Source organism: Acipenser ruthenus, chromosome 32 (genome assembly GCF_902713425.1).
Source record: "Acipenser ruthenus chromosome 32, fAciRut3.2 maternal haplotype, whole genome shotgun sequence".
Classification (NCBI taxonomy): Eukaryota; Metazoa; Chordata; class Actinopteri; order Acipenseriformes; family Acipenseridae; genus Acipenser; species Acipenser ruthenus.
Genome location: NC_081220.1, coordinates 9965045 through 10090235, shown reverse-complemented (window position 1 = coordinate 10090235; position 125191 = coordinate 9965045). Strand labels below are relative to the sequence as shown.

Genomic DNA, 125191 nt, shown 5'->3' with positions numbered 1-125191 from the left:
TATCAGTATCTGCTGCTGCGTATTATAAAGAGATTTCAGACATGCTCAATCCATATCAGTATCTGCTGCTGTGTATTATAAAGAGATTTCAGACATGCTCAATCAATATCAGGGTCTGCTGCTGTGTATTATAAAGAGATTTCAGACATGCTCAATCCATATCAGTATCTGCTGCTGTGTATTATAAAGAGATTTCAGACATGCTCAATCAATATCAGTATCTGCTGCTGCGTATTATAAAGAGATTTCAGACATGCTCAATCCATATCAGTATCTGCTGCTGTGTATTATAAAGAGATTTCAGACATGCTCAATCAATATCAGTATCTGCTGCTGCGTATTATAAAGAGATTTCAGATGTCAATCAATATCCGGGTCTGCTGCTGTGTATTATAAAGAGATTTCAGACATGCTTAATCAATATCAGTATCTGCTGCTGTGTATTATAAAGATATTTCAGATGTCTCAATCAATATCTGGAGCAGCAGTGTGGAGTAGTGGTCAGGGGGGCTCTGTACTCTTGACCGGAGGCTCTTGTGTGGGTTCAGTCCCAGGTGGGGACACACACACTGCTGCTGTACCCTTGAACAAGCAGGTACTTTACGTAGATTGCTCCATTAAAAAACCCAACTGTATAAATGGGTAATTGTATGTAAATAATAATATCACAATTGTAAGTCACCCTGGATACGGGTGTCTGCTAAGAAATAAAATATCAGAGTCTGCTAAACAGTAGAATGTATGCTGTGCCATAGGAGTCTCATTGAAACTGCTGTGTCATAGGATTCTCATTGAAACTGCTGTGCCATAGGAGTCTCATTGAAACTGCTGTGCCATAGGGAGTCTTATTGAAACTGCTGTGCCATAGGAGTCTCATTGAAACTGCTGTGAAATAGGGAGTCTCATTAAAACTGTTGTGCAATAGGGAGTCTTATTGAAACTGGCATAGTCTTTTTTAACTGAAGTTTATGCCATAGGGCTTCATCAGCAGGTTACAAGCTGACAAGCTAATTATTAAGTTGTATACCCTGTGTGTGTGTGTGTGGTCATGTCTCAGTGAGTGTGTGTGTGTTTCCCTGTGTGTATGTGTGTTCATGTCTCTCTGTGTGTCAGTGTGCGTATATCTCTGTGCATGTGTCACTGTGTGCGTGTTTCAGAATGTGCACCTGTGTCTCTGCGTGTCTATGATGTAAACCAATCATTCTGGTTTTCAAACAGCTTGCAGGGCAATAGTGAATCACTCAAATTGTGAATGAATGTGTAAATAAATAAATTAAACAAACTAATGAGAGAGTGGGAGGGAGAGGGAGGGAGGAAAAGGAAGTGAGAGAAAGAACAGCAAGAGGGAAAGCGAGAACGAGTGACTCGTTTGGAAGTGTAAAGGGATGAACTAATGAATGAATCAACAAATTACTCCCTGGAATTCTGGAGACTGAAAGATAGATAGAAGTTTATAACCGTTTGTCTGAGGGATGCTGTGACAGGAAATGTGGAGTAGTGGTTAGGGCTCTGGACTCTGACCGGAGGGTTGTGGGTTCAATCCCCAGTGGGGGACACTGCTGTTGTACCCTTGGGCAGATACTTTACCTAGATTGCTCCAGTAAAAACCCAACTGTATAAATGGGTAATTGTATGTAAAAATAATGTGATATCTGTATAATGTGAAATATCGTATAATGTGATATCTTGTAAGAATTGTAAGTCGCCCTGGATAAGGGCGTCTGCTAAGAAATAAATAATAATAATAATAATAAAATGACCGAGGTTGAGACTCAGAGACAGTTTAAATGTTCAAAAATAAAGTTTTTAATAAACAAAAATACAAAATAAACCGGCACAAGGGCCAAACAAAAAGGTTTTAAACATAAAATAAACACAAAACAAAAAAAGCAAAACTTACAAAAATAAAGGTTTCCAGGCTGGGCTTTGCCTTCACTGGATTAAAAAACAAACAAACAGAAACCCAGCACACACAAAACACTCTTGTTTCTTCTCCTTCTAGAACACTCCCCCTAGCCAGGGCCTCTCCCCTAGCTTTTATCCCCTGTGGCTGGAGCCCAATTAATAAATAATTGCTGATTATTCAATTAGGGCTCCAGCCACATTCTCACATGTTTTCCTGGCACGGAGGAATTTAACCCCCTCCCTGCCAGTCCCAACCACGTTCTTAAAGACGGGGCAGTCCCCCGTCACAAATGCCTTTTCAAGCAGTCACCCCCTCAAATGTTAACATCAAAGCATATCAAAGTTTAATTTCTTTTTTTTTTTGGAATCGTCAATTATTTTTACCCCGTGATTTCTCCCCAATTTGGAATGCCCAATTGTTTTTAAGACAGCCCCTGTCTCACTGCTTCTACAACCCCCCCCCCCACCTCCACACCTCCCCTCCTCCCCCCCCCCCCACCCCCGCAGTGACTCTTTCTCGGCTGGGAGAGGCTGGAGACAGACAAGCGCACTCAAGCTTTAGTCCTCTGAAACAACACCGTACTTCAAACTGTCAAGTCAAGCTGTCCACTTTCTTCTTTCTTTGTTTTTTTGTTTCTTTCTTTCACACTGCAAGCCCAGTGTAACACAGCCGGCTCACAGGCAGGCAGGCAGGCAGGCAGGCGGGCGTCTGGCCACCCACAGGAGTCACTGGTGTGCGGTGAGACCGTGATTACCCAGCTGACTTGAGCCCCCCTGCCTGGGTGGCACTCTGCTAATTGTGCACTGTCCCTGGGAGCCCCTTGGAAATCCTCTAAGAATCCCCTAGGTACCTCCTAGGAGCTCCTGGCCACAGCTGGCGGTGGCATAGGCCCGGATTCGAAACAGTGCATTCTGCACTCCAGGGTGTGCCTTTACAGGATGCACCACTCGGGAGTCCCCTATTATTGTTAAAGATAATAAAATATTATAATCAGATTTGTAGGTCAACAGATCCACCATAAATAAAGCGGCTTCTTGTTCCTGATGAAGTCATTTCCACCGTGCTGCTGATGTGCTGCTGTGTGAGAGTGCTAATCTGGAGTGAAATGTGTTCAGGCTTTCACACACACACATTGAGCGAGACACACACATTGAGAGACACACATACGCACACTGGAGCACACACACACACATTGAGAGAGACACACACTGAGACACACACACATTGAGAGACATACACTCACTGGAACACACACACATTGCAAGAGAAACACACTGAGACACACACACACACTGAGAGAGAAACACACTGAGACACACACACACATTGATAGAGACACACACTGAGACACACACATTGAGAGAGAGACACACACACACACATTGAGAGAGACACACACTGAGACACACACACACAGAGAAACACACCGAGACACACACTCACACACACACATTGGGAGAGACACACACACACATTGAGATAGACACACACTGAGACACACACACACATTGAGAGACACACACACACATTGAGAGAGACACACACTGAGACACACACACACACACACACATATACACACACATTGAGATAGAAACACACCGAGACACAGACACACATTGAGAGACATACACACACACACACACACACACACACACTCATTGACAGTGTTCTTCTCTATTCATTGTCTTCCCTGAATTATAGAAGGCGTTCCTGTTTTTCCGAGTATTCGGGTTCCTCTATAAATGTCACCAAAGTTTCCGAGCCTCTCTCTGAGTGACTGTTCGCCCAGTCAGTTCTGTTATGTGCTGAGAATATTATATCATTGGGTCAATCGGGGTCAGGGGTCACTCTTAGAGAGATCTATGACAGACAACTGAATAAATGTTCATTGAGACATGACTTCAAATCTGTCTGTATATTGGTTTATCTGCCTTTCTGTCTTGTCTGTCATTCTGTTTATCTATCAGTCTATCTCTCTCCCCTCCCTTCTGCTCTCTCACACTCTCTCCTCTCTCTCCCCACGCAGGCTCGGTGTCTGTCTGGCTGTTGCTCTGGCTGGCAGTCTGCTCCCCTAGCCCTGCCTATTCCTGCCCCAGGCTGTGTGTCTGTTACCCCTCCCCGATGATGGTCAGCTGCCAGTCTCAGAACTTCTCGGCGGTGCCGGCCGGCATTCCCTATGACAGCCAGAGAGTATTCCTCCAAAACAACCGCATCACAGAGCTGCAGGCAGAGTCCTTCGGCTTCCAGACACAGGTACCGTCTTGCCCTGTTCACACTTCACATTTATGGGTAACCCCCTTTTCTCCCCCAATTTATAAATTGTTTTTAAGACTATGTCTGCCTCACCACTGCTGCTGCTGCTGCGATCTCCCCCGCAGTGACTCCTTCTCGGCTGGGAGAGGCTGGAGATAGACAAACGCACTCAAGCTTTTGTCCTCCGAAACAACAACGTGCAAGCCCACACAATAATCTAAATGTAATTCAATTACATACTTATTTTGTTCATATATGCAGTCTTTTACAGAGTTTTTTAAACATACATATATAATTACAGGAAGGTAGGATGTTGGAGACAAATAGAAAATGTATGGGGGGGTCCATCTTTTAAGAGACACTATTTGACTGTCCCTTGAGTGCAGGTCTCTTAATACATGTTTGACTGTAACTTGAAATTGAGCTTGAAAATGATCTTCCTCTCTCTCCCCCACCTCTCTCTCTCTCCCTCTCATCAGGTCCTGTGGCTCTACTCCAACAACATCAGCTCCATCAAACCCGATTCCTTCAGCGACATGCGAGATCTGGAGGAGCTGGACCTGGGGGATAACCCCTCCCTGCGCACCCTCCATCCTGACTCCTTCCGGGGGCTGGACAAGCTGCAGAGCCTGCACATATACCGCTGCCAGCTGGGGACCCTGCCCGGAAACATCTTCAAAAAACTCTACAGCCTGCAGTTCCTTTACCTGCAGGACAACCTGCTGCAACACATCCAGGTGAGAGAGAGACAGAGAGAGAGAGAGAGAGAGAGAGATTACAAAGAAAAACACCAAACAATGCATGCAGGGCTGAATTAGGCCTTTATCCATTGATTATTAACATCCAAAAAAGAGCATTAAAATACTGGATTCATCTAAAAACTAGTGATCCAAACTCACTCCATCATAAAGCCCTGCAATACCAAGAGCTCAGCCCAGAAAAGAGTCCCCTCAGCCAGCTGGTCCTGAAGCTCACTGAGCTGAGCAACACTGACATCAGTCAGCTTCAGGACAGCACTGCAAAAACAATTCCAATTAGTGTAAACCAAATTATAAAACACCTGAAACACTCCTATCTGGACCATTGGGATACAAATACTAAAACACAAAACAAACTAGAGTGCTATCGGACCCTAAATAGAAATTACACCCTGGCAGAATACCTGGTAACTGTCAGAAACACAAAGCAGAGGCAGATCCTGACCAAATACCGGCTCAGTGACCACAACCTGGCCATTGAAAAAGGCCGACAGAGGCAAACCTGGCTGGCCAGGGAGAACAGGCACTGTGGTCACTGTGAGACAGGAGAGGTCGAGACAGAGATTCACTTCCTGACACACTGTGAAAAATATAAAAACATAAGGGACATTTTCTTCCCCAAATTCTGTGATTTAGTCCCAGAATTCCCAAAAATGTGTGATACCCAGAAGCTGTCAATCCTGCTGGGGGAAGACAAACACACAGCCAGACTGGCTGGTCAATACGTGGAGACCTGTCATAGCCTGAGGGACAGACCGTGAACACGTCACACTAGAGAGGGAAAAGAGAGAGGGAGGGAGGGAGGGATTCTGTTTAATATAGAAAGAGGGAGGGAGGGAGGGAGGGGGTATTGTATAATTGAGGGAGGGGGGATTCTGTTTAATATAGAGGGGGGAAGGGGGTACTGTTTGATATAGAGGGGAAGGGAGGGATTCTGTTTACTGTATTAATATAGAAGGAGGAGGGATACTGTTAGTATTAAGAAAAATTCTTTGTCTGTATATTTGAGTTGGTTATGCCATGTATGTGCTTTGGCAACACAATTATTTTTATTGTCATGCCAATAAAGCCAATTTGAATTGAATTGAATTGAATTGAGAGAGAGAGAGAGAGAGAGAGAGAGAGAGAGAGAGAGAGAGAGAGAGAGAGAGAGAGAGAGAGAGAGAGAGAGAGACCTCCTATCTAATACAGTGCGCCTCCAACCCTGCTCCTGGAGCCCCCCCCCCCATCCTATCTAATACAGTGCATCTCCAACCCTGCTCCTGGAGCCCCCCCCCATCCCCCCCCATCCTATCTAATACAGTGTGTCTCCAACCCTGCTCCCGGAGAGCCCCCTCTATCCTATCTAATACAGTGTGTCTCAATCCTGCTCCTGGAGAGCCCCCTCTATCCTATCTAATAGAGTGTGTCTCCAACCCTGCTCCTGGAGAGCCCCCTCTATCCTATCTAATACAGTGTGTCTCAATCCTGCTCCTGGAGAGCCCCCTCTATCCTATCTAATACAGTCTGTCTCAACCCTGCTCCTGGGGGGGAAGGGGTGACAGGAGGCAGATACATACAGGAGAGCTATAACACAAATAATTTTAATTATATAATTTAACATACAACTTTTTGGTAGTACTGAATTTTCATGTGCCAAATATCAATCTCTGTCCCTCCCCTTCCCCCTCCCTCTCTCTCCCCCTCTCAGGACAATCTCTTCTCAGACCTGGTGAATCTCACTCACCTCTTCCTCCACGGCAACCAAATCCGAGTCCTGTCTGAAAATGTCTTCAGAGGGCTGGTCAACCTGGACAGGCTCCTCCTCCACGAGAACCGAGTGCGACAGGTCAACCGCAAAGCCTTCAGGGACCTGGGTCACCTCACCACCCTCTTCCTCTTCAACAACGCCCTAACAGACCTCCCTGCTTCGGCCCTCTCCGATCTCTCATCCCTGCAGTTCCTCAGACTCAACGGAAACCCCTGGAGCTGCTCCTGCCAGGCCCGCCCTCTCTGGGAATGGTTCCGTCAGGTCCGGATCTCCAGCTCCGAGCTCCTCTGCGCCGGTCCCGAGGAGAGGAAAGGTCTAGATTTGAGGTTCTTGAGAGAAATCGATTTCGCTCCCTGCCCCATGATGCCTTACTATCCGAGAGCCCGCGTCACTTACACCTTCAGCACCAGAACGAGATGGTGGTTCCCCAAATCGGGCAAGGCAAGCGGGGGGAATTCGGACAAATCTAAAGGCTTGGATGGAAAGAAAGGACAACAGCAAGACAACAGTTACATCAGTCCAGATAAAAGTCAAACCAAAAGTTACGAAGCTGAGTCCACATTGACGAAAGTTAAAGAGCAAGACTACTGGGAGAAATATGAAAACGAAGACTCCACTATTCGTTGTTACAAGTTGGATTGTTTGAAAGAAGCAAACGGGAAGTCCAGAGGCGTTTGTCCAGAAGCGTCCCTCTTTCTCCTCTCTCTCTCCCTCACTCTCACCCTCTCCCTCTCTCTCACCCTTCACTTTCTTTTTCCTGAAACCATGTGAAGAGCATTTGTGAATTTCCCCTTAAAGTCTATATTGAAAAGATATTACGATTCAATTACTGCTCTGCAGTGTTGAGTTTCCTATAGACCAGCTCTGCTCTGAAACTGCTGTGTGATAATGAGTCTTATTAAAACTGCTGTGCGATAATGAGTCTTATTAAAACTGCTGTGCGATAATGAGTCTTATTGAAACTGCTGTGCAATAGGGAGTCTCATTGAAACTGCTGTGTGATAGGGAGTCTTATTGAAACTGCTGTGCAATAGGGAGTCTCATTGAAACTGCTGTGTGATAGGGAGTCTCATTGAAACTGCTGTGCGATAGGGAGTCTTATTGAAACTGCTGTGCGATAATGAGTCTTATTAAAACTGCTGTGTGATAATGAGTCTCATTAAAACTGCTGTGTGATAGGGAGTCTTATTGAAACTGCTGTGCAATAGGGAGTCTTATTGAAACTGCTGTGCAATAGGGAGTCTTATTGAAACTGCTGTGCGATAGGGAGTCTTATTGAAACTGCTGTGCGATAGGGAGTCTTATTGAAACTGCTGTGCAATAGGGAGTCTCATTAAAACAGCTGTGCAAAAGGGAGTCTTATTAAAACTGCTCTGTAATAGGGAGTCTTACTGAAACTGCTGTGCGATAGGGAGTCTTATTGAAACTGCTGTGCGATAATGAGTCTTATTAAAACTGCTGTGTGATAACGAGTCTTATTGAAACTGCTGTGCAATAGGGAGTCTTATTGAAACTGCTGTGCAATAGGGAGTCTTATTGAAACTGCTGTGCAATAGGGAGTCTTATTGAAACTGCTGTGCGATAGGGAGTCTTATTGAAACTGCTGTGCGATAGGGAGTCTTATTGAAACTGCTGTGCGATAGGGAGTCTCATTGAAACTGCTGTGCAATAGGGAGTCTCATTGAAACTGCTGTGTGACAGGGGGTCTTATTGAAACTGCTGTGCAATAGGGAGTCTCATTGAAACTGCTGTGAAATAGGATGAGTCTCATTGAAACTGCTGTGTGACAGGGGGTCTTATTGAAACTGCTGTGCAATAGGGAGTCTTATTGAAACTGCTGTGAAATAGGGAGTCTCATTGAAACTGCTGTGTGATAGGGAGTCTTATTGAAACTGCTGTGTGATAGGGAGTCTTATTGAAAATGCTGTGTAATAGGGAGTCTCATTGAAACTGCTGTGCGATAGGGAGTCTCATTGAAAGTGTTTGAGAGAGACCCAGGGAAAGCACTGTTTTAAAAGGAACTAATCTAAAAAGTTATATAAAAAATGAAATGTTGTCTTTCCTATAGACTCGCTCTGTACAGCTCTGCAGTGTTGATCTGTCTTTCCTTTTAACCTGCTCTGTACAGCTCTGCAGTGTTGAGTTTCCTATAGACCTGCTCTGTGCAGCTCTGCAGTGTTGAGTTTCCTATAGACCTGCTCTGTGCAGCTCTGCAGTGTTGAGTTTCCTATAGACCTGCTCTGTGCAGCTCTGCAGTGTTGAGTTTCCTATAGACCTGCTCTGTGCAGCTCTGCAGTGTTGAGTTTCCTATAGACCTGCACTGTGCAGCTCTGCAGTGTTGAGTTTCCTATAGACCTGCTCTGTGCAGCTCTGCAGTGTTGAGTTTCCTATAGACCTGCTCTGTGCAGCTCTGCAGTGTCGAGTTTCCTATAGACCTGCTCTGTGCAGCTCTGCAGTGTTGAGTTTCCTATAGACCTTCACTGTGCTGCTCTGCAGTGTTGAGTTTCCTATAGACCTGCTCTGTGCAGCTCTGCAGTGTTGAGTTTCCTATAGAACTGCTCTGTGCAGCTCTGCAGTGTTGAGTTTCCTATAGACCTGCTCTGTGCAGCTCTGCCGTCTTGAGTTTCCTATAGACCTGCTCTGTGCAGCTCTGCAGTGTTGAGTTTCCTATAGACCTGCTCTGTGCAGCTCTGCAGTGTTGAGTTTCCTATAGACCTGCTCTGTGCAGCTCTGCAGTGTTGAGTTTCCTATAGACCTGCTCTGTGCAGCTCTGCAGTGTTGAGTTTCCTATAGACCTGCTCTGTGCAGCTCTGCCGTCTTGAGTTTCCTATAGACCTGCTCTGTGCAGCTCTGCAGTGTTGAGTTTCCTATAGAACTGCTCTGTGCAGCTCTGCAGTGTTGAGTTTCATATAGACCTGCTCTGTGCAGCTCTGCAGTGTTGAGTTTCCTATAGACCTGCTCTGTGCAGCTCTGCCGTCTTGAGTTTCCTATAGACCTGCTCTGTGCAGCTCTGCAGTGTTGAGTTTCCTATAGAACTGCTCTGTGCAGCTCTGCAGTGTTGAGTTTCCTACAGACCTGCTCTGTGCAGCTCTGTTCATAATGAATTACAAATTACACTTCTTTTAAAGTGTTTTGCCTTTTTTTCCCAGTTTTATGTCTCTCTCTCTCTCTCTCTCTCTCTCTCTCTCTCTCTCTCTCTCTTTGACTTTCTTAATTGCTATGAAAATCACTACAAAATATTCTGCAACTGTTTTAAGATGTTTACAGATTATATATATATACAAAATGTGTTTCAGATGTTACAATTTGAAACTGTTTTCTTTTTACTTTGAAATTGCATGTATTTTATTTAATTTCAGTGCAAAATGACTATTTTTTTTTTTGAAGGGACTGATCCATTTAGGTGCAGTCAAAGAGAGGGGTGGGGGAGTTTGGACTAGTAATAATACTGTAAAAATAATAATAATAATAATAATAATAATAATAATAATAATAATAATAATAATGATAATAATAATATGCAAAATAGCCTTAGACCAATCACCCCCTATACTAACTATAATGGACTGTTCCGTGTTACTTTGTACTTTTTTTTTTTTTTTTAAGGTGTTGGATTGCCTGAATTTGTGTAATTTTAGGAATTTGTTTATAAAGTTGTGTATTGATTTTTTCATTTATGTATTTATTTGTTTATTTTGTTCATTAATTTTCATAAGTGTTAGATCTCAGGAATTTAAGATTTACAACATTTTTATGGATTTTAAAAACAGCACTGTACTGCACTGGGGATCTGAGAGCCAGCTAATTCAATACAGTCCAGTCTAATCTAACAGCACGGCACTGTACTGGGGATCTGAGAGCCAGCTAATTCAATACATTCCAGTCTAATCTAACAGCACTGTACTGTACTGGAGATATGAGAGCCAGCTAATTCAATACAGTCCAGTCTTATCTGACAGCACAGTACTGTACTGGGGATCTGAGAGCCAGCTAATTCAATACAGTCCAGTCTAATCTAACAGCACTGTACTGTACTGGGGATCTGAGAGCCAGCTAATTCAATACAGTCCAGTCTAATCTAACAGCACAGTACTGTACTGGAGATATGAGAGCCAGCTAATTCAATACAGTCCAGTCTAATCTAACAGCACTGTACTGTGGATCTGAGAGCCAGCTAATTCAGTACAGTCCAGTCTTATCTAACAGCACTGTACTGGATATCTGAGAGCCAGCTAATTCAATACAGTCCAGTCTAATCTAACAGCACTGTACTGTACTCATGATCTGAGAGCCAGCTTATTCAATACAGTCCAGTCTAATCTAACAGCACGGTACTGTACTGGGAATCTGAGAGCCAGCTAATTCAATACAGTCCAGTCTAATCTAACAGCACTGTACTGTACTGGGGATCTGAGAGCCAGCTAATTCAATACAGTCCAGTCGAATCTAACAGCACGGTACTGTACTGGGGATCTGAGAGCCAGCTAATTCAATACAGTCCAGTCTAATCTAACAGCACTGTACTGGGGATCTGAGAGCCAGCTAATTCAATACAGTCCAGTCTAATCTAACAGCACGGTACTGTACTGGGGAACTGAGAGCCAGCTAATTCAATACAGTCCAGTCTAATCTAACAGCACAGTACTGTACTGGGGATCTGGGAGACAGCTAATTCAATACAGTCCAGTCTAATCTAACAGCACTGTGCTGTACTGGGGATCTGAGAGCCAGCTAATTCAATACAGTCCAGTCTAATCTAATAGCACTGTACTGTACTGGTGATCTGAGAGCCAGCTAATTCAATACAGTCCAGTCTAATCTAACAGCACTGTACTGTACTGGGGATCTGAGAGCCAGCTAATTCAATACAGTCCAGTCTAATCTAATAGCACTGTACTGTACTGGAGATATGAGAGCCAGTTAATTCAATACATTCCAGTCTAATCTAACAGCCCTGTACTGTACTGGGGATCTGAGAGCCAGCTAATTCAATACAGTCCAGTCTAATCTAACAGCACTGTACTGGGGATCTGAGAGCCAGCTAATTCAGTACAGTCCAGTCTTATCTAACAGCACTGTACTGGAGATCTGAGAGCCAGTTTATTCAATACAGTCCAGTCTAATCTAACAGCACGGTACTGTACTGGGGAACTGAGAGCCAGCTAATTCAATACAATCCAGTCTAATCTAACAGCACTGTACTGTACTGGGGATCTGAGAGCCAGCTAATTCAATACAGTCCAGTCTAATCTAACAGCACTGTACTGTACTGGGGATCTGAGAGCCAGCTAATTCAATACAGTACAGTCTAATCTAACAGCACAGTACTGTACTGGGGATCTGGGAGCCAGCTAATTCAATACAGTCCAGTCGAATCTAACAGCACTGTGCTGTACTGGGGATCTGAGAGCCAGCTAATTCAATACAGTCCAGTCTAATCTAACAGCACTGTACTGTACAGGGGATCTGAGAGCCAGCTAATTCAATACAGTCCAGTCTAATCTAACAGCACGGTACTGTACTGGGGAACTGAGAGCCAGCTAATTCAATACAGTCCAGTCTAATCTAACAGCACTGTACTGTACTGGGGATATGAGAGCCAGCTAATTCAATACAGTCCAGTCGAATCTAACAGCACGGTACTGTACTGGGGATCTGAGAGCCAGCTAATTCAGTACAGTCCAGTCTTATCTAACAGCACTGTACTGGAGATCTGAGAGCCCGTTTATTCAATACAGTCCAGTCTAATCTAACAGCACTGTACTGTACTCATGATCTGAGAGCCAGCTAATTCAATACAGTCCAGTCTAATCTAACAGCACGGTACTGTACTGGGAATCTGAGAGCCAGCTAATTCAATACAGTCCAGTCTAATCTAACAGCACTGTACTGTACTGGGGATCTGAGAGCCAGCTAATTCAATCCAGTCCAGTCGAATCTAACAGCACGGTACTGTTCTGGGGATCTGAGAGCCAGCTAATTCAATACAGTCCAGTCTAATCTATCAGCACTGTACTGGGGATCTGAGAGCCAGCTAATTCAATACAGTCCAGTCTAATCTAACAGCACGGTACTGTACTGGGGATCTGAGAGCCAGCTAATTCAATACAGTCCAGTCGAATCTAACAGCACTGTGCTGTACTGGGGATCTGAGAGCCAGCTAATTCAATACAGTCCAGTCTAATCTAACAGCACTGTACTGTACTGGGGATCTGAGAGCCAGCTAATTCAATACAGTCCAGTCTAATCTAACAGCACGGTACTGTACTGGGGAACTGAGAGCCAGCTAATTCAATACAGTCCAGTCTAATCTAACAGCACTGTACTGTACTGGGGATCTGAGAGCCAGCTAATTCAATACAGTCCAGTCTAATCTAACAGCACTGTACTCTACTGGGGATCTGAGAGCCAGCTAATTCAATACAGTCCAGTCTAATCTAACAGCACAGTACTGTACTGGGGATCTGGGAGACAGCTAATTCAATACAGTCCAGTCGAATCTAACAGCACTGTGCTGTACTGGGGATCTGAGAGCCAGCTAATTCAATACAGTCCAGTCTAATCTAACAGCACTATACTGTACAGGGGATCTGAGAGCCAGCTAATTCAATACAGTCCAGTCTAATCTAACAGCACGGTACTGTACTGGGGAACTGAGAGCCAGCTAATTCAATACAGTCCAGTCTAATCTAACAGCACTGTACTGTACTGGGGATCTGAGAGCCAGCTAATTCAATACAGTCCAGTCTAATCTAACAGCACTGTACTGTACTGGAGATATGAGAGCCAGCTAATTCAATACAGTCCAGTCTAATCTAACAGCACTGTACTGGGGATCTGAGAGCCAGCTAATTCAGTACAGTCCAGTCTTATCTAACAGCACTGTACTGGAGATCTGAGAGCCAGTTTATTCAATACAGTCCAGTCTAATCTAACAGCACTGTACTGTACTCATGATCTGAGAGCCAGCTAATTCAATACATTCCAGTCTAATCTAACAGCACTGTACTGTACTGGGGATCTGAGATCCAGCTAATTCAATACAGTCCAGTCTAATCTAACAGCACAGTACTGTACTGGTGACCTGAGAGCCAGCTAATTCAATACAGTCCAGTCTAATCTAACAGCACTGTACTGGAGATATGAGAGCCAGCTAATGCAATACAGTCCAGTCGAATCTAACAGCACGGTACTGTACTGGAGATATGAGAGCCAGCTAATTCAATACAGTCCAGTCTAATCTAACAGCATAGTACTGTACTGGTGATCTGAGTGCCAGCTAATTCAATACAGTCCAGTCTAATCTAACAGCACGGTACTGTACTGGTGACCTGAGAGCCAGCTAATTCAATACAGTCCAGTCTAATCTAACAGCACGGTACTGTACTGGGTATCTGAGTGCCAGCTAATTCAATACAGTCCAGTCTAATCTAACAGCACTGTACTGTACTGGGGATCTGAGAGCCATCTAATTCAATACAGTCCAGTCTAATCTAACAGCACGGTACTGTACTGGGGATCTGAGAGCCAGCTAATTCAATACAGTCCAGTCTAATCTAACAGCACGGTACTGTACTGTACTGGACATTTTGGTAGGGGCTGTGTTCACATGCGACAATTGACAAGCTCTTACCAAGATGGCAGCCCAACAACAAACAGAAAAAAAACGAGAAAATATTTTAACTTTTGTCATTCTTTTAACAAAAAAATAAAAACATTCCGTGTTGTATTGTGTTGTATTTTTGTAAAAAAAAAACAAACATGTTGAATAAATGCTTTATTTAAAAAAAAAAAAAAAAACCTAAAAAAACATCTTTTGTGTTTCCTCTTTTCAAGCAAAATCCAATGGGACTTTATTTGATTTAATGCCAAACACACATACATCAAATATATTTCTGTCAATAAAAACATAATCCTTAAAGGTGATTAAATTAGTTTTATCTTTTCTTAATGAATGTCTTTTAAATTTGTAAAATTATAACCCATTAAAATAGAACAAATCGACAGAAATTAATGCATTTGTCGCTCGTTACCCTTTTTCATTTTTTTATTATTATAAAGTCCAGCCACTGTAAAATATCAGAAATTATCGCGATCGCTAAAACCCAGCCCATCACAGATGCATCATGGGAACAAAGAACAGTCGTTTGAAATTGAATACGAATATATTCAATATTTGACCAAAAAAGAGGGGATATGGCAGGAAGACAAGTAAGAGAATAATCTTTTTTTATTGTATTTTCTTAATTAAACAGGAAATAGGAAACTTTTTTTTTTTCTCAGCGTCTTTTCTGTGTTTTCAACGTGTTGTGTTGTCAGGATACCGTACACACTTAACTCGCTCAGTCAAAAATAGATTTTTTGAAGCTTAACTATTTAATTTATTTTTTTGTAATATTTTTAAAAATTCTCCCAATTTGGAATATCCAATTGTTTTTTTTTTATGGCGCTGCTGCAGCTTCCCGTATCGACTCGGGAGAACGAAGACTCATCATGCGCATCCTCTGAAACAAACGCCGTCAGCCACCCTCCTCTTGTCACACTGCAACAGCAAAGCCAGCCGCACCTGGCTGTAGCGGTGTTTGAGGAAACGCAGTTCTGCCCACAACTCGCAGGAGACCGGTCGCCACAGGAGTTGCTGGAGCTTGTTGAGACAATGATTACCAAGCTGACCTAAACCCTCCCAACCCGGGTGGCACTCTGCCAACTGTGCGCCGCCCCCTCGGCGTTCCTGTCGGCGATGGCATAGTCTGGATTGGAACCAGCGATCTCCAGGCTATAAGGCACACCTTGCAATTCAGATGAAGAGCCTCAGCTGGATGCGCCACGCTCCCCCCAACAATTCAGCAATTCAGTAGGCTACGTTTGACCCGTTCAGTTAATCAGTGCAGTGTTTTTCACTAGTTTTCTGTTAGGTTATCATCTGTTTTCTTTCTCAGTATTAGCCGTGATTTCCTGGAAAATGTGACAGTGGCGACCTGCAAGTTTGGTCCATCCATAATTAAATACTCTACTGCAGTTACTGCTTGCTCTTAAATATAACTCTATTTAATGTATTGCAGCTGCTCTTATTTAAACTGCCTTTACATTGATTTCCACATTCCATTTTGCACTCGTTATTCGTCCGATTTGATCTCCATTCTGCTTCCAAGCTGATGGCTGGGAAGCCTATTGTTTCTGTTAGGATTAAATAGCTACGTATTTTGAAATAAAGATGTATTCATTATTATGAACGTTAACAGAAAGTATATTGTATTTACTTTTCCCATGTGTGCTTGCCTTGTACAAATCTGACAGTTTCAACAAAGGCATTTGACTTGGGTTCATTAGTTAGCCTATACTGCCATCTACAGCATTACTGCGGGAGCCGTTTACTTCTTTTGGATATTTTCACAATTAACCGTGCGAGCATGTAGTCGTGGCCGAGTGGTTAAGGCGATGGACTTGAAATCCATTGGGGTTTCCCCGCGCAGGTTCGAATCCTGCCGTCTACGTAAGCTTTGTTTTTAATTGATTGTATGTGTTCATTGTTAATACATGTTTAAAGCACAGGAAGTCTGAAATATTACTGGTTGTACTTCATATCGCTTCGGTTCATTTTGTTAAAGAATGTTCATTTTGGGGATCAAACCCGCAACCTTGGCGTTATTAGCACCATGCTCTAACCAACTGAGCTAACCGGCCACACACTCAAAACTTGATACTAGAACCCGAGGAAAATAAGTCCTGCGGACATTATGATTGTTCTACCAAGATGTTCTCATGTTAAACTGAACAATAACACATTCAAAGTATTGGAAAGGCATAATTAGAGGCCTCGTCATAATGAGGCAGTTTAACAGTGTGAAGGATGTGGTGAGGTGCAGGCTTGCGGTGACTTTCTCTCATTTAACGACCTTGTGATTTGAATACTAACAAGAAAAACAAATCAAATTACCAAGCATTCGGTGGACGTTTTAAGAAATAAATGAACAAAAAGGTTTGTCAGAAGTGGGATTCGAACCCACGCCTCCAGAGAGACTGCGACCTGAACGCAGCGCCTTAGACCGCTCGGCCATCCTGACTTACACCGACGACTTTGCACAACACTGCAGTACACTGTTGAACCTCCAATGTCTGACGCTACAGTAAATCACCTGGTGTGTGCGTGAACTTATTCTTTTTCTGTTTATATTAAGGAGGGCGACCTGTTTCGTCGCATTCTATATGGGATCACAAGGACACTCCTCTTACAGAAAGAAAATTTACGGCAAACAGAGCGATCGCTTCACGGTTAGAAACAAATCAGAACAGTCTGTTAGCAAATTAACTTCATGAAAAAACCACACAGGACTTACATAAATGTTACAGATATGTTTCGTAGACACAAAAGTTGTAACATAATTGAGTACATTTGTAAACTATCCGCCAGTAACAGACATTATCTCACATTATCTCTAGTTTCAAACGCATTATCACAGGCGGCACAATTACGACATGGAAAAAATCCAGTATATTTGTCCAGTACACCGAGATCTCTCGAACGTTTCAATGAGTCAGCCCTTAATAAACACTGTCCGTGTTCATTTCTGTGTATATGACATTGTCTATACACAATACCTGCCATGTAAGCCTATTGGTATCAAACCGATCACAATTAATGTGATCCGTGTTTTCAGTCAGATTGATAGTTTTAATCAATCGTCGAAAAAGCAGCAGTGCTTTGCAACTGTAGTTCGTCTTGCGTACCTTTTGGTAAGATACCCACTCAGAACGTGTCCGCTTCCTCCAGCCCCCTAAGGAACACTGGAGGGGTCATCAATAACAGGGAGCAGTTGGCCAAAAAACAACACTCACTGCCTCCTTCACGCTCAAAAGTGAACACTCTCACTCTTCCTCGTGGATAGCGAGTCCAAACACTTTAAAAACGCATTTCGCTAGCAAATCGCTATAGAAATGATCTCTGAAAGTATTGTTTTATGGGCAAGTGGCCGACCGTCTCCCTCCAACTCTGAGTGGCACCGGCAGCTGTGCCGCTGAGAAATTAACAGGGACTTTCATATAATGCAATTGCTGTTGCCCAGTGAGGTGTTACAACAACATTTCAAACTCATTCCAAACTGCAGGCGGTTAAAAGCTTAATTGGGTTCAAGTTTCTCGTATGATTTAAAAAGTAGGAGCCAGTTGCCTCATTTCAATTGTCTGCCTTCCTCCTTTGCACTGTGAAGTCTATCAAATTTGTGCTTAAAATCTGAATACGATTCCCATTTGAATCGTGTATATTTGGTTTCCATTTTAGCAATATGCATACACACTGTTCTGTTGAGCTCCCAGGGTGTTATCTAATAAAACACCATAATCGGTTAGCACGATCGGCTGTTAATCGAAATTTTGGTGTTTCAAGCCCACGCAGAGATGATGCTTTTTGCATTTCTTTATCGCATTAGAAAATGGCACTATAATACGTTTTTATTTCCTCCAATTACACTAAAGAAAAAATGTGCTGTTTTTTTAATTCAAAAAATTAATTAAGAACAAATAACCCTAGTCGTTCTGTATACAAAAACCCGGTATCGAAGCAGGGACCGTTACAGTCTAACGCTCTCCCAACTGAGCTATTTCAGCTTGACGCGATGTTGCTATCGAGACAGCATTCTTTTCGTCACTCGCCTTTTTGTCAAGCCAGTAAACCTGCATGTAATGAGAAACGTTCAACAGTTCGGAAACACCACAATAGAATCCAATGCCTTTGCAAATGTGTTTCCAAACTGTTAGTTTTTCTCCCAAATGCGGTTTCTCAAAAAATGGTTTTGCCTACTTTTTATTATTATTATTACTTTTTCCAGAGTAAGACCAAAAGGCAAACATCCAGGAAATAGTTAAACACTGCTACAGCGCTTGAACTGTCTCAGCAAACGTTTAGCTCTAAAACGTGTACATTAAAAGTCTATTAACATCTTTAACACAATCATCTGTGTTCCAATAGCGGTTAATCCACATGGTGATCAATAAAGTGAATGCTGGCTTTGTTCACATATTAGCAAGACGTTTTCACGATTCACGCATATTCTGAACAAGCACACTAGAATATGGTAATGAAAGGAAAGGAAAATAACTGCTTTATTGGCTCTTGTCTTGTATCGTCACCTTGATTACTGTCCGTAAGAAAGTGGCATTAATCAAAAACCTAATTATGTAAGGTTCCCAATGCGCAAATACGCAGCATACTTAAACTTCTTCACAATCTTAAATCTTCCCACATGAATGTCAAATACGTACTGACAAGTACGGCCCTTTCCCAGTGTAACACTCTGCTGTGTTTGAACAGCAACGATGGCTTGGATATGATGTATTAAACCACGATACTATTGTTCCCACTTTCTTTATTACTACCAAATGTGCTTTTCGCGTCAGCCCTTGTGGCCTAATGGATAAGACACTGGCTTTCTAAGCCATGGATTGTGGTTTCGAGTCCCATCTGGGGTGTGATTTTGTTATAGGACGCTGTGTGGTCCAGTGGTTAAAGATAAAGGGCTTTTAACCAGGAGGTCCCCCGGTACAAATCCCACCTCAGCCACTGACTCATTGTGTGACCCTGAGCAAGTCACTTAACCTCCTTGTGCTCCGTTTTTCGGGTGAGATGTAAATGTAAGTGACTCTACAGCTGATGCATAGTTCACACACCCTAGTCTCTGTAAGTTGCCATGTGTATAATAAAAACGAACATAATTATGGTATGTTTTATTAGCATGAGATACTTTGTAGATCTTGTTATCTGCTAAGTCCGCTCACGCTAGCCAGAACGTGCTCGAGTGCTCTGGCAACAGCCATGAAGCAAGTCAATTTTTCAGTTCAATTAAATAACTACTTTGTTTTTGTGGATGGGGGTGTTTCTTGAAAAGATCAGTTAAATAGCTACGTATTTTGAAATAAAGATGTATTCATTATTATGAACGTTAACAAAAATAATATTTTATTTACATTTCCCACGTGTGCTTGCATTGTACAAATCTGACAGTTTCAACAAAGACATTTGACTTCGGTTCATTAGTTAGCCTATACTGCCATCTACAGCATTACTACGGGTTTCGTTTACTTCTTTTGGATATTTTCACAAATAATCGTGCGAGCATGTAGTCGTGGCCGAGTGGTTAAGGCGATGGACTAGAAATCCATTGGGGTTTCCCCGCGCAGGTTCGAATCCTGCCGACTACGTAAGCTTTGTTTTTAATTGATTGTATGTGCTCATTGTTAATACATGTTTAAAGCTCAGGAAGTCTGAAATATTACTGGTTGTACTTCATATCGCTTCGGTTCATTTTGTTAAAGAATGTTCATTTTGGCACCATTACAAATGCTGTGGTTTCTTTAAAGAAGAAAAGCCGTGGCCCGTACGGGGATCGAACCCGCGACCTTGGCGTTATTAGCACCACGCTCTAACCAACTGAGCTAACCGGCCACACACTCAAAACTTGATACTAGAACCCGAGGAAAATAAGTCCTGCGGACATTATGATTGTTCTACCAAGATGTTCTCATGTTAAACTGAACAAAAACACATTCAAAGTATTGGAAAGGCATAATTAGAGGCCTCGTCATAATGAGGCAGTTTAACATTGTGAAGGATGTGGTGAGGTGCAGGCTTGCGGTGACTTTCTCTCATTTAACGACCTTGTGATTTGAATACTAACAAGAAAAACAAATCAAATTACCAAGCATTCGGTGGACGTTTTAAGAAATAAATAAACAAACAGATTTGTCAGAAGTGGGATTCGAACCCACGCCTCCAGAGAGACTGCGACCTGAACGCAGCGCCTTAGACCGCTCGGCCATCCTGACTTACACTGACGACTTTGCACAACACTGCAGTACACTGCTGAATCTCCAATGTCTGACGCTACAGTAAATCACCTGGGGGGGGGGGTGTGAACTTATTCTTTATCTGTTTATATTAAGGAGGGCGACCTGTTTCGTCGCATTCTATATGGGATCACAAGGACACTCCTCTTACAGACAGAAAATATACGGCAAACAGAGCGATCGCTTCACGGTTAGAAACAAATCAGAACAGTCTGTTAGCAAATTAACTTCATGAAAAAAAAAACACACAGGCATTACATAAATGTTACAGATATGTTTCGTAGACACAAAAGTTGTAACATAATTGAGTACATTTGTAAACTATCCGCCAGTAACAGACATTATCTCACATTATCTCTAGTTTCAAACGCATTATCACAGGCGGCACAATTACGACATGGAAAAAAATCCAGTATATTTGTCCAGTACACCTAGATCTCTCGAACATTAAAATGAGTCAGCCCTTAAAAAAACACTGTCCGTGTTCATTTCTATGTATATGACATTGTCTATACACAATACCTGTCATGTAAGCCTATTGGTATCAAACCGATCACAATTAATGTGATCCGTGTTTTCAGTCAGATTGATAGTTTTAATCAATCATCGAAAAAGCAGCAGTGCTTTGCAACTGTAGTTCGTCTTGTGTACCTTTAGGCAAGATACCCACTCAGAACGTGTCTGCTTCCTCCAGCCCCCTAAGGAACACTGGAGCGGTCATCAATAACAGGGAGCAGTTGGCCAAAAAAAAAAAAAACACTCGCTGTCTCCTTCACGCTCAAAAACGAACACTCTCACTCTTCCTCGTGGATAGCGAGTCCAAACACTTTATAAACGCATTTCGCTGGCAAATCACTATAGAAATGATCCCGGAAAGTATTGTTTTATGGGCAAGTGGCCGACCGTCTCCCTCCAACTCTGAGTGGCACCGGTAGCTGTGCCGCTGACAAATAGACAGGAGCTTTCATATAATGCAATTGCTGTTGCCCAGTGAGGTGTTACAACAACATTTCAAACTCATTCCAAACTGCAGGCGGTTAAAAGCTAAATTGGGTTCAAGTTTCTCGTATGATTTAAAAAGTAGGAGCCAGTTGCCTCATTTGCATTGTCTGCCTTCCTCCTTTGCACTGTGAAGTCTATCAAATTTGTGATTAAAATCTGAATACGATTCCCATTTGAATCGTATATATTTGGTTTCCAATTTAGCTCTATGCATACACACTGTTCTGTTGAGACTCCCAAGGTGTTATGTAATAAAACACCATAATCGGTTAGCACGTTGGGCTGTTAATCGAAATTTTGGTGTTTCTAGCCCACGCAGAGATGATGCTTTTTGCATTTCTTTATCGCATTAGAAAATGGCACTATAATACGTTTTTATTTCCTCCAATTACACTGAAGAAAAAATGTGCTGTTTTTTTAATTCAAAAAATTAATTAAGAAAAAATAGCCCTAGTCGTGCTGTTTGCAAAAACCCGGCATCCAAGCAGGGACCGTTACAGTCTAACGCTCTCCCAACTGAGCTATTTCAGCTTGACGCGATTTTGCTATCCAGGCCGCATTCTTTTCGTCACTCGCCTTTTTGTCAAGCCAGTAAACCTGCATGTAATGAGAAACGTTCAACAGTTCGGAAACACCACAATAGAATCCAATGCCTTTGCAAATGTGTTTCCAAACTGTTAGTTTTTCTCCCAAATGCGGTTTCTCAAAAAATGGTTTTGCCTACTTTTTATTATTATTATTACTTTTTCCAGAGTAAGACCAAAAGGCAAACATCCAGGAAATAGTTAAACACTGCTACAGCGCTTGAACTGTCTCAACAAACGTTTAGCTCTAAAATGTGTACATTAAAAGTCTATTAACATCTTTAACACAATCATCTGTGTTCCAATAGCGGTTAATCCACATGGTGATCAATAAAGTGAATGCTGGCTTTGTTCACATATTCGCAAGACGTTTTCACGATTCACGCATATTCTGAACAAGCACACTAGAATATGGTAATGAAAGGACAGGAAAATAACTGCTTTATTGGCTCTTGTCTTGTATCGTCACCTTGATTACTGTCCGTAAGAAAGTGGCATTAATCAAAAACCTAATTATGTAAGGTTCCCAATGCGCAAATACGCAGCATACTTAAACTTCTTCACAATCTTAAATCTTCCCACATGAGTGTCAAATACGTACTGACAAGTACGGCCCTTTCCCAGTGTAACACTCTGCTGTGTTTGAACAGCAACGATGGCTTGGATATGATGTATTAAACCACGATACTATTGTTCCCACTTTCTTTATTACTACCAAATGTGCTTTTCGCGTCAGCCCTTGTGGCCTAATGGATAAGGCACTGGCTTTCTAAGCCATGGATTGTGGTTTCGAGTCCCATCTGGGGTGTGATTTTGTTATAGGACGCTGTGTGGTCCAGTGGTTAAAGATAAAGGGCTTTTAACCAGGAGGTCCCCCGGTACAAATCCCACCTCAGCCACTGACTCATTGTGTGACCCTGAGCAAGTCACTTAACCTCCTTGTGCTCCGTTTTTCGGGTGAGATGTAAATGTAAGTGACTCTACAGCTGATGCATAGTTCACACACCCTAGTCTCTGTAAGTTGCCATGTGTATAATAAAAACGAACATAATTATGGTATGTTTTATTAGCATGAAATACTTTGTAGATCTTGTTATCTGCTAAGTCCGCTCACGCTAGCCAGAACGTGCTCGAGTGCTGTGGCAACAGCCATGAAGCAAGTCAATTTTTCAGTTCAATTAAATAACTACTTTGTTTTTGTGGATGGGGGTGTTTCTTGAAAAGATCAGTTAAATAGCTACGTATTTTGAAATAAAGATGTATTCATTATTATGAACGTTAACAAAAATTATATTTTATTTACATTTCCCACGTGTGCTTGCATTGTACAAATCTGACAGTTTCAACAAAGACATTTGACTTCGGTTCATTAGTTAGCCTATACTGCCATCTACAGCATTACTACGGGTTTCGTTTACTTCTTTTGGATATTTCACAAATATTTGTGCGAGCATGTAGTCGTGGCCGAGTGGTTAAGGCGATGGACTAGAAATCCATTGGGGTTTCCCCGCGCAGGTTCGAATCCTGCCGACTACGTAAGCTTTGTTTTTAATTGATTGTATGTGCTCATTGTTAATACATGTTTAAAGCTCAGGAAGTCTGAAATATTACTGGTTGTACTTCATATCGCTTCGGTTCATTTTGTTAAAGAATGTTCATTTTGGCACCATTACAAATGCTGTGGTTTCTTTAAAGAAGAAAAGCCGTGGCCCGTACGGGGATCGAACCCGCGACCTTGGCGTTATTAGCACCACGCTCTAACCAACTGAGCTAACCGGCCACACACTCAAAACTTGATACTAGAACCCGAGGAAAATAAGTCCTGCGGACATTATGATTGTTCTACCAAGATGTTCTCATGTTAAACTGAACAATAACACATTCAAAGTATTGGAAAGGCATAATTAGAGGCCTCGTCATAATGAGGCAGTTTAACAGTGTGAAGGATGTGGTGAGGTGCAGGCTTGCGGTGACTTTCTCTCATTTAACGACCTTGTGATTTGAATACTAACAAGAAAAACAAATCAAATTACCAAGCATTCGGTGGACGTTTTAAGAAATAAATAAACAAACAGATTTGTCAGAAGTGGGATTCGAACCCACGCCTCCAGAGAGACTGCGACCTGAACGCAGCGCCTTAGACCGCTCGGCCATCCTGACTTACACTGACGACTTTGCACAACACTGCAGTACACTGCTGAACCTCCAATGTCTGACGCTACAGTAAATCACCTGGGGGGGTGTGAACTTATTCTTTATCTGTTTATATTAAGGAGGGTGACCTGTTTCGTCGCATTCTATATGGGATCACAAGGACACTCCTCTTACAGACAGAAAATATACGGCAAACAGAGCGATCGCTTCACGGTTAGAAACAAATCAGAACAGTCTGTTAGCAAATTAACTTCATGAAAAAAAACACACAGGCATTACATAAATGTTACAGATATGTTTCGTAGACACAAAAGTTGTAACATAATTGAGTACATTTGTAAACTATCCGCCAGTAACAGACATTATCTCACATTATCTCTAGTTTCAAACGCATTATCACAGGCGGCACAATTACGACATGGAAAAAATCCAGTATATTTGTCTAGTACACCTAGATCTCTCGAATATTAAAATGAGTCAGCCCTTAAAAAAACACTGTCCGTGTTCATTTCTATGTATATGACATTGCCTATACACAATACCTGTCATGTAAGCCTATTGGTATAAAACCGATCACAATTAATGTGATCCGTGTTTTCAGTCAGATTGATAGTTTTAATCAATCATCGAAAAAGCAGCAGTGCTTTGCAACTGTAGTTCGTCTTGCGTACCTTTTGGTAAGATACCCACTCAGAACGTGTCCGCTTCCTCCAGCCCCCTAAGGAACACTGGAGCGGTCATCAATAACAGGGAGCAGTTGGCCAAAAAAAAACAAACACTCGCTGTCTCCTTCACGCTAAAAAACGAACACTCTCACTCTTCCTCGTGGATAGCGAGTCCAAACACTTTAAAAACGCATTTCGCTAGCATTATATATAAAGTTTATTAAAAAAAAGTCTGAAATATTACTGGTTGTACTTCATATTGCTTCAGTTCATTTTGTTAAAGAATGTTCATTTTGGCACCATTACAAATGCTGTGGTTTCTTTAAAGAAGAAAAGCCGTGGCCCGTACGGGGATCGAACCCGCGACCTTGGCGTTATTAGCCAAGGGAACCCGAGGAAAATAAGTCCTGCGGACATTATGATTGTTCTACCAAGTTGTTCTCATGTTAAACTGAACAATAACACATTCAAAGTATTGGAAAGGCATAATTAGAGGCCTGGTCATAATGAGGCAGTTTAACAGTGTGAAGGATGTGGTGAGGTGCAGGCTTGCGGTGACTTTCATGTATTTCATGTCATTAGATGATCAAAGCCCCTTTGTGCCAGTGCGCATTCAGAGGAGACGCGCTGAGAAAATCCGTCATCTGTGTCACTCAGTACTGCCAGCTTTCCCTCGTTGGTGATATATTGGTCAGCATAGCTGCTTTCCAAGTAATTGACCCGAGACGATTCCCAGCCAGTACAACTGTGTTTATGCCCACGTTTCAAATAATAAACATTATAAAAGCAAATCGCTTTGTTTTATGTTTTCTTTACTTTTAAGCTGAGAATCAAACACACTTCCGACAACTTCATAGCCCTGCTGACTACGAACAAATATTGAGTCGGCTGTTTCCCATGACCCTGGTGATACCGAGTGTTTTCCAAGTATCAGCATCGGACTTAGCATGCCTTTGGCATGCTTGCTGTGCACTCTAGCATTGCATAACAAGCATGCACTACGGCAGGAATTCGTGGCGCAACGGTAGCGCGTCTGACTCCAGATCAGAAGGTTGCGTGTTCAAATCACGTCGAGGTCAAAGCCTTCTTTGTTTCTATTCCACACCATTTAATTTTGTAATGTGTTTGCAAATACTAGTTTGGAAGAATTTAATGTACAGCAAGTAATAATTGATACCTTTAAGCTGAACAGGCATTTAAGAATTAACAACGAAGACATAAAAAGGGACACAACGCCAACAGAGTTCAAGCCCATCACCTTAACCACTTGGCCACGACTACTTGGTGCAACGTGCCAAGATCTATAAACACAGACCACATATATCACAGACCAAGAACAAATACACACACACTGTTTTAAATAAAACTGACGAAACCATAATCCCTGGTTTAGGAGGCCAGTGCCTTATCCTTTAGGTGACTTCCAGGTGGATAGCAGTCAGCGAGACAATACACGACCAGAGGAATAAATGTGTTCATTTTACTATAAAGATTGTTTCAATGAAATCAACAGCTGATACCAAACTCTTGTCAGCACTCAATACCATTTTAATTTATTTTTTAAATCGGACTAAAATAGCGTTCCTAACACAGATGGTATTTTTGTTGTAAACAGACTACTTGTTGAAGTCACTGGAAAATACTGTGTGTACAAACATGTAATTAACTTGATTGTTTTAATATTCCAAATAACATATTACTTTGAAAAACATCTCCGTCGGCCACTGGATCGTGGTCTCAGGCTGGGATACGGACCATTGAGAACAGTATAAACGATCTATGACTGGAAGTAGCTTACATGAGAAATGCTCTCGTTAAACATGCTAGGATGATCGACTTCGGCATTCTCCAACTGCTGTTTACATTTTCTAACACGTTATGAGAACGAATACAAAGTTTGACCCTTTCCTTGTAAGTGGGGGTAAGCACAAGTTATTTTCAGATGTTATGTCTTTATTTAAGCACAATCAAGTCCTGCGTAGTGCAAATCACATTACTATATTTGTTATATTAGTCAAGTCCTATTGAAAGAGTTCTTAAATAGTTTCAACATTATCAATGATCAATTTGAAATTTGCTTATTGATTTAAACCAGTATGAGATGCACACTCAAAATGTGTCCCCTTCCTTCAACAACCCCCTGATTGAAGATTGGAGTGGTCATCACTAGCAGCCAGCAGGTGCCCGAAAACAACACTCATTGTCAGCTCGGTGCTGAGAAGTGGCAAGCTCTACTTCATTAATATGATACAATGACTGGGCAACAACGAGGTGTTACATTAACAATACCAACTAACTTGAGACAGCCAAGACGTTGAAGTATACCTTAAGTCTGTCATGTGATGCAATAACAGGTTTTAGCATTTTTGCATTTCCTGCTTCGTCAAACAAGCTCAAGCCACAGCACACAGCGCTGATGCATCGGAACAGAGGTGGATTTTAAAGCGACTGAATCAACGAGCTGAGACTACTTTTTGAAGAAACTGAAAACATACCTCTCGTCGAAAAATGTGCTATTTAGTTAATTTATTTATTTATTGAATTTGCAAATGGCAGACTACATACATGGGAATAAATATAAAAGGCTTGAAGTTTGCTTGCATTGGGTTGCATACATTTAATTGTGATTACAGACTTTTCTGCCGTGTTGCTTTCTTCTTAGATGTGGTCTCAGGTTCGGTTGAGCCGATTTGTCTCTGTGGCGCAATTGGTTAGCGCGTTCGGCTGTTAACCGAAAGGTTGGTGGTTCAAGCCCACCCAGGGACGATGTTTTTGCATTTCTTAATCACATTAGAAAATGGCACTCTGATACGTTTTTATTTCTTCCAATTAAACAGAACAAAAAAAACCGCTCTATTTTTCAGTTCAAAATAATACAAAACAAAAATAGACTTACTATTTGCCGAAACCCGGGATCGAACCAGGGACCTTTAGATCTTCAGTCTAACGCTCTCCCAACTGAGCTATTTCGGCTTGACAAGACTTGCGTTTTTTGTCACCCCAGTAAACCTGTGTATTATGAGAAACGATCAACAGCTCGGCAACACAATAGAATCCGATGCCTTTACAAATGCGTTTCGAAACACTTAAGTTTTCACCCAGATGCGGTTTTCAGCCGAAACGGGGGGATAAAACTGCCTATGATCAAAGTGGGCAGAAAAGTTGCATACTTTGCATACCGTATTGGGAGAAAAGAAAGCGGATCATCAAATTGATCAATGCTAATGTTAAAACAATTTAAGAACACTTTACATAGGCCTTGACTAATATAAAAAATATAGTAATGTGATTTGCATTACGCAGGACTAGATTGAGCTTAAATAAAGACATTACATCTGAAAATAAATTGTGCTTACCCCCACTTACAAGGAAAGTGTCCAACTTTGTATTCGTACTCATAACGTGTTATAACATGTAAACAGCAATTGGAGAATGCCGAGGTCGATCATCCTAGCATGTTAAACGAGGGCATTTCTGATGTAAGCTTCTTCCACTAATAGATCGTTTATACTGTTCTCAAAGGTCCGCATCCCAGCCTGAGACCTCGATCCAGTGGCCGACGGAGATGTTATTCAATTTAATATATTATTTTTAATATTAAAACAAGTTAAATACATGTTTGGACAAAATATTTTTCATTGACTTCAACGAGTAGTCTGTTTACAACCAAATGCAATCTGTGTTAGGAACGCTATTTTAGTCTGAATTAAAATGGAAATTAAAATGGTATTGCGTTCTGACAAGAGTTTGGTATCAGCTGTTGATTTCCTTGAAACAATCTTTTATAGTAAAATGAACACATTTATTCCTTTTAAGAATAAATAAAACTGAACTGTCAGAGGAGGATTTGAACCGACACCTCCACTTGGAGACCAGAACACAGAATTCTTTGGAAAGACAGAGTCCTTAAGTCTAGCGCCTTAGACCACTCGACCATCCTGACAAACTGCGTTCATTACAGCAGAAAACCGCATTATTTATTTCAGCACAGCCTAGGGTTGTCATATCAAAGCCCGATCGGGTTTATTACGCACATACCAACTGTTGCTCCATGAATGATGTAATGACATGTGTTAAAACAGAAACGGTTTGAAGCCAACCCACAAAAGTAAGACTATTTATTTCAATATCGTTATAACTATAAACGATGCACGCATTTTACAATAGCAATTGCTATATGACAACGACCAAAAAGTAATTTTGTTGCAATACTGTATACAGTGTGAACAGAATCAGATATTGCTCTGTTGCCTCGAAGAAACATCTACATTTTGTATTTAAAAAGGACGTCCAACTTGGGGCTCGATCCCAAAAGAGAGCGGAATGTTCATCAATGATCAAGAACAGCTACAGTGAAATAGCATTCAAGTCCCGCTTCGCGCTCAAAAGAAAACACTGTAACTCCTCGTTATGGTTAGCGAGACCAGACACTAGAAACGCATTTCACTAGAAACAAACTATAGAAATGATCCCTGAAAGTATAGTCTTAACAAATATGTGGGTAAAACAACTTCCCTACTCCCGGCATGATGGTGTCTGATTCGGTTTCCTTTCTAGAATATTACTTGTTCATAGTAATGTTAATAATTGCCAATGCGTTTCAAACACAAAACTCACTTTCTGACAAGGTTCCATAGTGTAGTGGTTATCACGTCTGCTTTACACGCAGAAGGTCCTGGGTTCGATCCCCAGTGGAACCACTTCAGTTTGTTTTTACAATATGACTCCCTGGTCAAGACAAGGTAGTTCTGGGTTTGGCCGATCATTAGATTGCGGATGTAAGGTCTCCGGTCCCATCGTAGAAGCAAGATAGTTTATTCACAAAAAATACATACACTTTTATTTATGTTTCTTTTGTTGGTAAATTAACCCAATACATTATTGCATTCTGTCACGTCATTAGATGAGCAAAGCCCCTTTGTGCCAGTGCGCATTCAGAGGAGACGCGCTGAGAAAATCCGTCATCTGTATCACTCAGTACTGCCAGCTTTCCCTCGTTGGTGATATATTGGTCAGCATAGCTGCTTTCCAAGTAATTGACCCGAGACGATTCCCAGCCAGTACAACTGTGTTTATGCCCACGTTTCAAATAATAAACATTATAAAAGCAAATCGCTTTGTTTTATGTTTTCTTTACTTTTAAGCTGAGAATCAAACACACTTCCGACAACTTCATAGCCCTGCTGACTACGAACAAATATTGAGTCGTCTGTTTCCCATGACCCTGGTGATACTGAGTGTTTTCCAAGTATCAGCATCGGACTTAGCATGCCTTTGGCATGCTTGCTGTGCACTCTAGCATTGCATAACAAGCATGCACTAGGCAGGAATTCGTGGCGCAACGGTAGCGCGTCTGACTCCAGATCAGAAGGTTGCGTGTTCAAATCACGTCGAGGTCAAAGCCTTCATTGTTTCTATTCCACACCATTTAATTTTGTAATGTGTTTGCAAATACTAGTTTGGACGAATTTAATGTACAGCAAGTAATAATTGATACCTTTAAGCTGAACAGTCATTTAAGAATTAACAACGAAGACATAAAAAGGGACACAACGCCAACAGAGTTCAAGCCCATCACCTTAACCACTTGGCCACGACTACTTGGTGCAACGTGCCAAGATCTATAAACACAGACCACATATATCACAGACCAAGAACAAATACACACACACTGTTTTAAATAAAACTGACGAAACCATAATCCCTAGTTTAGGAGGCCATTGCCTTATCCTTTAGGTGACTTCCAGGTGGATAGCAGTCAGCGAGACAATACACGACCAGAGGAATAAATGTGTTCATTTTACTATAAAGATTGTTTCAATGAAATCAACAGCTGATACCAAACTCTTGTCAGCACTCAATACCATTTTAATTTCTTTTTTAAATCGGACTAAAATAGCGTTCCTAACACAGATTGTATTTTTGTTGTAAACAGACTACTTGTTGAAGTCACTACTTGTTGAAGGAATTGTGGGAAATGTCGTTTTAAGACCTTGAAATATACCTTTGCTTCTATACCTGATCCAAAATTTCCCACAATTATTTTCAACGTCCCGTCCCTGCCTATTGGCTGAGCGTCGCAGAGCATGCAGGGGCGGCGCATTTAAATTTCAAACTTGTACAGACAGACACGGAGTATTTCGCTTATTTGTTTTTAAGATACTGACTGTCTGTTGAACAATACAAACTAACTTGAGACAGCCAAGCCGTTAAAGCATACCTTAATTCTGCCATGTGATGCAATAACAAGTATTGGCATTTTTGCATTGTCTGCCTCGTCAAACAAGCTCGAGCCACAGCATACAGCGCTGCTGCATCGGGACACAGAGGTGGATTTTAAAGCGACTGAATCAACGAGCTGAGACTACTTTTTGAAGAAATTGAAAACATACCTCTCGTCAAAATATTTGCTATTTAGTTAATTTATTTATTTTTTGAATTTGCAATTGGCAGACTACATTGCCGACAATCTGAATTGCTCATATCAAGTTGCGTTGTAGCCTATGAGAATCGCTGGCATAGCTCAAGGGGAATTAGCTCTAATGGTAGAGCGCTCGCTTAGCATGCGAGAAGTAGCGGGATCGATGCCCGCATTCTCCAAATAGTTTTAATGTATCTGCGTATTTAGTCCCAACGCATTATGGAGATAAATACAAAGTGTGACAATTCTTTGTAACAGAGACGCCCGCCCTACATGTGTATTTTAAAGCACAGTCTCCTAATTTGTAATATTCCCCAGGCTGAAAAACTGCATTGCGCCCTCCATCGTATGCCTTCCGAGAAGCACAAAGGGAGATTTTTTATATATTTTTTTTTAACAATGGAAGAGTTTGTGTTATTTGGGAATAATTATAAATGGCTTGAAATAACGCCTTGGCTGTGACTTATTGCTTTTATAAAACGGCTACACCAATATTTGTAACGTTAGTCACTTTTTGAGATCTAGTCAGTAGTAATATTACTATAGCTTATGTCAAAAGGCTAATTTATGACCCTTTTGACCTTTTTTTGACCTTATAGGTATGAATTTATGAATATATAATGAGGGGCATGGATTTATGAATTTATGAATATATAATGAGGGGTATGGATTTATGAATTTATGAATATATAATGAGGGGCGGGGATTTTATATAGACATTTGGAATATGGGTAATGATATATATATATATATATATATATATATATATATATATATATAAAACAGCCCTGTGTATTTAATAAGTGCTTATAAACATTAAATATTTATAAATGTAAAAGAGTATGAAAATAAAATAATTACTGTTGGGAGGATTCGAACCCACACGGACAATTAAGTCCATTGCCTTAACCACTCGGCCACAACAGTTTTTTCTTAAAATATTAATAAATAAAAATAAGTATTAAGCTTACCATGGGTTTCAGAGAATCAAGGTGGTTAGGTGTTTGAGCAAAAGGTTGAAATGATCGAGACTATGAAGGGTTTTTGTTTTTTTGTTTTTTTTAAAGGGGCATGTCTGGGCATGTATTTCAGACCTTATAAAAAGGAGGAAAATATTTTGCCAACTTATTAGAGTGGTACACCAGATGGCTCATACCTTTGTTAGTGGCTGCTCAGAGAAAGTGGATCTTGAGGATCGGGAAATGTCTGAACTTATAAAAGCTTTTAAAAAAATGCACATTAGCCCCTCCACAGATGCAAAAGAAACCACGGCTTGTAAAAAAGTTTCAAGAGAGAGTCCAAGCATGGGGCCTTCAAGCATTCTTCCCAAGGATCGTCTGTGTACTGTACAATCTCCTCTGTGGCCTGAACTGAAAACAAACATCAATGAGAGAGAGAGGGGTGGATGTAATAGGGTAACTCTGAAAACGCCCACAGGGGCGGCGCCTCTAGGACCACCCATTCAAGGATCTCTGATAGGTCATCTCAAAGGATCCCCCGCGGTGCCTGAGGCGTCAACACCCTCATAGGCCGAAAACTAATCTTGGGGAGCATACTAAAGGGGCTCCCCACATGTCCTTTTGATTGAAGGAGTCTGACACCATGGCTTCTGCAAACTTTAGATACTTCTCTGAAAATGCCGTTCTTGAACCGTGCGATCTTGAGATGGATTGGACCAGTGAAGAAATGACACAGCTTATAAAAGACTTTGAAAATGTCCCGCTCCTCAATCCTGCAGAGTCTGACGACGTTGACGGGGGCCTAGGCATCTCTTTTGAAAAAGTATTAAAGATCTCTATGGGTCTCGTGGCTTCTCTATTGGAAGTGATCATTGACCGTGATATGGTAAAAAATTGCCGTGGTTGTGAAATTGACCACCCGAGCCAACTGAGACACAGCTGCCTTTTTGAAGCGGCCCCCAATTATTTTGATCAACATTTTGAAGAAATACTAGAAAAAATACACGTCCCGTGGCTGAAGCTTCTGATAGCTAAAGCTCTAGCGTGTTTCAATTTTCATCCGTCTTTAACAAAACTTCAGAAACTGGTGGAAGATATTTTAACAGAGCTAAGACCAGAACACAGCATTAGACGTAAACTGATTCATCTACAAGAAACCCTGGATGACAAGACCCGAGACATTGTTAACAAAATTACCAAAGCTTTCTACCATCGCAGTTTTACTAACCCGCGCGCGCCATTAGCATATTACGGGGCCTGTGACTTTGAAAATGGGGAACGTCCAGACTCCAGCAAAACTGAGGAAAACCATGGAGGGGCTGTTGTTTGAGTTATTAGCTGAGAAAGTGGCTTGCAAGAGACTCTTTCAAAACCTGATCCCCGTAAATGTAAAAATGTTTAGCAATTTAAAAAGTGTAACTGATTTAATCCGTAAAGATATTGATACTAAAGAATGGTCAGAGTTGGTAATTACCCATATAAAACACTGTAAACCCTTAAATGCATTTTTAATGAATATATTACCTGTAATGTTTGATGAAATAGAAGATTGCAAATGTACACATATCCTTGTTTTGTATGCTTATGTGACTGATGTATGTTTTTATAACATGGCCAGGTTTTTAAGAGATGAAGATATATCAATAGTTGTGCAAAATGTCGTGGATTATTTAGTGACTAATCATGAATGTTTGTGTAAAAACTTTATAGCTCTTCTAAAATGTCCTAATCTTCTTGATAAACTGTGAATAAAACTTTTGAACGTCCCACATGTCTCTGAAGTGTTATGATAACCTTTGAATAAAAACTTTTTGAAAGTCATATTGTTCTCAGTTGTGTTATTTTGGTTAAAGATGACACACCAGCGTATGAAAAAAATATACTACGATCCCTCAAATCCTGGAGGTTTAGGGGGTTTACAGACTCTTCAAAGAGCTCTGAGGTCTGATGGACCTAAAGTCTCTGAGAGGGTCGTAACTGACTTTTTATCAGAGCAAGACTCATATACGTTGCATAAGCCCTCTAAAATAACTTTTAAAAGAAACACGGTATTTGTATCTAATATCGACACACAGTGGCAAGCTGATTTAGTGGATATGTCTAGCTTGTCAAAAGAAAATGGAGGTTACAAGTACATGTTAACATGTATAGATATCTTATCCAAATATGCATGGGTCTTACCTTTGAAAAATAAGTCATCTAAGGCGGTGACAGAGGCGTTCAAGAGGATCATCGGCGCTGGTAGGAAACCTAAAAAACTACAAACTGATAAAGGGGCCGAATTTCTAAACAAAGCATTTCAGAACATGCTAAAAAAACATAATATTCTACACTTTACCACGGGGAATGAACTAAAAGCATCTATTGTTGAGAGATACAACAGGACTCTTAAAACAAGAATGTGGAAATATTTCACCGCTTTTAACACGCATAAGTATATGGATAAACTACAAGAAATGGTACATGCATATAACAACTCCTTCCACCGTAGTATTCAAATGAAACCTTCAGAAGTTAATGAAGATAATTCATTTAAAGTGTTTAAAACTTTATACTCTAAGAAGAAAAGCCCTAAACATATAAAGTTTAAGTTTGCCGTCGGTGACAGCGTAAGAATTTCAAAGTTAAGAGCTCCCTTTATAAAAGGCTATGAACAGACGTTTACATCAGAGATTTTTACTATAACAGAATGTATACCAAGATTTCCACCGGTGTATAAACTATGTGATTATGATGGAGAGCCTATAATGGGCACATTTTATGAACCAGAATTACAGAAAATAAATGTTAAGACTGATAGGCTGTTTAGGATAGAGAAGATAGTTGCCGAGAAAAAGGAAAATGGTCAAAAGTCTTATCTCATAAAATGGGCCGGTTGGCCTGAAAAATTTAACAGTTGGGTCGCAGAGCAGCAGGTGGTGGATCTAAAGAGTTAACAAGTACAGAGTGTATTTAATTACACTTAAAACATTATTCAAGATGTCTCAAGACTCTTTTTATGTAACTCTGCCTAGTAATGCTTCACAGGAGGTTTTCCCTAAAAATGCAATATCAAATTTTACTATCAAATTGGTTAAAACATTGAATCTACCGGGAAAATGGGAAGTTTGCTTAGCAGAGATTCAATATCCCCATACCTGGGATAATATTAGCCTTAAAGACAGCACTTTTATTACCAATGATATAGAAAATGCAATAAAACGTGAATATACTATACCAGAAGGATATTATGAGACCCTTCAGGATGTAATAGCGACCATGAACGATGTCCTGCTCGGAAAAGGACTAGATCAGAAAGGTGACAAGGCTCCCGATGAACAAAATAATAATGATTTGAAATTATTCTATAAACCTATAGAAAGACGAATTTATATAAAAAGTACTAAACCGTATATGCTTTTTACCAAAGAACACCTCGGACAAATGTTGGGATTTCGTGAGACTATAAAGGGTGAAACTATTAGCCTATTAGGTCCTATTGAGGCTAAAGTGTATTCTGCTTATTTGAGGACCAACTACCCAGCTGACATCAGAGTGGGCTTTTATACCCTGTATGTCTATACTGATATCATTACACATCAAGCCGTTGGAGATAGTTACGTGCCTCTTCTAAGATGTGTTCCTATTAAAGGCAAAAACAACGATATAATCACGGTAACTTACGACAGACCTCATTATGTGCCACTCAGCAAGACCACCTTTGACACGTTAACTATACAAATTAAGACGGACCAAAACAAGTTAGTGCCATTCCGTTTTGGGAAGGTTGTAGTGAAGTTGCATTTCCGACCTGTAAAGCCTCTTTTTTACACATAATTGAAAATGGGCCCTAATGGATATGTCAATCCTTATATTAATTATTACAAAAATCAGGCTGGTAATGGATTGCCAGGATTTTCTGGAGCTCCAGTAATGTATGGGGCGGGTATAGGGGGTATTTTTAGAAGTCTTTTCAGAAAAGCTTTACCGTTACTTAGAAGGGGTTTTGAAATAGTTAAACCTCATTTTAAATCAGCAGCTAAAAATATTGTTAGTGACGTGGTGTCAAATGTCCTAACAAGTCATAACCCTCATAGCCATAACAAGAGCCAGTCAGGTGAGGGCTTGATGGTGATGTCCCGAGGATACAAGAGAAAACGTAGCAAACCCCCAGGATCTCACTATCATCCACACAAAAAGGCTAAACCAGCTACATTGAGGTCATTTAGTACCGGTAAACGGAGAAGGAGTAAGAAACCAAAGACTCCCAGAACAGCGAAAAAGAGAAACATCTTTTAAATCATGACGCTGGTACATCATATGTCTCAAGAATGTGTGAAATCAGAATTGGATCTGTTTACTATACCTTATACCCAGACAAGTATTGAAAAAAACCTTTATGTGGAAATTCCCCCCCTGTCTGCCTTGTCTGACACGGGCCCCCTCGAATTTTACATAGCGGGAAATGGGGAAGATTATCTTGATTTGAATAATACTCTTTTAAGACTTTCATGCAAAATTACTAGGGCTGATGGCTCAGATTTAGTTGGAGGTAGTATAGTCGGTATTATCAATTACCCTGTAGCTACCATGTTTTCACAAGTGGATGTAACTTTAGGAAATCGCTTAATCAGTCAAAGCAGTAATACTTATCCTTACAGAAGCATTATAGAAGCAATGCTAAACTTTAGTAAGGACACTCTAGAATCACAGTTCACTGCCGGCTTGTTTTACAAAGATACCCCAGGACATATGGATGAGACTGATCCTGCAGGGGCTAATGAAGGTTTAGTTAAACGGCATGCGTTTACCAGAATGAGTCATACTGTTGAACTTTTAGGACCTCTGCATGCGGATATATTTTTTCAAGAGAAACTCATGCTGAATGGGATTGACCTGAAAATTAAAATGGTGAGGGCCAATGACACTTTCTGTTTAATGTCTGATGCTGCAGAAGAGTTCAAACTTAAAATTTTAGAAGCATCTCTCTATATTAAAAAAGTAAAAGTGTCCCCTGAGGTCAGAATTGCCCAAGCTCAGGCCTTGATGACCTCTAATGCCCGATATCCTATTGATAGAGTGTCTATGAAAGTTTTTAGCATTCCTAGAGGGAGTAGGGTCTGTAATCAGGAGAATTTGTTTCTGGGGCAGTTACCAAAGTTTGTGGTTATTGGTTTAACAGATAATGATGCATTTAGTGGTTCCTACGCTAAAAACCCATTTAACTTTAAACACTTTGCTGGGAACTTTATAGCTATGTACGTCGATGGTGAACAAGTCCCCTCAAAACCTTTACAACCCCACTATACAGCAAGACACAACCCAGTCAGGGAATATTACAGTCTAATACAGGCCACAGGTAGACATCTCAAAGACAAACCGCTGATAATTGATAGGTCAGACTTTATTAGAGGCTATACGCTCTATGCATTTGATTTGACCCCTGATCAAGAATGTGGAGATCATTTTTCCTTAGTGAAAAATGGTAATATGCGCCTTGAAATGCGTTTTGCCAATGCTCTGCCAGAGACGGTGAATATGATTGTATATGCTGTTTTTGAGAACGTGATTGAGGTTTCCCACCAAAGAGCTGTTCTCTTTGATTACTGAAAAGTTTGATACAACATTGATCCTTTTAAAATGAATACCACTCAGCTTACAGCTCTGCTAACCAGCAACCCATTGACTGCAAAGTATTTTTACGGAGTTCTAGCTAGTGATCAACTACCTAAAGGAAAAATAAAAAAATTGCCTGCAATACTCATTGTCAACACGGACCCCCAGAATTATCCGGGAGAACACTGGCTAGGGATTTATCTAAAAGAAGAGGGACAGGGAGAGTTTTTTGATTCTTACGGTAACCCCCCAGATTTTATTTATTTTCCTAAGACTATCTCAAACTTTTTAGACAACAACGTCAAACAAACAGTGTACAATAATCATCCTCTACAAGGTCTTATGACCACGACATGCGGCCATCACTGTGTTTTCTTTGTACATCATCGATCCAAAGGACTTACTTACCCTGAGGTTATGGCTCTCTACAGCTCTGATTTAAACAAAAATGATCTGATGGTGTCCCAATTTATACATTGTATGTCTAACCCTAAAAAACAGAATTGTATAAATATATTTTCATGCGTGCAGTGTGTCAAGACTCATCATGATTTTAAAAAATGTTATGAATGTTAATCTTCAAAAAAAAAAACAAAAAAAAAACTTATGACAATGTAAATGGTGAATAAATATTTTTATTGCTGTAAATATATCAGACATTGTTTATATAACATATGCATGAATATACAACAAAATGTATCAGACAATGTTTACACAACATATGCATGAATATACAACAAAATGTACAAATATGTAAACTCAATAAAAACAGTAACATCTTAATAACTTTCCCATAACTGCTGTCTTTTTTTCTGCTTCTTTTGCATGGGAGTCTCTAAGGGTCGTTTTTTATAAGCTTCTATGAGTTGTCGTGTTTGAGAATTAGGTACTGTAGAATAGGGGACATTTATTACAGACAAACCTTTGATGAATTCGGACCATCCTACAGGCAACCTATGTTCAGGGATATGGGTATGCCCCGTTGCAGCCCTGATTAAATCAACCATATGCGACCCTCTAATGTTCTTGCCCCTAAGAATGAATTCCCCTTGATCATTCCATGAGGTAACCAAAGCATTCTGAGACATAGCGTTTAAAATAAAATTAGCATTTTTCTTAGATCTGGAGGGCACACTACTCATAACAGCAGTCACTATCTTAGATTCAGGTTCTGCTGCCGGTTGGTCCGTTTCCTCAGAGGGGGGTGTAATTAATGTAAGGGTATTAAACTCTTTTTCACTCTGTTTAAGCAGGGTTAGATATCTCTGTAAGGAGTTGGTGTATAGCTTAACTTTCTCATGGTCACTGATGTCGCTTCTAAGTAGAATGCTTTTCATTTCAGAGTCAAGTCGGCTTTCAACTGCTTTTTTAATAGGCTCGGGGTTTTGGGGCTCAGGCTGTCGAAGTCTATCAAGTTGATGCTGGGGTATCAGAAACATTTTCTGGGAGTGAGTCATTATTACAAATTAACTTTGATGCGATAAGAGTCCTGATAAAAAAGGCAATGCAATCCTTATTAAAGCTCCGATAAAACCACCACTCTGATTCACAGTTTTTTTCTTCTTTTTAATTGAATGCTTCTTATTGCATAGGCTCTTTATAACACGTCGCTGCTTTTTGAGAGTGTTTAACTGACTCGAAGTTAAGGGGATGTGACCCTTTAAGGCATTTAAGGCAATTTCCCCAATCGATTTGATAAAATCGTCTGAGGCGTTTCGTAAAATTGCTCTTCTCTGATGAGCAGAGCTATGAACTATGCTCTTTAAGAGATGGAGGTTACGTTTTATTCTAGCCGACATGCTGAGCTGTTGCATAGCCTAGATAAATAAAAGTTTTAGAGCAATAACCGGCCGTTTATAGGTGTTTTGATTTGGTATTTCTCAGGATGTACGCAACAGGCCAATCAGGAGTAAATAAACCAGTTCTTAGACGAAATGCTTCAGGGGTTTGGGCCTTTAAGTCTATTAAAAGATAACCATAGGGTTTTTTTGTCGCATCTTCAAACGCTTCTAAGAAAAACTTGGAGTTCCCGGGGTACATCTGACGGGCTAGTGTGTTGATTTGAAGTTTATCTCGAGGGTTTTTAAACAGAATAATGTAATTGGCATTCAAGTTTATTGTGCGGCTCATTTTTCCTTGAAAAAAAAAATTTTGAACCAAATACAGTACGCATAAATTCCTATGATGAACGTATTTTGTAAAAGCTTTCTGTATTTCATCATTTTCGCTAGCTGCTTCCATCAAGTCATCTATAATGAGTAAATTGATTTTGTTAGGAGGCATTAAATTATCATCGGTTAATGAATCTGGTATGCCTTCAATAAATTTGATATTTTTAAATTTAAGTGACAATTCATTGTATATTCCCTGCCAGCAACTATAACTCCAAATGATATTCTCAGGGGGTTTGGAAAAGATCTGTTGAGAGTTTTCTAAAAGCTGCTTCACAAAATAACTTTTCCCTGAATTGGAGGGTCCCGATATTATAGCTGCAAAAGGCACAGATAGTCTAATATCAAAACCTTCTTCAGTACCCATAAGGAATCGATGTGAAATCAGAACGCAAGACTCGCTTATTGTAGACTATTTGAAAGGTTTTCTGGAGTGGTTTGTTTTCCAATTGAAATTCTTTTTTATTGCGGCAAATCTGGGAGCCTCGAATCATGATATGTTCTGCAGGGGTGTTTCTATCATGATTCACAAAGTTTTGTACAAGGTCTTTTAATGAAGCGATGTTAATTAATTTGGAATTCTCATAGTTTAGGGTAATCCCCTTTACTTTGAGACATGTTTTTCCGTTGTTTGTGACGTACCCATATGTTTTAGGGCCCCCTGACACAAACTCTGTAATGTGTTCCCCCGGCTTCAACTCGCTAGTTAAATCACCAAGATAATCACCTAGTTTGGGACGCCAAGCCTGGGGCCTGCTGACAAAGATTACAGAGTCTGTATCATGATACAGACATCGACCCTGCAAACGATCCAAGAGGTTATAGAGCTCTAGCCGGGCGTAAGCGGTAGTAAATGCCGCTATGAATACGTTTACATTACCTGTGGGAGTATAGGTATCAGAAGCGTAACGCCACTGAACCTGAGCCACAGTATCACTTACAAAACAAAAATGCGAAACCTGATATCTTTTTGAAAAGAGATAATGGAAAAACTGGTCAGGATCCTTTACCAAGCTTGTAGAGAGCTGGTTAGTTCTCTGTGCTAGTTTTCCCCACAAACTATTGAGGCATAGTTTGGAGATTTGTCTTTTAGCAGGGTTAACATTAATGTTTTGAGGATCTAATTGAACCCCCTCTTTCTGAAAATATTCCGCAATATAACGCTCTTTACGCTCCTCATCGGTACAATGAGCAGGGTATCCTGAACTTTCCTGTTTCCCCTTGAGATGACTATTAATGTAACCTGTAAAGAGAGTGTCAGATTTCTGAGGAAAATGCCACACTTCATGTATTTTAGACACTTTGTAACCTTTCTCAAGAGCTTTAACTACCTCTACACTACACCATGTCCCGGTCAAGGCTCTTTCTCCAGAGGTATGATTACATACCCCCGTCTGGTTTAGTGTTTCTGCGCATGAACGGCAGAGGGTAAACATTAATTTACCACAGATGCGGGCAGGCAGTACAGGGAAATAAAGACCCCTAGGAGGCAGAACAGTTAATTTGAACAATCCAAAGTACTGGCTCAAGTCTTGAAAATTATGGTAAATTACAGTAGGATGGTCTACGGGATACACTTTTGTTTTGTTAACAAACGGATACAAACTAGTGAAATCAAAGTATTCCACCCTTTCATTTTCTTGGGCCACATAATGTAATGTAATGGCATTTGTACGTCCCCCAAACAGAGCCTCGCGTGGATTTATGCGTTCTGGAAAATCAGAACGAATCAGAAATTCGTGAACTTTAGGTTGTTTTTTCAGGGTGTTCCATTCATGTTCCCAAATAACTCTGACTTCCACCCCGTAAACCTTTTGCAATGTTTCAATCTTTTCATCAAAGTGATGATGCATCGTACCACACGATACTTTGCTTAAGGGGTTTACATCGGCCGAATCATAGCACAAGGGACAACCATGAAAAAAACACCCTGCAAATTCAAAAGCCGTACGCTTACCATTAATCACAGCATAACCGTCCAAGAAAAAGGGTCCTATTTTAAGCTCTCCGTAGTTTAAAGCGTGTTGAATGAAAACATTTTCAGTTTCTGCTACATACATTAACCATTGTATCGAGGCATTTGAAAAGCTTTTTTGCTGCTCACTGTAATTGTCGGGAGGAATGATCGCTATTGTGTCTTTAGGCATGAATTTACTTCTATACATAGCCATGCACAGTGAAGCAATGGTGGTACATTGGAAGGGGTCTATCTGCCCTATTGCATAAACCTCAGTCCGGAATTTGATACAGGCCTCTTTCAAAATTTCAACATCATTTTTGCAGTAGAATGCCATTTCGTCTCTGAAATTAAAAACACCCATCTTAATCGAATCATACCATTTGTAAAAGTCATCACGATCTTTAGACATCATTTGCTGAACACCATAGTAAATGGGTTCAGGAAATGGCCCCACATAATTCTGGTTTTCAACAGTATTGAAAAAATGAGGAAAATATCCTTTTTTGGCTTCAAATCCCATAGCAGCAGGCAGGGCACTTAACTTCATGGGCAAAAAGTTAAAGGAATCAATGTAACGCATTTTAAAAGCTTCGTCTGTAAAACACATCAACTTGCTACCCTGAGCTATGATATTTGGGTTAATTCCGTTGGATACTAAATAATTCATCAGTAAATAACTGTCATAAGACTTTGCATTGTGTGCCAAGAAAGTATATCCTGCATAACAAGGTCTACGATACCGCTCAAAAAACTTTTTCACACATTCCTCGCCCTCCCAATACCATGATTCACCACCCATGTGCATGCAGTACAAATAATTAGGAATGTGTACGCCAGCTTCCTGACGACATTCAAAATCATAAAACACATATTTGTCTGTGGGTTCCTTAGGTTTAAGCATTTGAATGAAGCATTTATGATCACTGTGAGGTAACAACACGGCTTTACATAGCTTACAGTAAGGAGTAAGACATTTGTGAGTCTGTGGCTTTGTAGGGTCACATTTATAGAGAGAATAACACCTTGTACAAAGTTTTAAAAGGTCACACATAGAAACCTGTTTTTCACTGTTGGCTTTATCTCTGAGAATCTTATGCTCATCATAACAGAGCTGTGATCGACAATAACGATTGCAGTCGTTACATTTTACCTTTACAGAGGACTCGCTGTTACAGGCTGGGGAAAAACACACATTACAGTGTCCTTCACAGCGATGTCCAGATCGATTACTGTAGGCGGTGTAACAGTAATTACACAGATAGGCTGCACCCAGAAAACCTTTCAAGTTAACAATACCATAGAAATGATTCTCATGAAGAAACAGAAATACAGTTTTGTTTTTTGCTCGAGTATCTGTTTGGTGATTCAGGAACACATCCTTTTGAGGACATCTGTACCAGACCACAATTTTAACATCTAAGGCCTGTTCAAATTTATCTATGTCTACAAACGACACCATTTGATGTTCACTTAATCCCACACTCTGTTGAAGTTTTAAAGCCTCAGCCATACACATTTCATAAGCCCCTCTGAATTCTGGAAATATCAAGCTCAGTACGCTGTAGGCAAAGCATAATTGATTGTCTCTGTTGTAACATATAATCAGATGCTTGGCTTTTTTTCTAATAAGCTCACTTTTCATTAAGGTCTGCAAACATCTCCTTACACCACCTCCTTCTGGGCACCTAATAACCTGCACAATCAACATTAAAGAGTCATCAGCCAAAATTTCACTATGACTTTGAAGGAGAGCTTCAATCTGACTGAGAAAATCATCTAGACTTAAATTGGCTCCACTCATTTTTACATACACTGGTATATCTAAGGATCCCGCTCGTAATTCAAGCTGGACAACGTCTGAGGGTCTTAGCGTTCTAGAAACCTCACTCAACATATTCTCTAACGTTTCATGTAACACCGTAAAAACTTCAGCGTAGGAATCCAAGTCATACAGATGTGTAAAGTTAAGAGGTTGCTTCAATTCGAAATTGTTAAACATAGGTCTATGTCTACGCTGTACACCTTCCCCACCAATTCTATCACCGGCACTATCTCTATGGGGGGCCTGTAAACCTGAAGGACCTGCCACTTGATCATCATGTAATACACCACCCCCCAGGACTTTTATGCTAAAAGAATCATCACGGTAAGCCCCGTCGTTCAAACCTCCCCCTATTTGTTTTTCCACATCAACTACACTCTCTAGAGTATCATGATTCTCTCTATACATTTCATGCAGAAGCTTATCCAAAGAGTCAAAATTGATCTGAGTCAATTTAGCATCATTAACAAACACACGGCACTGGGAGTTATTGCTGTCTATATTAGTGGAGTTGTCATTTATCGGGGGCCTATCTGGAGAAATTTCATCAATCAGAGCCCTGATTGACGGTAAACTATACGCATTATAATTTATATCATTTAATAGTTTGTCTAGATAGTCAAAATTCTCGAAACCATTTAAATTTTGGGGGTGAACGGGGGGCAGACAGACATTGGGGGCTGTAGACATACTATGTGTATGTGAACTTGTTGAAGGATCAGAATTTAAGGTATTTTTAGGTACGAATATAGAATTTACCACAGAATTTGACACATTATGACTCGGATCAATTGAAACCTTTTTATTTTTTAGAACACCATTCACAGCCGTATCATCATTGTCAGAATCATCAACAGTAATTTCAATGTGTTTCCTTTTACATGTTTTTTTGCGATGTGGTTCCATTGTAGCTCTACAAATACACTGTTATTGTTTTAAAAAACCCAGCGTTTTCAATAGGGTAATTAATGTTTGTATATTCTGAGCCACTTCTGGGTCAGAAACTAGGGCCCTTATAGCAGGATGTCTGTAAATGATCTGCTCTATAGTCATATGTACATGTTTCAATAGCTCAGCGCTGTGATACCTAGCAGTAGTTGAAGTTGAGGGGATCGTAGGTTTTAGCCTTTGTGATACTTTGGAGACTGTGGGGGTGCCTCTTGCTTGTAGTGAAGCATGAAACCTTTCGGAAATTTTACGCGGCCTTTTAGACTTTGGGTCTCTGCTGAAGGATGTGTCGTCCTCGGAAGATTCGCTTTCCACAAGAAGTGTACGTCTAGTGGGCCGTTCTAAATGAAAATATGCCAAAATATACAATCAGACCAAAAATACCTTAACAGATGATTGAAATATTTAACAAAAAAAAAAACTTCATTTTAAATACACTTACTTTTGAGAGGTCTTTTTGCAGATTTTTGAGGTCTATTGGGATGCTCCAAGGGGGTATACGCATGTATAACCTGGCCCTCCTCCGAAGTACCGGCCACGTCGTTCCTTTCGGAATTTTCAGGAACTTCTAAAATAATATAAACGGTTGAATATGAATGTTTTAACCTAAAAATAATTAATATTATGAAAAAACGATCAAACATTTTTTATTAATCTATAAAAACAATACGGTTCATACTTTTAGACAATTCGGAGTCTGACGCTAGATCACTGAAGGATGTCTTGAAGTACTGTTCCAAAAGCTCAGAATCTTCAATATATTCAGCTTCTAAAAACAGAATGAATCAGGTATGTTTTTAAAAGGAAATCATAATAAGCTAAAAAACAATGTCTAGCATGTAATATCATTCACGCACTATATATATCATAAGTACCTTTATGTATTTGTTATTAATAAAACAAACAGACAAATATGTCTACTATTTTACTCACTTTCCGGCTTTTCTGTTATCACTGAGAAATTATTTAAAAAGTCCTCAGGCACGATTAGATCGCACGGTAGCTCAAGGGAAATGCTGTGCCCTGGGATTGTATCTGCAATTTAAAAGGAGGTACTTATAGTTAGACCAGAAAAAAAAAAAAAAAAAAAAAAAAAAAAAAAAAAAACCCTCGCGATATTTTGGTTAGCAAAATGAAAAACTCACCATTCTGACTATCCAAAAAAAATGTCGGGGACAATGGAATGATTGTAGGTGAGAGGGGAATGAGCATAGGAGGATGCTCAATTACTTCCTCCTGGTGTGAAATTAAATGTTCTTCAATAAATTCCTGGATATCTATAACAATGAAAATATATGATTTTAAATAAATAAAATAATAATAATATTAATGACAACATAAAATAAAACACATTGCATATCCTGATGTAATAACCCCTTTTTTATAATTTATATTTTTAGATATTGTCACTATTATCTCATTTTATACACACACACACACACACACACACACACACACACACACACACTTAATGAAAAAGAAAGTTTAAAAGAAGTTATTAAAAGCAAAAAGAAAACGTCTTATTCACCATTTAAAAGCATTTAAACAATATACATATATACACTTAATGAAAAGAATGTTTAAAACCGCATATCACAAAATAAAACAGATATTAAATTAAATATTTATAAAAAAAAAAGAAAAAAAAACCAAAAAATCTACCAAAGTACAATTTCTGAAAAAGCGCTCTCTCTCTCTCTCTCTCTCTCTCTCTCTCTCTCTCTCTCTCTCTCTCTCTCTCACCGTTTTTCAAAAAAAAACTTCCCAGACAAAACGTTTTACAGTCAGCATTCCCTGAAAGCATTTAAACTAACATTACACACACGCACACACACTCACACACACACGCACACGCACACACACACGCACACACACACACGCACACACACGCACACACACACACACACACACACACACACACACACACACACACACACACACACACACCCACTTAATGAAAAAGAAAGTTTAAAAGAAGTTATTAAAAGCAAAAAGAAAACGTCTTATTCACCATTAAAAGCATTTAAACAATATACACATATACACTTAATGAAAAGAAAGTTTAAAACCGCATATCACAAAATAAAACAGATATTAAATTAAATATTTATAAAAAAAAAAAGAAAAAAACAAAACAAAAAAATCTACCAAAATACAATTTCTGAAAAAGCGCTCTCTCTCTCTCTCTCTCTCTAACCGTTTTTCAAAAAAACTCCCCGGACAAAACGTTTTACAGTCAGCATTCCCTGAAAGCATTTAAACTAACATTACACACACGCGCACACACACACACACACTTAATGAAAAAGAAAGTTTAAATCCGCATATCACAAAATAAAACAGATATTAAATTAAATATTTATAAAAAAAAGAAAAAAAACAAAACAAAAAGAAAACACGATTACGCAGCATCACCGACACACCCCACATTGTTCATCATAAACATAAATTAAGTATCAAACATTTTTTACCACACATCTAACATTTACAGCCAATTTAAACATTAAACCTAGGACATACCGTTTAGATCCTCATTGCTGTGGCTTGATTCAACGTCCATTTATAGCTGAAGTGGTTCTTTACGGGATAAGGTATCTTTGAGAGGATTCGTCCTTTTTCCAGAAGTGTAATACTTAGCTCTGTACGTGGACGATTTTTATACTCTCAAGATCCCCGGTATTTGCCTTTGTAACCACACGGGGTCCGGATCAGGCTGGATCAGGTGAGATAAACCCGACACCCCGAAAGTTGCCTAGACTAGCTGGCGCTGAAATCTGCCCCTCTCCGCTTCTCTAAAGCGGCTATTCACAAACCCATCCGTCATATTCTCGATATTATGCGGAAATTATGTTTTATTATGTTTAAATCACGTTTTTAAAGGTATGCTTTTAATAAACAAGAAATGACGACGCATATACCTACACATGTATGTTTTTATAGTTAAAAGAGGGCTTAGTTTTTCTATACTCAGTATTATATGCAAAAAAATATTCTCATTCGTTTTGTAACGATTTTATACAATCTGTTTTATAACCCGATTCATTTTAGATACACGTAAAGGAGCATTACAACTGTATCGAGTCAATATTCGCCGTTTCTTTAAAAAACATTACGTTGTACTATGCTACCCCATAGTTTTAAATCTACAAACTGTAAAAGCGTGTTAATGATTTGCACCAACCTCAGAATAGTTTGTTTGTGTATGAGAAGCTACTTGAGATTATCATGAGGGGTGGCTATTCAAAAAATGGGCCATGATAAAACACTTAAATAGGTTCTCTTATTTTATTTGCAATATAACACAGATTTTATCTTATTTTATGTTCTAATCGTTATGCCCAGAAACTAAATCCCGCTTGAAATACCATGATGCTTATAGCCTCTAGCAGGCTAAACGACGCTGCGGTGATGTTTCTCAGTGGGGTGCCTTCCTCTAACATACGCTATCTGTACTTTTAATACACAGCGGCGCCAAGCTGAGCCTAACGTGTAAAATTGAATAAAAAATATTTATCCCCTATAGTTATCTATCTATCTATCTATATATATATATATATATATATATATTCACATTGAGATAATATCGTGCTTTCCAACATCATCAAACATACCGTCACCCAAAGTCTGATATGTTAAAGAACTAGACTCACGGGTGCCACGATTCTCACCTCACAAATGAATTTCGGTTTTTCAGACACAAAAAATACTCTACAAAAACCGTAACACTTATTCCTTAAGACATGATAAACTCTGATTTATTCATTTACATATGTGTTTAATTTTCCTTCATTTGTTTCCTGCAAAATCATTACATTTTGTTTTTATTCAGTTATATTCAATTCCCTAAGTTTTACAGGTACAGAGCGAATAACCAAGCTTTGCTATAGCATATATTATACATGTTTGTTTGTTTATAGTTGAACGTAGGCTTAGTTAAATCTACTTTCTTTACGCGGTAATACAGGCATAAAATGTTCATGCAATATATTTTAAATACGTCTTTCATTTTTTTTTTTTTTTTTTTTTTTTTTTTTTAATTTTACTAGCGTCATGAAAAAATGCTCTCATTTTATCTTTTAAAAAAACATGCAAACAAACAAACACAGACAACCAAACACATTTAAACAGTTTTTATTTATAGAATTGATTCCTGGTTTTAATCTTAACAGAAATATGCACGCTCCTTAATATATATATATATATATATATATATATATATATATATATATATATATATATATATATATATATATATATATATATATTTATGTATAAAGTATGTATATTCATTGGAAGTAGTCATCGCAGTGTCTATCATGCGGAGACCAAACCTTTAGGCATTACAAATCACACATTTCAATAGCCTTCTCTGCAGGGGACCTTCCTCTAACAAATAGGTAGCGGTGCTTTTTAGTACATCGAGACGCCAGTCTGTTCATAGCGGGTGGTTATGTGTCTGTGTGTGTCTGGGTCTGCGAGTGGGATTGTCTCAGTGTCGGTGCTCATGGGCGCGCGCCTGTAAGTGTACCTATAGGAAGTTGTGCGCATGTTCGAAGCCCAAGGAACCGCCCCCTATTTAAGTCAAAGAGCGAGTTTGCAGTCATTCTTCTGCTAAAGTTTGATGAGTGCAGTTGGCTGCAGTTGTCTGCGAGGGAGAGAATTCAGACTGTACTTAAGCGGATGTCCTGGGGAGTTTTTTAAAAAACGGTAAGAGAGAGAGCGCTTTTTCAGAAATTGTACTTTGGTAGATTTTTTTGTTTTGTTTTTTTCTTTTTTTTTTATAAATATTTAATTTAATATCTGTTTTATTTTGTGATATGCGGATTTAAACTTTCTTTTTCATTAAGTGTGAGTGTGTGTGTGTGTGTGTGTGTGTGTGTGTGTGTGTGTAATGTTAGTTTAAATGCTTTCAGGGAATGCTGACTGTAAAACGTTTTGTCCGGGGAGTTTTTTTGAAAAACGGTGAGAGAGAGAGAGAGAGCGCTTTTTCAGAAATTCTACTTTGGTAGATTTTTTTGTTTTGTTTTTTCTTTTTTTTTATAAATATTTAATTTAATATCTGTTTTATTTTGTGATATGCGGTTTTAAACTTTCTTTTCATTAAGTGTATATGTGTATATTGTTTAAATGCTTTTAAATGGTGAATAAGACGTTTTCTTTTTGCTTTTAATAACTTCTTTTAAACTTTCTCCTTTTTCATTAAGTGTCATGTAAAAAAAAACTTTAATGTTGTCTGCACCAAGCATAAGTTAACATAAGCATTAATGTTGTATGCCCAAAGCATAAGTTAACATAAGCATTTATAAAACATGGGTGCCCCCTATCCCGATTACATAAATAACATATTAAACACTGATTTTTGTACATATCTTATAAAAGACGTGCAATAAGTTTATAGGCAAATATAAGCCTATATTCAATAAGCATATCTGTCTTGTAACAACCATAAAATCCACGCCCCTCATTATATATTCATAAATTCATAAATCCATGCCCCTCATTATATATTCATAAATTCATACCTATAAGGTCAAAAAAGGTCAAAAGGGTCATAAATTAGCCTTTTGACATAAGCTATAGTAATATTACTACTCTAGTCAGCTATAACTATGCTAAGCTCCGCTAGCAAATCAACTAGCCGTCCTGTGCTAGCTAGCTAGCTGGGTTGCTAAAAAAAAAAAATATATATATATATATATATCAGCTCAAACATTTCCCAGGTCGCCTCTCTCTCTTCGCCTCTCTCTCTCTGCCTCTCTCTCTCTCTCTCTCTCTCTCTCTCTCTCTCTCTCTCTCTCTCTCTCTCTCTCTCTCTCTCTCTCTCTCTCTCTCTCTCTCTCTCTCTCTCTCTCTCACACACACACACTCTCTAATTTTTAAAAAAAATAAGATACGATACTTCAGGTTTAAATACAGTAAAATCGGGAGCAGATAAGTGCAAGTTAAAGTGCATTAAGGGCAGAGTGCTATATTGTCCAGAAGGGGAGAGCTGAGTTTTACAGGTCCTGTCTGAAGAGGTGTGTCTTGAGGAGGTGCCAGAAGGTGGTCAGGGACTGGGCAGTCCTGACATCTATAGGAAGGTCGCTCCTCCACTGCGGGGCGAGGGTGGAATCTGCAGTATCAGTAGTGTATCCTACAGATGTCAGGACTGCCCAGTCCCTGACCACATTCCGGCGCCTCCTTAAGACTCACCTCTTCAAACAGCACCTGTAGAACTCCTCTGTTTGTATCCTGGGACACTATCACCCTTCATTTAAATGTGCTTTATTTTGCTCTTATCTGCATTTAATCCTGTACTTCAGAATACTGTAATCTGTCGAGTGTTTAACCTGTAGTATTTTGTATTTAATCATATCCTGATGTAACTATCACTATTTAATCATATCCTGATGTAACTATCACTATTATCTTCTGTATTATAGAATTATGGTTTGTCACACTTGAACAAAAGTTATTGTATTTCTTGCTCTTATTGTATTACTTGTATTGCAACACTTGAAATGTATTTGCTTACGATTGTAAGTTGCCCTGGATAAGGGTGTCTGCTAAGAAATAAATAATAATAATAATAATAATAATAATAATAATAATAATAATAATAGTTACTTTGAAAGACACTAAACCAGTTTAAAGCATTCGTTATTTAAACCAAAACCAGTGTATAAAGTGTTTTTGTAAGACAAATAAAAAACAAATGCACCGAGATTTGAACTCAGCTCGCTAGATTCAGAGTGCTAGCCATTACACCATGAAACCACCCATACAGTTCCTCCATTGCAGGGACTCTCGTCAATGTTTCGTCAAAACACCAAACAGCACAAACTGCACTACACTCTGTGACCACAAGAGGGAGAGAGAGCGTAATAAAATGATGCTCTTTAATCCAGAGCAGTGGTTCTTAACCTGGGGTCCTCAGAGACAGTCCAGGAGGTCCACAGGAAAAAAACATGAAACTTTTCACTCAACATTAGTAATGTGCAAAATCAAAATGTTTGCTTCTTGAATTGATTTGATTTCACAAAGTTTATGATGGATCTGTTAACCTGCAGCTCTGATTTTAATATTTTACAATTAATAATTATTTATACTGTGTAACAAAGCTACATAATCACAGCCGTGGCTAAGATGAATGGTTTGAGAGAAGGGAGAAGAGAGAGAAATAGCTGTGTTTGTACAAACTCAACACAAAGAAAACTATATTCTATTTTTTCGTTTTGCTTGCAAGATCAACTTTTTTCAGTTTTTTTCTGAATTGCAAACAAACTGCATCATCTGAAAATGAGTTTACACTTAAGAGCACTGCTTGACTAGAAGTGGCTGCTGTGCCAAGGAAGACAATTTGCAAAGAAAAGACACTTTGCATTGGCAGCACATGCTTCAGTGCTCTGGGAGTGTTTATAGCCCTGTGAGTTTAACAAGTTGTCTGAATTTAACCTGTCTGGTCAGGCTCTGAAATGGATGGAGTCTGACTTGTTAGATAGAAAACAAAGTGTTAAAATAAGCAATAGTGAATCAGCGTTTAGGATCTGTACTATGGGGGTCCCACAGGGATCTATATTTGGGCCTTTGTTATTTAGTCTCTACATTAATGATCTACCTTTGGTCTGTCCAGAAGATCAACCACAAGAGGAGACTGTAGTGTCTTGACATCACACTACGTTTGCACAAACAGCTTGCTCAATTAAGGGTGCCATGTTCTGGAATACGCTACCAGACTTTATGAAAAGTATATCAGACTACAAGAGTTTTTTTTTTTAATAGAACTGAAAAAATGGTTGAAACAGGACCAACTTTGTGACCATGTCTAGTCCCCCTCCATTTGTTGACATTAAATAATAATAATTTAATGTTTGAGAGCTGCCCTTCATGGCAACAGAATCCACAACAACAATGACTTTTATCAGCATCTTCATCTGGGCACTTGTCATCTGCACTCAGGGTAAGAATCATTTAGAAAAACACTTTCATCAATTTGTGGGGCTATTCTTAATATATAAGTGTAAAACAGGGGCAAACTAATGGAAAATAAATTAAACTTCAATAGAAAAGGCTTTCATTTAAATGGGTTTTCATTAGTTAATTCACTGATGTACTATATTTTCACAGACCCCCCACTAATTTAGTCTCATTCCAAATGAAAGAAAGCTGGTTTTTCCAATCTTTCTCAAAACAACATATCAATACAAGAGCCATGTGTTTCTCAGTGAGCTGGAATCGCCATGGCAATGGAGTGTGATCAGTCACTGTGTGCGCCCTTTCACAAACATCAAACAAAATCAATCAATAAAGAAATCAATACACGAGTGTGATGGAAATATAATGAGTTCTGGTTGTAAATCTCCCTCTTGACCTGTGAGGATACAAAGTAGCGAAAGGGAAAGGCTTTGGACGGGTTGGCCTGACAGTTCATTCCCTGGGTCGGGAAGTCAATCAGCCTGGAAAAAGACGAGACTCCAGTGCGGGAATGTATTGACCTGGAAGGTAAACGAGGTAGCAGCTGCAGGCAATAGAATCAGCTGCAATCGTTTACCAAGGGGTCATGCATAACCGCATAAAAGGGGCTGGAGAATCTTTTCCTTCGTTTTTGGTTTTGAAATAGACCCAGAAGGACCCGTGCACTGTGTATTAAGAATAGTGTGAGTTTTTGTTTTGTTTGTCTTGTCTATAATTGCTATTTGTGTGTTTATAGACAGCTAACACGTTCTGGAGCTGTTAGTAAGAGCCAGCACTGAACCCGGAACAGCACTGCACTATTTGTCACTCTTTAACCTGTATCACCCACCACGAGCACTACAGCACGCACCCAGGACTGGTGACCGTGGTTGTATATTGTGGGAGAGATGCTGTGTTTATTGTTTAGGGCTGCAATCCCTGTTACTGTACTCCGTGTTTTACGCATCGCTTATTATTTGGTCACCAGACCTGGATTATAACTAAAAATAAAACGTATATTTTTTCCATACCGGATTACAAATCTCGTCCGTTTATTCCTGCACTGCATCACCTCTGCACCTGTTCATAATCAGCAACCACTTTGCCACAAGGAGTTTGATACCTTTTCCCCTGGCTTGTTAAATATCATTCTGATTGACATAATGAAAACACACTCCTAGCAGCTTGCTCAAGGTACATCTTGAAAAGGCATGTGAAAGACAGTGAAGTAGATGTCCAATTTATAACAGTAAGAAGCAGTCAAAATGTGACCAATGAAAAGAAAAATGACAGGTCCATTACTTCTACAGCAGCAGCAGCAGCACGTGGGAAGGTATACTACTAGGGGTAGGGCACTACATACCCTTTAATACACAATAGCATTGAAATGATGACAGAAACAGAAATATTACTGTCAGTTTAGACAAACAGATCAGTTATATTAGACAGCAGTGATATACTGATAGCTTTGACTGGGGAAAAAATAGAAGAAAACAGTCAAAGTGAACCCGACCCTATCAATTGCACTGGTGCTCACTCACGGCTCAGATCTCCTCTATCTGTGACAGCAGCAGCAGTAGCAGGATTTGTAGAAAGGAAGCTGCTTTGTATACCGGTGCCTGCCTCACTGCTCCAAACACTTTGAGACACACAGTATTGATGAGTCACTGCTCAGCCCTTTCAGAGTCACTGAAACACACAGTACAATGATGCCATTGCTTCTACTGCTGGGGACACGGGGGCTCTTTGCTCAAGGTGATAATTAAATAGTTATTTATAAATCTGAAAGCTTGACTGGAGTTCATTTTAAACAGAACTTTTCATTGAAGTAAATCTGTCTAGCCGCTTCTGTACATTTTGTTTGTATTCTAACACAACACTATTTAATTTGACTCTTGCATTATTATTTTATGATCATTTTTTGTTGTATTTTTTCTCCAGAGTCCAGTGCAGACGTTGTTCTGACTCCGTCTCCAACAGCTCAGTCTGTTCTCCAGGACACACGGTCTCTATCCGCTGTACAGCCAGCAGCTTTGTTAGTACCAGCTCCATCCACTGGTACCTGCAGAAACCTGACTCCTGATTTATTCTACTTCTAACCGTCACTCTGGGACTCCAGCTCCATTCAGTGGCAGTGGATCAGGGACACAGTTTACACTGAGCATCAGTGGAGTGCAGCCTGAAGATGCAGGAGATTATTACTGTCAGCAGGGCAATAGCTACACATTCACACAGTGATACACGTCCGTACAAAAACCTCCCTCAGCTCTGCAGGAACTGCTCTGGCTCATAGACAGTAACCACAGGGGCTGAGGCTGAGAGCAGCTGCAGAGCTGCTACAGTCGGACTGCACAGAGCTGGGTTTGATTAGGCTGTGTCAGTGGTATAGCCTGGATTCAAACCAGCGCTCTCCGGGCTATATGGCACATCCTGCACTCCGGCACAGTGCCTTTGCTGAATGCTCCACTCAGGAGCCCCTGAATTTTATAATTTTTAGAAGATTTTTTTTTTATTTTATTAAGTAAGCAATATTAATAAAATAATTTCAGTATGAATGTAAAATGTTGTTTAATGACAGTGATGACATTTGAATGTGTCCAACGTGAAAGATCATTTAAAGAAAGACCAGGTCAATGATCTAGTCTTAGAGCCCACCGTGGGGGACATTAGTGCTGCTATTACTTAACAATGTGAGGAAGTAAACAATAATCTATTTGCTTACTTCATTCTTTTTCTTGTTTTCATCATTTAAAAACCTGCATACAGAAGAGATGTGTTCATACTCAGAAAAGTAGTCCAAAGAGTTTGATGATAAAAACAGCATTTTAATGACAAAGAGCAATTAATTTGACCTCCGAGAGACACACAGCAGATATTAATAGTGACCACAAGAGGGAGCCAGAGCACCACTGCTGTCCATAATGTAACAAAACAGTAATAAGACTATTGAAATAGGCAGTAGCAGTTACCTCCCCAGTCAGCCCAGTTCTCCCATTGTTAACACAAGGCTCCTCACACACAGTCATCTAAACATTCCAGTGTGGGTCTGTGTCTGGAGGAAGGAGCTGCTCACAGTGATGCATGCAGGGAAACACTGACTCTAAAATCTCAACCTGCAACTTCCACCCCTGACACTTCTAGTATATTTGTTGTCTTACATTTGATTTCTATAAGAATCCAGACTGACGCAGATAGTCAAAGTAAACAGCTTTTATTTCCCTAATCAAATACAGCTCATCGCTTAGCTTGTGCCCTGCTCGTTGTGTTATCTGGTTTTACACTTTGAATTTGCACAGGGTGGGGCTAGCAGCAACACACAGTCTAAAAGCGCATCTACATTTACTCTATTACAGCTGCCTTGTGCCATTCTATGCAAAATAATTAACAATAGCAGTTTGTTTCCTCCTTCAAAGGGTTTACCAGGAGAGCTGCTCTGTGATACAGCTGTAGCTCATAGCAATCGATGGAGCTGAATTCAGCATTCCTGGACTTCCAATAAGAGCATTTACACTGTGTCCTAAATTTGCATTGCGCATTTTACTTTGTAGTTTGGACATATCATTTTTTAATAGCTCTATTTATTAAAAAAAAACTAAAAAAAAACAACAACAACACAGTGTTGAACATGAGCACTCAGATTCTGATCCAATCCGAAATTATGTCTTTCGTATTACAATGTGAGTGTGTGTCTCAGTCACTTCAATCATACAAAGAGCATTTCAAGAGGAGCGATGAAGTGGAGCGAAGCGATCAAAAAAAAGGCGCCAAGTTAGAAGCAAGAATTGTGTGAATCTTGGGCCCCAGCACCTTTCCAATTGTGCCTATTTGCTTGACAAGATTGGCCTAATTGCTTCTCCTAACTTGGATTTTTGCATTTGAGATCACCCCTTCAAACAGCTGTTTGTCTAACTTGTTTTTGTCATGGGATATATTTAATATAGGGAGGTAATCACTCCATAGTGGTTGGCTTTGTGCTAAGGCCGAGGTCGTTACACTAGTAAATTCCATTTAAGGATTTTTTCTGACTGTCTCCTCGGCTTGGGCAGCCACACTATTCAGCAGCACACTGCTGTGCTGAAATGCCAAGAAGCAAAATGGATAAAAGTTATTTTTATGCAGGAACATTATTTACATTTTCTTTTTTTTTTTCTCCTGTGTGAATTTGCTGGTGTGTAACAAGGGATCTTGACTGACTGAAACTCTTCCCACAATCAGAACAGCGGTACGGTTTCTCTCCTGTGTGAACGCGCCGGTGTGAAACAAGGTGTCCCGACCGTCCGAAAGTCTTTCCACAGTCAGAGCAGCGGTACGGTTTCTCTCCTGTGTGAATACGCTGGTGTGCAGCAAAGGATGCCAAGTGACCGAAACTCTTCCCACAGTGAGAGTAGTGATACGGTTTCTCTCCTGTGTGAATGCGCCGGTGTACAGCAAAGGATGTTGAGTGACGGAAACTTTTCCCACAGTTAGAGCAGTGATACGGTTTCTCTCCTGAGTGAATTCGCTGGTGTGAAACAAGGTTTGCTAACGAACTGAAACTCTTCCCACAGTCAGAGCAATGAAACGTTTTTTCTCCTGTGTGAATCCGCTGATGTTTTCCAAGTTGTCCTGACTGACTGAAACTTTTACCACAGTCGGAGCAGTGATATGGCTTTACTCCTGTGTGAGTTCTCTGGTGTTTTACAAGGTCTGTTGAATCCCTGAAACTCTTCCCACAGTCAGAGCAGTAATATGGTTTCTCTCCTGTGTGAATTCGCTGGTGTGTTACAAGTTGTCCTGATCGACTGAAACTCTTCCCACAGTCAGTGCAGTGATACGGTCTCTCTCCAGTGTGTATTTGCTGATGTATTAATAGGTGTTCTGACCGACTGAAACTCTTCCCACAGTCAGAACAGTGATATGGTTTCTCTCCTTTGTGAGTTCGCTTATTCAATTCAAAATTTCCAGACCGACTGAAACTCTTCCCACAGTGAGAACAGCGATAAGGTTTGTCTCCTGTGTGAATTCGTTGGTGTTTTGAAAGGTCTCCTGAGTTCCTGAAACTCTTTCCACAGTCAGAGCAGCAATGCGGTTTCTCTCCTGTGTGAATTCGCTGGTGTGCTGTACGGTGTCCTGATGACTTGAACCTCTTTCCACAGTCAGAGCAGCGATAGGGTTTCTCTCCTGTGTGAATTCGCTGGTGTATCACAAGGTCTCCTGAGTGCCTGAAACTCTTTCCACAGTCAGAGCAGTGATACGGTTTCTCTCCTCTGGTATATTTTAATTTCTCTCCTCTCAGTATTTTTAAATTCCTTAACTGGGTCCTTGCTTTAACTGCTGGACTGGAACCTGGAAAAAACAAACAGGAGAGAAAAATCAGAGACGGTTTTAAGTAAGAAATGCAGAAAATGTTCCTTCCTCATTATGTCGTTTCATGACCTTTTCTGGGTTAGGTAGTGTAGGTAACTGTAGTGTAGTCCGCATCAGGGAGGCTGCAAAACTGATTTGATTTCATCCATCTGAACGCATGAAGGAACCTTCTAACCTCTCTTTAACTGAACTTTAGAGGAATACTAAGGATGAGTGAGTATAAGTTTAATTTATTCATCTCAGGAATAGTAACCTACTATACTGTTTTTTCTGGTGTTGTTGATTATTGTTTATTATTTGTCAAAAAGGGTTGCAATGGGTACCTATCTGTTATTAATACTAGCCCGATCAGCTAGATTAGGATAGGGAGATTGTAGGAGGTAACAGAGCTGTACATTTCTACGAGGAATCTGTGCACTCTGATTCTGGGGCCCTGTGCCGATCTCGGAAGGTTTGATCAGGAGAGTCAGCCTAGAACTTTTAGTCAGAGATTGGGTGTTTGAAATACTATACCAGAGTTGCCAGGTCCGCGGTTTTCCTTTAAAAAGACAGCCGCGGGAAATATTTAGGAGTCGCTGGTTGCTACTTTTTGGGCTACTTTCAAGAGGTCTCGTGGTTTTTTGGGCTAGTTTACTTTATACATATAAAAAAGAATAACTTTATTAAAAATGTATAAACTTTTGCAGCCTACCCGCCGCAGTGCACACAAACTATGTAAAACTTTGTTTCCCAATAAAATAACATATTGCGCATGACCACAACCACCACTGTGCATGACCATGCGAGTGAACAGGAGTGAGAGACGAATGATTGTGTTAATTGACAGTGAAAAGCAGCCATTTTAAGAAACAGGGTAGAAACATCGAAACCACTAAAAAGCAGGAAAAATAAAGAAGTAATCTAAATACTGAAAAAATACTGCAAAGACTGAGAAAGAAAAAGGGTTACAAGCATGGATTAGCCGTGTACCTGGCGATGACTCAAAAGCAGCGTGTAGGTACTGTAAATGTGAAGTGCGAGCGCATCACAGCGATCTGTTAGCTCACAGGAAGACAGAGAAACATATTAGAAATGCAGCTCCCTATTCAAATACAAGAAGCTTATTTGACACAGGATTTAAGAAACAAGTTGACAATTCCATTAAAATATGTGAGTTGAAGCTGGCAGCCCATATTGCTTGCCTTTCCAGCATCCTCACCGTAGATCATTTGGGATGCATAGTCAGGGAAGTTGTACAGAAGGATATTAGTCTTCATAGAACAAAATGCTCAGCACTTATAAAATGTGTCATCGGGCCCATTGTTCATCAGGAGATGCTTGAAGACATCACCAAAGAGCCACACTCTCTAATTGTGGACGAAAGCACAGACATCAGTGCAAACAAGCAACTCTGTGTGGTGTTCAGGTACTTCAGCAGAAAACTTGATCGTATTGTGACATCGTTTGCCGGGATTGTTATCTTGCCAGCCGGTGATTCTCACAGCATTGCAACAGCCTTGTTCAAATTCTTAAAGGAAAACAAACGAAGTGGAAAGATGCATTGGTCTGGCAACAGACGGTTGCAATACAATGTGTGGGAAAAATAATTCGGTACTAACAAAGTTAAGGGAGGTGAATCCAAAAATTGTGTACATCAAGTGTGTTTGTCATTCACTGCAGCTCTGTGCATCAAAAGCAATGGACGTACTTCCTCGAAACATCGAGTACATGGTATCACAGACGTACTCGTGGTTTTCCCACAGCACTCAGCGTCAAAAGAAGTACCGCAATCTCTATGCCACCATTAATGTTGGAGAAGCCCCGCTGAAGATTTTGCAGCTTTCTGACACAAGATGGCTTGCAAATAGCCAGTGTGTTGATCGAGTGCTTTCTCAGTATGAAGAGCTAAAGTTGCACTTTCAGCTTACAAAGGACACTGAAAGGAATTACAATGCTGAACTGCTGTACCAGATGCATTCAGACCGCGTAAACAGAATGTATCTGTGTTTTTTTCAGCCCCTCGTCACTGAGGTCAACAGAATAAACAAGCTGTTTCAGCTTGACAGTGCCAATCCAGCGAAACCTCTTGCTGATTTAATGACATTTTACCGCAGTTTGATCCAACGAATCATGAAACCTCACGATTTTCCAACATGGTCATCTGTAATGGATTTTGACATAACGTCCGACAGAAACAGCTTGCCACTTTCAGCAGTGGACTTCGGGATCAAGTTCCAGTTAGAACTGTCAGAATCAAAGATCGAACCTCAGAAAGCAGAGGATATCAAACGCAGATGCAGAGATTACATGTTCGAGTTTCTGAAAGAGATCAAACAAAGATTGCCTCCTAATATCCAGCAACTTGAGTCACTTACCGTTCTCAGCCCAACTGTTGTACTCAGTTCCAAAAAGCCACAGCTGGCAAATTTATCATTTTTGCCACTTTACAATGGAGATCTTGGCAAACTCGAACAGCAATGGCGAGCTTTGAACAATGTACACTGGGAGCACACTGAAGACAGCCAAATTAAAGAGTTCTGGGTTGAAGTGGCTAAACACTCCGATGCAGCTGGTGATAAAGATTTCACTGAACTTGGTCTTTTTGCCTTATCTCTTTTAGCCCTACCATTTAGCAATGCATCAGTGGAACGTGCTTTTTCACAAATGGCCCTAATCAAAACCAAACTAAGGACCTGCATGCAAGAGAAATTGTTGGAAAACATTCTTAGGGTCAGAGCATATATGCAGCGTAATAAGTGTTGCTGCAACCAATTTCAGCCATCCAAAGCAATGCTGTCACTGTTTACAGTCGACATATATGAAGCAAATAACGCAGAAGATGGTGCAGACTCAGAGGAGCTTTTTTGAAACTAATATATATATATATATATATATATATATATATATATATATATATATATATATATATATATATATAAAGTAAAAATGTTTTATTTGGTACATACTTTTTTTCTTTGTACATTTAAAATTGACTTGAGATACACCTGATGATGGCCCTTACACGAGGAGTTTGAAGGTAAGAGGTTAAAAATGTTTTTTTATGTGTTATTTCAATGCATGGGGCATACTTTCAATTAACTTAACTTTTTTGTGTTTGCAAAAAAGAGCCAACAACTTGCCTTTTTTAATTTGTTAGGTGTATTTAATTGATGTGGCTGTTTAATTGATTTAAATGATGTGATCATCTAATTAGATTGGTGGCATAACTTTAAAAGATTGAACTGTTTTCTTCTTTGGGAAACAGTAGCAGCATTGAAGGATAGGGCTACATGTTAATGGTAATAAGCTTGGTTTCAGTAAAAAAAACAAATGAGGCTAGTTTTGAAGTGACTTTGGGCTATAAACACTGTAGAAATCTGGCAACCCTGTACTATACAGAGTATAATGGTCCTGATCCCATTCTGGTTGCGAAGACCAGGGAGACAAGTTGTTTATTGCTGATTTCCTGAGAGGGACTGTACAAACAGTTAAGCTTGCCTATGCTGGGGGGTTCCCGAGTGGCGCATCCAGTAAAGGCGCTCCACGTGAGTGCAGGATGCGCTCTATAGTCTGCAAGTCGCGAGTTTGAATCTAGGCTATTCCTTTGCCGATCGAGGACGGGAGCTTCCAAGGGGCGGCGCACAATTGGCCGAGCGTCGCCCGGGGGGAGGGAGGGCTTAGGTCGGTCAGGGTGTCTCGGCTCACCGCGCACCAGTGACCCCTGTATTCTGGCCGGGCGCCTGCGGGCTTGCCTGTAAGCTGACCGAGAGCTGCGTTGTCCTCCGACGCTGTAGCTCTTGGGTGGCTGCATGGTGAGTCTGCAGTGTGAAAAAAAGCGGTCGGCTTGACGGCACATGCTTCGGAGGACAGCGTGTGTTCATCTTCAACCTCCCGAGTCAGCGCAGGGGTGGTAGCGGTGAGCCAAGCGTAATAAAATAATTGGCCATTCCAAATTGGGAGAAAATAATAAATTACTAGCAACGACTAAGTTTATAAAAAAAAAAAAAAAAAAAGCTTGCCTATGTTGAGAGTAATTGAACATGCAAATGGGAAAGGCTAGCCTAGGTTGCAAGAGAACCCAGAGAGTCATTTGTTAGATTGGGTTGCAGGAGAAACCAGAGAGCAGTTGAATGCACAATAAGCTTGTCAAGGTTACAGGAGTTTTCTGGGAGTAATTGTGTGTACGATAACCTTGTTTGTTGATTGTAAATGAGAGAGTAATTGGAAATAAACTCATTGATTATATGTTGATTCACAAATCTGCTGTATAAAAATAGAATAAATGAATAAGAGTGATTGAATATTAACTCCAATATATCGGAGGACAAACCCACCGATTAGCAATAAAGATCATTTTAAATCTGTGTATTTGAAATAAATGAATAAGAGTGATTGAATATTAAGTCTAGTATATTGGCGGGGGGGGGTAAGCCTGCCGATTCGGAATAAAGTCATATTCCCCAATAGATGTCATATTAACCCTGTAGACCCCAGATTAAATACAGAACCCTCCTGTAGATTCCTGAGAATTTTGACCAACAGTGGCGATTCCACCTAAGTTTGATTCAAATAAACATAACTAAAAAAAAACAAGTAAAATGTATAATTACAGGTTTTATTAATTCTAAACAGGACAAATTATTCTTTGAAACAACACCAGCCTTGACAGTTTGTGCAAAGCAGACAGCAGAGTGAAGAGATGGGTAAGACGAAAGGGCTTCCGGGTCGCGTCCGCCACTGAAAAGAAAGGAGACGAGAAGGAAGGAGGGGCTTCTGTTCCATTAGCCAGTAAAATGAGAAGAGGCAGAAAAGAAGGCGGGGCAGAAGAAGGCAGCTGCCATCCTGTTGGTCAGGAAAGAAGGAGCTCTCAGCCTAGCAGTCTAAAGGGGAGGAGCTACCGCCAGCCAAGTTACCAGAGAAGGAGGCGGAGCTCTCAGCCCAGCATTCTCAGTGGGAGGAGCTACCGCCAGCCCAGGAAGGGGGAATGGCAGTCATGTCAACCAGAGGGGGCGGAGCTATGGTTCCCACGGGGAGAGAAAGTGAGCCTGTCGGAGCGTCTGGAGCCGACAGCACCCGTGCCTGAGTGGCCGTTTGCCCCAGCAGCAGCAGAGGAGTGGCTGTTGTCACCACTAGCAGCAGTGTGGCCACTGCCACCACCACCACCGCCAGAGCGGGCGTTGCCGACCCTATGCCCTGCACTGCAGCCAGATGGGTTAGTGCTGCTACATGGGGACATGGGGCTTAAGGGAAAATGTGGTGGTTAAACGTGCGCCTTCTAACAGAAGCCCAGGGGGCAACAATAGGATAAAATTAGAGACAGCGGTTAGCAGACAGCAGGGCATCCAGGTTAGAAAAGGCAGCCATGTCCGTCTGGTATTTGACAGGTGTCAGGGTCAGGGTTGGCTGGACTCTAACTTTCCCACCCTCCTGCCCAGAGGTTAAACGTTATTAGGAGGGAAGGAAGGTAGCCTTTTCTGTCGGAACGGCTTTTGTGAAAGTGGGAGGAATATGATCAGGCTGTTGTCAAATGATTGGGCTTTTAAAAGAGAACCGAGTGCCAGTCAGTGCCAAAGTCATAGTCTTCAAAGTCAAGTGTCAAAATGCTTGAGTGATGTTATGGGAAACATATAAAAGTTCAAAATGTATGTGAATTGTTTTTGAAAAAAAAAAAAAAAGTACCAGAAAACTATGACTATTCAAAAAGGTCGCTGTAAGAGATAGCCGTCTCTTTTAAAGAAGAACATAACATTAAGTTTCATATTGCACACACTATAGCTTCTAGAGGGAGAGTGAATTAGAGGACTGGGAATGTTAATCAAATCTCTTAACTGTTTCATCGATTTTTACCTACATAATTGGGTACAATTTGGTTTCGACAAACAAACCTACAATAAATTGAACTGTGTTTGGGATCTCAAGCTGTGTTGTACGGACTGTGTGAGAATGGAGAGAAAGATGTCCAGCTGCATTCTGGGACTACAGGCTCTCACCACACAGACACACACACACACACACTCATTTCAATGCCCACTTTTTAAATAATATACTTTGAATACTTAGAAGTGATTAGGAAGAAAATAACATGAATTTGGTGATTGATTTTGCATAGAATTAATTAACACATAAAGCATTTTGTTGTAAGAATCATTTAAATTGTTTATTTCTTACTTTTGATAAACACTGAAAGACTTTGGCTGTTAACTCAATCTGGTAGTTATGGACATGTTCATTAAATTACATTGAAGTTTTACCCAATTAGCCAAATTTGATAAATTACTGTGGATGGTCTTTAGGAGCAGATCCATTACGATGTTTATCTACCAGTTCCATTGAGAAAGATCCTTGAGAATAAATGCAATTCATATTACAAAAATTAAAAGTAATCTGAACATTTTAAAAGTAAGACACATTGACATTGTAATAAGAAAACAAGTTTTACTTTAGCCATTAACTAATTAATGGCTTGTAGACTGAGATTATGGAAAAGCTAATGATTAAAAACTTTTTACAAAAGTGGCCTTGGGCAGCAGATTGGACGGGACCACGTGAAATTATAGACACATGTGGCGAGGGGAATATGATGGTTTGTAAAAACAAGGAAACAGCCGACATATAAATGGTTTCATGTGGATTAGTGCAAATTGTTTAAAGGCTGATATTGTCTAGAATACATTCTAAATTAAAGTCTTAGACCTATATTTCAATGGGGAGGTTGGGGCAAAAGTCATGCAATATATATTTAAGGTTTTCAAATATTAACAAAGAATAAATCCTTCACTTGATTTTTCATTTCAGAAGCTGCTGTTCTGTGTGCATTGGTGAGCCTGCTAGCAGTCACTGAAATGCACCCTTGGCCAGATCCCTGTGTTCCCTCAATGAGAGATCAACAAGCCGATTACTGCTTTGCTATGAACTAAGATCTGGTGGAAGCAGTGATTAACAAACAAGGAGAACTCCACAGTGATGTTAACAGAGGGGAAGCGAGAACCCGCAATTGATACAGGCAGTACCTCCAGAACAAAATACTGATGAACAAAAACACATAAAACCTACAGCTTTGCCAAAGATTGGAGATGTCAAATCCCTAAAGAAAGAGGAACATGGAGGCTGGGTAATGACTTCATTCAAAGATTGGAGATGTCAAATCCCTAAAGAAAGACGAACATGGAGGCTGGGTAATGACTTCATTCAAAGATTGGAGATGTCAAATCCCTAAAGAAAGACGAACATGGAGGCTGGGTAATGACTTCATTCAAAGATTGGAGATGTCAAATCCCTAAAGAAAGAGGAACATGGAGGCTGGGTAATGACTTCATTCAAAGATTGGAGATGTCAAATCCCTAAAGAAAGAGGAACATGGAGGCTGGATAATGACTTCACTCAAAGATTGGAGATGTCAAATCCCTAAAGAAAGAGGAACATGGAGGCTGGGTAACAACTTCATTCAATATCCATTGTTGTTGAAAAATTCCTAATGGGGGGGGGATCGGACATTCCCTTTAAGGAGTTGCGAATTCATCCCTTCAATGCAAAACACACTGGAACTTACTGGTTGCAATATACCACACAATAAACTTGGACCACTCTCAATGTGTTTCAGCTTTCATTTTATTGCCACGACCACGACCAAAACCACTGATACCACATAGTCCACAGACTACTCCAGGATCCGCAAACAGACTTGTGTTTACTCGTTTCAAAAAGACTACTGTTGAAAATGTTCAAATAATCAATGTTGACTGTGCTTATTAATGTTGATAGTTGGAAAAATATGCTAGAAATGTATTGTTTAAACGACATTAGGTCTAACTCGAAAGTTATCCAGGGTGCCGTTTCCCAAAAGTAACTCGACCATCGTAACAGCAACGTGTCAAATCTGATGTGTTTCCCAAACACCGTCGTTAGTCAAGTAGCTCATGAATAGCATTGTGGGTTCACGAGCCGTCTGGGTTAATTGCGAGGAGACTTTGTGAGCACACAAGGGCTGCGGAGCACCACTTGAAGTGTGTGTGTTGAGGGCATCAAACATATACATTCTGGTTTAAGTTTAATAATTCTTGCTTTGAACAGTATATCGCGTTGCTTTGTGTTGAATTTATTGCATTTATAACAAATAAAAAGGGTAATTTTATTAAGAATAAAAAAAGACCAGTATTTAATTGTATCGTTTTGAAGCCAGGTTACCTTCAATTGCAATGTGTAAAATAAAGACGCATTATATGAGGGCAGAACTACAAAGTTTAGTAATACAAAGTGTACATAAGATCATGATTTAAATGGAAATTGAAATGATATCTGGAAGATGCTGTTATCACAATACATAATGGTTACTCCCCATGACCCTGTAAAGGAGTAAGCGGTTATGGAAATGGTTACTTGGATATACTGAACGGAGACATCACCACCAGGGGCCATAAGAAAAAACAAACTATTATTATTATTGCGCTGTAAGGCTAACCTACCTGCATTCTATATCTGGGATGGATTGAACTTATTATTACCAGTATTAGACCTATTATTATTATTTCATTACTTATCTTTATTAATAGACAACATTGATCTATATTTATAAACAAAAGTGCTAGTAGTTTATATCTTTAATTTACTTATTTGTATATAGAGCTTGTTTTTACTGTACCGTCAGTTTAGGGGAGTCCAGATAAGAAGAGAAAGATTGAGTTTGGCACGGTTGTTTTGTATCCCTTTTCACTGTAATAAACCCTCCATGCTTGATTCAAGTGGCCTGTTCGCATTTATATAACCCATGCCTGGCTGTCTAATCTTTTTAAACCCTTACAATATTACAGTATATTAACAATACAAATTTTTATTTCTGCTTGTTCATTTTCCAATGTTTCCTCGTCTATATAATCGCCAGGTCTCAAATAAATTGGCAGTCTCCAATAGGCGCTGGTCTGCTTGTGAGTTTTGTAAATAAATGCCTGGCCGTTTAATAGAAGTTTCACGGTATGTGTTAATGTCCATTTAACTGCTGTTAAATACTTTTGTACATGTCCGGCTACAGAGATTAGCACTGTCTCTCAGAGCCGGCCTTAGGGCAAGGCAAGCAAGGTGACCGTCTAGGAGGGCCCCACCCCCAAATTGTGTATATGACGTCTTGAAATGAATCCCGATTCAGACTCTTCACAATAATCACCTCCAAAATATATTGATTTCTGCTTACCAATTTACTGTATGCACAGACTGACAGAGTGGATGTATTTCCTCATGTGTGTACTTGTTCTGCCATAACGGCCCTTTTATTGAAGGATGGGTCCTGATCATGACATGCTTTTATTAATTAGTAAAAAAAAATACTTAAAAAAAAAAAAAAAAAAAAAAAACTCAAGCAAAAAAGTAAACCTACAAAAAGGACCCTTCAGTACGGCATTCACACAGCGATATTACAGGCTCAGCTGCAATTTGGCAGCATACCTCCATTTACATAGAAGGCAGATCATGCAGTGTTAAAACATGCTGCCGGTGTGTCACACTTCAAAAGAATATACTGTATGCTGCACACATTAAATAGGGATTCGTTTTTTAAAAAACAAAAACATTCTGTTCTTCAAATATGCAAGAGCACAAAACATAAAGTCTACCGGTAACTCACATTTCAGTATGTTGCTTAGACAAGTTAAACTGATAAGTTTGTTTCAAACTTTTTGTGCCATGTAATCATACACATAAAACAGTAGGCTACAGTATTTTAATTAAAGAATAAACCATTTTAGCCAGAACTCTAACTTATTCTAATAAATTAAACTTTATTTTATAATATAAAGCAGAAATGCTGTTAACATATGGTATTTTAAACAGTATTTGTGTTTTTATCATTTATATTCTGAGGTGAAATTAAATATTTAAGCTATTTATTACCCAACCTGTGACATAAAATATACAATATACTAGCCTACGCTGGTCAGACAGTTGGTTTCGAACTTCAGCCCCGTGTCATCAGCTGCAGATGTGGGCAGGACCAGATTTCAGAACACGAAAAAATAAGGGGAGTTTTAGGACTGTACCAGTAACATCTATTACACACATTATAGGGTGTTACATACTGTCCTATACAAAATGTGGTGTCTGTTCACACTGAGAAAAATCTGCTTCACACCGGCACTGTGCCTCCACTGAACCACCTTGAGAGTGTCGCTGCATTTACCAGCATTTCCCATTGACACTGAAAGTGATTCCGCATCAGTGCCGCCACAGACACAGTGATTTGCTTCAGTGTAGACAAGTATGTGAAATGAACCTGGATGCTAATGTGGAGCCCTGCTATCTGTTCTCAGCCTCTCAGTCACACTGTGGCCATCACTCAGTGTAGAATGACAATGTCACAGCTAGTCAGTCACTCACCTGCTGGACTGCACTCTGAATGTGAGCTCTCGTCGTCCTGTCCACCTCCTTGCGTGCTGTTGGGAGAGCCTTCCTCTCCAGAGCCTTGCTTTCTCACATAGATTCTCTCCAGCACCACGCTACACTCCCGCAGATGTACCGGACCCAGCTCAGTGGGGGCTGCTTTCAAGTCTTCGGATTCTTCCTTCCCTGGTTTCAAGAGTACCTCCTCTTTCAGGGGCTCCATTTTAATACGCACCATTTCCAGCACCTCTTCTTTCATAGGAACTGGTTCTTCTGTCTGGGAGATCTCCAGTTCGTTGCACTCAGCTTTAATTCCACCACTGGCTTGATGCTGTCACAGGGCGTCTCACCGAGCTCCTGTTTAATGGGGAGGGCAGCCAGTCCAGTGAACTCCAGTCTAATGGGGACCAGTTCAAGTTTAGGGAGCTCCTCTTTAATCGGGACAGATTCCATCTTCACATTGTCCAAGGCATCAAACGTGGTTCTGCTTGGTAACTGTCAGAAAAAAAAGAAAAAAAAGATGAAAGGCTGGTTTCATATCACAGACCCTGATTAGCACTAATGCTGAGGCATGTCTACACTGAAGCAAATCACTGTGTCTGTGGCGGCACTGATGCGGAGTCACTTTCAGTGTCAATGGGAAATGCTGGTAAAATGCTGGTAAAATGCAGAGACTCTTTATTCTGTCACTGACCCGTCTCTCGAGGTGGTTCGGTGGCGGCACAGTACCGGTTCTGAAGCAGATGTTTCTCAGTGTAAACTGCAATGCCACAACAGACACTGCATTTTACACAGAACAATATGTAACACCCTATTATATTTGTAATGGACTTTAATGGTACACTCCTTAAAAAAAACATTTTTTTGTGTTTTGAAATAGGGTTCAACCCGCTACGGTCCCCTGCCTCCCGAGCCCGCTCCTTCTCCACCCTTGCTCCGCAGTGGTGGAACGACCTTCCTACAGATGTCAGGACTGCCCAGTCCCTGACCACATTCCGGTGCCTCCTTAAGACTCACCTCTTCAAACAGCACCTGTAGAACTCCTCTGTTTGTATCCTGGGACACTATCACCCTTCATTTAAATGTGCTTTATTTTGCTCTTATCTGCCCCCTATTTTACTGCATTTAATCCTGTATTTCAGAATATTGTAATCTGCCAAGTGTTTAACCTGTAGTAGTTTGTACTTAATCATATCCTGATGTATCTATCACTATTATCTTCTGTATTATTGAATTGTGGTTTGTTACACTTGAACAAAAATTATTGTATTTCTTGCTCTTATTGTATGACTTGTATTGTAACACTTGAATGTATTTGTATTTACTTGCGATTGTAAGTCGCCCTGGATAAGGGCGTCTGCTAAGAAATAAATAATAATAATAATAATAATAATAATAATCTGCAGCAGGGAGCCGAAGTTCAAAACAAACAAACTGCAGTGTACAAAAATGAGGGTCGATAGAATAAAAGAAGTCATTTTTAAATTACTAAATGATGCTTTAATCATGTCAGACTTTGTGTAGATCAACTTATTTAAAAATGGATTGATTTGATCGATTGCTCAAAGTAGGTGTTAATCCCCAGGGATCCTAGAAATCTGTTTATAACAGAATACGGTGGAAAAATGCGCAATTTGCATTTTGGCAGAGAATTTGTATTTTTTACATTTTGTGAAGAATGCAAAGAACATCTATGAACCCCACCAACTGAATGAGTTGTAAATGTTTTAATGTAAGCACCAGTGACACTTCTGCAATGTGCACATCATCACCCTGTTGTGTTTGATCAACCGCTACACCTACACTCTACAAGAAGCCTGGGAAAGTACTGGACGTACTGCATTCATCCCGTGGGGATAAAATAAAATAAGGGTTTTGGAGGTTGCCTGTGCTTTGAAGTTTCGGTTAGGATTGTTAGGATTATGGTGAATTATAAAAAAAAAATCATGTGATGAATGAATAGCAACTGCCCACCAGCATCGAGTATGTGGGGGCCGTGAGACCTCAGCCACCCTCGGGCAAAGTCAGCATTTTAAAAGGGGGCTGAGACATGTCAGGGCATCCCTGCTGATCACAAATGAAAAGAAAAATGGTTTCACATTACTAGCATGAAATACATTGAAAGCACTTAGATCAAAATACCTATACAGTTTGTATACACAGCAATGCAGTCGAATACGTTTGCCTAGAGATTTATTGGTAGAGAACTTCTGACAGATATATCTTATAGTCAGTCTGACATACATAACCAACCCATACATAATTCTTTAAAAAAAATCTTATAACTGCTGTGACTACATTTTCACCATTCTGGTGTTGTGGTCACGTTCATGGGTTCTTTGTTAAAGATCACTTAACTCTGTTATTTTACCGTCAAAACTACAGATATATATCTATAGACAGATCTAGAGCTACAATCAGCGGAGTTCAAGTGAGATTTCGGTCCATCATCTTGGGTGATGATAAGAACACGAGAGAGTACACATAGTTCTATATATGTCTCTGGAGGGGTTCCAGTTTAGTAATACACACCATTTCCAGCACCTCTTCATTCACAGGAAGGGGTTCTTCTGTCTGGGAGATCTCCAATTCATTGCTCTCAGCTTTAATCCCAGACACCTCCGACTTGATGCTGTCAGATGGCATCTCACAGAGCTTCTGTTTAATGGGGAGGGAAGACAGTCCAGAGAACTCCAGTCTAATGGGGACCAGTTCAAGTTTAGGGAGCTCCTCTTTAATCGGGACTGATTCCATCTTTAAACTGTCCACAGTATCAAATGGGGTTCTGCTCGGTAGCTGCCAAAAATAAAAAAAGAAAGATTATAAGTCCTGTCAAAGAGGTTTAAGTGGGGGCTCCTGACAGGCACACCCAGTCAAAGCGCTCGCCCGAGTGCAGTGGATTTGTATTTCACTTTCAGACTCCAGAAACTTAAAAATACCAGAATTATTCTGATCTGACTCTTAAGGTGGATTTCACTTTTAAATCGCCACAAAACATGAAGATGTTTAATTTAAATGACTGATTGCGCATGCGTCTATTAAAAAAAACTCCTGCAAATTCGGCGAGTTTTCGGTTTAACCCTGAAGCAGAAATCGTGTTAACCATTGACACACACACACACACACACACACACAGACATATATATATATATATATATATATATATATATATATATATATATATATATATAAAACATGGATTACATTGTCAACGTGTAGTTTATACTAACGTTTCAGAAAATGCGGAAAAATTTGACTACATGTTGTATTCACACACAAACAGGAAACAGGCTGCTCTCGTACAAGCAGTGTTATAGATTGGGTGGATTCCACAAACGATTAGACTCACACTGTGTATTACTTCTAAATGAACACACTTTATTGAAAATCACACATCTGGTACCACGAACTCAGCTCTTCCCAGAATCCCGCTCTCCAACATCCCGCTCTCCAACATCTTCCTACCAGACCAATATAAATCCAGGATTTTATGAAATGGTTAACAACTCACCCGCTACTAATCTTCAAAACTCAAACCCGCCGCAAATCTTGCGCTTTAAAATGATGCGTCCGGTTCAGTTGAGTTTTTGGAAACCAAGCTTGTTCTGGGGGGCAAAACGAATGCTTTGCTTCTGATTGGTTACTTGCGAGTCTAAAATGATTAATGGAACATTTGATTGGCCAGATTATGTGACAAAAAGCTGGCGGGGAAAGACTGGGAAAAATTTAGGTGTGTCTGACTTTGCGGTTAGAACTACCCACTGAAATGCATAGAATTATATAAAATATTGTATAGAAGAACAGAGGCTGTATCAAACTACCGATATTTTTTTTTTTTTTTTTTAATTTTGCAAGATTCGTACATATACAATATTTTAATACCAGTGTTTCCAAAGATGGTTTATTCAAGTTTTTCATGGCAATGCAGTGTTGGTGATACAGAATGAGACTTGAGTTTAAAATATGTCTGCCTTGAGCAAGTGCAGGTCTGTGTCCATCCTGACCGAATCATCTGTCGAGCATAAACAAATAACCACTAAACCTACTGCTGCCCCTCGTCAGCGGAGTCCAATGACACATCTAGCCCTTTATCATTCATTACACAATACAACTGAGATCGGCTGTTTTAATAACGGTGTGTGGATTTCATTTCTGCTTCTTTACGTGTTTGTTTTCCCTTCAGTATAATGTTTGCTTTTCAGGTTGTGTGTGTGTGTGTGTGTGTGTGTGTGTGTGTGTGTGTGTGTGTGTGTGTGTGTGTGTGTGTGTGTGTGTGTGTGTGTGTGTGTGTGTGTGTGTGTGTGTGTGTGTGTCGTTTTATGGCCGTTCATATGCGTTTCTTATTTTTTATTTGTTCTTACCCCGTGGTCAGTTTTGGTGTCGTTTAAATTTGGTATTTAGGCTACTGAAAGAACAATACAGACGAGAATCTTGTATGAAGTTTGTCCGACCACCTGCAATTATCGAAATAAATAAAGTAATATGTAAATATTGAAATGAATAAATAAATACGTATGGGAATAAATACATTTATGTCGATATTTATGAATTCATTCATTCATTTTAAGCAATGCTTTTTTCCTCGTGTAGCACTATTCCGGTATTAGTTACTATGAAACATACTAAACCACCACAGCTTTCCGCTTACGGCCATACCACCTTGAGAACGCCCGATCTCGTCTGATCTCGGAAGCTAAGCAAGGTCGGGCCTGGTTAGTACTTGGATGGGAGACCGCCTGGGAATACCAGGTGCTGTAAGCTTTTCTACCTACAGCTTGAAAGGGGGCGCTATTTCCCCACATATTTCGAATAATATTCTCACACTTGCTCCAACTAGAATTTTTTTTTACATTTTATTTTAACATTTAACATGAAACTTTTAACATAAGTAAATGATATGAACTCAATCCATTCCGCCCTTTTCCCATGTGTGTGTGTGTTCGAGTTTGTTAAAACATAAAAAATTACATTATTTTTCAGTTTGATATATAGACATTGCTGTGGAATTACGTGATTTCAAAGACATTGAGATTCAATGTATTATCAGTATATCAGCCTATATATGTACAGTAAAATGGTACATGCATATTTAAATATGCTTTTCTATTTTCTAGCTGCCATGAAAACTTACTGGTGTTCCTTAAAAAGAAAAAGCAACAAATCCAACATTTGGAACAGATGGCATCTTGAGGAGAGAAGAAGAAAGTCAAAAAGAAATGTAAGTGGTTTTACTATATGGTTGCAATTAAGGACAAATATTTTAACACATTGAAATGGTCTTTGTTTTTGTTAACTTTTTCTTAACTCAAATTTTGAAAGATAAAAGTCAAACCATGAGGTAAAATATTACGAATTAACAAATTGTCTTAAGAATTGTATAATTGTTGATGTAGACCTGACTTGGAACCTTAAAAGTTTTGCTGAATGTATCGGACACTACTTCAAATATTCCACATTGTATTGGACAGGATTAAGCAATATAAAAATGTCAGACGCATGGAGAGGTGTCATTCAATAGCTGAAATGCTTTGTAAAAGAAAATGTCAAAATGAAATTTGTTTATTGCTAATTTTTCCAGAAAATACAACGTCGTCTCCAAGTCCTGTCAACAGCTGAGAACAGTAGTTAGGCCCAGGCGATGGGCATCACCAACATTTAAAGAGGTGAAGAAACACCTTGACTTACAATCCAGGGCGAGAAGCCCACAGGCAAAACCCCCCAAAAATGGGGTCATACTTAATTAGAGAGCATCCTGAATTTGAATCAGCCTGGATTACTCGGGAGAAATGAGCAGTATTCAATCAAATATGTCATGATAACAAAAAACACCAAGTCCCATAAGCAAGTTGATAACTCCTCAGCTCCAAGCTAGTGCCACTGGAAGCAAACCCTGCCACTTGTTTCTCTAGATCTAACTCCAGACAATGCAAAATTGAAGAAACATGGCAGTTTGATTACAACATAATTTCTCATTTTTTGTTGACCCTTGCAAGGTCATAGGTCGAAGGAGAAATTAAAAAAAAATAACAACCATAGTTTCTGCACTCAGCATGTCAGAAAAACCCCAGGTAATTTATTCTAGTAAAATCTGCACTGGTTGAGTTGGTATGGAATGCCCCATATATTAACATGGTGTGCACCTCAAATAGATGGAAGATTGGGTGCTTTAGTCTACTTTTTCTAACTTGGATTATAACTTATAATAATAAAAATGATGTTATCTCAATTTCAGACACATTTTTAAATGAGGAACTCAGAAGTCCCTGAATGAATTTGTATTTTTTATTAAGGAGCAGCACATCAGCGTTATTGAAGGCAGTTTATTCTTCATTGTCTTGCCTCCTGTGTCATCCTTGTTACCCACCTGATCTCCTTCATTCCTTATGTGTGCAACAGCTCCCTGGCACACATGTCTCAACACTTATGGGCCAGTTCATTCTGAACAGGCAGATTTCTAATGCCCCTCCTAGAGAGCAGGAAAGCACTGAGAGGGTAAACATAAAACTACAGGAAGGATAATCTAACTGTACTGTGAGTCACCCAACCCTATCAAGTCCCACCTGTGTTCACAGAACAGATCTCATAGAACTGTCTGTGACACTTATTGAAACAGAAGTGCAGCGCTTAGAACACATACACAAATAGAACTAATCCACTCTTTTATTAAACTGTGAACTTAGTGTTTGATTGAATCCCTCTCCGGAAACAGGCATCAGTGCCCTGCCAAGCTGCACACACTGCCATCACTCACACTGACCACAAGAGGGAGCCAGAGCACTACTGCTGCCCCATACTGTAACACAGTAATAAAACATTTGAAATAGGCAGCAGCAGTGAGCTCCCCAGTCAGCCCAGTTCTCCCATTGTTAACACAAGGCTCCTCACACCCAGTAATCTAAACACTCCAGTGTGGTCTGTGTCTGGAGGAAGGAGCTGCTCACCGTGGTGTAGTTTACATGTATGTGTCACGGGTAGGGTGTCCACTGTAACCTGTATGATACCAAGAGATTGTGTTGACTACGCCACCTTGGGTTTCGGAAGGACAAGGACCTTCGTGGCTGAGAGGAAATAGAATTTGCCCCACGCGGCTTGGCAATTTTGAGTGAGTATTTAGGGCGCTGGCCTAAATCTTCTATGACGCTGGTTTGTGGACTGACCACGACCTGCCGGTCGGGCTCGGTTACCTGATGGTGTGCGATGCCTTAGGTCACCCAGTGGAGCTGTGGAGACTGGGACTTTTCGTGTGACAGTCCGAGTCTGTGGAGCTGGTCAGCGGCCTGACCTACCCCATGCAGTGGCACAGGGAGGGAGCAATGCGGCCACCTGACTGGATACCTCGCGTTCCTGGTGGGATCTTTGCAAAATCTCCTCCACTGCTCGCCCAAACATATGACCTGGGGATATGGGCGCGTCAAGCAGCGCGGCCTTATCCGCATCAGGGACCCTGGCTTGAGACAGCCATAGCTGTCTACGAGCCACCACTAAGCTAGCCAGGCTCCGGCCAAGGGCTTGTACTTGGAGACTGGAGACTTGCAGCAGTGTGCTGGACAGGAGTCGCAGCTCCATGGCCACAGGCCCGGGGAGTGGGGCTTCACGCAATACACCATCTAAATATGTGGTCAGCACACTAGCTGTATTAGCCAAGCGAGTTGCCTGCGCTTCTGCTGTGTAGGCTCACTTCAAATGTGTCTCCGTCACCCTGCATTGGGGGTTCGGGCACGCCGGGTCTTTAATAAGACCACCCACCGGCGGGGCCTTAACCAAGGCTGCAATGGTGGAGTCTACCAGGAGGCAAGCGATGCAGCCTGCTTCAGCACACTGAGTCCCGAGGCCGGGTGGTCCCAGGAGGAGCGTACCTCCTCCAAAAAATCTGGGAAGGCTGGGAACCTCTGGGGGTGGGGAACCAGCGCCTGCTTCCGGAAAATGGACCAGCATGGTTCTGATGCTGGCGTCCCAGGGAGCTGCAGGAAAGCTGCAGCATGTCCCACAAGTGCCGAAATGGAGCTGGACAGCGGGGTGGTACTGGCTTCTGAGACACTCTCAGAACCAGGCTCTTCCTCGGTAAGGGTCTCACCCACTTGCATTTCCGAGGAGAAAGAAGCCCCATCACCCGAGGCCGCTATAGACAGCGTGTCCTCCTGTACCAGCTGAGACGACCATGCCCACCCCTCCTGCACTCCGTTGGGAGAGAGGGGGGGGGGTATGGCGATTGGGGCTGTGGGACCTGGACAGGACCTGGATCATCTTTGCTTTGAGATCCATAATGTCCATACAGGGAAGAGACCCTGACATAGTCCTGGCCTTGTGCATTAGCACTGAGACACTGCTTGCACTGCGACGAACACTTGCAAGTGTTAGCATAGTGTATACAACCACTATTGTTGCAGCAAGGGTATTAACCTTGTGCACCTTGTGCCGAGTACCCTGTTTACACTGGGTGCTGCGCAGCACTGTGAGCTATATGCTAGGTTGACCAGTGCCTACGCAATTAGCGCAACGTGCACCACATGTTCTGCTTGCACTGTGCGTCCCAGGCACCATATCTACGTGAACTGAGTACCATGCGTAATCACACTAGAGTGGTAGAGGTATCAGCACACGTGCACACGTGTTCTGTGTGATCCGAGCACTGCACACTCCGAGTACTGAGGGCACTAAGTGCACCGTGTATCGTGCAGCGTTGTTGTGCACTACCACTGAGGCGCTTATATTAAGCACCTGTGCCCCGAGATAATAACATCACGGGTTATGCGTGCGCCGCGGTACCGCAGCACCAGGGAGGCCGCTACGCTATGTGCCGACCCTAACCGCGTGGTCAACACACACACCTGGTCAGCGCGTAGCGTGTACCGGGGGGGGGGGGGGGGGGGGGGCGCAGGGCCAAAGCCGCGGTGGGCGAGTATAAGCAGACAACAAACACGGTGAAAAACAGTACACTATTTGTTTACAGCATTGCAAACACCTTGCTGCCTAGAGAGCACACACACCACAAACAATACATTCAAAGTAATACCGATAAATATGACACACAAATAACATTAGTTTAAATTATTATTATTATTCAACATATACGTCATTCAATAATAATAATAATGATAATAATAATAATAATAATAAAATAGGCTTCTAATCAATAAACTGCATTTCTGTTTTTACTTTGGAAGAGAATTCAATTGCTGAATATTTGTAGGAGGCACAGAAAAGAACAAGACACAGCAATTATTTGACACATGACGGGAAGCAGGGATTCAGGATTTAACTGTGGAAAATTAGCAGAGAACAGAGCATACAGTGCAATAATGAAGTGCTCTCGAGAAACTCATCAATATAATGAGATCTGATTGGGACAAAGCAATTCCACACTCAGTGCAGTAATGAAGTGAACCTTTATACGCTTTGGATTCCAAACTAATCTCAACAGAAGACTTTGCTCTTGTTATTATTAAGTACGATTTCATCAACTCTACTTTACTTGTGTGTGCAGGCTAGCTTTAACCCTACCAGGACACCTGTCCTTGGCTCTAATAATATGACTATAGTAGCTTATCCACCTTGCTGAAAACCAGAGAATCCAGCACTGTTATGGATTTTTTTCAGCTTTAGCACAAACCAGAGATATTTACAGATACTGTAAAAAGATCACAGAATGAGTGCAATAAGGAGCCCAGCTAGAAGAACTTGAAAATCAACAGGATGAATAAACCTTGTTTGTTTGTTTATATTCTTTCATTATTATTTTTTAATTTGTTTAATTACTAAAAGGAAAGGGGGGATCTTCTGTAATGGGGCAAGATTATCCCTTTATTCTATCTTTCGTTTTCTAATATTATTTAAGGTTGTTGTTTTGTTTTGTTTTTTGCTGATAGTAATCCTTTACACGCATTTACAAGTACAAGGAAAGCTCACCAGAGGGCACCAAAACATTACTTGTGTGGAAAAGGCCTCAACATGGCTGTCCAGGGTATCACTCCAGGATAAATTACCCTGAGAGGGAATACCTGCATCATAAATATACAGTAAAATAGACTATACAATAAAAATAAACTCAAATACAATATATACTGTATACTATACAATAAAAATAAACTCAAATACAATATATACTGTATACTATACAATAAAAATAAACTCAAATACAATATATACTGTATACTATACAATAAAAATAAACTCAAATACAATATATACTGTATACTATACAATAAAAATAAACTCAAATACAATTTATACTGGGTACTGTACAATACAATTGACTCAAATGTCTACTGTCAACAAAAGACCTGCTGCAATGTACTGCCATTTTGTAAAGGTTTGAACTGTATAACAAAAATAAATCTAAGTCTAACAAACATGAATGAATTTATTTAGAAACAATCAGTTGTTTCATAATACTTACACTGTATCTGAAGCCATTTGGACTAGGTTGCACTGACATTCAGTTTAAATGTTTAGTTAAATTACAGTGTTTTTTTCAACCTTACCTGTTGATCCATGTTATTACTTACAGTACCAGTATTGTCCTATTCATTTCAGTGGACAATGGCGCTTCATGAATTAAGCAATAATTCACTAGAACTGTGTCATTAAGGATTACTCAAATACCAGTGGAAGTAAATGTAATCAAATGCTTCTTAAATAACTTTGAATATCTACCAATATATATTTTTTGAGTGAGCAGAAATGATTTTCATTGGTAGTGTAATGGGCAGTACTGTGTGTTGCACTGTCGTTATGGATTCCGTCCCCTGTCGATGAGATGAGATGAGGATAAAAGCTCTATAACCACAATGCAGACCAGCTCTTTGCTTGCTTGCTGTGGGTCGGGTCGCTGGTTTGGACTCATCCTCTGCCCTGTTAATTACACAGGCATGCTTGTCATACCTCTGATTGACTAAGCAGGTACTGTATTAGAGAGATGTGGTCATTTAGATTTTAAACACAAAAATGCAAGACACGCATCCTGCATCTCCGTCAGACACAGGACTACTGGGCTTGAGTTTCCAAATGAAACCCTTCAGTTAGTTTAGTAACACGCTTTTCAAGAAAAGGAAAACAACTTTTGAATAGAGCTTTGTTAATATTCTCTGCGGATGTATCACAGAATCTCAAGAGAGAAAGCAAGTGAGCTGACATGTCATAGATGTTGATTTAAAAAATAATGGCTATGCCAGTGCCAGAAAGGGCACATTTTACAAAATCCCAATGGTAACATTAGGGATAATAAACAAATGTAACAGCATAAGAGTACAGTAGCATATGGGTACCATAGGGGCACACTTGACGTCATGCCTTTACTACTAGCATAGTTTTAGTGTGAGCCAGATGAGTTCAATTTAAAAAAGTTTCAACCCTGACTCATACACCCCTATTTCCCTTAGAGCGCCCCCATCAGCAGAGGGGGTGGAGCAGCAATGCTCTATTGCAGTTCCACTAGCATTTTATTGAGACATTATTACAAGGCTCTACATATCCTGTTCAGGAGCAGGTTATGATTATGGCATGTTGTATCCAATCAGAGTGATCTCTGAAGGTATTGTAGCGAACCAGCTATTTTATGAAGGAGACTGGAAACTGGAGGGTAATCTAAATAGACACCCAGGCTTTTTATTACACAACAGCAAAAATAGCTGCTGAGCAGCATGACACAAAGTAGGTACAAATAAAACACTTACTAAAAGAAAATGAGTTGTACAAATCTAAACCTTTCACACTGTAGAAAACCTACACAGTTGAGCTGATTGAATTCAGTTTCATTTGCCTGGTGAAGACAGCCATATCCTTTTACGATTTATATTAAAGGGTAAGCATTAAGCAATTATTATTATTATTTTATCTCACATGCATTGCATGTATTGCCATAAGAAACTCATGCTAAGTTTTAGAAATAAGAGAGAGTTTTGTTGAATGTGCTGAAATAGACCATTGGGTACTTTAGGTGACGTGTTCTTGGCCTGCTTGTCGGCCTTGATTAACACATATATACATGTATTAAAGTGTTAACGTTGATATCTGTTAAGACACTGGACTGCCCAGTGTGTCTTTAAGCTGGGGATATGAAGTAGCCTGTAGCTACTCTATCCAATATTTAACCACCACCCTCTTGCTCTGTATAAGATTGTTCACCTATCCTTAAAACAAAACCCTATTTCTATCTTTACCTGCTCTATTCATTTGTACCCTTCCCTTGTGTTACCTCTCTCTCCAATTCTTCTTTCTTACTAATTTTGGTGAATAAACCGAGACCCTGAAAAGAACCCCAGACCCCGTGTGAGTGTGTTCAAAAATAATAATAATAATAATAATAATAATAATAATAATAATAATACTTACAGCGCATCGACTCCAACAACACGGCTGTAAAAAAAAAAAAAACATGAGTGTGTGTGCGTGTGTAAACATTTGTTTGCCTCTCCAGAAATACAACTGCAATACGCAGGGAAATGCATAACCATTATCTAAGAAAACAATGTGAAACAACTTATTTGGAATCAGGTTAACAACGCGAATGCAGATGCACATATTGAACTGTTCTTTAATCAGCAACACTATGCAGGGAATGCGACTCAGCAGTTTGGTGGTTAACACGCGCTCACAGACACGACTCAATGGTGGGCGGGTCTAATGTGTGTGCGCTCTTCTTTGCTGGCTTCTTTTTCAATCAGGTCCGGACCGGGGGAATGCGTTGCTCAGATGCGCGGGATTATACAGCGGGTGTCGAGGCCGAGTGGGTAAAACGATGGACTGGGAATCCATTGGGGTCTCACCGCGCAGGTTCCAATCCTGCAGACAACGTGTAAATATTAATTTTGTATTATTCCGTGCCATTGTATATTCTCAATGAAACCATAGATAGGATGTCTATGAATGTTTTCATGTGGGCAAAAATCTGAGCCTGTGTTACTGAACCTCATCCCGAGAATACTCGGATTAAAACAGGCACGGTGGTCTAAAAATCTACAGCGATATTTTGGTTATTTGTACTTTGGGGGGGGGGATGTTTTAATCAAACTGTTTTATAATGTAAATAAATTATTGGAACATATAATTTAAATTGGTATCATTGCAGATATAACTACCTTTACACAATGTAAACAAACTGGACAGTCAACAATATCGACTTTCTAGTTAACTGAAGTGCCCAGAACTCTAAACTGTAAACTAAAACCTAGGAATTATAACAACTCGAACACGACTGTAGGGCTGTGTGGTTTTAAACACTTCTAAACGGTTACATTTTGTTACAGCTGTCTTCCAATTTAAAAATGCGCGCCAAGAGGAAACAAGACAAACCGCAGCAGAACAGCGCCAAACCAGAAACAGCGGGCAGGGAATGATACAACCAATCAGAGGCATGCAATAAGATTCTGCACGCCCTCATCCACTATGACGTCTTTTAACATTCTAACTAGTATTGCACCGTTCTGTCCAATCACGAATGAGCCGGTGTGTATAATAGCAGGAGAGCGGCCGCGCATTTATTGTTGTGATATTCTGAACTACAGTGAAGATGTCTGGAAGAGGAAAGACTGGCGGTAAAGCCCGTGCTAAAGCAAAGACTCGCTCCTCCAGGGCAGGACTGCAGTTCCCAGTCGGTCGTGTCCACAGGCTACTGCGGAAGGGAAACTATGCCCAGCGTGTGGGCGCTGGAGCCCCGGTCTATCTGGCCGCTGTGCTCGAGTACCTGACTGCTGAAATCCTGGAGCTGGCCGGGAACGCCGCCCGGGACAACAAGAAAACCAGAATCATCCCGCGTCACCTGCAGCTCGCTGTCCGCAACGACGAGGAGCTCAACAAGCTGATGGGAGGCGTCACCATCGCTCAGGGCGGAGTGCTGCCCAACATCCAGGCCGTGCTGTTGCCCAAGAAAACCGAGAAGCCAGCCAAGAAATAAATCACTCGGACGCCGCTTTTACATCTTAAACCCCCAAAGGCTCTTTTAAGAGCCGCCCACTTTTCTATAAAAGCGCATCGAATCGGTTTATTTTTATTGTCTGAAAAATACCGAATGGTGAGTATTGAAGCAATAAATAGTTAGTTTGTATTTGTGTGTGGCAGTGCAGCGCTGTCATGTCTGTTTGGAGCGATATCAAACCCACGCCTCGCCTCAGCGCGTGTAGCTCACGTTCCCACGTTAATGCCACGTTCTTTACAAAGAGACAATCTGATACAATATCAATGACTGCTTTACTTGGTTTTCGATCGAGCTACCTTGATACATGCTTCCAGTTGGAAATCCACCCCCTCCCGCGTTTGTGTTTTATTGCGGGCATATGTATTTTCCGTGTTTTGTTTTTTGTTTGTTTGTTTTCAGTCCGATTATAGTTTTTGAATTGGTCTATTTTCTTTAGTGTTAAGGGTACATGCTTGGTTTATGTATTTTCTCTCGCCATAAATAAGTATTGCTTGCCTATTGTTGAGCGTTTCTCCGTTACAATTTTGAACCCAGACTGCTTAATCTGAATGGAATGCATTTCTTATACTGGGGATAAGCAATGTTGTCCTGAATGACTATACTGTATTTATTTAAAAAAGGCGCCAACAGCTCCGAAACAATAACTGCTTAACAGAATGCGCGCGCGCAGAATTCAAATGTTCCAATCAATCATTGAGAGTCTGGAATATAGCCAATGAGGAACAGAGACCCGCCCTTCAGATCTCATAGCCTATCAGAGTAGCTCAGTTCCTATATAGTCTCTGGTATCGGCTGCTTGTGCCATTTACAGTTTTTTTTTAATACTGTGTAGTATAGTTTGAAAATGGCAAGAACTAAGCAGACTGCGCGTAAGTCCACCGGTGGAAAGGCGCCCAGGAAACAGCTTGCTACCAAGGCTGCTCGAAAGAGCGCCCCCGCTACCGGCGGCGTGAAGAAACCTCACCGTTACAGACCTGGCACTGTGGCTCTGAGGGAAATCCGCCGCTATCAGAAATCCACCGAGTTGTTGATCCGCAAACTGCCCTTCCAGCGGCTCGTCCGAGAAATCGCTCAGGATTTCAAGACCGACCTGCGCTTCCAGAGCTCCGCTGTGATGGCGCTGCAGGAGGCTAGCGAGGCTTACCTGGTCGGGCTCTTTGAGGACACCTACCTGTGTGCCATTCACGCCAAGAGAGTCACCATCATGCCCAAAGACATCCAGCTGGCCCGCCGAATCCGAGGAGAACGCGCTTAAACTGCAAAACCCTTAAAATACAGCGAAACTCAAAGGCTCTTCTAAGAGCCACCCACTTCTCTGAAAGTGTTATATTCCAATTTTAAATAAACAGCTGTAGTTTACACGGTAAGTGTTATATGTGTAAGTTTCGCAATTGGAACATGTTAACATTATATTAAGAGCGCTTTTCGCTTTTCCTTCCCAACGTTGTGTTTCTTTTAAACCATCAAATCTATAGATGGAAAGAGAGGCTACATTTTAGGCCAAAATAAAAATCTGATATCAGATATAAAAAAATGCCTCGTTTATTATCGGCGGAATTTCGGGAGGTGAACCGGCTCGGAGTCGCTCAGCTTGTTCGGTGTGTAACAGGAACAGCTTCGAGTCTTTTCTCAGAATCAGTTTGTTCTGTTTCTGTTCTAGCATCTTGGCTGACAGCGATGTGGGGATGATGGGGTTTGTGCTTGGTGATGTTTTTTCAGTCGACAAGTTCAAACCAGTATTTATATCATATGTAAAATAGCAACATTAATAAAATTGAGTCAAATACATAAAAACAATCTCGCTGTACAGTACAGACCATCGTAAACCGAGTCTGTTTATTGCAGTTTCCCAGTATTGCAGATACAGCTGTCATTGATCTAATGTATAATGTGCACAATGTGATAGATTTTAATTGTAAGTCGCCCTGGTTAACACGAAATACTGTATGGCTTTTGATAGACTTTTACGATATCATTTCGTAGTTTATTTGATTGCATGTCAAATAAAAGATCTAAATGAGGTTATTAATTATTTTAAAGGCGTTTCAATCATAGAATTCGAGATAATGCAACACCTTTGTCCACAGCTGTACCTGCGGGGCGGCTCCATGTTTCACCGTCTTGGACTGCTCGCCGAGGAGACCGGGCTGTTCCACCGAGAAAGCGGAACACGTTCCACGGCAGCACATTCCACACATCGCCCTGTGTTTACAAGGACAATCTGCTCTTTTAGAAAGATGTGTTGGCTCTGAAAAGAGCCTTTGGGTTCACTGTCGCATGGTCGCTTTAACTGATCACTTCTTTTTAGGAGGCGCCTTCTTCGCTGCGGGTTTAGCTGCCTTGGTCACCTTTTTAGGTTTGGGCGCTGCCTTTGCTTTCTTCGGGCTCTTCTTCACGACCTTTTTAGGCTTGGCAGCCGCTTTCTTCGGGCTCTTGGGCGCTTTCTTTACAGCTTTCGGTTTCTTCGCTTTTGTAGGAGTCTTCTTGGGTGTCGCTGCTTTCTTTGCCGAAACATTTTTCGTTGTTTTCTTGACAACCGCTTTCTTTGCCGCTGGTTTCTTTGGAGCTGCCTTCTTCTTGGCCGCCTTCTCCTTGGCTTCAGCTGCTTTTTTGTTGAGCTTGAAGGAGCCCGAGGCGCCGGTGCCCTTGGTCTGTAGCAGGGTCTCCTTGGTCACCAGGCTCTTGAGGGCTCTATTGACGAGGGAGTTGTTCTTCTCCACATCGTAGCCGCCGGCCTGCAGGATCTTCTTGAGCGCCGCCACAGACAGCCCGCTGCGCTCCTTGGAGGCAGACACAGCCTTGACGATGAGCTCCGACACGCTGGGACCCGATTTCTTGGGCTTTGCTGCGGTCTTCTTCTTGGGAGCTTTAGCCGGAGCAGGAGCGGCTGGTGCTGGAGCAGTTTCTGCCATTTCTAATATTTCAACACGGAGAAAACTCACACGTAATGCTGAACTGTTCTGCGAGTCACAGAATGCGAGCAGAAAGGCGGAGAGCGGAACTTATCCACACGATGAGAACCGTGTAGACTCAACTGACCCGCAGGCAACAGATTCATTATGAAAACGTCCTGTCTTGTGTTTTCACGCTGCACAAAATATACAATTTGACAGTGAAATTGGAACAAATGTACACAAACAACCGGGGGTATCAAAACAGAAGGGTTGTGTTTACAATATAACGTATTCTTTAACCAGGACCATTACTGCATTTTTAATTGAGGTGACCAAAACTGCACTATCCTCCAGCGAAACCAAACTGCTCGCTCTGTACTTCGCTAGATTTTTTTGAATATAAGATGACAATTGTATTATTTAAAGTAACTGTATGATTGGTTTCACAAACGAGAAAGCTAGGCAAACACAACTTAAGTTTGAAGCGTGAAGTTTGTAAAACTGGACATTTAATCACCTTTATGTGCGGTGCGGTTAATACACTGCATCACGTTCTGACAGATCATCCCCTTGTAATCGATTGGGAGAATTACTTTGTTGAATTGTATTTCTCTTCACCCCTGACCCACACTTGTTGCAACAATGTAATTACCCTGGCATCAGCACAGCATTCTCTGAGTAGATTAAATATTTCATTAGTAGTGTATTTCATAGGCAATGCCACCTCTGCCTCCTGGTGAGGAAAAAAGGTTATTTTTCCACTGTGTGTTTGCCTGCAGAAATACATAACCATTATGTTGGAAAACAATGTGTAAAAACTTATTTGGAATCAGGTTAAAGGACATTTCCATAAATTCATTCACATTCACGTTGTTAATCAGCAACACTATGCAGGGAATGCGAGTCAGCAGTTTGGTGGTTAACACGCGCTCACAGACACGGCTCAGTGGTGGGCGGGTCTAATGTTTCCGCGCTCTTCTTTGCTGGCTTCTTTTTCAATCAGGTCCGGTCTGCGTGTATGTATTAGAGCCTCAGCCCTCGTTTCAAGTATTGTATTATTTTCATAATACGGATCTACAGCATGTCTGGAAGAGGCAAAGGTGGTAAAGGACTCGGCAAAGGAGGCGCCAAGCGGCATCGCAAAGTGCTCCGTGATAACATCCAGGGCATCACCAAGCCCGCTATCCGCCGCCTGGCTCGCCGCGGAGGAGTGAAGCGAATTTCCGGGCTAATCTATGAAGAGACCCGCGGGGTGCTGAAGGTTTTCCTGGAGAATGTGATCCGGGATGCCGTCACCTACACTGAGCACGCCAAGAGAAAGACCGTCACCGCTATGGATGTGGTGTACGCTCTGAAGCGCCAGGGTCGCACTCTGTACGGATTCGGGGGTTAAAGATCTGGACACAAGGACACGAACACAAAGGCTCTTTTAAGAGCCGCCCACCTTTTCATTTAAAGAGTTTTCAATTCTGAAACAAGCTAAATTTTAGTACACCACTAAAATCTTCGAAAGAATAAAATCACATTTTTCAAAATGTTTAATACTGCTATCTCCCCAGTGTTTTCTTTGTTGTTCTAAAATGGCTATATAGACCTATTTCACGCTGTGTAACGAGAGTATTTTAGGCTTAAACTTAAGTGTTGGATTTTTAACTCTTGACACAAATCCAGAAAAAAATAACATTAAAATAAGCATTTCAGTTAATAAATCAATAAAATCAATTAATTGAATGGAATTGTATTTTAAAAAGTGAACATTTTCAGTAATAATGAGAAAATACGAGCTCGGTTTTATCCGATTCCGTGCAGAATTAAAGTCAGATAAGAAATAAAAACACTTAAAAAAAAAAAAAGTCTTATCTAATTTTATTTTCAGTACATTTTGTAATCAGTATAATAAATTAAAAGCAGCAGATCCTGATTCAGCTTTGAGCTCCACGATGTCGTCTTTTCTGTATTTGAGTTGAAGTTTCGCCATTCAAGCTGCTGTGAAACAATCGAGACTCTGGGATGAGGAAGAAATCAAAGAGCATCAGCATTGATCGTGTGTTTCTACATTTAACGTGTTTAATGAGCACAGAAAGTGGCGTGGGTTTGATTATTTATATTTCTATATTTAAGACGCATCGGGTGTGGATTTCAGTATTGCTGTATACCGAGTTCTTCATGTATTTAATAAATGAAAAACAAAAGACCTAAACTAACCGATCAAGAAAAAAGGCGCCGAATTCAAACCTGAACTCGAGAGAGAAAAAAAAAAAAGATCTCAGCTCGCGGCAAAGTTACCACCCCCTCTGTTGCGTTTCCAGTAAACAACCAATCACATCGAAGTACTCCGTCACCCGGGAGCGTTGCTAGGTTAACAGGTCAACATTCTCACTCTAAAGGGTTGTTTGGTAATAATTTGCATACAGGCTGTATAAATACTGGGGCTCTGGGGGCTGGTTACTCATTCATCTTTCAAAAAGCATCAGAGAAGGAAAATGCCAGAACCGAAAGCTGCACCCGCGCCGAAGAAAGGCTCCAAGAAGGCTGTTGCCAAGACCCAGCCTAAGGGAGGGAAGAAGCGCAGAAAGACCAGGAAGGAGAGCTACGCGATCTACGTGTACAAAGTGCTGAAGCAGGTCCACCCCGACACCGGCATCTCTTCCAAGGCGATGGGCATCATGAACTCGTTCGTCAACGACATTTTCGAGCGCATCGCCGGCGAGTCGTCCCGCCTGGCTCACTACAACAAGCGCTCCACCATCACTTCCCGGGAGATCCAGACAGCCGTGCGCCTCCTGCTGCCCGGAGAGCTGGCCAAGCACGCCGTGTCTGAGGGCACCAAGGCCGTCACCAAGTACACCAGCTCCAAGTAAACCGAGACCGTCCCTGCTCCGTCTTTATAACACAAAGGCTCTTCTGAGAGCCACCCAAATACCGCAAAAAGAGTACAATTCTCATTTCAGTTCTCTGCACATTTTAAAATGGAAATGTTTAAGGTAAGGAGACTTACTTATTTATTTGGTAATGCATTTAGTTTTAGTTTCATAAACTTAAATGTTTATCGGGTTTTATGAATTTCGATTTTCTTGTAAAAATCGATTCGAATCTGTTTAACTTCGGCGGGAAAAATTGAATATGGATTGTTTCGACAAAACTGCGAATATTACAAGAAACATTACATTTGAGTTATAATAAGCGTTCTTAATTATTGAACAATCTGCTTTTGTTGGTATCTCATTTATTTCATGTATATCGCTGCCTCCACTGGCATGCATTCTGTTGTACTTTGCAATTCAAAGGTTTGGTTGTGCATTGTTTTAAATCGAGGGTAGAACCGAGGCCAGTTTGAATTTCAGTGTTTACATTCATATATCATGTTTGTTTTTTATTAACCCAGTGAAATACACCGCCCAACTATCTGTGTATTCATAAACCTTGATTTAAAAAAAATAACTGCTTGATAATGTTAGTTGTCCAGTTTGTTTACATGCTCTCCATTTGCAAGCAGCAGCGCTTGCTGGAGCATCTTGAGAAACGCAGCCGTCTGTTTAAGTGAGATAGAGAGATCTCAATGACACGACACGTGATCTTCGTTCTGTTTGCACCAAGATCACCTCGAACAACGAAATGGACCTGGATCAATATGGAGATGGAGAGATTCGCCTGTAACAGAACTCCCATAGGCTATACTGCAGAACGTGTCTATTGCCATTGTGCCTTTTCTTTCTCCACTAGATGGCACTCTTCTCTCATTTGTAACGTCTTTATCTTTGGTTCATTAATAAAGAAACGGATGCCACTCTTCCTTGTAAGTGGGGATAAGCACAGGTTATTTTCAAATTAAAGTTTTTATTTAAGCTCATTTAGTCCTCCGTAATGCTAATCACATTACTATATTTTTTATATCAGTGAAGGTCTATTAAGTGTTCTTAAATTGTTTTAACATTAGCATTGATCAATTTGAAATTTGCTTATTGATTTAAACAACTGAACAATTGTAGGCTTGATGGTTTCTTTTTTTCTGCGTTTCTACCAGTATGAGAGACGCACTCAAAATGTGTCCCCTTCCTTCAACAACCCCCGACTGAAGATTGAAGTGGTCATTCCTTGCAGCGAGTAGGTTCCCGATAACAACACTCATTGTCAGCTCGGTGCTGAGAAGAAAACACTGCCACTCCTCCTGGTGGATACCGAGACCAATCCCTTCAAAACATGTTTCACTCTAGAAATGATCCTTGCAAATATAGTCTTAACTTTTATTGGCAGACCGTCGGCACCAACTGGCAAGCTCTACTTCATATGATACACTGACTGGGCAACAACGAGGTGTTCCATTAACAATACAAACTAACTTGAGACAGCCAAGCCGTTAAAGCATACCTTAAGTTTGTCATGTGATACAAAAGCAAGTTTTGGCATTTTTGCATTGTCTGCCTCGTCAAACAAGCTCGAGCCACAGCACACAGCGCTGCTGCATCGGGACACAGAGGTGGATTTTAAAGAGACTGAATAAACGAGCTGAGACTTCTTTTTGAAGAAATTGAAAACATACCTGTTGTCGAAATATTTGCTATTTAATTTTTTTTTTTTTTGAATTTGCAATTGGAAGACTACATTGCCAAAAAGACAATCTGAATTGCTCATATCAAGCTGCGATGTAGCCTATGAGAATCGCTCACACAATTTAAGGGGAATTAGCTCAAATGGTAGAGCGCTCGCTTAGCATGCGAGAAGTAGCGGGATCGATGCCCGCATTTTCCAAATAGTTTTAATGTGTCTGCGTATTTAGTCCCATGCATTATGGAGATCAATACAAAGTGCGACAATTCTTTGTAACAGAGACGCCCGCCCTACATGTGTATTTTAAAGCACAGTCTCCTAATTTGTAATATTCCCCAGACTGAAAAACTGCAGTGCGCCGTCCATCGTATGCCTTCCGAGAAGCACAAAGGGAGATTTTTTTATATATTTTTTTTAGCAACGCTCTCCCAACTGAGTTATTGCGGCTTGACAAGCCACTATTTTTGAGATAACATTCTTTTTTAGAACAGTTGTACTCTAGTTAAGTACATTTTTAAACAATTCGCTAGTAACATATAATCTCAAAGCGCAATAATTTATTTCAGCTCTAATGAAAGACAAGTATCCTTGCGCATCATATCATCCTTGATTGCGAAATGTAATATTAATTAATTGCCTTCAGATAATATTTTAGAAAATCTACTTTGCTAACAGAAGAAAAACACGCTAGCAGAGGATGGTTTCGATCCATCGACCTCTGGGTTATGGGCCCAGCACGCTTCCGCTGCGCCACTCTGCTACAGCTGCCTCATGACTGAATTACCAAGCAGCAGAAAAAAAAAAAAAAACTGAACTCATCGTTTTAACCAGTCACACGGCAGTGGCCGGGCCGAACCATGGAAACGTTACAAATCAGAGATGATCCGTTTTCTTTTCTCCCAAATACGTTATGCAAAGTATGCAACTTTTCTGCCCACTTTGATCACAGGCAGTTTTATCCCCCAGTTTCGGCTGCCAATTCCAATATGCTGTCTCTCTAAAGCATCTTAAATCGTGGAAAGCGCTCTTTGTTTAAAATTACACTGAAGACTTATTTTGTTCGACCAGGCTTACAATTACATATTTTCTTGTTTTCAAACAGATTTTGTGAAGCGCATATGGGGCGCTATAGAAAATATATATGATTAATTGATTGATTGATTGAATGTTAGCCTGCGTTCGATCTGGCAGGTTTAATTCTTCAAAAGACAACGCCGAAGGGTCTGATAAATGACATTGTAATTATTTGAGATGATGCATGTAGACAATAATGTAAAAATGGTTGTTTTCAAATTTGTATCATTTAATTTCATTTTTATTTTTAAATGTAGAGCTGTTTTATAGTTATTAATGTATTATTATTAGGCTTGTAGTATTAATATTATTCATAATGTTCATTATTAACGTCGGTATTGTCGGTATTAAACACAGCCAGATATGAGGTTCAGTCCAAACAGAGCGCCGAACTCAGCGAGGTCCAGCAGGGGACAGTAACTTCACACGGGGCCATTTCATCAACCATCACCTCACAAACACAAACAAGCAAATCATTATTATTCTCCATTTTTAAAAGTCGCTCAGCGCTCTCCTGTAGCAGAGCGTTAAGTCATTTAAATTCAGCTCCGTGTGCTTTCTGAGCGGCTCACTTACTTAACGCGCCTGAATGCATCGCATTGAACACAGCGCTGAAAGAGCCAACATGGCGAACTCTGGCATCCAGTTTCATAACCGCCTCCGACAGGGAGGCCAGCCAATCAGGCTCACATTCTGGGGATAGAGTGTTTCTACAGCCAATCAGGCTCACATGCTGGGATAGAATGTTTCTACAGCCAATCAGACTCACATGCTGTGGATAGAGTGTTTCTACAGCCAATCAGACTCACATGCTGGGGATAGGGTGTTTCTACAGCCAATAATACGCGATTGTTCCAACCAGACCCGCCTTCTGCTGGTGACGCTTTCATTTCAGTACAGGAAATAGAGAGGTTTGTTTTGTTCATGTGTGGAGAGGTGGTTGCAGTCAGTGATGATTTTACAACACGCTGTCTCCTGCTGTTTAAAGTATTTATGCTGGGATGAAATGTTTTTAATATTTTGTGATTTTTGTGTTTGTTTATCACCTGCACAGAGTTCCGTGAAAAGGAAAGCATCCCTTTTCTGTGTTGAATTTCACACACAGCGGAGCGCGTCAGTCGCAGCTACAGACAAGTCGAGCTTTTCAATGAGATGATTTACTGAGAAACAAACGCGTTGAAGCTCCAGCAGAGCTCTGCGCGATTCTGAAAGACCAAAGTAAAGTTACTCCTTGCAAAGCATGTTGTTTGTGTTCTTTCTTTATCACAACAGAAGAAGTGATGAATATATTTGAATGGGAAGGCTACAGTACAAAATAAATATTAATAAATAAAAACCGCAGGCGGTGTTTCTGATTGAAAAGAGGATTCCGCTAGACCAGTGTGAAACTCAAACCAGTGAAGATGGACGCGTCAGTGTGTCCGTGTCGCTCTTTCAAGACGAGCTCGCCTCTACCATCGAGCACGCAGTGAAAGCGGCTCTACACACCGTCTTGTGCGCGATTACTAAAGCTGTCGGCAGCAAATTCACTGAATTCAGAGTGGAAATGGAACAAAAAGGAGAAAGAGAATGAAAGTCTGAAGCTGAGATTGGAAATATCAGAGAGCGAGCTGAAAGCTGTGCGAGGGTGTATAAACGCTGCAGATGCAGACACTAAACAACCTTTAATATTTCAAGGTAAGATTGATTTTATTGTGTGGTATTGCTTGGTCAATCAAACACCTTAAACTACCTTTGTGATCTAATATCAACATACAGGCAGCAGCACATCGGGTTTCAGTGTTTGATTGAACTGTTTGACTGCGAATCTATTTTTAGATAAATGGTTTCATTGTATTCCGCTCCAGTGCTGTTGAGTTTGTCTTTGGTACAGTCGCGGCTCATTCGCTGCTCGTTCTTTTGCTTTCGTCCTGTTTCCTTCTTGTTCCACACACACACATTTACACGATCTTTCCAGACCTCACTGTGTGAATAAAGGGGCGGCAGCAGCACCCTGCCTGCACCAATCCGCTGTAAGATTTTGGACCCGAGTGGTTCCACAAGTTCAATTAAGGGTTGAAGTTGGAGGAAGTAAATACAACACAGTAAGGTGTCAACTGAATTGTATCATTTTATTGAGTCTCTAGATTGAGTCTCTAAATAAAGTACTTTGTTCAGCTGATGGTAAACGGAATTAGGAAACGGTCGCTCATATTGCTTATAAACATTTACTAATACAGGTTATTATTTAAGAGCAGAGATTAGTTTGCACGGGATACATACAATAGGGAGAGCCACACCATTACAAATGTATTTTAATACTACAAGGGATGTTATTGGATTTATATCTACAGTTCACGTGACGTTGCACAAGTAAGCTTCCAGTGTTGTTGCTAATGATTATTACACAGGTGGAGTTTGTACAAAAAACATATTGCTGCACTTTAAAAAGTTTGAGTTGTGTAAATCACGTGTTTAAATGAAACTGCTTTGAGAATAAGCAGGCTATCCTGCTGCAGTCCCTTGTCTGCTCATTGTATTTGACACATTGAAACTTGTATTCTGCGTTGACCGTTTCCTTCAAAACCGTTCTCACAATACAGTATCAGGTAACAAAAAGACATTCCTCAGACACTTTGCTAAGACTGCAAGTCTCCTGGCTTGGTTTCTAAGCATGTTTGCAGTAGAGAAATGGATGTTTGCATTAGAACAATGCAAAGGCAGAATGGTGGTCATGATGGTGATTGACAGGGAGGTAGAAGTGGATGCAATGCTCCAGTGTGAGGCTACAGGAGGTGAGAAAGCCTAGCAGCACTGAGACTTGTTTTGTACAGGACGTAGAATAAAAAGATGTTCATATGAAAATGCCTTTTCCTTCACTTTGTTCATAGGAACACAAACACAGCGTTAACCGATAATTGCAATGTAGAATAACAGGAATGGTATCAATGCCATCATGTACCTAAACCACCAAACTATTATACCGGCTCAACCCTATACGAAATAACTGAGGAACAGTAGCTTTAAATCCCTGATCAAAGCAACTAACAAACCTAGCTGGTAAGTAAGAGATCTAATTGTATACAGTTTTGTTTCCCACAGATCCCAAAGAGAGCCACGCTATCCCTGAATCTGAAGCACAGGAAGGGCCAAAGATAGAAGCAGGAGTGCTGTGCAAGTTTAATGCAGGTTACAGAGCTGGCATGTGTTAAAGATGAAGAGGTCCCTCAACAGGAATGTGTTCCTATTAAAGAGGAATTCATAGAGCAGGAATGTGTCCCCATCGCAGAGGAACTTCCTCATGAAAATCATGTCTGTACACTTGAGGAGAACAACAAGCTGGGATCCAACCTGTGTGATGACTCTCCATCTGAATGTGAACTGGGATTTAGAGGTAATCCTACAAAACAAGCAGCATTGAGCTGCCTGTTCATCCTGGAGAACCTGGTACTGAACACCAGCAGGGTGCTTGAGATTCATATTTTAACCAAGGGGAGCTGCCCAACCACTATGTCAACAAGGACATCACTGTGCTTGCTTCTGAGGCACCTGCTAGATGTGCAGCCGCTGCCACGCCTCTTTAGAATGCTGTGAGATCAGCGGTGTCCAATCACGCTCCTGGAGGCCATTCCACTCCACATTGAACAGGTTCAGTTATATAAAGTGCTACTCCTGTGCCTGGATGGACACCCCTGTGTTAGATATTTGCCTTTCCTCATTCCTGGTAGGCTGTTTGCAGTTCTGCTCCCACAGCTTTACAGAGCTGCAGGGATCACATGTCCCATCACTGGGTGATGCCAAATCCAGTTGGGTTCCTCAGCATCACCAGAAGAAACATTTCAGTAGAGAATTTCTGTGGAGAATGTATGCAGCAGGATCAACAACATGAGTCTTATTTTATTTCTTACACTTTATGCAAATACAATATCATTTTTAAACGCTCATCTCACTGCAACTATCCAGAGGATTGTAATGTTTGCTCGCAATGCCACATTTCACTTTTGTGTGTCTCACAGTAAGCATTGCTGTGTTATTATTGTCACAGTACAGTAAGTATGTGTGTGGAGGTGTTCTGTACAGCAGACCAGCTCAACAGATAATTTCTATATTAATTATTAATTATCAAAAAACAAATTAAATATTAGATACATTGCAGTACTATCAAAATGCAGGTACTAAATAGGATTTTTCATGATGCTCTGTTGGCTTGATTTAAAGTAATCCATTTTAAACATTAAAAAAAAGCATGTTGTTTTTCATTTTCCACTTGGCTGACATGTTGACATCATTTTTGCTGTGACTGAAACTTGCGGGACACTTAACTGGTGAATGAATCCACCTCAGCTCAAGCAACCAATCACTGTACTGCTCATTCGCTTGTTTTCAGAACAGTGCATGTGGAAGAATGCTGTACAATAACCTTTGTCTCTCTTCTCTTTCTTTCTTTAGCTTCTAAAGTAGATGAAGGAGAACACGACTCCACTCTATCACCCCAGTGCAAAAACGCTTCTAGAGGCAAACCACAGTGCAAGAAACACAGAGAAACAACACCCCAAGAAGAAAATGTGAAGACATTGAGAACTCACTCAGTTACAATTCCTTCTTTACAAGACAGACACCCACTTACTGTGGAGAGTACAGAGACGGCACATTCTGTGTGTTTTAACAATTCTGAATCCCAGGGCAACTTGAAGACCTTACCTCATTCTATTAAAGGTGGGAAGAGTTCCTGTCAATTAGATGTTTCTGAAACTCACAAGGGAAATCCCTCAGGAGGGACTCCGTGTTCCTGGGCTGATTGTGGGAAGAGTTTCAATCATATATCACTGCTTAAAAGACACCAGCGCGTTCACACAGGAGAGAAACGTTATCACTGTGCTGTTTGTGGGAAGAGATTCAGTCCGTTCGGAAACCACACAAGACACCATATCATTCACACATATGTGTAATCCTATCCCTGCACTTAGTGTGAAGAAGTTAAGTCAGTTGCAGGCTCTTACAGGACTTGAGAACATTCTCAGAAATGCAGACACTTGGGGACACCTAAACAACAGGAGTGCATTCGACTAAATACAGAAATATTAACTGAAAACAAAAGAATAAACTTGCTTGATAAATAGGGTCACCCCTAATCACAATCTGTTCAGATCAAAAACTCACCAAAATCTGTGTTCATCATGTTGTTGAGCATTCTGATTGTGTTACATCACATTAGTAATATATTAAATAGATTGTTATTATGAGTGCAAGTTTCTCTTTTTTTCCTCCTGCATTGCTCAGCCTCTTTCAGTGTGTTGTGTGGAATCTTCCCTGATACCATGGTGAATCTGTGGTACCTCAAGACGCAGCACAGTATACCACAGTTATCATGCGGGCAGCTTGAAGTGGAAAATCAATACTGTTTCCAGCAGGGTGCGCCAGAGACCTTTTAGCACTTTAATGGGCTGCATACCATTGCTTCTTAACAAGGTGATTTCTGCTCCTGATGTGTTGAATACTCCCATCTCTCTCTGGGGGACTCTATTAAACAAACAGGCACAAGGAATTTAGAAATCACAGCTTTATTACATCAGCTTAGATTCTCTCGTGTACCAGTTCTCTGTGCATGGAAACAACATTTTCATGAGCCATCTCTGAAAACAACACAAGATCTTTACACATGACTAATTTATATAGCAATCCCCACCTTTCCCCTTCATTTGCATGACGTCTGATGAAAGCCGGGTTTTCTCAAGTAAAATAAACTGAGCGAATGGGAACCCGAAAAAGCATTTTGCACAAGACATTTTTATTAAGCAATTCCAGTGGTTTGCAGAAGTATTCACCCCCCTGCAAAGTTTTCACATTTTGTTGGCAGCTGAGCGTACTGCATGACGCTTTCAAATTAGACTTTACATGTAGAATCTACACAAACTACTCCACATTGATTAAGTTAAAGGTCACAAAATTAGTGAAATAGTTTTAGCCTGTATGTACTCAAAGTGGTTTAACTTGTAGATAATTACATTCAGGCATATAAAGACTTTCAAGCTGCAACTCACATAGTGAACCAACAAAGCAACCATGAAGACCAAGGAGCTTTCGAAACAAGTCAGGGATAAAGTGGTAGAGAGGCACAGAGAAGGGTTCAAGAACATTTCAAAGGCTCTGATTATCCCTCTCAGCACAGTGAAGGCCATCATTAAGAAGTGGAAGATGCATCATACCACCCAGACACTACCCAGATCAGGTCGCCCTCCCAAACTGAGCAGCTGGACAAGCAGGAATCTGGTTCGGGATGTCACTAAAGCCACCAATGACCTTGAGAGATCTGCAAAGTTCTGTGTCTAAGGTGGGAGTCAGCATTCACACATCAACAATAAGCCAGTCCCTACACAAAGCTGGCCTGTATGGATGGGTGGCAAGAAAGAAGCCATTACTCAAAAAGCAATTGAACTACTGGTGACACATTTGCTTTTTATATTTCCATATTTCAGCACATACATCAGTGATGTGATATCCATCAAAGTTCCTTTGAAATGCACAATCAGGTGTTCAGTGGGAGCAGTGGTCACGCTTCATTTGAAGTGCTGCTTGTTTAGTCTAGTAACTGTTAGCAACGAGCTCATTAAAACTATCAAACATTGTTCATTGTGTTCTTAATGGTTGGTTATTTAAAAAGTAACCTATTTATGTACTAATAATGTCATATTATTGGAATTGGGAGAGGTTTGTTTAAAGGAACTATTGAAGCTAGTACTGTAGTAATGTTTAGCAATGAGATCAGGTTTTGTTTTAGTACCGTATACTCACTAGGAATTGACGCATGCGCTTATACTTGAGTCTGTGCTGTTTTCTGTGCAGATGCAGTTACTCCTTTGTTTTCATATAGATGCTTATGCACCTGCATTTGAGTGTACTGCAAGGTGTGGAGGCTCACATGTTCATATATTGCATTACAAGTTAAACACCATATTTATTCTTTCTCTTTGAATTCCAAATGTTGTAAGACGGATAAGGGTGTCTGCTAAGAAATAAATAAATAATAATCTTTTTAGCTTGTAATAATATAATAATAATATCTTTATTTTTATATAGCACCTTTCATAGTGGACCACCATCTCACAGTGCTTTACAGAGGTAGGCTGTGAACTGTGCATTATATGCAGTCACTTACAATAGGGCATTGCTTTAATAATATAAGAAATGTTATGAACAAAATCAGGGAATTTAATGCATCAATACTTTTCTAGTAGCTGACTGATCCTGGCTTTCATCTAGTTGGCTTTTAAAGACATCCTGATGACTCTGCAGCAGCACCATTCTAGTGACCCATTTCAAACACTCCCAACTCTGTGAGAAGTGTCTCCTCTAATCCTTCTTTGTTCCAGGCTAAATAGATTCAGTTCCCTTGTCTGTTGATTGTCTGTTAACTCCACTGCAAGGGATGTTGCCCAGTCGGAGGAGCACGTCAACCCGAGCACTTTTTGACTCTGGGTGTAATAAATGTGTCAATTAGCAGACGCTGTTATCCAAAGCAACTACACAGACTAGGGAATGAACTATACACCAACAATTTCTGCTGCAGAGTCACTTCCAATAGGATCTCGGTTTTACATCTCATCCGAAGGACGGAGCACAAGGAGGTTAAGTAACTTACTGTGAGAAGATGTGTCTCCTAACCTCTGTCCTAAGTCTGTCTCCACTCAGTTTATAACTGTGTACTCTAGTCCTGGTCTCTCTGCTGTGCTTGAAAGAGTGACTACAGTTAACTCCAACTTTTTAAAAGCTTTTTAGTCTCCTCTAGTCTTTTTTTTGTTCCAGACTGAATTGATTTAGTTCCCTCAACTGTTCTCTCAGCATATTTAGGGTTGGTTGAGTGTACAAGGAAAACAACTGACTCTGGAGAGGAGTTACCAATCAATGCCAGCACACTGGAGATCCAGAATTCAGAACACAGAACCAGGGAGGACATTCGGCCCATCAGTGCAGCAGCTGATTGATCTCAAACCTGTTAAGTCGGGTCTTAAAGGATCCCAGCCCTAACAACATGACTTGGTAACCCATTCCATCCCCTCACCACACTCTGTGAGAAGGTGTCTCCTACCCTCTGTCCTATGGCTATCCACACTTAATTTCCAACAGTGCCCTCTGACCCTGGTGTCAGTGCTATGCTTGAGGTATTAGTTTGGGTTAACTTTGTCAACACCTTTCAAGTTTTTAAAGACTTCAGTCAAGTCCGCCTAATTGTTCTGTGTTCAAGCTAAACAAATTCAGTACCCTCTTCACAGCTCGTTCCTTTAAGCCCCGGGATTAGTCTTCACCTTTATGATTGCATCCCTGTTGCTGGTAGAAATGAGTCTATCACAACACCAAGGTCTTTCTCTCACACCCACTGTGTATTTCAGTCCTACTTTTTTCCTTCTAAAAAGAGACTTGGTAATACAATTGTGAAATGTTTCAATAAGAAACATGCACTCCACACCGTAGTACTGCAGTACTGTACTGTAGATATGAAATTCCAGAGAATGCTTCATTTTGCATGACTGATAACTAATCATTCTATTGCCTTTAATACTGTATATGGAGCCCCCTGTCTGCACCTGCTGATCCCAGCACTGATCCTGCTCTGTGTTAAGAGAACAATGGAGATAACTGACACTGTGTCAATAGATTTGGATCATAGGGTATAGAGGAAATAGTTTTCAAGTGAAGTATGGAAATTTGGAAGAGGAGGGCATCAAACAGTATCACAGTGTAGAGAAAGAAAGGGTCCTTGATGAGGGTTTAGTGGTGAAGGAGTGCATTTGCCTGGGAGAGGGTATAAAACAGAGCAGGGTGGAGGGACCAGAGCAGCTGAAGAGTGGAAAAGCAGCATCAGCACCTTGTCAAGATGAAAGCCTGGACTACAAGAGCCATTCTCCTCTCGGTCCTGACAGCATGTCTTCTGTCAGGGGCTGGTAAGACTGCCTTTCTCCTGAGTAACATGGGGAGGGAGGGAGGGATTGCATTGATTGCCTTCAACCTAAAATAAATGGGGGAAGAGATGTCATTGACTGACTTTCATCAGAATAACAGAAGGGTAGGGAGATAGCAGACAGTCTTCCATGAGATAACATAGTGGAGAAGGCAGGCTTTTCCTCAATGCTGCATCATTGAATAATCAACTTACCATAAGAATATCCTTCTTTGTTCTTAATTTGTACATTGCCATTTAAAATAATGATTCCACCCCCTCCATTTCCTCTGTGTGCAGATGCAAGGAGCCTCCTTGAGGACTCTGAAGAGCTGGGAGATGATGATTACCAGGCCAGCAAGAGAGAACTGGGTAAGATCCATTCTTCCAGAACTCAATCCTATATTCTCAACACAGAGGTTTGTCTACTTGTCTTGGGGATTGATTTGATGAGCCTGTACTCCACTAGAATAAGACACAGCATTTAAAGAACTTAAAAACTCCCATGTGTTGCATCAACCACCTCCCACCATGGGGACCCCTTATTAAGAGGCTGCTTCAGACCAGAAGGATTCCCTGGTACTGTAAAATGCAGCTGTGGCTTATCCACGTGAATAGCCTAATAAACTCATCTTTTCTTATCATTTATAAGAACTTATTAGAAATGAAACAGTCATAAACAGTAAATATTTAAATATATTGGGGGGGAAAAAAACAAATCAAGGTTTCCATTTGAAATTTCCCTTCGAATCTATCTTGCCTCCTGCTCATCTCTTCAATAAACCATTGCAGGGTGTGAATAAAATACACTGAGATTTTAAAATGTTCATTCAGTTTGATTTACCTTTTTCACCAAATATACAGATCCTTGAAACATATAGACCTGCTCTTTCATTTATTGTGCTAATATTTAAACCACTTTTTATACAGCAGATTTAATATAATAATTTATTTAAGAGATATTAAAAATGCAAACTGTTTACTGCAAGTTGATTTATTACAATTCCTTGCCTTATATAATATGTGGCACTTTAAAGTGGTTTATTTATATAATATTAATTCAACTATTCTACACTGTTGCAGTTATTAACAAAAGTGCAGAATTTTATGACCATAATTACATGTTTTCAATACAGATACAAAAATCTTAATAAAATTTTAAAAAATCCCAGTTTTCCTAATCGGTCCGTTTGCATTCTCCATTCCATGCTGTCATTCCTTTCATAGCACTGGATACAACACAGGACTGCTCTCATTAAAAATGTAACCACAGCCTGTGTTTACAGATCTCAGCAACACTTTGGAAGACTCAGAGGAGCAGGAAGGAGCACTGGAGAACAAGAGAGCGCTGGGTAAGGAAAGAAAGAAAGAAAGAAAGAAAGAAAGAAAGAGAGAAAGAAAGAGAGAAAGAAAGAGAGAAAGAAAGAAAGAAAGAAAGAGAAACAAAAAGAAAGAAAGAAAGAAAGAAAGAAAGAAAGAAAGAGAAACAAACAGAAAGAAAGAAAGAAAGAAAGAAAGAAAGAAAGAAAGTTTCTTATTTGCAGGATTTAAGTTAAGCAATGACAAAAAAGCACAGTCCTGCACAGACCACACAATTTGTTTAGAAACTCAACCTGACTAATCATCGCTAATCATGCATAACATCAAGGGCTACTGTATATCCAGAAATCTCCTGGTTAAACCTCACAGCTCTGCATTGCAATGTAATGGGGAACTCTCTGCCTCCCTGTGTTGAGTGTCCTATGAAGCTGTGCACTGCAGTCGAGGGAATCCTTCATTGCTTCAAGAAGCTCTCTTCTCCCTGTTCCAGAGGCAGAGGATTCAGGTGACAGTGATGCTGAACTGGACAGTGATGGACTCAAAGGAGAGCGGGAGTTGGGTGAGTCCTTTGAAAAGCACGTTTGGGTAGTGTGTGGGTACAACGTTAAACCTTCAAGAGGAACACATTGTGAATTACAGATGATAGACTTAAGACCAAACCCCAGTGAATCTGAGCACATTTAGCTGCTGTTTCTCTACTGGCACTAACACAAAGTACCCAGATCTGTTTCCTAATGTACGTCTAACTGTATAAACCTATTTCTGTTTTACCTGATAGGAGACAATATGATGGAGAAAAGAGCTGACAGTGAGTACAGATGGCCTATAGCTTCTTCTGTTGAGTGTGTTTCTGTCTGTCTGTCTGTCTGTCTGTCTGTCTGTCTGTCTGTTACACTGATGCGGAAGAGGAAATCACAAAGCTTGAGGGATATACACTTTGAAAATATTTCACCTGTTTGCATTTAACATGTGCATTTAAATGTGTTGATGCAGCACCTTTAATAAGACGTATTGTATTAATTGATCACCTTAAATGTCAGTAAGAAGGATCGCCCAACTGAGATATAATAACTTGACTAAAAGGTTGTCCTGTTCCCTTACCTTTTTATCAATCAATGTTTATTTTATATAGCGCCTTTCATAGTTCACCACAGTTGTTTTGTGCATAAGTCTGTGTGATTCTTTTCATATGTAATGCAGACTGAAATATCTTTCTGTTAGTAAGTGCCATCACCATCTAGTGCATAGCAGTGAATTGAAAGCAGAAGGAAGCGTGATCCAGTCACTGGCTCTTCTATAAAGACACTTTGACTGATCCAGCCTACATTATGTACATATATCTAAGACAGGCAACTAGAACTGAAGAGCAGCTCCTGAACTCAGGGGAAAACATTGTAACACACACTCTAACAAAATGAAATCTGAAGCTCCTTACTGTTCAGCAATCTTCTTTAATGTACATTGAAATCCTAATCCAAATTTGGAGAGTTCCTCAACATGGTCTGTGTTTAAATAGAAGGGATGCAACCTACTGTTTGTTTAATGATCTTCACGTGCTTTCTGTCTCCTGAAGTGGATTCTGAAGTGGTCCTGACACAGTCCATGGTAGTGAAGAAGGATGCCCTGTCCAAAAGATACTACAGAAGTAAGTGTGTGTCTCTCTGGAGCTGGCTCCTGGTTTGGGTGAACTGCATGGATTGTAGACTGAAGGTCAATTGATTGAAGACATTGAGAAACACTTCAGTATTACAACATATTCTACCATGGAGTGGTTTCATAGTTGTGGACAGACTGGAGGAAACACTTTGAAATGTGCCCCTTGGTGCTTTCATTAAGCCTGTAACAGCTATCAAAATCAACTGATATTCTCAGAGGAACAGAAAACATTCCAGTAAATGGAACTCAAACATGAATATAAAGTGAACTATCCAATAACCACTGTTTTTGTTTTTCTTTTTCTTTGGAACAGCTTACTGTTGTAAGTATTTTATTTTATTATGGTACATTAATATGTAGAAATGAATTGTATATATATTTTTTAATTGTATTTAATGGTGTATGTTTATTTCATTTCCAGATTATAGCATCTGTGCTCGTGGTAAGTGTGAATCTGATATTTTAATAAAAATGTGACTGTACACTACAATACAATACACATGTACTGTGCGCGTCACAAGAAATGAATACATGTTAACAATGGGGCCTCCTACAGCTGATGTTGAGAATATGGAATGGGGTATTATTGTATAATAGTATGAATGAGCTGCTCTTAATAAGAAATGACATCTTTATTTAATACATACTCACATAGTGAGGTGTTCTGTATCCTGTGGGAGGGGATATAAAGAAGGAGCCCTGTCTTTGGATTTTGCCAGTAATAGAAATGTACAAATAGAGACACTCCTTTGAAATATATAGCTCTCTAATACACTACTGAGGCCCCATTCTTGTATAAAGCAGCCACTGCAGTGACTTCAAATGGACTGAACTCAATATATCACTTTGATCTTTCACAGTAAGGTACAGATGCTACTATGGTAAGTAAATGGATTCTACTTTATTTTATGCAGCAATCAGTGGGTTTTATTTATTATTTTCAATCAGGGCATGAATTGTTTATCAGTGTAGCTTTGCTGAGAGGCTTCAGTGACACAGTGACTAGAGTGCAGAGCTGCAGTGTGGAAGGTAGTGGGTTTGAGCAGTTTAGTGGTTCGTGCTGGGCTGTAGTCTAGGAGTTAATGGGTTTGATAGCTCAGTGTTTAGAGAAAGTGGTGCCCTGCAGAGTGGAAGGCAATGTGCATGCTTGTGGATCTGAGTATTACTTTTTTATTCATTAGTCTTTTAGCAGTCGCTTTTCTCCAAAGTGCCTTCGAGACTAGGGGGTGTACTATGCATCAACAACTGCTGCTGCAGTCACTTACAATAGGACTCCAGTTTTACGTTTTGACTTGCTCAGGGTCACACACAGTGAGTGAGTGGCTGAGCCGGGATGTGAACCTCCTGGTATCAAGCCCTTTTCTTTAACCACTGGGCCACTGTCCCTGAGTAGCTCAGGGGGTTGAGTTCTGGGCTACAGTGTGGAAGGCAGTGGGTTTAAGAAGCTCTGTGTTAAAAATAGACTGTTACTAATTATCTTTTCTTTTTTTGTGTAGCTCATCACTATCACTACTATTTCTACTACCATCATGGGTACCGCTGCGCTCGCCGTGAGTATGCCTTATTATTTCTGTATACATTGGTTGAGGGATATATTAGAACAATTTGAAATAGAAAACCAAGTGTCATTCCATATCAGTTTAGAACATGAGGTCGACCAGGTCAAATATGGATGGAACTCCAAGAGAGACACAGAATTGTTGGAATAAGTTTTATAACAGATGCCATACATCATAATCCTTCAACTGGAAATATCAAGATGAGTTTATGATTCATCTTTCAACTGCATTGTCTCAAACTATTGATCGATTGAGGTCATTTGTAACTTATTGGAAAGAGGAAAGTCTAACCTGTCTCCTGCAACCAAGAAATGTATATTTAAACTTATTACATGTGTGTGATCTCATGCCGGAGTAACCAACTCCACAAATAATCCCAGGAGATCTGATGAATGGGATTGCTGCTGTTTTATGGTGTGTGTACAGTAGTTCTCTGTGGGAGGTCATTATGTCAAGGTTGGCTTTGAGTTGAGAAGAAGGGCCCACTGACCTCAATCTCCTGTGGAACTTTTGTCATTTCAGTGAAACAAAATATAAAAGCAGGGGACAAAACAGAGGAGCTTTGATCTAGGATTGCTCTGAATAAAACCTCAGAAGCATGTTTGGCATTTGAACTAGTATAGAGGGTTTCCGTGTTTTTTATTGATAGGATTATATTGCGAGGTTGTGGTGGCTCCAGAGTTTAGCAGTTGATTCCATACCCTTTGGGATTGTGAAATTGCATGCTGAATTACACAAAGCTTTACTCAAATTTGTAATTCAAAGGAGTGCAATACAAAGAGTGTGGAGGATGCTGTCTACACATGGGAGGGAGTTCAATTCTGCAGCTCAGTGTGACACTGATTGTCTATATTATTAGACAATGCTGACCATTACCACCACACAATCCCATTACCTAGCTGTGCAATGCTCTGTAGGGTATGGATCATAACAATAGCTTTTCTGCCCAGGTTGCTGATAATGTCTTCAATTGGTTTCAGATTGGCATACCTACCGCTGCAGGCGATGCCAGCACTACTGAGAAGCAGCAGCGCCCAGGGATCACAGTGCTGGAGTTTACCTGACAGCAGACCTGCAAGCAAAGCTTAAACACACCAGCATGGCTGTAACCTTTCTGTTGTGGTCCCTCTCCAAACACACAGCTACAGCACCCATACTTATTTCTATCAGGCCATTCCCAGTTTGTTTAAAACAGCTGCTCTCTGTTGTGCATTTGGTCAATCTCTTCAAGGATATATAATATGGAAAGTATGGAAAGGTGTCCTTATTTAACATGTAGTCTCAGATTCTCAGTGAGATCACATGCTCACACATGTTTGAATAGAAATACAACTCCACATGGGCACATATACAAAGCGTTACTTGGAGAGCGTGCTTGATTGATTTGCCTCAGCTCATAATCAATGCACCAAGTCAGGTTTGACCAGTAGACTCCTTTCTTCTCCCAGCTCCTCACAGCCACCCTGTGATGTCACAAGTGACCCGTGACAGGTCTTGTTCACAGACTGACAAAAACATTGTGTTTATATAGAGATTTTCTTCATCTCTCAATTATTTTAAAATATCTTTATTTGCGTTCATGACAACAAATGCTCAAACCGTTGACCAGTATAAATGCTGTCCTGCCGAAACAACACTATCTGCTGTTACATGAAACTGGGTAAAAGCCTGTCTCTTTCTGTAAAGCTTTTTAAGCAATAAAACTATTAGCATCAATGTCTCGTTTTGGACTGGTTTATTTCACATGACATGTATTCTTGTCAAACTGCCACCACTGAAATCATTCAAAAGCACTCTTTATTGACAACAAGAACTCTTTTCAGTGCAAGGGAGGATTCATGTATTTCCTCTTTCTTCTGCATTTTATATTTAGTAAAGGAGAAAGTGCCTGATTGTTTCTATAATGTCATCGGTTTAGCCGTTCAGAAGCACGTTGCTCTTTCCAAGGTAATTGTTACTTGCATATTGTGGGTAAACCAAGAGGCATGATGAGATGCTGGAGGTGTTATGACAAACCCTGCTTTTACTTTACTGTGTGCTCCCTACATTAAACTGGTTATTGAACCTGGACCATCTCTCATCCTTCACTTCTACTAATGAATTACTCTCCAACTCTGGGGAAACAAACCACAAATGTGTGTATTGTATTATCATGATGTGCTAGAATTGACCTTGCTCTAAAGACTCACTGTGCTGTCTGTATTAACTTGTATTATAACAAGGTCGATTAATGTCAGTGGGCTTGGACAGCATTTAAATACTCCCGCTTCTAGAACATAAAAAAGTTTACAAACAAGAGGAGGCCATTCGGCCCATCTTGCTTATTTGGTTGTTAGTAGCTTATTGATCAGAATCTCATCAAGCAGCTTCTTGAAGGATCCCAGGGTGTCAGCTTCAAAAATATTATTGGGGAGTTGGTTCCAGACCCTCACACTTCTCTGTGTAAAAAAGTGCCTCCTATTTTCTGTTCTGAATGCTTCTTTATCTAATCTCCACGTGTGACCCCTGGTCCTTGTTTCTTTTTTTCAGGCCGAAAAAGTCCCTTGGGTCGACATTGTCAATATCTTTTAGGATTTTGAATGCTTGAATCAGATCGCCGCGTAGTCTTCTTTGTTCGACTGAATAGATTCAATTCTTTTAGCCTGTCTGCATACAACATGCCTTTTAAACCCGGGATAATTTTGGTCACTCTTCTTTGCACTCTTTCTAGAGCAGCAATATCCTTTTTGTAATGTGGTGACCAGAAATGAACACAATATTCTAGGTGAGGTCTTACTAATGCATTGTAAAGTTTCAACATTACTTCCCTTGATTTAAATTCAACACTTCTCACAATATATCCGAGCATCTTGTTGGCCTTTTTTATAGCTTCCCCACATTGTCTAGATGAAGACATTTCTGAGTCAACATAAACTCCTTGGTATTTTTCATAAATTCCTTCTTCAATTTCAGTATTGCTCTATACAGACACAGACCACACTGTAGTGTTTAGATGACTGGATGTGAGGAGCTTTGTGTTAACAATGGGAGAACTGGGCTGACTGGGGAGGTAACTGATGCCTATGTCAATTGTCTTATTACTGTGTTATTACATTATAAACAGCAGTGGTGCTCTGGCTCCCTCTTGTGGTCAGTGTGAATGATGGCAGTGTGTGCAGCTATGCAAGGCACTGATGCCTGTTTCCAGGCTATACAAACACAGAGATGGATTCAATCAAACACTAAGTTCACAGTTTAATAGAAGAGTGGATTAGTTCTATTTGTATATGTGTTCTAAGCGCTGCACTTCTGTTTCAATAGGTGTCATATTATGATATTTATAATGCACATTTTTATTGCCTGCGTGCAGTACCTTACACTTTTCTGTATTAAATGTCAGTTGCCATGTGTTTGCCCAGTTCTGAATGCTGTCTAGATCATTTTGAATGACCTTTGCTGCTGCAACAGTGTTTGCCACTTCTCCTATTTTTGTGTTGTTGTAAATAACAAGTTTGCTTACTATACCAGAATCTAAATCCTTAGTGTAGATTAGGAATAGCAGAGGACCTAATACTGATCCCTGTGGTACACCACTGGTTACCTCGCTCCATTTTGAGTTTTCTCCTCTAATCTGTTTTCTACATATTAACCACTCCCTAATCCATGTGCATGCATTTCCTTGAATCCCACCTGCATTCAATTTGAGAATTAATCTTTTAGCAGGACTTTGTCAAAAGCTTTCTGAAAATCTAAATAAACCATGCCATATGCTTTGCAATTATCCATTGTCGATGTTGCATCCTCAAAAAAGTCAAGCAGGTTAGTTAGACACGATCTCCCTTTCCTAAAACCATGCTGACTGTCTCCCAGGATACTTTTACCATATAGGTAATTTTCCATTTTGGATCTTATTATAGTTTCCATAAGTTTACATATAATAGAAGTCAGACTTATTGGTCTGTAGTTACCTGGCTCGGTTTTGTCTCCCTTTTTGTGGATCGGTATTACGTTTGCAATTTTCCAGTCTGTCGGTACAACCCCTGTGTCAAGAGACTGTTGCATGATCTTGGTTGGCGGTTTGTAAATAACTTCTTTCATTTCTTTGAGTACTATTGGGAGGATCTCATCCAGCCCAGTGGATTTGTTTATTTGAAGAGCTCCTCGTCCCTTTAACACTTCTGCCTCTGTTATGCTAAAGTTATTTAAAACTGGATAGAAACAGGTTGACATGTGGGGCATGTTGTCCGTGTCCTCCTTTGTAAAAACCTGTGAAAAGTAATCATTTCATATATTTGCTATTTTTTATTTTTTCATCTATGATTTTGCCATTTGTATCTCTTAGACATTTAACCTCCTCTTTGAATGTTCTCTTGCTGTTATAATATTGGAAAAACATTTTGGAATTGGTTTTAGCCCCCTTAGCAATGTTCATTTATATCTATCTCTCTTGGCCTTTCTAACTTCCTTTTTGACTTGTGTTTGCAGTTCCAAATAGGAGTGGCAAACACTGTTGCAGCAGCAGAGGACATTCAAAGTGATCTAGACAGCATTCAGAACTGGGCAGACACAGAAATGTGTAAGGTACTGCACACAGGCAATACATTTCTCCCCCCTTCCTTTCTATATTGGTTAATTGTGGGCTCTATTTTCTTTTTTTAACATCACTGAGTCCCTTATCCCTGTGCAACCACAATGTAGAAACATATAGAGAATGTATGGGAATGGACAATATATATCACTGCTGTTTCTCTTAAAGCGTGTTTATTTATTTCTAATACTGGACCCTGTCTTAATACTGTATTACATTATGAATATGAATATAGCTGAATTATTCATTGTAGATAATACTTAGAATACCAGATACATATTTAGCATTAAAAAGCAATACATGTGATTTATTTAACAGTCGTTCATTATTTTGTGTATCAGCCGCCACACGAAGCTGAACGCAGTGCGGTATACTGTAATGATGCTCCAGTCAGTCTGCCCGGACTGCACCTGAACCATTTTAAAAACACGAAGCCCCTAATAAGCTAAATTGTAAAAATTAGGAAAAAATTGCGCAGATATAACGAAGCTAAATTTGAACTCCTAGCTGGAGCAACGAGAGAGGGCGAAAGGGCGGGCAGAGAAGGAGGGGGAGACGCTATTAGGCAACCGGCTTGTGAACATTCCGCTCAGCTGAGGAGAGACCGTTAGGATTTAAAAATGCGAACGTTCCGAGCGGCGTTAGGCGCTCCGTTAAATTAACACACCGTTGCTGGTATATTAATTTTGAAGAAAACAATATTTTAACTCAAACAGCACTGTATTAAAAAAAAAATACTTTACTAGAAGTTCCAGAACGTTTTCCAACAAATAAAAGGTGATACGTATTTATAATAAGTATATTTGTTATGATATTAAGACTAAAAAAATGTGCTACAGTTTGGTGTATAATTTATTTATTTATTTATTAAATGTTGTATTTATTTTTTAATATTGTATTGTTTTCACAAAATAACATCCATACATTATCAGTTCATCTGTTAGAGTAATCAAATCACAAATATTACTCGTCAGTAATTCATACACAGACACACTGTGGTAACTTCAAGAAGTTAAAATGTAAGGTTGGATTCAAGTTTAACCAAATAAATAAGTAAATACATTTGTATCTCTTGCTGGTGCCACGGCTTGTCTCTGTATCAATTCACTGATATTTGAGGTTTTGTTTAGTACACACTAGCAGGTGATCTGATAATCTTATTGATGTTATTTTGTGAAAACAATAACACGTTAATACTGTGCTACAAAAAATGACTCGACGTGTTGTAACTTGTGCGGGTGATGTCACGGGTTGTCATGGCAGCGCCGATCATCACGGGAGTGGTTATCAGTGGTTGTCAGAGAAACGCTGGAGTTCCGCTGGCTTCCGAGGTATCCAACCCGAATATCTAAATCATATCTAAAACATATGATTTTAAACCGTTTTGTATAATATTTTCTTTTTCGGGGCTTCGCTAATAGTTTCTTGTTTAGTCTTTGTAGATATTGGACTGGATCATTGTTTCAACGTGCATGTCTGGGTTTTGTCCAGTAGATGGCGCTGCTGCTGCTGTTGTGATGTTTCGTTTAGCAGAATGCAGTTCACGTACCGTGTTACAAACGGGACGGCGCTGCACAGAGCGGTACAAACTGTGCAATTAAAATCTCCGGTAGTACTACAGACGGGCCGTCGATAGTCATCTCTGATTAACCCAACATGAATATAAATACGAACTAAGTCTGTTTCAAAGAGCACTCAGAGTGACGACGCCGGAGAGTCTGATAGCAGGTTTAATAATATGAATGTGCCTGTGTCTGATCGAGTCTTGCATCAAACTCTCCATCCTCTTTATAATATCAACACATTACACCCCCCGTACTACACACGGTGTTTCCAGTGTAGTGAATTCAGTTCCAATAACTCACACACTCAAACATGAAGAGAACAACATGTTGTTAAGTAGCACTTTTTTGTGATGCTAGAACAAGGTATATATAAGGAGTGTTGATAATTTCACCCTAAACTTGCATATTGAAAGTAGCATGTCAAAGCAAGAAGGAATCTAATAAGTAGATTATGCCTGTGTAATCACAACTCAGAGGCAGCCAGACCTATGGCATCACACATGGGACTACAGAAACTGGTACGGGATTCTGGGAATTGTAGTTTGTTTGCAGTTTTACCGTTTTGTGGCTGAACGCTGGAGGCTGCATTAGCCACTGTATTCGATTTTTTTTTTATCTGACGGGAGTAATACAAACTACACTAAGCAAAAATATAAGAGATATATTAATGTTTTATATTTTGCATGTATTTGGATTAATACTTAATATACTTAGTTTTTGTGAACACGATCACCCACAGAACTGTATAATAAAGTTTGTTTCTAGAATTCTGTTATTTGCATGTGTGTGTTTTATAATACGTATACCTGTCAGCACTGAGCTTTCAAAATAAGGGAGACTGCATGGGGCAGGACTCTGAAACAGGCCTTCACGGGCAGAGTTACCATATGACTTCATGCACACTAGAACACACTGGGATAGTTTAGGCTCTTCAACTCACACCCCAATACATTATGGGAAGTGTAGTCCTGCTGTGAACAGTGACCAAGAGGTGTAGAATGTACCACAATGCATTGCAATTGGAAAAGCCTGAATTGTCCCAATAAACAAGCAGTCACATGGTAACCAGAATGCATGCCTGCCACAGGCTTCCCATGGGCCCTAAAGTATGACCAATACAGACAGGAAGGAACTGCACTGCTGGAAATAGTGATTTTAGAACCTGAAATGTTAGCAAAAATAATTGCTTTTGCAAAAACGTATGTAGGAGCTGAACTGGAATTTTGATTATTAAAAAAAAAGGAATTGTCACAGATAGCGGAGTTGGGTGGAGGTGTAAAAATAATCACGTCCAGACAATGGTATGATATGACACAAGTTGTTTTCTTTTCCTTTATTAGTGTCTGCAAACAGTGGTAATCAGGACAACAAACAAAAGAAAATGTCCAAACAAAAGAGAAACGCTAACTGAAATGTGGAGAGACAAAACAAACAAACAATAAAGTAAAATTATCCAGACTCTGGGTGGCTGTCCTTGCCTTTCTGGCCATTCTGGTGTCCACCCTCCTGGTTGGCTGTCTCTCTTTTGAATTAGTTTGTTTATGTCTGTCAAAAAAGTCAGTGAGCATTTGTTTGGTTTTATCCCTCAGTACCTCTCCAATACTCCTTTGTGCTTTCAGATACCACCCTCGACTGCTACAACACGGCCCCCTTTAATGTGCCGCGGAACGCCCCCTAATCAGCAGAACACCAATCAGCAATTGGCATTTTAATCTCCTCCCAATTCTGGGACTTTGCAGGACATTCCGTGTTGTTGCCCTCAACAAAGATGGTGACCGTCCTTTCGGGACTTCCGCCCCAAAGGTAGAACTGCCACGTCACACCATCTCTGTTGGGGCCTTCTAGGCTGGCTCACAGCCCCCTGGGAGGATGGCTTACAGCACGGGATCACTTTATCTCGTCACAGGAATGTATTCTTATTTTAGTTAGGTATGTATAGTTATTATGGTTTATGGATTGGTATGTGCTCCTTTTCTATGCACTGCACCCTCAAGTGGTAGTTTTCTTTATAGCTAATGAATTATAGAATTCAGTGTGGAAAGTAAACAATAAAGAACACAGATGACACAGTGAGGAGGAACAGCAGCAAATACAGTTCAACTGAAGACAATTAGTTTGTACTTTTGAAAGGAGTTCCTGGTATGGAACATATTGCTGTATTGGAAGGATTTTCCACTAGTTTTATTATTGGATGCAAGTTAATAAAAGCTTACTGTATTCTGAAGATTGGGAAGTTTACACACCTGGAATTATTCTAGAAGTTAAGAGCTGGAAGTGCTGCACAGTGACTGTATGATGAGTCGTAATGTAGAGGATACCTAGCCTACAAAAACTAACAAGTGGGAAAATTATTTATGAAGCCACCACAATATAAATTTAAAAGAGACAAGAGAATCTGTCAGGGAGAAGGGCCCAACATAAGGGAAAGTGGACAAGCCTGGCTTTGGTGGACAGCTTTTAACTTTACACCAGCTTTTGTTTTCAAATGAACCCCCCTCCTCCATTACTATTTCTACACACGATGCTTCAAAATAATTAACAGTTAAACATATATTCTTAAATCAGTGAAGCAGGGCTCTAGTTTATTTCTTGTTGAAGCCTGGTTCAAGACAATGTATAAATTGTATACTGAAATAGAATTTATATGAAAATTGTTACCCAATACATATTTAATAAAAGGGACAAATGAGGGGGTGGGTTTCTTCCATAAATTTTATCATGCTAAATAACTGAAGGTATAGTAATTGCCCTGTTACTGTTAAATATAAAAATAGGGTTACAGCTCATTGGAGGAGGAAAGTCTTTGCCCCCGGGTTCACACAGTGAATTAGTGAAGGGTCCTTGAGTAACACACCATATTGAGAATGGCCTGATCAGGGCAAATCAAAGCATTTGATACTGCAAGGAGGAGGAAATCCCATTGACATGGCCATTCTGACATATCAAGTGTAGAATTAATCAAGCACAAAAAAATAAGCTTTTACAAGCAAGATTGTTATTTATCAATACACACTTTTTGGCAGTTTCCAGAAAGATACAACTCCAGCTATGAAGATAACCACTGAACACACACCCATTGCAGCTCCCAGAAGGGACCACACATTGAATTGGGCTGCAAGAGAAGAAAGTAATAGTTAGAGGAATATAAAGAGAGATAGTTATATTTTACTTTAACTGCAATTGTGTTCACATCATGCATATTACCGCTTCTAGGCATAAAGTGAAGGGATCCATCTCTCTTCAGCTCAATTGGGCCAGAAGACACAAACGCCTTTGCACCACCATCCATCCCTTCAGCACTGCGACCTACAGGAGGAATTAGGAGTCCATCAAAACAAATGGACAAAAACGCATGCAAAATGTCCCCTCCTCTCAAACAGAGCTCTTACCAAGCCTCTGTTTCCCTGGAATGCACCGTCTGCTACAGAGGCTGTCTGATGGCCGGTTTGAATCACATATCACAACACTGCAGTGGAAGTAAATCTGAAAGACAGCACACCTTGTCAAGTAAAACAAGCATCAATAGATCAGGCAGTACCATCATCCAATGAGGATTACTGAATTGAAAAACACATATATTGCATCATAAGTGTTTCTTGCAAAAGTGCAGTTACATGTTTTCATTCCAACTCACTAAAGATTTGAGAACAGTGACTATTCGTTGCTTGCAAAGCAATCCAAACCATGCATTGTGGTACAAGATCCCCATCCCAACACTCCACTTTACCTGTCCTTTCATTGCATCCCGGCCGCTTGTGAAGGAAAACATTTTCACTTCAAACCTCTTCAGATGGGAAGGGAACAGCACTCTTGCATTGCTGGAGACTGGGTGAAAGATGGTCAAGTACTCATCTGCAGAGTTCTCACAGCTAGAAAGAGAAAGTAGGTCAGGAGCACATCAGCCACAACTCCAATTCCTAGGTTTTGTAACAGCAATATCATATTCCAGCATCTTACCTGTCCACAACAACATCCCACTTTGGAGAGCTATTCCTGTCAACAGAATAGGTTGCCCAGCAGTTCTCCAAAAACAATTCAGCTTGTGGATCCCTGCTGTACAGGAGCTCTACCTCAAAATACAAGGGTCTTCGCAAGTACTTCACAACAGGGTAATCCCGAGCTCCATAGAAGTCATTGTAGGTTGAATCTGCAGAGATGCAAGGGAGAATTTTATAGGTGGAAACACACTACTAGAGCATCTATATTATTTCAATTGCCAAGTCCTACCCAATGCAAGCCGCATGATGACTGCAAGGTCCCCCAAGCCAGGCTGGACTACAGGTGCAGGATTATTCTGGTACAAGAACTGTACTACCTTGGTGTCATTGACCAGGTAGTGACAGGCAACTCTCAACCTGGAAAGAGGAGATGGGGGTTAGGAGAGTTTCAGGCTCAACCACAAGGATACTCAATTTGATTGCAATCCTTACCGGTAAGATGTGAACAGCACGTCATTCTCATAAGTCAGGAGGTTGTTGTCAAACTGGAAGAGAAATCACAAAAGGCTCGGGTTGCAATTAACTTGTAGATTTAGTATGGAGCTGCATACCAAGTTACAGACTAGCTAATATGGTACTCAGGATCATCCCCAGCTGTGTACTAATTTTGTACCAATTTCACAATTTAAAAATAAAAAGCGTTGGTTATGAATATTGCAATTTCATAATTGAACACTTTTGGGACCTCATGTTTGTTACAGTTAGTATGACACCACAAGTCTGTCTACAGAAACTGCTAGACTAATTTGGTATTGTTTTAGTAACCTCTAGGAGGGCAACAGCAGTAAATTTTGGATTTGTTGCAAATACACATTTGAATACACAGCTGGCAACTCTTGAGCTGCAATTGGTATTAACTCGTGTACTAGTTTAGTCCCATCCTATGTACTAGCCACGGGATCTTCCCCAGTTAGTACACTCCTTTCAGCTCACTGCTATTGACCCAAAAGTTCTATAGGCAGCACATGCAATGCCATAACCAAGAGACATGTGTCGCAGCACCTTTGTCAACTGGACAAGCAGTTAAATACAAAAAGGTGGCATCCTTCAGACGTACACAATTCATGCAAGTAATTCAGCTGATAGAAACACTGGTCACCATGGCTCCCCAGAGTGATCCAGGGTTGTTGGTCAACTTGTCAATATGTTGAACCTCCTCAAAATATGGTTTTAAAAATGTGTCAATACTAACCCGTCTAGTTGTTCCACAGGAGTTGACATTGAAGTAGAAAACCGCATTGATAGCATCAGACTGAAGAGGCCGGCAACTCTGATCCCTTAGAGTTAGTTGACTTGGAGACAAGCTGGGGACAGATTCCACTTTCACAGCGAGAGCTGCCATAGTTCCATTGGTGAAGCAATCTGAAACACAGCATTTGGATCCAGGTTAAGGAAACAGATTATAGCTTCAATACCACTCCATGCAACCTTTGGCCAATCTCAAAAGCAGCTATTCTAAAAAAATGCTTGGTCTGCAGGAGAGTTACCAATCATCTTTGTAGGGAAACTGCAGGACAGAGAAAAGTCAGCCACCACAACCATGGTCCCAACATCCTTCAAGGTCAAGTCAAGCCTGCTTCTGATGCCTGAAGAACTGATCACCTACAGAGACAATACATCAGGTCAGTAATGTGTTGAACCCAAGACAACTAAAAACACATTAAAGTTCCATCACTTACTTCTTATGTGGCATCAACTGAATTGTATGGCACAGTCATCCAGAAATTGGTAGCATTGGCATTATACTTGTACAGGGCAAGCAGACTTCCACCAAGTTCTCTTGAGCCCACAAAAGGAACCCAGTTGCGACCCATGTTGCCATATGTTACCATGGTATAGAATGCAGCACCATCACAGTAGCCAGTTACTGTAGGTAGAACTGCAAGAGGAAAAGCAGTTGTCAGGGCAATGGACTGGATTGTCAGAAAAGAGTAGTTGTAGACCACAAACAGTCAGGCACTTACTGATGTCTTTGAGAATGGCTTCAACTACAGCAGGATGAGTAAAGGGTGTATTCTCTGGCACTATATTCAGCAAGTAGGTCAGGGGCAGAATGTAGGTTCTGGTGTCTGGAGGAGTTACCTGAAAGAAACATGGGTTTGTAGGATTACACCCAAAGTCAGACAGCAAGCAAGTGTTTTCAAAATGGCAATTGGATGGTTGAACAGGTGGGATGTTACCTTTTGCTTCACATTGGGGTCCTCAAATGGCACCTGGAGAGTGTAAGTCTTGGATCCATTGGGAAAGACATGCTCCTGGACATTATAACCTTTTAGGTTGGCTTCTGGCACAGTTAACGTCTCTGGTCCAACTATAATTTTGACCAGCTCCACATCAGGCAGGAATGTCCCCAGGGTCACATTGAACACTCTGGCTTTAGGAACAGTGTCTGAAATTAAAGCACGCAGTTAAATGAAGGCTATGAAGTGGAGCACTGCAACAAATCCCTTTGATTTACTGCATGTGGACAAGTTCTACATACTGTTTGTGACAACTGGTGGCCGAGGCATGAAAGGAGTGGTTATTGGATGAAGTACTGTGTACTTGGTCTTCTCAGGCCCATCTTGCCAGGTATGCTCCAGCATTGGTTCAATAGAGTAAGAGATCACATAGGTGTTGTCCACTACATGGCTCTGAAAGCACAGAAGCATCTTAGGAAGCAAGCTTTAAAATGAGAAGGATTTAGAAGATATTGAACGTCTACATACCTTGTAATATCCACCATCAGCTCCCACAGGAATTTTTACAGTGATTAGCTGGGGACCGACATCCAGTTTATAATCTCTATTATGAATCGTTGCAGGGTCAAGCTTGCGGCCATCAACTCCCATTTGAACATCAAGGGTAGTAATTTGTGGCGTCGGAACAAGGGGAGGTAGAACACGGGGAACATTCCATGTAATCATCTGTTCTGTGAAGGCTGTTCCATCTGACAGAAAGGAACACCATAGACTTGGTATAGAAAACACACTTAAACCTAGAACAGTTCTTGAGCACCGTTGCCCTCCATAATCTTACTCACCAGTAGGACATGTAACTGCAGTGTCCACCATCATGACCATCCATCTTTGCTTATAAAAGGTGGTTGATCTTAGCACAGCCATTGGTACAGTTTGGATCTGTTGGAGGGGAAGGGGAACTTTTACTAAAATAAAAGACTAAATCTACCTTCATTGTCTGGATATACTGTACTAGACAACAATGAAGCCTAGACTACTTACCACCTGAGGCTGGCTTTCTGTGGAGTTGTATGCAGCTCTAACCAGAATTCGAGTTGGTGTAGTGTTTATGCCATAGCCATTTGTCATGGCCTGAGCAACAGTCATGGTTGTCTTTCTATTTGCTGGGAGATGGAACACAATTTTCCAGATGCTGTTGTCAGCAGCAGTTGCCTAGCAAAGAGAAAACCCCATTAGAATAGGGAGTTTGAACACAAAGCATCCCCAGTCTAAAGGATTTGTCACAGCATATGGCTTGTTTAATAAAACATGAACTAAAACTGAAGGGTGAAATGTATCACTGAAACCGTTATATGATCAAACGTCTCTAATGGAACAGAGAATCCTCAAATACAACTGCGTACGAAAGAGCCTATGTGAAAGCATGTGGTCTGGATCGGATACAGGCAGAGTTTGTAGCCACTCATTTGTACTGGACCTTAATATCAGTGTACCAAACTTTAGGATAATACTTGAAATTGCTCCTATACAGCAGACTTCAAAAAGGTATATCAGGACACATTTATCATGAAGGGTTTATAACCCTGCACATATGAAGCCACTACCTAAGTGGTTGAAATACAAAGCTTACACACTGACAAGAAAGTGTTAACTTCACCACAATCATGTTTTACCACAACAAATCACAGAATACGTATACAAAGCCAATGCCTTAAATGTTACACAATTCCAATATGACCACCCTCTTGGGAGACAGGTTAAAGTTAAGGGGGCCGTTAGATTTTGCTTCAACTAGATGAGACAGTAGAGTAGACTTTCAATTAGGCAAGACCAAGGGGATGTGAATGAAGCAAATGCAAAGTCACATGATTCTACCTCAGGGTATGCAAGGGACCAATCAGGATCATCTTGAACAAAGTTTGGCTCAATAAGTGGCACCCCTCTTCTCACAGAAACCTAAAGAGAATTCACATTAGTCATGAGTGAAGCACTTCTGTAATGACAATTAAAATACCCACACAACCCAACAAGTTATACTGAACAGCATTATCACATCCCGATAGCCCTTACCTCCATGTAGTTTCTTTCACACAGAATCTCCCTCTCTGCCCATGGAGAATAGCGGCATGTCATGCTCTGAACATAGGAGGAAGCTGAAGTCATAGCACTGTTTGAGAAGACACTGATTTGTACTGTCAGCTTGTAGGTCTCATCATTCTGGAAACAAAGGCTAAAGTTAGTCCCAGCATGTCACCATTAGAAACACGTTTAAAAAGAAATATAATTAAAACTCACTGTGTTCTGAGCAAAGCAGCTCACCACAGAAGCAAGGAACTTGGCATTTCCCAAGAAGTCAACGGTTAAGCTATATCCACACTGTGCGGCCAGTCTTGGAGAGAGGGACACAAGCGCCCCCTTATTGTCTATGGAAAATAAATTAAGTTGGCCTTTTAAGAAACTGTACACGTGATCAAGCAAGGTAGAGATATAACAAAGTGAACACCCCCACCGCCACGTTCCATAAGCAATTTTGTAAAAACGAGTTATATTAATAGAATTATGCGCCCATTCGGAACAGTATGTTTAGAGTAAATAATTTATATTTCGGCGCACTTGCAGTCAACAAATCTGACTAAGGTTGTAGCAGCACAGGTCTATTTAGGGTGATCAGCAACATGCTTTTAAAGTTAACGCAAGAGTTTCATACACTGCATTTGAAAAAAACGAAGCCTTACAGCGCAGGAGTACTCTGTTCTTAATTCAGGTTATTACATTACGACTCAACAGGCTTTATACATCAAAAGCTTTCCATTCAAGAAAATTGATCACTCACCAATCACATTGATACGAAAATACTTTCCAACAAAAGACTTATCCAACATCATCATCATAACACTCCCTTGACATTCTGTCCTCACCGAGCCTGCAGAAGACAACGATACATGAAAACACACAACCGGCAAATAAACAGCAAGCTAAAAGAACAGATGTGCTGAAGCGACCGTTATCGTACCTAGAGGCGGGTTCTGCGTCCAAACTTCAGTGACTAACACTGCTAACAGCAATGTTATTCTGCATTGGAAGAAAAAAAACACGCAAGTGAGACACACACAATAAAATGAACGTTTCTAAAGTAGAGAATAGATCAACAATTACCCAAATCTAAGACAACACGGCATCATTAAATCCAAGGCAGCCCCAACCGTGAACTTCTTTCACCGTTATAAAGAACCAATAATAAAAACAAACCCGTCAGTAGTTAAGTTTGGTGTTCCTTAGAGCCCAATGGGTTTATAAAGAGGTTCAGGTGCTAATGGGAGCTAATTAGCTGCAATTGATGCGCGCACCTCTTTCATATTAGTCCTCTAATTTTCAATCAGTACGTTAATTAAAATAAATAATAATAATAATAATAATAATAATAATAATAATAATAATAATAATAATAATAATAATAACCCATTTAGAAGATTGTACTTTGAATTTAAGTTTGGCAGAAGTACGTGCGGAACAAACTGGACTGTCACCGACAAGGACTGTCTGATTAAAGGCTCAGCTATGGAGGCATGTAGTAAACATATGCTTAGGTAGGCTAAGCATATATTAAAGTAGACAATTTATTTGAGGCCACTTGATTTAAGAAACAGTGCAAAGCATCTCTTTCGCATGTCAGATTTGCCATGACAGGGGCAGTCCCGGGGAATAGAATGACCAAGTGGCAAATGGAAAGCACAACGCTTAACCTGAAATACAACGCGCAGTATTGATTTAGAACAGAATCAACACAAATCGGATGGCGTGTTGGAAATTTGAATTGTAATCAATTTATTTAAGATTTGAAGTTCACATTTCAATTATTGAGCTTAATTACATTCATTATTTTATGTATAATTAATTCAATTAGTGTGTTGAGCATATTCAATTTGGCATATTATCTTCGAATGTTGAGTTTTGTCTATTTGACAGCTGTTACTTCAATTCAAATGTTGAACTTTGTCGTTGATGTTTGACGCTCCGGCTTTTGCAGTTCACATTTTTGTTACATTCCACCTCTCATAGGTTTGAACACAAACGGGTTTATTTGTGAAATTGTCAGATTGTTTCTTGTGTATCCAGCGCTCATCTGAACTAACTGCTTCAGTAGTCTGTTCCCGTGAATAGACAGCACATGCCTGAGGGGGTGTGTTCTGTACAGCTGTGCATTTGAGTAAAGTTTGTCGCGGAGTTTTAAACGTTCCCATGGCAACTGAGTCAACAAAACCAACATCATCACGCTTTGAGACGCAAGCTAAGGGCTAAGAAGTAAATGGTAAAAAGTGAAAGCAGTGTAAGTCAGTGGAATTTTTTGATTGTTTGATTTTATCAAATGTTCACGATAATCATGTATGTTCTGTAAATGCGGAATGCAATTAGTTGATATGTAAAAGCATGCATAAATGAATGGTGTCTATTCCTAACGCATCGGTAAAGTTCAGTATAGTGCCGCTTTTGTAGCAGCAAGCAGGCTTGTTCCGTCGTCTTGATATCACTATGTAACACAATTTTTGTTCCTGGGTAGTAGGTGTTATTTCCTAATTGCTTATGCCTCAAAAGTATAGAAAATGGCTACTATTCCCCACAAACTTTGCTTTTGTTACCAGGACAGTGATATTTTGAAATTTACCTTTTTCCAATGAGAAAACGGACGAATTTGTGTCTTTTGGTTCACATAAAGTCAGAATAAAACAACATATGAATCCAAATTAACATGTATTTATACTAAAGTAATACAAAAATGACTACAAAAGATTTAGAAGTGAGTAGTTTTTCGAGATTTAAGATTATACTGTAAATCACTTTCACGAATCAGCCCCCAAATGTAGTCTCCCATCATGTTCTCGTTATACTGTCCTTGGTAGCGGCGTTCAAAGTCCATTATATCCTGGTGGAAGCGCTCACCTTGCTCCTCCGAGTACGCTCCCATGTTCTCCTTGAATTTATCAAGATGAGCATCAAGGATATGGACTTTGAGGGACATCCTTCAGCCCATTGTGCCGTAGTTCTTCACCAGAGTCTCAACCAGCTCCACATAGTTTTCGGCCTTGTGATTGCCCAGGAAGCCCCGAACCACTGCGACAAAGCTGTTCCAAGCCGATTTCTCCTTACTAATAAGCTTCTTGGGGAATTCAATGCACTCCAGGATCTTCTTTATCTGTGGTACGACGAAGACACCGGTTTTGAACTTTGCCTCAGACAGCTTAGGGAAGAAGTCTTGAAGGTACCTGAAAGACCCTTCTCTTTACTTCTAAAGACGGCTGCTCTCTCTCTCCGGAGGAGTGGGTACGGGGAGCTCATGGCAGTGTGGCACCGGGGCGATGGATGAAGGAAGGTCCGGATACGTGATAGCAGGTGCATTCTTGCCAGTCCGACATTTGGAAGGGTCCATCATGCAGAAGTAGCAGTTGCTTGAGTGGTCAGTGGGTTCCCGCCAAATTCTTGGGATAGCGAACTTCATGGCTCTCTTTTCCCCTCTGTACCATCCTACAAAAATACATTTATTTCACCCATGACTAATGTGTAAGAGATTCTCGCAACATTTTTCATATATGATATATTTATTCAATAACATTGAAAATTGTAAAACATTTTAAAATTAAAAACTTTTACAATTTTAAAAATTTTAACAAATTTTATAACATAAAATTCCGAGCAATAATTGTCCATCTTACCTTCCAGAGTTTTTTTTTGCAGTGCTCGCAGGTGAAATGAGGTGCCCAGGGTTTGTCTTGATCCCCGACAGGCATGCCAAAATATGCGTTGTAGGCCTCACACATCTTAGCAGATGCTTCCACGGAGTACTTTTTCACTCTTGTCTTGATAAATTTGCCGCAGACATAGCAAAATGCGTCTGCCGGATGCTTGCAGCCTCTTGATGCCATCTCAGAAAAATGCAGATATGTATCCACTTAGGCAGCTGGAACTAAACTGAACTGGTGGGCTTAAGGCCCCTGTATTTATACTACTATTTATATTACTGGAAAGTTCTAGAAAGTTCTAGAAGTTACTCCAAGTTTACTCAGCACTGAATCTATCTGGAATGTTCTGGAAAATAGCTAAATTTCAAAATATCACTGTCCTGGTCACAAAAGCAAAGTTTGTGGGGAATAATAGCCATTTTCTATACTTTTGAGGCATAAGCAATTAGAAAATAACACTTACTACCCAGGAACCAAAAAAAAAAAAAAAAAAAAAAAAAATTGTTACACGGTGATATCTGCCTCCGGTGGCTTCTTTGAGGATTGCGAACAAATTGTGACTGAAAAAAAGATCAAGAATGTACCAATCTAGCGCGAAGAAGCGTAAAAAGAAAAAAACTGAGGAAGAAAAACAACATGAGAAAGGTATTGTATTATTTGATTTAGCTCCGTTTTTATTGCTGTAGCTTGCTTGCATGCTGGCTGTGCCCAGGCGCGTAGTCACAGTGTACACATTGAGGCAGCCGAGGCCCTCGGTAAAAATCGACTCAATTCTTAATTGTGAAGACCAAAATAATAATAAAAAATGTACCCACTTTCTTTTTTAAGAGTGTAAAATTGATATATATATATATATATATATATATATATATATATATATATATATATATATATATATATAATGTTATTTTTTATTTCTTCACATTACTATAATCTCGGGCTGTGTATTTGCATCTATAGCGACCCGGCCTGTGCGCCAGGCAGCACCGGGACCTCTGGACCGGTTTCCCCCGCCTGAAGTACTGTACTACTTCCTATCATCGATTTATACAGACAAAAGAATATTAAAGTTGAGTGAGAAACTGTGTGCTAAACTCTTTCAAAGCAGGAGTCACAGTGTCAGCACCCGTCCCAGCAGTATCAGCACCAGTCTTACCGGTCAGCAGCAGTTACCAGTCCCAGCAGTGTAAGGCAACTTAAGTAGCAGTGAACCAAATGCAAGTCAATAAAGGTATGAACCCATCTACTTATTAATAGTGATGTTATATTCTTGTCCTTTTAAAATCACATATTTCTGACAGTGTCAATATCGTCATTGTAGGTTGCTGTGGTTTTGCTGGGAGACAATTAGTTTTGATCTTTGAAATAATATGGGTCATCAAATTTTAACATTAACATCATCATCCAAGAGACTTAATATTGCTTTGCAGTTTACACGAACAGTCTCCAGGCTTTGTAAGATGATAACTTTTACCTTTGTAACATGAACAGGATCTGCAAGAGGTTTGTTCAACTGTTTTTTTTTTTGGGGGGGGGGGTTCAAACCAAATCCTGCTTAGGGCCCCCAAAAGGCGAGAAACAGTCCTGTCTATTACCAGTACAAAACACACACACACACACACACACACACACACAGGCAGCAGTTGTACAGTGTTATACAAGGAAAATAACAAGATATACTCATGACACATTAAGTGTTGAGATGACGATATCACATTATTTTTACATTAGTAGACTATTATTTATTTTACAGTTGTCACACACAACCTACATAAAATAATAATAATAATAATACACATTTCAAGAATCACAAATGTATACAAATTCTGCCACCCTTTTATACAGTTGGGTTTTTACTGGAACAATCTAGGAGGTAAAGTAGTTGCTTGCTAGCTGTCTGTCTGTCCATCCATCTAGTGCAGGAGTTGTTAACCCATGGTCCTAAAGAGAGCCTCAATCCTGCAGCGGCTCCCCTATAACTTTCCTGCCGTATCGGAGCGCCTGTCAGTCTGCGAGTGAACGGCGGTGTGAGCCGTGTCTTGGAATAGCATTAAAAATTGACGCAGACGTCTTCTTTTCATCCTTTCTTCATTCATCCCTTCCTCTTTTCTTTTGATATTTAGCGGAGAAATTGAACTTTTTATAGACCTCCTCGGAGTCTCCTCCCCCCTCCCTCGCTTCCGAGCTCCGTCAGCGGGCACAGTGCCGGGTTTTGTCCCCCGCCTTCAGCGCACAATGCCCCGGCTTGGCCCGTGTGGGTTTCCCGTCGCAGCCCCCAAGTGCTTCGTAGGCAGTTGCCCTCTATAATAGGCGCAGTCGAGCCGAAAGAGAGCACCAGACTCCAGCGGAGAGATAGCAGCAGCAGCGCCGCACACGAATACACCCGGCACAGAGTAGAAATGGGGACTCGGTCGAATTTACGAAGCGGTTCCCGTACTCGAAATGTCAAAGGTAAGTAAAAATAAATACTGAATCTTATAGCAGTATGGATTTACATTGACAATGACGTGTTTGATTTATTTATTTATTGTCATTTATTTTAAGTCTTTGTTAAGTTTAACACGCAGTGAGGAGCAACTAATAACATAAATGAGCAGATAGACTTCGTTTGTTTATTTTTTTTCATCTCTTTTCAAATATTCATTTATGTACTTTGAAATGTTATATATTTGATCATTCACATATATATATTCAACACAATCTATATTATATTATTAAATATACGGGGTTAGTCTATGTATGTATTTCTTTGTATCGCTTGTTTTGAGTTTGCGAACATGGTCCTTTTAGTATTCCTTATTTTTAGTCGTTTTCCGTTTGATAGAAATTTCAGACATGCTCAATCCATATCAGGGTCAGC

At 40.4% G+C, this 125191-nt stretch overlaps 5 protein-coding genes, 1 long non-coding RNA gene and 19 other non-coding genes across 27 annotated transcripts; 11 read left to right on the top strand and 14 right to left on the bottom strand.

Annotated features, from left to right (window-relative positions):
* Positions 1-3940: 3940 nt before the first annotated feature.
* On the top strand, positions 3941-7524 carry LOC131696836 (reticulon-4 receptor-like 2; the record flags this gene model as incomplete). Its single annotated transcript, XM_059005890.1, has 3 exons — positions 3941-4159; positions 4639-4896; positions 6608-7524. Coding segments are annotated over 3 exons (1308 nt in total), but the record flags the coding sequence as incomplete, so codon positions are not given.
* An 8555-nt stretch (positions 7525-16079) lies between these two features.
* Positions 16080-16161, top strand: trnas-uga (transfer RNA serine (anticodon UGA)). Its single transcript has one exon. It is a non-coding gene; the product is annotated as a tRNA-Ser (tRNA).
* Positions 16162-16649: 488 nt separating this feature from the next.
* trnal-cag (transfer RNA leucine (anticodon CAG)) lies at positions 16650-16731 on the bottom strand. Its single transcript has one exon. It is a non-coding gene; the product is annotated as a tRNA-Leu (tRNA).
* Positions 16732-17409: 678 nt separating this feature from the next.
* Positions 17410-17625, bottom strand: LOC131703384 (small nucleolar RNA U3). The gene has a single exon (XR_009309847.1). It is a non-coding gene; the product is annotated as a small nucleolar RNA U3 (small nucleolar RNA).
* A 2154-nt stretch (positions 17626-19779) lies between these two features.
* trnas-aga (transfer RNA serine (anticodon AGA)) lies at positions 19780-19861 on the top strand. The gene has a single exon. It is a non-coding gene; the product is annotated as a tRNA-Ser (tRNA).
* A 170-nt stretch (positions 19862-20031) lies between these two features.
* Positions 20032-20105, bottom strand: trnai-aau (transfer RNA isoleucine (anticodon AAU)). The gene has a single exon. It is a non-coding gene; the product is annotated as a tRNA-Ile (tRNA).
* A 298-nt stretch (positions 20106-20403) lies between these two features.
* On the bottom strand, positions 20404-20485 carry trnal-cag (transfer RNA leucine (anticodon CAG)). Its single transcript has one exon. It is a non-coding gene; the product is annotated as a tRNA-Leu (tRNA).
* A 686-nt stretch (positions 20486-21171) lies between these two features.
* LOC131703342 (small nucleolar RNA U3) lies at positions 21172-21392 on the bottom strand. The gene has a single exon (XR_009309808.1). It is a non-coding gene; the product is annotated as a small nucleolar RNA U3 (small nucleolar RNA).
* Positions 21393-23546: 2154 nt separating this feature from the next.
* On the top strand, positions 23547-23628 carry trnas-aga (transfer RNA serine (anticodon AGA)). The gene has a single exon. It is a non-coding gene; the product is annotated as a tRNA-Ser (tRNA).
* Positions 23629-23798: 170 nt separating this feature from the next.
* Positions 23799-23872, bottom strand: trnai-aau (transfer RNA isoleucine (anticodon AAU)). Its single transcript has one exon. It is a non-coding gene; the product is annotated as a tRNA-Ile (tRNA).
* A 298-nt stretch (positions 23873-24170) lies between these two features.
* Positions 24171-24252, bottom strand: trnal-cag (transfer RNA leucine (anticodon CAG)). Its single transcript has one exon. It is a non-coding gene; the product is annotated as a tRNA-Leu (tRNA).
* A 679-nt stretch (positions 24253-24931) lies between these two features.
* On the bottom strand, positions 24932-25146 carry LOC131703458 (small nucleolar RNA U3). The gene has a single exon (XR_009309914.1). It is a non-coding gene; the product is annotated as a small nucleolar RNA U3 (small nucleolar RNA).
* A 772-nt stretch (positions 25147-25918) lies between these two features.
* Positions 25919-25990, top strand: trnaw-cca (transfer RNA tryptophan (anticodon CCA)). Its single transcript has one exon. It is a non-coding gene; the product is annotated as a tRNA-Trp (tRNA).
* Positions 25991-27603: 1613 nt separating this feature from the next.
* trnan-guu (transfer RNA asparagine (anticodon GUU)) lies at positions 27604-27677 on the top strand. The gene has a single exon. It is a non-coding gene; the product is annotated as a tRNA-Asn (tRNA).
* A 134-nt stretch (positions 27678-27811) lies between these two features.
* Positions 27812-27884, bottom strand: trnaf-gaa (transfer RNA phenylalanine (anticodon GAA)). Its single transcript has one exon. It is a non-coding gene; the product is annotated as a tRNA-Phe (tRNA).
* A 1302-nt stretch (positions 27885-29186) lies between these two features.
* Positions 29187-29399, bottom strand: LOC131703441 (small nucleolar RNA U3). The gene has a single exon (XR_009309897.1). It is a non-coding gene; the product is annotated as a small nucleolar RNA U3 (small nucleolar RNA).
* Positions 29400-29538: 139 nt separating this feature from the next.
* trnav-uac (transfer RNA valine (anticodon UAC)) lies at positions 29539-29611 on the top strand. Its single transcript has one exon. It is a non-coding gene; the product is annotated as a tRNA-Val (tRNA).
* Positions 29612-30238: 627 nt separating this feature from the next.
* On the top strand, positions 30239-30310 carry trnaw-cca (transfer RNA tryptophan (anticodon CCA)). Its single transcript has one exon. It is a non-coding gene; the product is annotated as a tRNA-Trp (tRNA).
* Positions 30311-55523: 25213 nt separating this feature from the next.
* LOC117965184 (zinc finger protein 135-like) lies at positions 55524-72015 on the bottom strand. Of its 3 annotated transcripts, none has more exons than XM_059005798.1 (4): positions 71921-72015; positions 70942-71205; positions 68407-68904; positions 55524-58044 (listed from the first exon to the last, which is right to left on the bottom strand). In XM_059005798.1, exons 3-4 carry the CDS (start codon positions 68666-68668, stop codon positions 56831-56833), a joined length of 1476 nt encoding a protein of 491 aa, XP_058861781.1. In that variant the 5' UTR covers positions 68669-68904; positions 70942-71205; positions 71921-72015; the 3' UTR covers positions 55524-56830. The 3 variants fall into 3 exon arrangements, with proteins under 3 accessions (XP_058861781.1, XP_058861783.1, XP_058861782.1); XM_059005800.1 differs by lacking the exon at positions 71921-72015 and adding an exon at positions 71759-71849; XM_059005799.1 differs by lacking the exon at positions 71921-72015 and adding an exon at positions 71787-71845.
* A 1036-nt stretch (positions 72016-73051) lies between these two features.
* On the top strand, positions 73052-73170 carry LOC131703402 (5S ribosomal RNA). Its single transcript, XR_009309863.1, has one exon. It is a non-coding gene; the product is annotated as a 5S ribosomal RNA (ribosomal RNA).
* Positions 73171-83126: 9956 nt separating this feature from the next.
* On the top strand, positions 83127-83629 carry LOC131703003 (histone H3-like). Its single transcript, XM_059005880.1, has one exon. It carries the CDS (start codon positions 83166-83168, stop codon positions 83574-83576), a length of 411 nt encoding a protein of 136 aa, XP_058861863.1. The 5' UTR covers positions 83127-83165; the 3' UTR covers positions 83577-83629.
* Positions 83630-84586: 957 nt separating this feature from the next.
* Positions 84587-85484, bottom strand: LOC131702996 (histone H1-like). The gene has a single exon (XM_059005872.1). It carries the CDS (start codon positions 85231-85233, stop codon positions 84616-84618), a length of 618 nt encoding a protein of 205 aa, XP_058861855.1. The 5' UTR covers positions 85234-85484; the 3' UTR covers positions 84587-84615.
* A 3764-nt stretch (positions 85485-89248) lies between these two features.
* Positions 89249-89454, bottom strand: LOC131703564 (small nucleolar RNA U3). The gene has a single exon (XR_009310005.1). It is a non-coding gene; the product is annotated as a small nucleolar RNA U3 (small nucleolar RNA).
* Positions 89455-91745: 2291 nt separating this feature from the next.
* LOC131703041 (uncharacterized) lies at positions 91746-96059 on the top strand. The gene is made up of 2 exons (XR_009309660.1): positions 91746-92514; positions 93919-96059. It is a non-coding gene; the product is annotated as an uncharacterized LOC131703041 (long non-coding RNA).
* Positions 96060-112953: 16894 nt separating this feature from the next.
* On the bottom strand, positions 112954-115773 carry LOC131702977 (zona pellucida sperm-binding protein 2-like). The gene is made up of 8 exons (XM_059005844.1): positions 115609-115773; positions 114849-114901; positions 114646-114773; positions 114376-114565; positions 114146-114287; positions 113808-113901; positions 113623-113724; positions 112954-113530 (listed from the first exon to the last, which is right to left on the bottom strand). The coding sequence occupies exons 1-8, from the start codon at positions 115756-115758 to the stop codon at positions 113421-113423; spliced, it is 969 nt and encodes a 322-aa protein (XP_058861827.1). The 5' UTR covers positions 115759-115773; the 3' UTR covers positions 112954-113420.
* Positions 115774-125191: the final 9418 nt, after the last annotated feature.

Excerpts from the sequence above, each read along its gene's own strand:
- LOC131703003 (XM_059005880.1), top strand. The coding sequence starts at position 83,166 with ATGGCAAGAACTAAGCAGACTGCGCGTAAGTCCACCGGTGGAAAGGCG.
- LOC117965184 (XM_059005798.1), bottom strand. The coding sequence starts at position 68,668 with ATGAAAGAAGAGGTGCTGGAAATGGTGCGTATTAAAATGGAGCCCCTG. Across the intron at positions 58,045-68,406 it reads TTCAGAGTGCAGTCCAGCAG|GTTCCAGTCCAGCAGTTAAA; the intron begins GTGAGTGACTGA and ends TGTTTTTTCCAG.
- LOC131702996 (XM_059005872.1), bottom strand. The coding sequence starts at position 85,233 with ATGGCAGAAACTGCTCCAGCACCAGCCGCTCCTGCTCCGGCTAAAGCT.
- LOC131702977 (XM_059005844.1), bottom strand. The coding sequence starts at position 115,758 with ATGGCAGCTCTCGCTGTGAAAGTGGAATCTGTCCCCAGCTTGTCTCCA. Across the intron at positions 114,566-114,645 it reads CATCATGCGGCTTGCATTGG|ATTCAACCTACAATGACTTC; the intron begins GTAGGACTTGGC and ends GCATCTCTGCAG. Across the intron at positions 113,902-114,145 it reads GGGATGCAATGAAAGGACAG|ATTTACTTCCACTGCAGTGT; the intron begins GTAAAGTGGAGT and ends GCTGTCTTTCAG.